The sequence below is a fragment of the Ovis canadensis genome, chromosome 4 (assembly GCF_042477335.2).
Source record: "Ovis canadensis isolate MfBH-ARS-UI-01 breed Bighorn chromosome 4, ARS-UI_OviCan_v2, whole genome shotgun sequence".
NCBI lineage: Eukaryota > Metazoa > Chordata > Mammalia > Artiodactyla > Bovidae > Ovis > Ovis canadensis.
In genome coordinates, this window is record NC_091248.1 from 118,654,096 (window position 1) to 118,775,991 (window position 121,896).

General features: G+C 47.1%; 1 protein-coding gene and 1 long non-coding RNA gene across 10 annotated transcripts; one reads left to right on the plus strand and one right to left on the minus strand.

Annotated features, from left to right (window-relative positions):
- Positions 1-22,421: 22,421 nt before the first annotated feature.
- DENND2A (DENN domain containing 2A) lies at positions 22,422-121,108 on the minus strand. Of its 9 annotated transcripts, none has more exons than XM_069588560.1 (20): positions 120,731-121,107; positions 90,934-91,033; positions 86,348-87,499; positions 70,782-70,909; positions 69,111-69,232; positions 62,342-62,539; positions 57,403-57,496; positions 56,968-57,018; positions 55,675-55,862; positions 50,611-50,720; positions 49,324-49,393; positions 48,101-48,178; positions 44,595-44,735; positions 43,129-43,277; positions 30,369-30,546; positions 28,603-28,644; positions 25,740-25,857; positions 25,109-25,360; positions 23,652-23,738; positions 22,422-22,764 (listed from the first exon to the last, which is right to left on the minus strand). In XM_069588560.1, the coding sequence occupies exons 3-20, from the start codon at positions 87,373-87,375 to the stop codon at positions 22,733-22,735; spliced, it is 3,066 nt and encodes a 1,021-aa protein (XP_069444661.1). In that variant the 5' UTR covers positions 87,376-87,499; positions 90,934-91,033; positions 120,731-121,107; the 3' UTR covers positions 22,422-22,732. The 9 variants fall into 9 exon arrangements, with proteins under 9 accessions (XP_069444661.1, XP_069444662.1, XP_069444660.1 ...); XM_069588561.1 differs by having other exon boundaries at positions 62,342-62,542; positions 120,731-121,105; XM_069588559.1 differs by lacking the exon at positions 120,731-121,107 and adding an exon at positions 120,233-120,321 and having other exon boundaries at positions 62,342-62,542.
- On the plus strand, positions 110,443-114,769 carry LOC138439567 (uncharacterized). The gene is made up of 3 exons (XR_011256772.1): positions 110,443-110,694; positions 111,939-112,110; positions 113,453-114,769. It is a non-coding gene; the product is annotated as an uncharacterized lncRNA (long non-coding RNA).
- Positions 121,109-121,896: the final 788 nt, after the last annotated feature.

Here is a 121,896-nt window from a genome sequence, read left to right on the forward strand (position 1 = left end):
CTGTCTAGGTTGGTCATAGCTTTTCTTCCAAGAAGTAAGCATCTTTTCATTTCATGGCTGCAGTCACCATCTGCAGTGATTTTGGAGCCCCCACAAAATAAAGTCTGACACTGTTTCCACTGTTTCCCCATCTATTTCCCATGAAATGATGGGACCAGAGGCCATGATCTTTGTTTTCTGAATGTTGAGCTTTAAGCCAGCTTTTTCACTCCCCTCTTTCACTTTCATCAAGAGGCTTTTTAGTTCCTCTTCACTTTCTGTCATAAGGGTGGTGTCATCTGCATATCTGTGGTTATTGATATTTCTCCCGGCAATCTTGATTCCAGCTTGTGCTTCTTCCAGTCCAGCATTTCTCATGAGGTACTCTGCATATAAGTTAAATAAGCAGAGTGACAATATACAGCTTTCACGCACTCTTTTTCCTATTTGGAACCAGTCTGTTGTTCCATGTCCAGTTCTAACTGTTGCTTCCTGACCTGCATATAGGTTTCTCAAGAGATATTCCCATCTCTTTCAGAATTTTCCACAGTTTATTGTGATCCACACAGTCAAAGGCTTTGGCATAATCAATAAAGCAGAAATAGATGTTTTTCTGGAACTCTCTTGCTTTTTCGATGATCCAGTGGATGTTGGCAATTTGATCTCTGCTTCCTCTGCCTTTTCTAAAACCAGCTTGAACATCTGGAAGTTCACGGTTCATGTATCACTGAAGCCTGGCTTGGAGAATTTTGAGCATTACTTTACTAGCGTGTGAGATGAGTGCAATTGTGCAGTAGTTTGAGCATTCTTTGGCATTGCCTTTCTTTGAGATTGGCAGAGTACATCATGTGAAATGCTGGGCATTTAAAAAGCAGAGACATTACTTTGCCAACAAAGGTCCATCTAGTCAAAGCTACGGTTTTTCCAGTAGTCATGTATGGATGTGAGAGTTGGACTATAAAGAAAGCTGAGTGCCAAAGAATTGATACCTTTGAACTATGGTGTTGGAGAAGACTCTTGAGAGTCCCTTGGACTGCAAGGAGATCCAACCAGTCCATCCTAAAGGAGACCAGTCCTGAATATTCATTGAAAGGACTGATACTGAAACTGAAGCTCCGATACTTTGGGCACCTGATGCGAAGAACTGACTCATTGGGAAAGACCCTGATGCTGGGAAAGTTTGAAGGCTGGAGGAAAAGGGGATGACAGAGGATGAGATGGTTGGATGGCATCACCGCCTTCGTGTACATGAGTTAGAGTAAGCTCCAGGAGTTGGTGATGAACAGGGAAGCCAAGCCTGGTGTGCTGCAGTCCATTTGGTAGTAAAGAGTCAGACCCGACTGAGTGACTGAATTGACTGACTGACTGATCTTTTTGAGAAAAAGGCTTTTCCAGGTACAGCCTAAATGGGCATTGGTGAATGTATTCACTTATTCATTCATTTAGATGAGTTTATCAGGGAAGTCTTTTCTAAGACTGATATTTGAACAGAGACCTAGTGAATTCAAAAGAACAAGCCAATTTAAAATCTAAAGGAAGAGGGTCTAAGACGGAAAGGGTGAGTGTAGAAGCCCCCAGATGGTAGCATGCATGCTATAGTCTAGGAACGCCTGATCCCAGTATGGCTGGAGCCCACTGAGTCAGGCTCAATGTGGCAAAGACAGGGTAGCTGGGTAGGGAGCAATGGGGACAGAGGGGCAGAGTCCCCAGGAGCAGATTCCTCCTGACATCCTTTCATCCTCCTCTCATCCTTTGCGTGAGAATCTACCAGCCAGGCGGAAGTTATCAAGGCCAGTGAAACTGAGCTGAAGCAGGGGTCACCCTGGGGTGGCTACTTGAAGAGGGAAGAGACAGAGGGATGTTGTGAGTAGGGGGTAGGGACAACACAGACCCCTTAATCACAGGTACAGAGCATCTGTCTAGCTTTCTGTTTATACTTTTGGCTCCACACTTATCAGGGAGCTTTTATCTGAAGGATTAGACCAATGCATTCTGAATTTGGTGGTTATTCCAGCGGGGGAAAAAAACTTTCTCCACTCTCTTAACTAGGGCATGTTAATTAAATTGATAAAAGGAAAAAAGAGTTTGTTTCATATGCATAAGAGTAGTTGGTGCCTTCAATGGTTAAAAGTTTATATACATAACTTAGTAGGGAGGGTGAGAGAAGGCTTTTATGGGAAAAGCCCAATAGATTTCTTGAGGGAAGCCCAGTGGGTTTTTAGGAGAACAGGTGAGAGATGAGAAGGTTTGTGGTAATGCTTGTCTACATGGACATGCACAGTATTTCTGTCTTCTCAAGGGTCATTAAGTGGATTTATGGTATCCTCATTGCCTAGAAATTGCTGCTTTTAGTCAGATAAGGAAAGCTGGGGAAAGGTTTCTTTCTGCATCTGCTGAGTTTCAGATGTCTTCTGCTTAAAGTCACCTTTATATCCAGAGAGGATCCCTACGTTTTCTAATGTATATCTCGTGGCATCTTGCATCTGTTGTTCAAAAGAGAAAAGTGCACATATGATTGGCAGGTAAAACCAGTGCTCTTTGATTAGAGAGCTGAGCAGAGAATACTTGCATTTCTATGTCCTCCCAGGACTGCTGGAGAAGGAAATAGCAACCCACTCCAGTATTCTGGCCTGGAGAATTCCAAAGACAGAGGAGCCTGGTGGGCAGCAGTCCATGGGATCACATAGAGTCGGACACGACTGAGTGACTAACATTTCCCAGGACTGGAATCTGAGCTCCCAGGACTCACCCTTGACGCGGAGAAGCAAATAGCCTGCCCCTTAGCCTGCAGGGGAGCCTTTAGCTCATAGACCCCAGGTCAGCTTGGTGTCTACAGCCCCTCCCACAGCACCAGGCAGCCTCCTGGGCACTGGTTCCCCCACAGGACCACCAGCAAGGCCCAGGGCTACAGATGACTTCCTCTTTCTCTCTTCCCACCCCCAGCCCCCATCACCCCACCCCCTACTACCCGCCCCCACGCCTAAATCCTGGCCTTTTTGTTTTCATTTTTTTCTGGCTGCTCTAGGTCTTTGTTGCTGCTCTTGAGGTGGGGGTGCGGGGCTGCTCTCCAGGTACAGCACGCAGGCTTCTCACTGTGGTGGCCTCTTTTGTTGTGGAGCAGCGGCTCATCTAACATGACTGGTGTCCTTTGAAGAAGAGGCACTTAGGACCCAGACACAAAAAGGAAAGACGAGGAAAAGACAGGGTCCATCTTCAAGTCAGGAAGAGAGGCTTCAGAAGAAAGCAACCCTGGGACTGGCAGCCTCCCAAACTGTGAGGCTGGACAGCAAGGAGATCCAATCAGTCCATCCTAAAGGAGATCAGTCCTGAGTGTTCATTGGAAGGACTGATGCTGAAGCTCCAATACTTTGGCCACCTGATGCGAAGAGCTGACTCATTGGAAAAGACCCTGATGCTGGTATTGCAAGAAAGGGAACCCCTTCCAGGGCCTGAAATTGGGCTTTTGTCTAACACTCAGAAATGGATTATCCGAAGAGACTCATGTGCTGCCAAAGCAAGAGGTTTTATTAGTAAAGGTTCCTGGGCAGAGCACATTAGGGTAAGGGGACCCAGGAGAACTGGCCCGCCACGTGGCTGACTCTTGGATTTTCTGGTGATGGGATTAGTTTCTGGTTGTCTTTAGCCAGTCATTCTGACTCAGAGTCCTTCCGGGTGGTGCACATCTTGTTCAGCCAGGATGGATGCTAGCAAGGATTCTGGGAGGTGGTTGGATGCGTGGTGTCTCCTTTTGATCTTTCCTGAACTCTTCCTGTTGGTGGTGGCTTCATTAGTTCAGAGTTCCTTACTAGGACCTCCCGTCATAAAACAACTTATGCGAATGGTTACTGTGGTGTCTGGCCAGGGTGGGCAGTTTCTGTCAGTGTGCTTTCCCTAATACTGGGAAAGATAGAAGGCAGGTGAAAGGGACGACAGAGGATGAGATGGATGGATGTCATCACTGACTCAATGGACATGAGTTTGAGCAAGTTCCAGGAGACAGTGAAGGACAGGGAAGCCTGGCATGCTGCAGTCCATGGGGTTGCAGAGTTGGACATGACTTAGCAACTGAATAACAACAACAGTGAGATGATAAATTTACATTGTTTAAGTTGCCTAGTCTGTGGTACTTTGTTATGGCAGCCCTAGCAAACTAATGCAGGCCCCTACCCACCCCTCCAGCTCCACCATCTCAACAAAAGTCCCTTTCGTCAGTTTCTAGAACTTACCTTGCTCCCTCCCACCCTGTACCATGTGCAAAAGCTGTACCAAGCCATTCCCACCCTTCTCTCTCCTGCTCATGCCCACCACTGAAGTGCAATACTAACTTTCCCAGCATCCCTTGCAGTAACTGATGGCCATATGATTGCTCATGCAAGCTTAGTTGCTCAGTCATGTCTGACTCTGTGACTCCATGGGCTGTAGCCCGCCAGTTCCTCTGTCCATGGGATTTCACAGGTAAGAACACTGGAGTGGGTTATCATTTCCTCCTCTAGGGCGGATTTTCCTGACCCAGGGATCAAACCCACATCTCCTGCGTTTCCTGCATTGGCAGGCAGATTCTTTACCACTGAGCCACCTGGGAAGCCTAGTCATATGACCAGCTCTGGCCAATGAGCTGTGAGGGGAAGGATGTGAGCAGGCCTGTTGCAAAGATGTCCTGGGTTTTCTGGAGAAGTGACAGCCTTTTGTTTGGTCTTCTCTGCCTCCTGACTTTGAAAACCATCCTGATGTTTAGAGCTAGACCGACAAGAGACCCAGCTGGAGCACAAGAAGTAACATACAGAAGATGGTGGAACAGAGAGCAGAAAGGCCTAAAACACAGACTGCAGCAGCTGGCCCAGTGCCAGCAGACACCAGCTCCATATTTCCTGTTGTGGGAAAAAATAAAATGGTTTGAGCCACTGGCAGGCAGATATTCCATTTCTAACCAATGTATGACATGAGGCTTTGCACATGCTGTTCCCTGTTTCTGGAATGTTAGTCCCTCCTCTCCCCAACCTCAGCTCAAGTATCACTTTCTTGGGGAAATGTTCTGTAAACTCCCGACCAAGTCCAACCCCTCTGATCCACTCTCACCCTCCAATTCCCTGTCCTTCATAACACCCATTATGATGGCAACAGTACGTGTGTTTGTATGCAATTATTTGAACATCGATGTTACCCCCAAAATCTCTTGAGAGCATGACTGTATTTATATTTGTTTACTGTTGTACCTCCAGTATCTATCACTCAGTGTGTGTAGAATGAATGAATGAATGAGAGTTAACAAGGCACAAACCCAGGGCATGCATTCATTCAAACTAGAGCCGTGTGAGGCACATTTTTGCCATTCATGAATACGTGTCTAATGAGTGAATGAATGGGAGAAACAAAGGCCAAAAGAAACAGCACCTGTTTTCAAGGAGTTTAGAACAGACCCCAAAGCAGGATGTTTTACTGGAAACGTGCAGCCCTAGAGGCATCTGCAAGGTGCTTCAGGAGTCGGAGGGGCAGCCCTGATGCCACACTGCTGAGAGCAGGGTAGGCAGTGGTGGGTGCTGCCTGGGCTGAGTTTTGAGTGAGCTGAGTCAGATGGCAAACACACAGGCGCAGAGCTCAGGGATGAGCTAGTGGAGGAGGAAGCTGCGGGGAGCTCTGCATTCACTTTTGGAGGCTGCAGCCAGCTTGTGGGGAGGTGGGGAGGACACAGAGGCGTTGGACATGGTCCTGCAGGTAGTGGAGAGCCCCCCATCCTGGAGCCTGGCGCTGCTGGACAGATCACAGTCTAGCAGTGGGAGAAACGGGCCTTTGAGTCCTGCAGCTGTTAACATTCACAGTGGGTACCTACCCTGTTAATTGAATGGTTCCGAGTCCAAGGCAAGTTTTCTCCATACAAGCTGTCCCGGAAAACAGATTAACCCTGTTACTGAAGGAAACAGGGCTTGACCATTCCTCAGGGACTCTGGACTAGCCCTGCAGTTTCTCTTCCCCAGGCCAGGCCAGAAGGCTGGGTCTCTTTAAAATCCTCAGGGACCATGCTGACTCCAGTTTTCCATGCATTCACCCTCAGGGGTTATCTCCTACCTTAAAAAAAAAAAAATCCCTACTATATATAAAGTAGATAACTGACAAAGATCTTCTATATAACACAGGGGACTATACTGAATATTTTGTAATAACCTATAAGGGAAAAGAGTCTGAAAAAAAAATAGATACATGTATGTATAACTGAGTCACTTTGCTGTATATCTGAAACTAACATAATACTGTGAATCAACTATTCTTCAATAATATTAATATCTATCTCTCCTACTAGAAAAAAATCCCAGATATCTTTTGTATGTTTGTTTGTTTTAATATTTATTTATTCTATTTGGCTACGTGGGATCTTATTTGTGGCATGTGGGGTCTTTAGCTGTGGCATGTGAACTCTTAGTTGTGGCATTAGGGATTTAGTTCTCCGACCAGGGATGGAACTCAGGACCTTGCACTGGGAGCTTGGAGTCTTAGCCAATGGACCACTTTTTCTACTGTTTATACCCAGGCCTTTTCAGCCCCCATAATTGCTGTGCCTTCAGCCACTGCTCTTAGAGCCCATTCTCTGACCACAGCCTGTATCTCCCCTTCAGAATTCTCAATCCTGGGGTTTCAGGGACAATAATCCTGTGAGCCTGAGACCCCCTTGCCCCCGCCCCGCTCCCCGCAAAAATGCTATTTATCATAAAATCTTCTTGCTGGGTGATCAGTTACTGCGGTCTAGTTGTGTCTGACTCTTTTGCAACCCCATGGTCTGAAGCCCACCAGGCTTTTCTGGCCATGGGATTTTCCAGGCAGGAATACTGAAGTGGGTTGCCATTTTCTTCTCTACTGCTCCTCAGTGAAGTGAAGTTGCTCAGTCGTGTCCGACACTTTGCAACCCCATGGACTGTAGCTTACCATACTCCTCCTTCCATGGGATTCTCCAGGCAAGAATACTGGAGTGGGTTACCATTTTCTTCTCTACTGCTTTTCAGATCCTCTCCTAAATCAATGAAAGGCTGAAGTCTTTAACTAGAAAGCTGTCTGATTCCTTTTGATTATACTCTGGTAGAGGGGATTCTGGTTCCAACACTGCATTTGAATTGCAAAAATGTGGTGTGACCCTAGTGTCAGTTGACAGATGGATAAAACAGAACGTGGTTTATATTTCCTGGCAGTCCAGTGGTTAGGTCTCTGCACTTCAGCTGCTGGGGGCACCAGTTCCATTCCTGGTCCGGGAACTAATACAATGGAGCGAATATGATTCAGCTTTATTTTTTAATTTAAAAAAAATATTTATTTACTTATTTGATGACATTGGGTCTTAGCTGCAGCACTTGGCCTCTCTAGTTGTGGCTTTCAGGTTCAGTAGCTTCTCGGCATGTGGGATCTTAGTTTCCCAACCAGGGATTGAACCCGCATCCCCTGCATTGCAAGGCAGACTCTTAACCACTGGACCGCAGGAAGTCCCTGATTCAGCTTTAAAACAGGATGAAATTCTGACAAATCTCCAACATGAGTGTACATTGACATTATGCTAAGTGAAATGAACCAGTCACTTAGGACAAATACCGCATGATTCCGTGTATATGAGCTACCTAGACTACTCAGATTCATACAGACAGAGTGGAGAATAGAGGCTGTAGGGCCGCGGGAAGGGAGGAGAGGGGAACTGGGAGAATGGGTACCAGTTTTCAGTTGAGGATGGTGAGCAGGTTCAGGGGATGAAGGATGGTCATGGCTCCACAGCAGTGTGAATATGTCCACCACTGGGAGCTCTCTGCTCAGAAATGGCTAAGATGCTGGTTTTATATTCTGTGCAATTTTAAGTATTTTTAAAGTGTTATTTTTGTTTATTACTTTTGAGTGTGCTGAGTCTTCGTTGTTCTGCTGGCTTTTCTCTAGTTGAAGAAAGCAGAGGCTTCTCATCGCCGTGGCTTGTTGCAGAGCCAGGGCCCTAGGGCACTCGGGCTTCAGTAGTTGCGGCAGGTGGGCTCAGTACTTGCGACTCCTGGGCTCTAGAGCCAAGGCTCAGTAGTTGTGGCGCATGGGCTTAGCTACTCTGTGGCATGTGTGATCTTTCCGGCCCAGGGATCGAACCCACGTCTCCTGCATTGGCAGGAGGATTCTTTACCACTGAGTCACCAGGAAAGGCCCTGTTTTGTGTAATTTAATACATTTAGAAATTAAAAACTATGAATGGGTTTAGGCGTATTTGGAACAGACAGCACACACAGTTGCACGCCTGTTCTATGCAAAGCCCTGTGTAAGTCAGACCTGCACAGGAGCCCGGTGTGCTCACCCGGAAGACAGACTTCACTGCAGAGAGGATGCAGCCAGTACATCTCAGGCAGCTATGAAACACGGAGGTGCAGGAGCTATAAATAGCTGCTAAGAATGGCTGAGGCATGCCCTGACTTCTAGATCAGCTCAGCTGTTCACGGCCTGGGAGATGCCAGCACTCACTGCCTGTTCACTGCCTGGGAGACACTCGTGTTTCCTCCTCCTCATGCCCCCTCTTGTCCTGCCATGGTCCACAGGTCGCCCTCCCTCTTGCATCTTCTCAATGGCCCCATTAGCTGAAAACCCTGGGGTCCTGCCTTGACCAGGCTTCCAGGCCACTTTTCTGGGTTGCGGCTGCAGGCGTTGCAGCAGACAGTCAAGTCTGGAGTCAGAAGGGACCTCTTCACCTACTTTACAGGTGGTGAGACGGAGGGGCAGGAGGTGAGGAGCTGTCCCCGCCGTTCCACAGTCACCTGGAGGCAGAAATGGGGGAAGATGGTCTCTGCCTCCCTCCTTCCAAACCTCACTGTCCCTTGGGTGCCAGGGCCTCCCCAGGGGACAGGCCAGGATCTGGAACGGCGGCTGAAAGTAATCTCTTTCCTTCCCCAGGTGAGGCTAGGACACTCAGTCTGCCAGTGAGAATTCCATCTATTCCCCCGACCCCTGCCCCAAACTAGCGCACAAATGTCTATGCCTGCTGTGTGCTCCGTCATGTCCGACTCTTTGCGGCCCCACGGACTATAGCCCGCCAGGCTCCTCTGCGCATGGGATTTTCCAGGCAAGAATACTGGAGGGGGTTGCCATTTCCTCCTCCAGGGGGCCTTCCTGACTCCTGGGTAGAATCTGCGTCTGACTCTCCTGCATTGGCAGGTGGATTCTTTACTGCTAGCGCCACCTGTCCATTTTGAATTTAAGGCAGTTGAGAATGAATAGATGAGGGCTGGGTTCTCTGCCCTTCTGCCCCTTCTCCTCCTAAAAGCAGGTCATACATTTCCTTTGTGAACTTTCTAGGAAGAGGGTGCAACTCTCATTCCGGAGATGGAAGGTCAGCGTGGACATGAGTGTGCACAACCGGATCTTATAACAGAACCCCATCTGTCATCAGTTTCCCGCATGCATTTCCTAGTCATTTCTCTACAGTTTATCGTCCCTTGAAGCCCAAGCCTTGTTTCCTTTGTTACAATGGCATATGAACCCCTGAGTCTCACCATTTCTCTGATTTTCACTTACTTTTTGTGAACTTCCATGCACATAAATATCAACAAAACTTGAGTGCCTTTTATCCTGTCAATCTTCCTTTTGCAAGTTTAATTCACAGGCCGTAAGAGTGTAGAGAAAGTTTTTCCTCCAACAGAACATACACCCAGACACCCATATCAAGAAGTAGAAATATTATCAGGTTTGAAAAGTCCAGTCCTGTGTGCCGCGGGTTTTCCCTTTTCTTTCAGGTGCACTGGCTTAGCTCCTCTGAGGCATGCAGGATCTTCCCGGGCCAGGGATCAAACCCATGTCTCCTGCATTGGCAGGCGGATTCTTTACCACTGAACCACCAGGGAAGCCTGTTATTTTTTAAATTAATTTATATTGGAGTGTATTAATAGTTAGTTTACAATGTTGTGTTAAATTCAGATCTACAGCCAAGTGAATCAGTTATAGATAGACGTCTATTCCTTCTTTTAAACATTCTTTTCCCGTATAGGCAATTACAGAGTATTGAGGAGACTTCCTATATTTTTGAAGCTATCTTAAAAAAAATATTTATTTAGTGCTGGATCTCTCTCTCTTTTTAAAAATAGCATTTATTTATTTGGCTGCGCTGGGTGTTAGCTGCTCTGTGGACTTTTCTCTAGTTGCAGAAAGTAGGGCTGATCTCTAATTGCAGCTCATGAACTTCTCATTGCCATGGCGCCTCTTGTTTTGGAGTGCAGGCTCTACAGCGTTTGGGCATCAGCAGTTGTGGTGCACAGGCCTAGTTGCCACATGGATGTGGGATCTTCCTGGACTGGGGATCGAACCCACGTCTCCTGCACTGGCAAGTGGATTCTCTACCACTGAGCCCCCAAGGAAGCCCGGCTGTGCTGGATCTTAGCCATGGCATACAGGATCTAGTTCTCTTACCAGGGATTGAACTGGACGTCCCCTACATTGGGAGCATTGAATCGTAGCCACTGGACCTCTAGGGAAGCTCCTAGCTACCTATTTTACATTTAGTACCATGTATGTGTCAATTCCAAGCTCCAGTTTATCCCCTCTCCATCCTGCGTGCCTCTTCTGTAACACATCCTGATCCTAAGCAGCTCATTCTCCTGAATCTTGTATTAATCTTTCCTTTGGTTTTCTTAACATTTGTTTTTACCTACACATGGATTCCTAAATAGCACATTACTAGGTTTGCCTGTTTTAAAATTCTATTTAAGTGGAATCTAACTCATATCCTCTGCTTCTTGCTGCTTTATCTTGTACTTGTGAGATTACTCTATATTGATGCACATGGCATAGTTTATGGGTTTTTCACTGTTGCATTTGAGGGCTTCCCTGGTAGCTCAGACGATAAAGTGTCTGCCTGCAATGTGGGAGACCTGGGTTCGATCCCTGGATTGGGAAGATCTTCTGGAGAAGAGAAAGGCTGCCTGCTCCTGTCTTCCAGCCTGGAGAATCCCATGGACCGTATAGTCCATGGGGTTGCAAAGAGCTGGACATGGCTGGGTGACTTTCACTTTCTCTGTAGCATAGTGTCCCATTGCAGGGCCAGCCCATTTTACAGCTGGTGAACATTTCATTGCCTCCAGTTTTTGTCTATTACAAATGCTGCTGCTCTGAATATTCCCGTGCGTGTCTTTTGATGCACACGTGCCTGTGTTTTGTTGGGTGTATGCTTAGGGGTGGGCTTCCCGGCTGGCTCAGTGGTGAAGAATCTGCCTGCCAATGCAGGAGTCGCGGGTTCAGTCCTGGGTCTGCAAGATCCCCTGGAGAAGGAAATGGCAACCCATTCCAGTATTCTTGTCTGGAAATCCCATGGACAAGGGGAGCCTGGTGGGCTACTGTCCTTGCAGTCGCAAAGAGTCAGACACGACTTAGTGACTAAACAACAATAGTGCTCGGGAGTGGAATTACTGGGTCATTGGTAATCCATTACTTGGTAATGTCAGTTTTTCAGGGTCGATACTATTTAGTCCTGTCATATCCTGCTGCTCCACATTCTTACATTTTAAACCGTATATCCCAGAGAAACTGAGTGCTCCCAAGTCCCTGTTCTTACTCCAGGCTATGGCCCAAGCTGCTGCCCTCAGCAGTTTAAAAAAGATGTAATCTTTCTCCAGTGATCAAAGTGTTCTAGAGTTAAACAGTGCTGATAGTTGTACAACTTTGTGCTAAAAACCACCAAAGTCTGTACTCGAAAAGGGCAAACGGTACAGTATGTGAAGTGAGTTACGTTTCAATTAAAAAAATTGTCTGACTTGAACTTTTGATCATCTGTGAGGTTGGCAATGGTAACATGTAGTGGTTTGAATGTGTATTTTTCTGATTAATATTGTATTTGAAAACACTTTCATCTGTTTATAGAACATTTGCGTTTCCGCTTCTTTTGCCTATTTATGCTTTTCTTTTGCCTGTTTTTCTGCTAGATTGTTTGCCTTTTCTTATTGATTCCTAGGGGCTATTTATATATTTTAGGTCCTAGAAGAATTGATGCTTTTGAACTGTGATTTTGGAGAAGACTCTTGAGAGTCCCTTGGACTGCAAGGAGATCCAACCAGTCCATTCTGAAGGAGATCAGCCCTGGGATTTCCTTTGAGGGAATGATGCTGAAGCTGAAGCTCCAGTACTTTGGCCACCTCATGCGAAGAGTTGACTCATTGGAAAAGACTCTTATGCTGGGAGGGATTGGGGGCAGGAGGAGAAGGGGACGACAGAGGATGAGATGGCTGGATGGCATCACTGACTCGATGGACCTGAGTCTGAGTGAACTCTGGGAGTTGGTGATGGACAGGGAGGCCTGGCGTGCTGTGATTCATGGGGTCGCCAAGAGTCGGACATGACTGAGCGACTGAACTGAATTGAACTGAATCCTTTACTGATTATGTGGACATGCACTCAGTTGCTCACTTGTGTCTGACCCTTTGCGACCCCATGGTTTGTGGCCTGCCAGGCTCCTCTGTCCATAGGATTTCCCAGACAAGAATACTGAAGTGGGTTGTCATGCGCTCCTTCAGGGGATCTTCCCAACCCAGGGATCAAACTATTACAAAGTCTCTTACATCTCTTTCTTTGGCAGGCAGGTTCTTTACCACTAGCACCACCTGGGAAGTCCCCTCAGCCACAAACGAATGTAATCTTTGGGGAAGTAGAGGCAGCCAAACGGCCTGTGTTTAGAAGCCTGTGTTTGGAGGGAATGGGTTAGCTTCTTCAACAGGAGACCTCCAGATCTGCTCAGAGGACCGAAGTTCCATACATGGAATTCTAACATACATAGATTTAAAGATGATCATAAATGAAGTAAGTCAGACAGAGAAAGACAGATGCCATATCATATGTTAGTGCATATATGTGGCATCTAGGAAAATGGTACGGATGAACATATTTGCAGGGCAGGAATAGAGACAGACGCAGAGGACGGGGCTGTGGACACAGGTGGGGAAGGGGAGGATGGGACGAACTGGGAGATGAGGATCGACATGTATACACTGTGTTTTTCCTGTGCTTAGCAGATTCTTTGCAACCCCGTGGACTGTAGACCACCAGACACCTCTGTCCATGGGGATTCTCCAGGCAAGAATACTGGAGTGGGTTCATGTATACATTATCATGTGTAAAATAGGTAGCTAGTGGGAAGCCGCTGTGTAGCCCGGAGCCCACTCTAGTGTTCTGTGACAACCTGAAGGGGTGGGATAGGGGTGTGGGAGGGAGGCGATACAGATACACTTATGGCTGATTTCCACTGTGCAGCAGAATCTAACACAGTGCTGTAAAGCAATTATGCTCCAATAAAAAATATAAAACAGTGAGGGCCTGTGGAAGTGTGGGGTGTGGTCCAGGACAGAATGTTCGAGCTGTTTCAGGTTTTATTTCAGGGCCAAGATTCAGTGAACTGTTTGAAGTCTGGATCCAGCCAGTTGATGAGTCTCTGGGAGGAGGATCCCTCTGGGAGATACTGCTGGGAGTTTGGTGTGCAGAACATGAAGTAAAGCAGGGAGCGAAGGGTCAGAGGAGATGATGCTATTAGCTGCTGTAGTGAAAATACGCTTCTCTCTCTCTTTGTAAATATTTTTTTGGCTGCTCTGCCCAGCTTGTGGCTTGTGTGTTCTTAGTTCTGCTACCAGGGATTGAACCTAGGTCCTCTGCAGTGGAAGTGCCGAGTCCTAGCCATTGGCCAGCCAGGGAATCCTGAAAACAAGCCTAATGAGCAGCGTATGGGGGAATTGTTAGTAAGACTCTGCGGTAATTATGTTACTTGTCACAGGAGTTGCTGTGACAGAAGTCACCCACTACCAGAGCCGAACACTAAGACGGTGGAGGAGGGGTTCTCTCTCCTGATGGTGGGGTGTGAGCGGCGCTGTTCCTAACTTCTGCAGCCCCTTGGCTCCTGTAACCTGGGGTGGCTGCAGGCTCAGCTTACCCATACACCAAGCTTACTCTCCTCTGTCCCCCAGTGGCTGGTGTCGTCTTTTACTTTAATTGAAGTATAGTTCACATACTACAAAGTTCCCTTTTTTTTTGGTCTTATTTATTTTAAATGAAACAAAAATGCATCTTTTTAATGATTAAAGTGTACCCTCCGGGGACTTCCCTGGCGGTCCAGTGGTTAAGACTTTGCACTTTGAATGCAGGGGACACATGTTCCATCCTTGCTCAGGAAACTAAGACCCTTCAAGCTGGAAGCTGCAACCTAACAATAAATAAATAATAAAAGTAAGGGTACAATCCGGTGGTTTGTAATATAGTCGCAAAGTTGCTGTGACTCTATTAGTTGCGCAACCATCACCACTGTCTAATTCCAGAACATTCTCTCATCACTTCAAGAGCTTGCCCCTCTCTTCACCTGCTGTGGGCAGCAGCTTGGGTGATGCTGCAAAGGAGGAGCAGGGCTTCGGGAGGGCTCAGACCCTCTCCCACACTCGACTTCAAGTGAGGAGGTTTCAGGGCTGCCCTGAAGGTCATCGGCGTCTGTACGGGGCACCCAGGCAAACTGTGTGGCCTCAGACTTTGGCAGGTGTGGGTGCTGGGAAGCTGCTTGGCGAGGCAGGCATGATGGAGACCACGGTGGGATGGCAATGTCCCCGGGGGTGGTGGTGGTGGTGGTGACATTCAGGACAGACCCCTCCCCCCCGCACCAATGACATCTTCCCTCTTCCCCCAGCACTGGTCTCAGCTCTGGAATCCACACCTGTGGGGTTATAGCTTAAGAGTCAGCGGTTGAACATGCCTTGTGGGGATGTTATCACCACAGCCTGATTCTCTGAGAGAGCTTATCTCTGGGCTGAGGGAAGGTGGAGCTCTAAGGCTGAGAAAGGAAGGAGGAGGGACTGCCTTCTAGAAAGCAGAGGAAGGAGGGAAGATCAGGGTTAGCAAAATTCTGCTGGGCCATGCAGACGGCACGCACTTGGCTTTGTCCTCAGCCTCCATTTGTCGTCCCCACACTTCTGAGGAAGGCATTAAAGGGCTCCTTCACCATCTCCTGGATCAGTCCTGTGATGGTAAGAACTCAAAGTTTTAAGAAGAACATATATTACTGTCCTGGGCTTCCCAGGTAGCTCAGTGGTAAAGAATCTATCTGCCTGCCAGGCAGGAGACACAGGTTCCATCCCTGGGTCAGGAAGATCCCCTGGAGAAGGAAATGGCAACCCAGTCCAGTATTCTTGCCTGGAGAATCCCACGGACAGAGAAGCCCGGTGAGCTACAGTTCATGGGGTCGCAAAACAGTCAGACACAGCTTAGCGACTAAACATTAACAACAACAGTATTTCTTTCCCACGTAGACTTAGAAAGTGTTCCCAGGATCAGTCTCTGGAGGGTGAAAGGAAACAACTGCATAGAGGAAGAAGTCAATGCTTATCCTGTGGAAATACTGTGTGGATGATACATGTGTGTGCTCGGTCATGTCTGACTCTTTGCAGTTCTATGGACTGTAGCTGGCCAGGCTCTTTTGTCCATGGAATTTCCCAGGCAAGAATACTGGAGTGGGTTGCTATTTCCTTCTCCAGGGGATCTTCCCGACCCAGGAATCAAACCTGCGTCTCTTGCATCTCCTGCATTGCAGGCGGATTCTTTATCACGGCAACGCCTGGGAAGCCCTTGGATAACATATTTGTTGTTGTTTAGCGGCTCAGTCATGTTTGACTGTTTGCGACCCCATGGACTGTAGCCCACCAGGCTCCTCTGTCCATGGGATTTCCCAAGCAAGAATACTGGAGTGGGTTGCCGTGTCCTTTTCCAGGAGACCTTCCCAACTCAGGGACTGACTGAACCCAGGTCTTCTGCATTAGCAGGTGGATTCTTTACCATTGAGGTTAATTTAATTGCACTGAATATAAATGCATTGCAAAGTTATTGCTATGGGCTTTTTTTTATTGTTTTTCTAAGACAGCAGGCACGTGACATAAAATCTGATAGTTTTTAATCATTTTTAAGTTTACAGTTCAGCAGCGTTAAGTACATTCACATCGTTGTGCAATCACCTGCTTTCTGTTTTTAAAGAGCAACATTTTGACGTGCATGGCAGAGTCGGTCCCCCTCAGTATGGCAGGGCCTGTACCCTCCCCATACCCCCAGAAGGCAAATGTCCCCGTCTCGAGAGAGGGGGCTTTCGACAGCCCTCTGCTTCCACAGCTCCACCTCCACACAAAGTGAGGCTTGACCAGCCTTGCGGGGCCATTTGGTGGACAGAACCAAGGATGCGGAGCCCACAGACCCCACGCTGCTGGGAAGGCACCGACCCCGACCCTGTGAGTCACCCTAGCTTGGCTGACCCTGGCTTGGCCTTGGCAGGGCTGTGTGCCACCTCAGCTCCCGCCCAGAGCTTTCCCAGGCTGGATAAACCAGGGCAGAGAGGGGAGAAAAGCGTCCTTAGCCTGGGAACCACTGGGGCTCCGGTCGCCCAGGGCAGCTGTCAGCTGGCCAGGCCCTGCCCTTCTCAGGACCCATGTCAGCTGCCCCCTGGCTTGTCAGGTCTGCTGCCACCCAGAGCCCCTTCGGATAAGAAGCCCTTTCACACCTGTCCAGGGGCCACGAGAGCAAAGGGTGGGTCCGCCTGAATCTGCCAGAAAAACAACTCGGCCCACATTCCGCCCGTGCAGGTCAGGGAATTAGCTCCGTGGTGGGAAGGACAACCTGTGGTGAGGTTTGGTGGTAGGATTACTGAACTGTGGGCTCCAGAATTATGGTCAGGAGAGGAGGGGTGAAGGCTGAGGGCAAGGAGAGTCAGAGGGGCAGGTAGGGAGCCCAGCGTTGATCAAAGGTGAGACGGCTCCCTGGCCCCGTGTCAGGGAGGTTGGCAGCAGGCCTCTGCTCACTGTAGCCTGGAAGAAGTTACAGGCTGGCAGCACAACCCAGTGCAACAGCTGGGTGGGGGTGAGGCGTGGCTGCTGGACAAGCCAGGGAGGGAAGTTAATTGGCCTTGACAGGCGCCAGCAGTTAAGCGGCCCTTCTCACCTGCCTATTGCTCTCCTTAGTAACCTTTGCTCAGCCAGGAATCTCCCCTTCCTCCTCTGCCTGTTCCAGCCCGTCCCAAGCAGCCAAGTCTGAACTCTCAGTTCACATCAACCCCGCTGAACTCTGAGCTGAGGCTCCAGCTTCCGCCTGCCTTGCCCTCCTCTGAGTTCACTCCCGCAGCCATCTCGCCTCAGGAGTTTTTCGGGGGTCTAATCTGTACCGCAGTGGGTTTGCTTTTAAGCCTAGGCAAGGTGATTAATGTGCACGCTGTCGTGTCCAACTCTTTGCGGCCCCGTGGACTGTAGCCCATCAGACTCCTCTGTCCTTGGGGATCTCCAGGCAAGAATACTGGAGTGGGTTGCCATTTCCTTCTCCAGGGGATCTTCATGACCCAGAGATTGAACCTGGGTCTCCTGCATTGACAAGTGGATTCTTTACCACTGCACCGCCCCCCACCAAAAAAACCCCACAACCTGAATTTACCAGGTTTGTGGACTGTTGTAAGCTTTCATCAATATTTTTGTTCTTTAAAGCATATCAGCTCTTATGTAATACTGAACTTGGGCCATGCGTGCAAAAGTCTTAATTTCAAAACTTGGCCCTAAGATTACTCTCTGTCAGTGAAACTTACAGGATAATTTACATATAAGGGAGGAGATGGGTCACCTAAAGAAGTGAATCATCTAAGACAGAGACCTGGAAGTACTTGAAGATATTTGGGAAACTTGCAGCCAATCAAGGGCTCTAGGGCTTCAGTCCCAGATAAGTCAAGGTGGATTCCAGGAATCTGTACTTAATATCCCAAGTGGATCTGATGCAGGTGATGCCAATCACCCCTGAGAAACATGGGGTCCCCTCTGAGAGGTATGGCTGGAAGGTGATGGACAGAGTTAAGAAAGCTGGAATCTGTCTGAAGAAAGGGAGGGAACATAGGAAAAGCGGGCACCCCTCATACCTTGTGGGCAGGAGTATAAAATCCTGTAACCTCTGTGGAAAACACTTTGATGGTGCTTCAAAAATTTAAATGTAGATATTAACCTATGACTTGGCGGTTCCATTCGTAGGTATATACTTAAAGAAATTGAAAACAGGTACTCAAACCAATGGGTTTCCCAGGTGGCTCCGTGGTAAAGAATCTGCCTGCCAGGATAGAAGACACAGTTGATGTGAATTCCATCCTGGGTCAGGAAGATCCCCTGGAAGAGGAAATGACAATCCACTCCAGTGTTCTTGCCTGAAGAATCCCATGGACAGGGCAGCCTGGAGGGCTGCAGCCCATGGGGTTACACAGTCAGACACAATTGAGCACGAACAACTCAGTCCACTATTCACACAAATACACGTGTGCGTGTGCAGTAAGTTGTTTCAGTTGTGTCCGACTCTGCGACCCTATGGACTGTAGCCTGCCAGGCTCCTCGGTGGAATTCTCCAGGCCCAAATACTGGAGTGGGTTGCCAAGCCCTCCTCCAGGGGGTTTCCTGACCCGGGGATTAAAACTGTGTCTCTTACATCTCCTGCATTGGCAGGCAGCTTCTTTACCACTAGCACCACCTGGGAAGCCCAAACAAATCCATGAACACATGTTTGTTGCAGAACTATTCACAATAGCCAAAAGGTGGAAAAAACCCAAGTATCCATCGAGTGATGAATGGACTTCTGTGTTACGTGAATTTCCCCCCAGTAAAATAAAACAAAGAAAAAAATTGGAGGGCAGGGGTGGGGGCAGGGGAAATGTCCAGGGGAACAGACCCTCTGTGAGACAGGGAAGTCTGTTGGGCTCTCCTCCCCTCCACGGGAGATATCCCTGAAGACTTTCCAACACCTTTGCTCTGCTTTCCTACTCACCAAGCAACCTTCTGATTATTAATGTGGTCTCCTAGGAGCTTGGTGCTTGTGCTGAAAACAAGATATCTGAGCTACCGGAAGTGGCTGTTACAGTCAGGAGCTGGCTGATGTCTCCTGATGAAGTACTCCTTTGACTTGGAGGGGTACCCATGCATCTCTGCTGAGCTTGCTGCCTGCGACAGAGTCAGTACAGTCCCACCTTAGCACTACTGTGCGAATTGTTGCTTTGGTGAGCAAACATTTACTGAGAGATGACTCTGTGCCAGGCACTGATTTTAGGCTCTGGGAATTTAGCATTGAACGTGATGGACACAGTCCCTTCCCTCATGATGCTTACATTCAAGTGATCAAATAACACACATGACGAACTGAACATGTGTGCATGCATGCAAAGTCGCTTCAGTCGTGTCCAACTCTGTGTGACCCCAGGGACTGTAGCCCATCAGGCTCCTCTGTCCATGGGATTCTCCAGACAAGAACACTGGAGTGGGTTACCATGCCCTCCTCTGGGGGATCTTTCCAACCTTGGGATGGACCTGTGTCTCCTGCACTGGCAGGTGGGTTCTTTACCACTAGTGGTACCTGGGAAGCCTGAACTGAACGTAGTAATGGGCAAAAAGAAATAACAAATAACAGATCTTCTCATTGTTCTTGGTCTGCGTGAGAAAAGGTTTGTGTGAAAATTTCTAAGAACTCACTCTCCCTTGTCTCAGCAGTGGTGACAGCTGCCTTCTCTTTCAGATTCCCTATCTCCGGCCAGTTACCAAGACATGCCACCACACCTGCTCCCACGCATCCCTTCCCTTGCCCACTAGTATCCTGGATAGTCTACAGCAATGGAACCCACCCAGAAGTCCTGCTCCAGCTGGTTTTCATGACCATGTGATTGACCCGGAATTGAAACACGATAATGGAATGCTTCTAAATACGCATTCTTCTTGGAAAATGTCTGAGGCTTTTTTCTTAATTTTTTAAAATGGAATCAGAGGACTTGGTTCTTGGACAGACTGTTGGTGTGCGGTAAGACGAAAAGGTGGAGTGGCCATGTTCTAACACACCCATGTTTCTTGGTCACACTTGGTTTCTAAACCCAAATAGCATTTTCCATCCAAGGTCTGCCCTAGACTGTGAGCAGGGAATCACAATCCTATTTTTCTCTCTGGTTTCTGATGCTCCCCATCCTCAATTGCCACTTTGCAAAATGAAGGCACTTCCTTAGCTGATTTAGTTTGAACTTATGCTGAGTAGGGTGGGAGGGATGTTGGTAAGGTGAGCTGCATCCGGTCATGTTCTGCTCCTGGACTCGGTCCTTTGTGAAAGTTTGCCAGGCTGTGTATTCATGATCTGAGCCCTTTTCTGTAGATATATTTACTTTAAGCAAAAATGACAATTGGGGCTTCCCTGGTGGCTCAGTGGTAAAGAATCCACCTACCAATGCAGGAGGCACAGACAGGGTTTGATCCCTGGTCCGGAAGATCCCACAGGCCACGGAGCAACTCAACCTGTGTACCACAGCTACTGAGCCTGTGCTCCAGAGTCCATGCTCTGCGACAAGAGAAACCGTCGCAACAAGAAGCCCGCGCACCACAGCTAGAGAGCAGTCCTTGCTCGCCGCAACTAGAGAAAAGTCCGCGCAGCAACAAAGACCCAGTACAGCCCAAAATAAGTAAAGAAATAATCTTTAAAATTGAAAGCAAGGCATATGTACTAAGAAACTTTTACAAAGGTGCTCTTCTCAATGCTCTTTATGATATTAAAAATTGGAAATATCTTGCATGCATGAGAGGGTTGGTAACATAACATTTATCATATCTGCAAAACAGAATATTACATAGCCATTGGAAATGTTGACAAAAGTGTACATTTATTCACTGAGAGGTGTTGAGTAAACAATATAATATGAAATAAGTTAGAAAAGAAAGTATATTCCAAAATATTAAGGAAGTGATCATCTTTGGGCAGAATATTGGTGTTAATAAACTAATCTGAGGTGCTTGTTACAAATTCCTGAGTCCCCACATCCAGAGATTCTCTTTCAGTCTTCCCCAACCGCCAACCATACATATCTATACACCTAGGTAATTGTTATGTTCCTATCCTTTTGGGGGGCCTTGGACCCTTTCAGATCTGATGTAAACTATGGATTCTTGCCCCCAAAATGAATGGACACACCAAATCTTGGATACAATTTGGTGGACCATGACTTTAGTTAAGAACCCCTAGTACGGGGTGAAAGGTTGACCTCTCCTCATTTTCCTCTCGTCCTTTTCTCGGAAGACTCTTTGCTCCCATCTCCTTAAAGGTCAAGAACCTCTGCCGGGCAGCCCAGGCCCCAGGGTCATTGCCAGGGTCAGAGCACATTCCTTTTGTGTGTTTTTGTAGGGTTCCTGGTGCCACCCAGAGGGAACCCACCTGGTGGGTCACTAGGCAGTGGGTTGCCCGCGGGGGGGCCCTGAGGCCTGCTTTGAGAGCATGCCTGTGTCGCCCAAGGCTTTCTTCCCACTGGGGCAGGATGGCGCCCCCCGGAGTGCAGCCTTCTCCCACGCCTCCTGCTTCCTCCCCTCGCTGTAAAAAGTTTTGATGCTCCTTTTTTCTCACTTTTTATTTTGTGTTGGGGTATAGCCGATTAACAAAGACGTGATAGCTTCAGGTGAACAGTGAAAGGACCCAGCCATGCATAAACACACAGCCATTCTCCCCCAAACTCCCCTCCCATCCAGGCTGCCACATAACACTGAGCAACGTTCTCTGTGCCGTACAGTAGGCACTTTAAATATAGCAGTGTGTACATGTCTGTCTCCAGCTCCCTAACTGTCCCTTCCCCCCAGTCTCTCCCCCACCTCTCCCAGCAACCATAGGTTCGGTCTCTAAGTCTGTGAGTCTCTTTCCCTTTTGTAAGTTCATTCGAATCATGTATGTACCCAACGTTGATGCTGCTTCTTGATGACAACAGAAGCCCCTCCATTCATCCTACATGTGTGGCGTGTACGACTACACGTGCTGTTCTGGGCCCTACACGAGATGAGAAAATCTCTTGCAGTAAAATAGGAATGGCTGTGGGTTGCGGACTTTAAGGTGAGCAGCATCATAAACTTTAGGGCCCTAAGAATATTTTATTAACATCTTACGAAGAGATAGCCTCTTTTTGTGTATACCTGTAAAAGTGGTGGAATCCCGGGCAGGGGCGCGCTCTGCGGCCTCTGAGGGAAAAGAGGCCGTCCAGGAGAATCAGGACCTTTTGGGACCAGAGGCGTTGGCGACGTGACGACAAGTGGGCTCGGCCAGCAGGTGGCGTCACCGGCCGGGCTGAAAGAGCTGTTCATCCCAGGAAACCAGATCCTGCTGCTGTCCCGTCCTCCTTTCCAGCACAGACCGCACTCCACTCCCTGCGATCCTTTCCCAGAGAGGACTCCCGCCCTGACACCCGCGGCATGGGGTCTGCAGTGCCCGCGGGTGTTGCCACGGTGTCTCTCCCTTGACCCCCCAATCTGTCCCCAGTTCTGCCACGGGGAGCATCTCGGTTCCAAGTCCCTGGGGGCAGCTCCTTGCCAGTCTCCTCCCCTTGGCTCCAGCATGAGCTGCCAGGCAGGATGAACCCGGGAAAGGTTCATGACACAGGACACGACAGCTGTCTTAGCCTTGGCGTAATAAAAAGAAAACCCAAACACTTTTCTTCTTCTTTTTTAATATCTAAGATTAAAAAAAAAATAAACAAACGCCCCGAATCCAACAAACCAAAACAATCCCTTTGAACGTGCCTGGTCCCAGGTCCCATGTCCAATGCTGTTCTGAAGAAGCTGCCTGCCTGCAGCTCTGGGGTCCTGTCCCTGAGGACACCCCAGGGGTGGGCGGAAACCATCCAGGCCTTCATCCCAGCACCTGGGACAACCAAGGACTGGCTTCTCAGGAAGGCCGCCAGGACTGTTTTTAAGATGTGGTTGCCCTGGGAGGAAGTTTTCCCTGGATTCTGGGTTGAGGGCTATTTCTTGTGGAGAAACTTCATTTTATTGCCTAAAAAAAGAAAACGAGAACATTGCACCAGGCAGACAGAGGAGCCGAGTTAAAATCCTGCCCTTTTCACACCAGCTGTGGTGTGGACAGCTGGGGCTCCCACACGGCCCCCCGAGCTTCACCCCAGGGCCCAGGAGAAGTTGGGGGGGGATTCCCCTGCCTGCGTGCCCCCTGCACTCCTCATGCGCCTCCCCTGTGAACAGGGATCTTTTGAAGGGAAGACTGTCAGAGCTGCAGACTATCAGTTGCTTCTGAAATGATGACACAGGAAGCACGGACTGTCACGCCTCCCTGGGAGCCGAGGGGGGACAAACGCAGGCCCAGCCTTGCAGGAGGTCGGTGGTCCCTTCCCAGGCACCAGCCCCCGGGTGAGGCTCTAAGCAGGACCCCTGCAGGCCCTGCGGGGGCTGGCCTTACCGCAGCTCTTCCTCACTGGGGCCTGCTCCCTCCCTCTCTCATGCTTTTTGCTTTCTTCTCCTCCTCCATTTCCTAGCAAGGGCCTTTTTTGGCTGGTTAAACTGAAATTTTTACATTTCCACTATTCAGGGTCATCTGGAGACTGGCCCAGGTCTCTACCTCCAGGCCCCCTTCTCTGGTTCCATTCATCATATTTCTAAGCCCCACTCCCCAAAAGACTGAAGCTGTGGGAGGTAAGACTGAAAGAAGAGCAACACAGTCAGGGCCCAGGAGGGCAGGGAGGGGGCCGTGTGTCCTTAGCTTCCGCTCCGGGGACAGGGCAGGACAGGAGGGTGGTAAGATGCCAACTGGGCCCAGTGGGCGCAGGCCTCAGAGGTCAGCGTCATGAGCCCCGGCCCCAGTGGCAGGAACTGGCCAAGACCCCGTGGCCCCGGGGGCTGCTGCCGGGAACCCAGACCCCTGGGCCTCACCTAGTCCCTTCAGGAACTTGTTGACACCACTGTGTTCTCCGCTGGGGAGTGTTTCCAGGTACTCCTGGGCTCGGACCTCAAATAGACCTGTTGACAAGAGAAATCCTAACTAGTTTAGCTCCTTCTCTCGTTGCTTCTACATGTGTTCGTTTCCTTACTGCTGCAGACAAGAGAAGCTGAGACAGAGCTGCTCTATAAACATGCTCTGAATTGTAAGATTTAAAAGGGTTTTTTTTCCTGACCTTATAATTGCCCAGCCTTGTGCAGTAACTGTCTTTGGAAAGCTGTAAAGCTAGCTCGTACGTGAAGTCCTGTTTTCCCTCGACGAACACCTTCCAAGCACCTGCACTGTGTCAGGCCTGTGGTTTCAGAGAAGAACCAGACAGTCCTGGCCCTTCCCGTCTCCTTGAGATCTCCCGTAAGAGGGCCCCTGACCAAGTGGCCTGCCTCCTGGGAGTCTGGCTCCTGTCTAGGGACTCAGGAGGGCGGGGCGGGCGGGTCACCTCATCGGGCAGGGACCTTCGGTTCTCACCCAGGGCTGGAGCCTCAGGCTACTGTCTTCATCTCCCCCTGATCTTCTATCAAACAGTGATCCATGGGTGTACTCGGGAGGCCTTCTAGTGAATTCTTTCATCAGGAGTCGTGTGCCTCCTCCTAGGCTCTAACCCACCTTCTCTTGTCTCTCCAGATACCCTCATCAGAATCATCTGAAGTACGACAGCCCCCCTTTCTGCATTGCACAGAGCTCTGGGGATGTGGAGCTTTGCTGCCTTAGCTCAGGGTCTGCGATCATGGCACCAGAGGACACCCAGGCCTGGGCCAGCTGCTCCCGCACCCCCGACCCTTGTCACTGGGTGGCCTCTCCTCAGGGTTAATCATCTATCTGTCTCTCCGGTCCTCTGGCGTAGGTCCCACCTGGGGCAGCCTTTCCTGATATTTCTAGCTTTCAGATTCCTCAAAGGACTTAAAGAGCATGGAAGAAAGAGATAGGAACGGTTTCATACTCTTCCGCACACTTCCCGATCCTGATCTCTAGAGGCGTGATGGAACCCAGGGACAGGGACACTGAGGGAGACAAGGAGAACCTGAGGAGCAGAGGACGGGGGTGTTGGGGGGTGTGTGGACAGAGGGCCCTTGGGCTCCCCAGGCCGGGGAGGGGGGTCTCTGCTGTCCTCCTTTCCTGCAGCCAGCTCGCTGGGCGTCAGTGGCGGCACATGGAGAGGAGGGTGCGGGCCAGCTTCTCCTCCTCTGTCCAGCCCCAGGGCCGAGGGGAGAGGGTGAGAAAGGAGGGCAGAAGGGACAAGAGGAGATGGAGGAGAAACGCCACCGAGAGAGGAGGGTAAGGGTGTCCGTGAGAGTCTGGTCAAGCTGGGGAGACGAGGACAGAGGAGAACTCGCTCGGGAACCAGGAGTGGGGTTCTGGGCGTGGGGAGCAGAGGGAAAGCGACACCCCCGACCTTTGGCATCCTGCCGGCGCAGCTCCCGCTCCTGGATGAAGCCCCGGAACGTCTGGGTCTCCATGAAGACTTCCAGGAACCGGCGGAGGCTCTTGGAGGAGACGGCTTTGCGGAAGGCCTCTCGCTGCAGCTGCAGGGTCCTCTCCTCGCGCTCGCCCGCCGTCAGGAACAGCGAGTAGTGGCCCACGATCTCCACGAAGAAGCGGACAAAGGCTTCAGACACCACCTCGTTCAAGGGGCTGGACTCAGGGCCTGAGCAGAGCAGGGGAGGACCAGGACCGCTGAGGGCGGAGGCAGAGCCTCTGGGACGAACCAGTCAGAAAAGACAAGGATGCTATTCCAGGTCCCTGGAAGGCCGACTGAGATGATCCATGAAAGACGTTCCCCACAGTGAGCCTGTCATTTCTTCCCTACCTTTAAACAGATTTTTTAGAGCTAAACTGGGGATGGGGTGGGAAAGGTTTTTCCTATAACTCGCTGCTGAAGGGGATGAGTGCCAGCCTCTCTCCTTGCACACCTCGCTGCCCATTTTCCGACTTAACCCCATGTCAGGTGGACATGCCCATAGTTCATTGCTCCCCGACTCCAAGGATGGAGGCGGGGGGAGTCTGGGAGGTGCCTGAGCATTTACCTCGCTTGCCGTCTGGGGGCCCATCATCCTGCTCACTAGCCAGGTCATTCCTCTGCTCCAGAATGTGTTCCAGGGCTACCTGAAGCTTCCGGGGCAGAATGGAGTCCTCATCATCCATCTGTAAAGCAGAAAAAATGGGAGTCATTGTCTCAGCTTTTCCCAGGACAGTGGCTGCACCCCGGCCAGAAGGACAGCAGATTCTGCAGGGCAGGCCCAGCACGGTTCCTGGTTTAGTGGAAAGAACACAACTGCAAACCAGAGGCTTGAGTCTTGATTCCACTCTTAACAAGCTACAGGAGCCTCAGCTTCCCTGCTTGGTAAAACGGGTTACCTCACTGTGAAAATTAAATGCAACAAATAAGATGGCGATGAATGACACTGAAGAAGATATAAAATAAATGGAAAGATATTCCATGTTCATGGATTGAAAGAATAAATAGTTAAAATGTCTATGCTACTCAAAGCCATCTATAGATTGCATGCAAATTCCTATGAACATTCTAATGATGTTTTTCACAGAAATAGAAAAAAAAAATCCTAAAATGTGTATGGAACCATAAAAGACTGACTAGCCAAAACAATCTTAGGAAAGCTGGAGGCATCCTAATTCCTGATTTCAAACTTCATCATGGAGCTACAGTAATGAAGACAGTATGGGTGTTATTGCTGTTCAGTTGCTCAGTCCTGTCCAACTCTTTGCAACGCCATGAACTGCATTACGCCAGGCTTTCCTGTCCTCCCCTGCCCTCTCCTGGAGCTTGCTCAAACTCACGTCCGTTGAATTGGTAATGCTGTCTAACCATCTTATCCTCTGTTGTCCTTTCCTCCTTCTGCCTTCAATCTTTCCCAGCATCAACTGGCATAAAAACAGAAACACAGACAAACAGGGGAGGCTAGGGAAGCCTGGCGTGCTATAGGCCATGGGGGGTTGCAAAGAGCTGGACACGATTGAGCGGCTGAACAACAAGATAAACAGAACAGAATCGAGAGGCCAGAAATAAACCCATTCATATATGCTCAACTAATATCTGACAAGGGAGCTGAATATGCAGTGGGAAAAGGGTGGTTGCTTACCTAAATGGTACTGGAAAAACTAGACATACATATACGAAGGAATGAAATTGAACCCCTATCCTGTACCTCTCCCCCAGATTATGTGGATTAAAAAAAAATGGATTACAGACTTAAATGTAAGACCAGAAATTGTAAAACTGCTGGAAGAAAATACAGGTGAAAAGCTATTTGACACTGATCTTGGCAACGATTTTGGGGGATATGACACCAAAAGCACAAGCCACAGAGGCAAGAATTAACAAGTCAGAGTCCACACTGAAAAGCTTCTGCACAGTAAAACGATCAATCACCGAAACAAACAGGCAGCCTCCTAAATGGGAGAATGCGTGTATACATACACATACATATACACGCACAATGGAATATTACTCAGCCATAAAAAAGACACACTGCTTTTGTGACTACTCTGGTAGACCTTGAAGACATAATGCTAAGTGAGGTAGACCAGACAGCGAAAGATAAATACTGTATGTTCTCACTTTTATGTGGAATCTAAAATACTGAACTCAAAAAATTAATTAAAAAACTGAACTCATAAAAAGAGAGTAGAGAGGTGGTTACCAGGGGCGAGGCGTGAGGAAAAGGGCAAATGTTGCTCAAAGGGCACAAATTTCCAGCTATAAAATGAGTAAATTCTGAGGAATCTAATGTCTAGTTTGGTGACTATAGGTAAAGTATACTTAAAAGTTGTTAAGAGAGTAAATCTTAAGTGTTATCCCCCCATACACAGGTAATTATGTGAGGGGATGAAGGGGTTAACTAATTGTCTTGTGGTTCTAATTTCTCATTGTATACCTATGTCAAATCATCATGTTGTATGTCTTAAATTTAAATATGTTCTATGTCAATAAAAGCTCAGGAAGGCTGGAGGAATTAAATGCAACACAATTAACTTGTGAAAGTTCCCTGCACCTAAGTGGCTACTCAATAGATATTTCCCAGTGCTCCACCCCACAAGGTGGCTAATTCTTATCAGGGGGCTCTGGTCAGGGCAGATGACCAGTATGACTGAAATCTGGCTTTCTGATCTGGGTCTCAGAGCAGGAGGGCCGAGGGCCTACCCAGAGGGCCCTTGGAAAGTGAAAGCAGATGGAACCAATGATAAAGAACAGTATTATCATGCATATCTTTTCAGTGGCCACTCCAAGTTTATTTATTTGGCCGTGCCTCGGAGCATGTGGGTTCCCCCACCAGGGACTGAACTGCACCCAACCCTCATTCTCTGATAATGAAAGTAGTTTATGACCATTATAGAAAATGTATGAAAATATTAAAACAATCTAAAATTGCTCATGATCTGTCTCCTTTTCAGTCTCCCACTCTAAGACAACCAGAATTGATGTTTTGGTGAGTTTTCCTTTCTCTCTTTCTGTATATACGTATTTTTTCCCCTCATTTCTATCCTTAAAAAAAAATGATCAGCAAAGTAATGTACATGATTTTTATCCTCATTTTTCCACTTCATATTATATCATGAAGTTTGTTGTCAAATATTTAAAGGCATGTTGAAAAAGGTTAAGTGTCTACAGTTATAACCTATACAAAGATTCTGTCAGCAAACCATTTTGTGACAAAGCCCATGGGAATCAATCCTTTGTAAACCAAACCCCTCTTCTTTGGCCCCTGCCTTCTGTCCTGTCCTCAGTCAAGCCCTAGCCGGGGACTGCCCAGCCTGCTGGCCTGCTTTGCGATTCCAGGCCCACCACAGAGCTGGAAAGGTGAGCTCTAAACATCAAAGAGGTGCAAACAGAGCAAGCAGTGCGTGGAAGCTGGGTTGCTTCTTACTCACCTGTCTGAGGAACCGATTGTTGACGAGGTCGACCACTAGGACCTATGAGGTAAGGAAAAGGGACTGTTACTGTTAGCAGGGAGGGCCTCCAGAATTTAGAGATGGACTGTTAGCCTTCTTCCTTCTTGGCACCCAGAGAGGCAGCTGGGTGGGGGTGGAGTGGGCCAATTGTGGTTTCCTGACATTGCCACTGAAGCCACAGATGATGAAGGGGGAGGCGGGGAAAAAGCTTTCCAGACATGCATGCTTTCAACACTGTAACCGCAGGCTAGGATACGTGTTGGCCAAAGGCTGGACTTCCTGCCCTGTTTCTGGACTGGCTAAGGCAGAGCCGCTCCGACTGTTTTTTAGCGTGTGAGTCACTGAGACAGAGAGCGGCTAGAGCCCCAGCTTGTTCCCATTCCACTGGATTGTGCCACCTCTGCCAGGCCTCCCCCTACCTCCCAGTTACGCACTTAGTCTTATCGTTTCTCTTAATGGGATAAACGGGGAGAGACCCAGAGGATGACCCAACGGGACAGTAAGCCAAGCTGTAGGTGCTGGGCTTCCATGAGTCAAGGCTTTCAGGTAAAGCACTTTCGTCCTCCTTCCTCAGAGTGAGGCTGAGACCCGGGGCCACAACTAGGGAGGGGTACGTGAAGGGCCTAGGGCACAAAACTTAGGGAGGCGGCCACTCACGGGATCACACAGTGTGCACCGCTGGCTATGATGGAGGACGAGCAGGGGGCCTGCGTGCCCGCCGTGTTTCCACAACAGCAGGAACACAGGGGCCGGGAGCTGAGAGGGGCTGTCCTTCTCACACCCTCTCCTGGGGGGTGGAACTGAGCCATCTGCAGGCTCACAGAGCACCCAGGAAAACCCTCTGCAGTTCACAGACACACACTCAAAGACCTGAGTCTGCTGGTTAATCTTTAACAGGAATGCAGGACCACCTGGGCAATTAGAGGAGCTGCATTTCGGGCCGCCGGGAGGGTTCAGGCCTGGCTGTTCTGTGCAGCATCACTTAGTCCCCACGGTTCTGCTCTGACTGCTGGAAGCTCTCAGTGCTGGAGACAGAAACCATTTAGAGGAAGGGGCTGGGACTCAGTAATCACAGAGATGCTAAGCAGGGCTTTTCTCATTTGGATCCAGAACTCAATCACTGAACACATTTAGCTTATTGCCTTTTTAACTGATACGAAAAACGACCTACTTATAGGAACACAGTCCTTCTCAAGACTTTGTTATTGGCCTAAAGATGATTTCCAGTTACCATGAGCTCTTCGTGTGCTTTCTTCCCATGACAGAGGGGTGGACGGGGGAAGGATAGGGCAGATGGCTCTTTACCGACTAGGTGTATTAAAATCGAGTAAATGGTTGGTTGGGCTTCCCTGGTGGCTCAGAGGTAAAGAATCCACCTGCCCATGCAGGAGACACAGCTTTCCATCCATGGATCGGGAAGATCCCCTGGAGAAGGAAATGGCAGCCCACTCCAGTATTCTTGCCTGGGAAATCCCAAGGACAGTGGTCCATGGGGTCGCAAAGAGTGGGACACGACTCAACGACAGCAACAAATAGTTGACTGCAGCCCTTCTCAATGGGTGTCCACGGCTGTAGGTTCATTTAGAGGGGAAACTGAGTCTGCAGTCAAGAGGTTCTGCTGAAGGTGACTTGGCAAGAGGGTGCTGACTCATAAAGCCGTGGGGTCCCGCTGCTCCCCTGACCCTGCCTGCTGGCAGAGCCGCACGCAGCCCCTTCCCCCTACCCTTGCCCGACAGGGAGCTTACCTCCTCCAGCGGCAGCTCCCTGAGCAGCGGCAGCGAGCTGGTGAGCAGCCCGATGAGGAAGGGCGTTGGCGAGCACACGATGTCGATCATGGCGGGCGGCAGCACAGGGATGTAGGTGTGCTGCCAGGCGAAGGGGTAGATGGCCGCCACCATCGCGTGGCAGCACGTGGACAGGGTGCTGCGGCGGGAGAGAGAGGGCGAAGGGCCGCTTCAGGAGGGTGGGCCGCCTCCACGAAGACGCCAGAGACAAGGGTTCACAAACCAGCCCTCTCCCCTCCCCCAGCCGCAGAAAACCCCCGACAGCGAAAGCCTCCTTGCCAGTGGGTGCTCCTTAGTGAAGAGGCTTTGGATTGGAACCCACGTTCTCTCCGCCAAGTGTGAACACCTAGGTGTGGTTGGGGGGAGACAGGGTGGTCCTTCAGTGTTCAGGTGCAGCCGTCCGCTCCAAATGGCTCGGTTGTGTAAAAGCGAAATTCATATGCTGCTTGCCCACAATTCAAAACACAGAAAAATAACGACGTTGAGAGACAGACTCGGTCCCTCTTTAAGCAGGATGATCACAGTGTAGCCTTGTACTGGCGAAGGCTGGGCCTGACAATTGTGTGGGATCCACAAGGCTTTGGTCCGTGCTTGCGTTTGTGCTCGGTTTGTGGAATGAACGGGTGGATTACCCGGGAGCATCGCTTTTACACCGTTTCTGCGGAGCTGCAGCTTCCGAGATGCTGAGAGCAGACTTTCTCTTCTTCGAAATCGCTCCTTATCACTAAGTGAGCCTGCTCCCAGCGGTCCCCCTCTCCTCTCATCCTGATATGCTGTTTCTAAAGTGCTATGGGGTTGGACACTCTAGAAGCTTGTTAGAAGTGTCTAATGCAAGAGTAAACCAAAGTGAGGGCCCAGTGGATTCGCCCAAGAGTATACCAGGTCATCTTCAGTTCCTGGTAACCAGCACCGCATCTGTCAGGACACCTTCTGAATGTTCGCCCTGTTTCTCAGCTGTGCTCTCTTCACGTCAAGCTGCAAGGAAGCTGAGTTCTGAATGGATGAATGCGCCTTTACTGCGTTCCCGTGATGCTGCACACCCATAATCTCGTTGCCATAAAACTTTCTTGAGCCCATCAAAAAGAAAGTCACTTAGCTCTGGTTTACTTAAGAAGAAAAGAAGTGGACTAAAAGATACTAGCTAGCAAGTGAACTCAGCCAGGCAGAACGAGACACGTACTGTATGATTCCAGTTACACGAGGGAGTTAGAATCAGGAAATGCGTCGAGACAGAGTAGAAGGGAAGTTAGCAGGGGCTAGAGGAAGGGAAAGGGCACGTTGTTGCTTAAATAGGACAGAATTACAGTTGAGATGATGAAAAAGCTCTGGAAATGGAGAGTAGTGATGGCTGCAAGCACCGTGAATGTGCTAAATATCCCTGAATTAAACACTTAAAGATGATTAAAATGGTAACATTTATGGTTATGTATATTTTACTGCAATAAAAAAGCAACCCTCCCCAAATCATGTAGATTCCTCTGAATCTAGTAAGTTCCTCTGAATCTAGCTCCTCCTGAGACATCTTTACCATACACACTAGCCCTCCTTTTGATCCTGCTTTCATTTGGGGCCTCCTAACCTAATAAGTGAAAGTGAAAGCCGTTCAGTCGCCTCTGACTCTTGGCGAACCCATGGTCTATACAGTTCGTGGAATTCTCCAGGCCAGAATACTGGAGCTGGTAGCCGTTCCCTTCTCCAGGGGATCTACCCAACCCAGGGATCGAACCCAGGTCTCCTGCATCACAGGCGGATTCTTTACCAGTTGGGCCACTAAGGAAGCCCAACCTAATAAGAGCCATGCTGAACCCTGTCTATTTACCAGTATGTCTCCTGATCATCCTGTTCTCTCTCTTAGCAAATAATCAATCTCCTGATACTCACTGGAGTCATGAGATACCTCTCAGCAGTGGAGCAGCCACATATTTCACCGATACTTGGACTTACGTTTTCTTTCAAATGATCACCCTCAAAATGAGAAAGATGCTACCCCAACATTTTGTTTGTTATCACTATAATGCCTTCTTTCTTAGCTGAGTAAGAGTGAGACAGACTAAAGTTCAGACTTATACCAAGAGAGCAACATTAATAATTCAGCCAGCAGTGTGCAGTGAAGTGACTTCTGCCTTTTAAAAGATCTTCTTGAATGCCATTTAGCAACTGAACAACAACAGACACCTCTCAATAGCACTCTGAGGCTGTAACTATTATTGTCACCATTTACTCTTTAATAACTATTAACAGCCTCTTTCCACAACTGAAATATTAGGTTATACTATAAAAATATTAGCAAATGTAGGTTTTAAACCTGTAGGTAAACCCTATCCATTATGCTAAATTAAATCCTAAGGCATTCAGACATGACACACACTTTTTTTTTTCCCCATTCTGTAAATCATTTTCTCTCTGGATTCAATAAACGTAAAGAGTTTTAAAAAATTGTCTTGAAAAGCATAGGAGCTTTATTTCTTAAGGCATCACTTTCTACCAGATAAGTCAACAATGTTGATACTTTTATCGAATTGCTGATCATTTACGTTTAACTTCCTTGATTTACAGATCACTGAATGTGCTGAATTTACTTTGTTCTAAAACTTTGAGTTTTTAGGACTAAGCTGTATTTGTGTGTGGCCAGTCTACAAAGCTGATCTGCTCAAGTACTATGGGTCATGACTTAGAAAACTAGAAGGACATCATAATATAAACAAGAATAGTCGTGTGTAGAGAAAGGTTTTGCAGACTATAATTTGCACTCTATTGGGGGTCCTGAAATAATTTCAGTGGGTTGTGATCAGCATCAAAAACAACTACAACAAAAAGAATGTAATAGAAAATAAGAGTATGATGCATTTTTTCCCAACTGTAAATAACTATATGTATGTCTTATGTGGGGTGTATATTAGGTCTGAATATAAAATGTATTTCTAATTGTGGACTGTAGTAAAAAGGCTTGGAAGCCAATGATTTTGACTAGAGAGCTGGGGGTGAGGTGCAGTGGGGAGCGGGTAGAAAGTGATGGTTGAGCTGGAATTTTGATATGTTACACCTTTTACTGGGATGTTGGCTTTCACTTCCAAGTGGCTAGTGGGAGTTCTTTAAAAGAGACCCTAAGAAGGAATTTCCTGAAGGAAGCCTTGAGTATGAAATCCACCTCTTTTTATAGCACATTTGTTATTAAGCTCCCAAATATCACTTGGAGAAAGAACGGATCACGCAATGCTGTACGTCGTGGACTCTGTCATCCACGGTCCCTTCAGCAAGTTTCTGAAATTCTCACTTTTTTAGTCATGGGCTCCCCAAGTGGCACTAGTGGTGAAGAACCTGCCTACCAATGCAAGAGACGTAAGAAACTTGGGTTCATTCCCTGAGGCGGGAAGATCCCCTGGAGGAGAGACTGGCAACCCATTCCATTATTCTTGCCGGTACAATCTCATGGACAGAGGAGCCCGACCGGCCACAGCCCACAGGATCACAAAGAATAGGACAGGACTGAAGCAAGTTAGCACGTTAGTCAAGTCACTGAAGGAGAATAAAAATGCAGCACTCCTGTTTAAGAGTGCATTTACATTTCAGAGGTGTGGTTTAAGCATTTCTGACGCTGGGGAAGTTACAGAAGCACAGAATTTTAGACCTGGAAGCGATTTTAGAACTCCGGGAGATGGTGATGGACAGGGAAGCCTGGCGTGCTGCAGTCCACAGGGTCACAAAGAGGCAGGTGCTCCTGAGCAACTGAACAACAATGAACCCCAGGCTAAAAGAGGGTAGCTTCCGCATTCAGGGTGAGGGCAGGGTGGGGAGGGAGGAGTCCTGCAGATGGGAGAAGGTAGAGAGAAACAGACTGATGAATGGAGGCACGAAAAGGCATAGCCAGGAGCCTTTGGGTTTTTCTTGATTACTGCAATAGAAAAACAAGTCTGGAGACTTCCCCAAAGGTCCAGTGGTTAAGGCTTTGAGTTTCCAATGCAGGGGGTATGGGTTCGATCCCTGGTTGGGGAACTAACATTCCGCATGCCATGTGGCAAGACCAAAAAACCCCAAATAAAAAGTTTTTTTAAAAGTCCAATTAAAAATTTTTAAAAAAGAAAAAGAAATCTGTGTAACTTTCTTTTTTTACCAAGTCAGAGAAATGGCCTCCTGCCCTTTTGCCTTCTTTTGGTCTCAGCCCTGGAGGGAGCAGGTCTGCAGGGAGTCTCTCCTTCTCTCCACTGCTGCTATACTTTGTGTCTCTGGCTGAAGCCCAGGGGGGTCTCAGCGCAGCGGAGGTGGCGGGTGGAGGGGGGGGCGGGGCGGGGGGTAGGGTGTGTGGCTCAGCTGCAGTGAGTGTGAACCAGCTGGGTGGGGAAGGTAGTTGGAACAAGTAGAGAACACAATGATAAGCAATGCCAGCACTAGATACACAGGGCAGGTAAAGAGATGTCATGGAAAGGAGAAATGCACTTATTTAACTGGAATGCAGGGAGCTGAGGGACACTGGTACTCAGTCCGCTGCTGTTGTTTAGTCGCGTACTCAGTCTCAATGGGGACAAATGACAACTCAACTGTGTCAACTGTTGGCCATGTAGGTTGGTACTACCATTGTTGATTCTGCTAACAAGTGTTTTTTGTTTGCTTGCTTTTTAAACAGTCTGATCGCTGTTGCAGCTGGGTCCCAATGTTTCCCACCTGGTTTCCACTGCCACCTTGCTAGCTGGCACCTGTGGAGCACAGGGGGTCAGGAGCCACCCGAGAGGCGGGCGGTGCTGGCAGTGTTGCCTCCCTCTTGTTCTCCAGCTCCCTCCAATATTCTAAAACAAAATTCTGCCTCTTGAAACACTAGAAGGAAAGGTCAGATTCTGCAAATAATACATCAAGTGGCAGCTGTTCTTTCCAAATAAATGGTAGAAGAGGGGCCTCCCTGGTGGTCCAGTGGTTAAGAATCTGCCTTGCAATGCAAAGGACACCAGTTTGATCCCCGGTCTGGGAAGATCCTTCATGCTGCAGACCAACTAAGCCTGTGCGCTACCCACAACTACCGAGCCTGTGCTCTGGAGCTGAGAGCCGCAACTACTGAAGCCCGTGTGGCTTGGAGCCAGCGCTCCGCAGCAAGAGAAGCCACTGCAACGAGAGGCCAGCACACCACAGTGAGAGAGCAGCCTCCGCTTGCCGCAACTGGAGAAAACCTCCGTATAACCACGAAGACCCACCACACCCCAAAAATAACTGAATCTTAAAAAAAAAAAAAAAATGGTAGAAGAGAGAAGAAGGGTAAACTACACTTATTCTGAGTGTAGTTTGTTGAGATTTTATTCCCCGACCCATAAAGGCTAGAGGAGCTTCCATGGGGGTGGGCACTGCTGGGACTGGTGGTTTCCTAGGAACATGCAGAGTACAGTCTACAGTTCTAGGGATGCTAAGGATGACTGTTCAGGCTTGCTTGCCACTTAATGTGGAGGCTTACTGAGCATCTGCTGGTTGGAGGAGAGGCAGTGTTTTTGAAGGAAGTTCTAGGAGGGAGCCCTGGCAGCTGGCTCGCATTACAGTGGGGGTGGAGGAAAGGAATGCTGGCCCCCCACAGCTGTGATCAATTTGCACAAAAGCGAGGGAGGGAGGAGATGCCCCAGTGGGAGGTTGGCTGGGCCACAGGGTTAAAAGATGGGCACAGGGGAGAAGGGTCAGGTCCCAGAATGCTTTGCTACTTGGTGGTGGTTCCTGAGGGTTGAAGCATTAGTCCAGAGATACCAGGATACACTTGTCAGCACTCAGATTCTCCTGGATAAGACGCTTCAGTTCTGGCTGCTACAAAGCCTGTGTGCCCTATGTGTTGTTGTTTAATCGCTCAGTAGTGTCTGACTCTTTCTGATTCCATGGACTGCAGCAGGCGAGGGTTTCCTGTCCTTCACCATCTCCGGAGTTTGCTCAAGCTCACATCCATTGAGTCAGTGATGCCATCCAACCATCTCATCCTCTGTTGTCCCCTTCTCCTCATGCCCTCAATCTTTCCCAGCACCAGGGTCCTAGCCCAATTTGCGGTTAGTTATTACTATGCTCAGCAGCCTCCCAATTCACCTAGCAACCAGAAAGAGTCAAGCACAGAGCTTTCTCTAAGATGCTACCAGAAAAGTGAAGGATGAGTTTCCAGAGTTGGAGAGACCCCAGGAGTTTGCAGGATGAGTCCATCAGCATCCTTTAGGATTCCAGGCAAAATGTCTCTCCCTTTGTGTGTGATTCCCAGGAACCAGAGCCAGCGGTGACTCTGATGTGGTCTGGTGCCTGCTGAAACCTAGTGGGAGGTGCCTGCCATGCTTCCATTACTGTACTTTCAGACCCTGTAGAAATGTGTCACTGAGTTAAAAAAGAACCCAGGCTGGACCTCAACAAAACTGGGTATGCTATGCTCTGCGTGATCTCAGGTAAAGCTCTTCTCCAGGCCTCAGCTTCCTCATCTGTAACATAAGGAAAGTGGGCGTTCCAGCTTTAAAGTCTGCCAACTACAAACTATGAGAGAGAGAGAGAAAGCCAGAACTGGACGTAGGAGCCAGGAGCTGAAAATAACTGACAGTGAAAAAAAAACCCAGGCCTGGAGGGTAATTCTAGAGCTCACTGATGGAGACAGGACAGAAAAGCAATGGTGACATCTCATTCCAAGGAATTAGGGGATACAATGTTGGAGAGTTTTTAAGTTGCCACAGTAAGCCCCCGAAAGGACTACACTTGGAGCCAGCACAGCCTGGAGGGACTTGACTCCAGAAGAGAGCTGGAGTACGCTATATCCGAGATTCTGTTGGTGATGGGTTTGGAGTCAAAGACAATTTGTGGCTATGCTATTGTCTAAACCTCACTTCAAAGTTATCTTGGTGTTCACGGCAAAAAGAGAAAAAAAGCAGTTAATACTTAATGTGTAATCAGTCTGATGGCATTTTCATAGCACTCTGCTGAACTAAACACAGGTATCTCCCTGTTAGCTTCTTGAGGACCTCTGAAGTAGTCCTCTAGATGTCGGACCACCAAGATGGCAGCTACACACCCTCTCGAGTAGCCCTTGGCAAGCTCACTTGCCTGGAGAGGGTGTGCCACAAACCCAACCTTTTTCTGAAACACTATGGTGCAACTGATTGAGACAGGATACGGGGCCCCATGTAAACCTACAGAAACGGAGTAAAAATGAATTAAAGGAACACACAGCAAGATGAAGGTGCACAGCTACACGTGGACTTCTTTGTGTAGTCACCCCATGTCAAGGCCAAGATTCAAGCTCCTATTTGTCCAGATTTGACCACCGAATCCCACTTTTCATCAGCTAGAAGTTTGTCGTTTAGCTTCTAGTGTGAATGCACCTCGGAAAGATAAGTAAGTTTCTCGAGTATTAAAAAACCGTCATTCTGCCTAAAACTTTTACACAAATTGTTTATGTGCAGTTCTGACTCTCTTATTCAGCCTAGTGTGTAGATTGGGCCAAAACCTTGGGAACTGAAATTAATAAACGAAAAAACAAAATGTTTATCATCAGGGAAATGAAGAAAGGGGTATAGGGAAATATTTATTTAGGTTGTTATGACAACAGAACAAGCGATCACAACAACATTCTTTCTTTCCCATCTGCTAAACTTTGGCTTGACAGAGCCTTAAGAAACACTCAACGTCCACCGTAAAGATGAAACGGAGCAAGAATGTTGTTCTAAATTTGATAGATTTTTGGCTCCACTTAAAACCCGTTTATAACTCATACAATATTTGCCCCAACTCCCAGCTATTTCCTCTTGCAGTGGGCAGACGCACTTGCAACGATGGGGAAGTGAACTGTGTGGTGGGGGAGGGTGCTGGTGGCAGTGGTCACAGGCCTCCGGCAGGCTAATGTTCACCCCGGGAAGTCAGGGGGCCACTCACTGGGCCTGCGGCGTGCCCTGTTCTCATGCCCTGCTCTGTGCCCTTGAGGAGATGGGGGGCTACAGATGGGAACCTGGGGCAGCCTACTTCTACTTCCAGCTGAGCAGGGCTAGAAAGCAGGGCATGCACAGCCCATAGAGAGCGAGTGGTGCCCGCTGATGAGGATGAAAGCACGGGCTGAACTTAGGCTGAAGGCTTTCTTCAGAGGCTTTTCCAGGTCAGACGACTTGCAGCCAGCCACTGGTTTGTCATGGCCTAGCTGGAGAGTCAGACACAACTGAGCGACTTCACTTTCACTTTTCACTTTCATGCCTTGGAGAAGGAAACGGCAACCCACTCCAGCTTTCTTGCCTGGAGAATCCCAGGGATGGTGGAGCCTGGTGGGCTGCTGTCTATGGGGTCACACAGTCGGACATGACTGAAAGCGGCTTAGCAGCAGCAGCAGCAGCTGAAGAATGCTTCAGTTCCCTAGAGCTATTTTCCCATAAATCAGAAGTAGGTGGTGGCTGATTCCTCCCAGAGGAACCCCTTAGGTGGAGCAGGCTGGAGAGGAGATGAGTTCTGGCTTTCTCCCTCAGTAACTTCACGCGCACCATGTTCTCCGGAGGCGTTTCTGTGCTCTGATCATTAGCTAGGTCCCTATTTCACAGGTGAGCCAGACTTCCTGTGTGGGCTCTCTGTTAGGGGAGGGGGCAAGTCTGAGGGTCAGAGAGACCCCCAAAGAGGGGGCTGTGCTGAGTCACCCTCAGAAGAAAGCACTTAAAGCTGCAAGAGGAGGTACAGATGGTGCCCTGACTTCTGGGCACAGGCTAGATCAGAGGCCTGGGAGTCCTGGAAGAGTGGATCCGTAACACGGGATATATTTATTTATCTTCAACCCAGTAAGGTTAAGAGGGGTGTTAGAAGGGCACTCACAGTTAGTTACCTCAGCACCTCACCATCCTGAAGCGCCTACATTTAGTATCAGTCTCAGGAAAATGCTATCCAGATGGTTTCTACTGAACCAGACCCCCTGGGAGAGGAGTGGGCCATGTGAGGGTGGGATCCCAGAGCATCTGAGCTGGAAGGGGTCCCATGGGAATCATACAGCTGGGCAGAGGAGGTGGCTGTCCCCTGGGACACTGGAAAACACAGGATGCCTGAGATGGATGACTCCTGGGTCAGGAATGGGGGAAGGGTACTTTAGCAGGTCCGGGACCAAGATTGCTGGGTGAGCAGACACCAAGGGGTGTGGCAGACACCTGGGGCACCCCAGCCCATGGACTCAGAGAAGGTCAGAGCTGGGAGAGACTCTGGAGGTTTGCTCAGCCACCTGCCTCACGGGGGTCCTAGCTGGAAGGGTGGGTAGGGTGCATGGGCCCAGGAGAGGAAAGCACAGATGTCTGAGCTTCCTCCAGAGACAGTTCTGGCTGGACTGCCAAGCACGTTGTGATGGCACGTTTTTAAAGACTGTCCCTATGTATCTGTGTAGACAGACAGCCTCACAGATACTCCTCTATTCCACCCAGACCATGGCGGCCCGCTTGCCTTCTCATCTTCTCTGGAGCCAGCTAGCCCTGTCTGATCCCAGCTCTCCCACTGACCCCTTCCTTGAGCAAAGTGACTTCACTTCCATGTGCTTCTTCAGTCCAGTTCAGTTCAGTTCAGTCACTCAGTCGTGTCCGACTCTTTGCGACCCCATGAATCACAGCACACCAGGCCTCCCTGTCCATCACCAACTCCCGGAGTTCACTCAGACTCACGTCCATCGAGTCGGTGATGCCATCCAGCCATCTCATCCTCGGTCATCCCCTTCTCCTCCTGCCCCCAATCCCTCCCAGCATCAGGGTCTTTTCCAATGAGTCAACTCTTTGTGTGAGGTGTCCAAAGTACTGGAGCTTCAGCTTCAGCATCATTCCTTCCAAAGAACACCAGTGTGCTTCTTAGTCTCCCGCTAACAGGACTGAACTGATGGCGTTCTCGAGAGGCTGAGAGAATGGAGGAGCCAGCCCAGGGCAGCCCACCGGTTCCCCACCTTGGGACTCAGCTGTTGCTGTTCTCATCAGGCTTACGCACACTGTGCTTTCTGCCTCAGGACTCTCAGGGCCTTTCTTTCTCTCTTTTCCCACTTCCTTAGATCTGCACTTAACTAGTGTTAGCTGAAAAGCAAATTTATTGAGCAAGAGAGAGAACACTTGAAGCCATTTGTAACGAGACAATCACAGGCTACTTCTGGGGACAATGAGACACCGGAGCCCTAGCAATTCAGAGCTCTGAGTGGCTGGGCACCGAGGAGCCCTTGTTTCCTAAATGAGGAGACCCAGGGCCAACAGCTGAGTTCGTTCAGGCCTCCCCGCTGTCTGGGAAGGCCCCTCCCGTGGGATGAGAGCTGGACGTGCCAGCCGGAATATCTGTCTGCGGTGTAATTTCAGTGTTTCATACACACATGCGAGCACCCGTACCCACTGGCTCTGGACCCAAAGAGGGCACCCAAGTTACCCACGTCCCTGTCCCCCTACCTGGCAAAAATCCTACCTCCTCAGTGCCCCATGGCTGGCAGCTGCTGCAAAAGAAAACAGCCAGTGGGCAGTAAGAGCCTTATGGCAAGAACAGCGTCCTGCAGCCACGGCTGGCATTTTACCCTCTTGCGGGTGTTTGCTGCTCCAAGAGACCACATCTCTCAGGGCAGAGTGCCAGGCACCCTGGGAGGCAGGGTGATGACAGAAACCCCAAAGTCCCTCCAATCAGACCACCGCAGTGACTTGCCTCCTGCCAGGGCAGGAGGGGCGGGGGCTGGGAGGATTGAGCAGTACTGGCAGTGGGCAGGCCCCATGCTCAGGGAGGGGCTCCTTTCATTGTCTCTCATGACAACAGCTCTGTGTGAGTCCCACCTATCAACCCAGAAGTCTCTCCAGGGACAAGGTGGAGTAGTCAAGTCCTTCCCCAGAGGTCTCTGTCCTAAGCCCTTCTGGGAGTCTCGGCGTCCAAAGCCTCTGACATATGCCCGCTGCTGCCCTGCAGGGATGCCTCTGTCTCTGATGTGGCTCCCTCCCTTTCTGTTCCCACCTTCTCCTTTCATTGTCCCTTTGTGAGAAAAATAGATGATATTATCCCTTCTCCTTCCCTGCTGAAGAAAGCCTGGGTTAGAGCCAGGGGCCACGGGCCCTGGTCCCCTGCTCCTCTTGAGTCGCGTCCATCTTCTCAGATATTTGGGCAGGCTGGACCCTTCCTGAGCCTGACATCTTTAAACCAGAAGCAAGCGCCCCTCAGGACTATTTGCCCCATCTCCACTCCCTGGAGGGCCTTCCACTCCTGATGTGGGTCTTTCGGAGATCCATCACTTTCCCCTCCTCCCAAGGAAAGCCTGAGAATCCGACAAATAAAGAAAACGGTGGAGAGTGGGGGATGGTGGGGCTTCCAGAGATTACAGTCACTACAGCACTGGTGAAATCTGATCCTGGTCATGGAAGGGTTATTTCTCATCCTCAGCTTGCAGGCCCCCACCTTGAGAACTCTGTGGTCCGAATCCCCCAGTGCCCAGGGATCTTGGAGAGCTGCCCACAGCACCAGCTGCAGGCTAGAGGCAGGGCGTGCTGACAAGAGTGCACAGAGAGTACAATAACTGTGACATTAAATGTGAATAGCTAACTCTCAGGCAGGCCGGGAGCAGCCTGGGAGGAGCCCGGGGGCTGCGGTCCAATGCCCGAGCGTGAGCAAGGTGACCAGATGGGCTGCGGTGGAGGCAGGGCTGGATTCCATCTCCCGCCACGCCTCTGGACGGACCCCATGTTCACACGCTTTGTCCTTTGCACTCTTCCTTCCCTTTTCTTCTTCTTCCCTTTTGTTTTCTAGAGTCGAGAGTCATTATTTCCTCTCCAAACCGACTTTTACATGTTTTTGGCACGGCTTCTCTCCAGATGGACTCTCAGCTGGCCTCTCCCGCTTGGCCGGCTCATCTCGAGCCAGGACCCACGTCTCAGCCCTCCCTGGAGCAGCAGCCACCACTTGCTCCTCTGCGTCCTCAGTTCCAAAGTGAGGACGGCTCTGATTAAGTATTTTGAAATGATGAAAATGCCAAGAATTCTTTTTTTTTTCTTTTTTAAAGTTCAGAATTAACCCCAAGCTCTATCTGCATCTTCTTCAGGATCTTCTTTGATCTGTGACCTGGGCTTTGCCAATCACCCTAGGATGTAGGTGCACCCTGCTGGGCAGCGGGTCTATGTATGTGGATTCTGTTAGCCCTAGACAAGGTACGCCTCTGGCTCTGTACCTCCCACCTGGTCCTGCAGCCCTCTGCTGGTTCCTGGCTTAACTCTCTGTTCCACTACACTGAGCTACCCTGCAGTTCCTGAAGGAACTCTTGGCCTCCCCTCTCCTTGCTGTTGTACCAACAGATCCTTTTGCCTGGAACATGCTTTCTACTTGCTCTTGGCCTTAAGATGCAGGGAACTCGTCTTGTCTACGAATGAGAACGCTCTGCCTCTAGTCAGCCTTTACAGCACTGTGGTCTCTTTACTTCTCCATCCCCACCCTGGACCGAGGCCTCTTGAAGCACAGGTCTGTCTTTTCCCTGTTCCCCCAGCACATGGTAGGGTGCCCAGCGCCTAGCAGAATGAGAGAACAGCAGGCCAAGTACCAGCTGAGCAGAGTGCAGAAGTGCAGGCTCAGCTCACTTTACACAACTCGGGGGCCTCACAAGCCTCCAGCCTCAGCTGCCCACGGATTCTCACACCTTCTGCGGAGGAGCTGCCTCTGAACTCCAGGCGATGCCCCGCTACAGGTTCCACCCCGTGCGAGACTGACCGTCACGCAAACACTTTAGAGACGGTGCGAGACTGACCGTTGTGTAAACACTTCAGTGGAAGTTGCCAAGGTCTGATACCTGAGCTTGTCTGCGATGAAGATGACCCTCCTTTCCAAGAGCAGGGAGGCAAAAACGCAGAGCAGGTGTCGGACGCTGAGAGAGGAAAAGAGAGACTCAAAGTCCACGTGTTCGAGCCGGGAGTCCAGCGGACGGCACAGTTCAATCACCTGCCGGGAACAGGAACAGCATGAGGGGGCCGCCTGGTCAGCTAGGCCTCTCATGCACCGGGCAGGCCTGGGGCCCTGTGGTCCTCAGCAGGGAGGCCCACTGCCAGGGGAGGAGGGAGAGAAAAACAGGAAAACCAAAGGGACTGGGGAAAGAAAGACGGCAGGAGACTGGGAAAGGAGGTGCGTTTGGTAGGGACTCGGTCTCACCGGTACGTGTGAGGGTAGTTTGCGTGGAGGTGGGGAGACAAGACACGGAACCAGAACCCCTCGGGCCATGATGGCTGGAGCCCGCCCCCTCCCACCCCATCGATGACATGTGTGAGCCCCCACAGGGAGTTTTGAGGGCCAGTCCCTTGGAGTCCCACAGCAGAATGTCTGATCTCACAAGGGACTCCCAGGCTCACAAAGAAGGACCAGCAGTTCCAAGCACTTCTTTCAAGGCTCCTCTCCTCTACAAGGCGATTCTTAATGAACTCAACCCCATTCCAACCCCTGCGCAGGGATGGCTCTTTCAGCTTGTGTGCATAGTGTGCACATATCTCCTCACTCTGCACTTGTTGACATGTTCCTGAGTTCACCTCAAGTCACTACTCGTGTGCATGCTCTTCATGGTGAGCAGAACCTGGCTTCTGCTCTCAGCATGGCACTGGCCTGGTGCTGCGCGGACGGTGGGGCTCGCTAAGGTTAACATCCCCATGAAGTTACCTGCATCCGTATGGGGTGGTTTAGGATTCTCCAGCAGCAGGGAGGCCACTGCTCTCTGTGCTGGGAAGTTGAGCGGTTCCAGAATATCACAGACATCCTCATCCTGCCCCTGTCCCCAGAGGTGACCTGCTTTTCCAAGGGCCTTTAGAACTGGAGACTCAAGGCTGAACAGGTCACATACAAGGAAGGGAAGATGAAAACAAGCTCTGGTATCAGATCTCACCCAGCCAAGGGAAGGGACACGTTTCAAAGTCTGGGATGCATAAAAAGTAGCACCTGAGCTTGTCTTCCCCCGAAAAGAATCTGCTTTGCATATTAAGTGGTAGCGGTGATATAGATCAAAACCCTAAAAAGGTTCAAATACGATCTATGAAGAGAAGCTGAAGATGTTCACTGCCCTGGCACAGTTTTCTCATCCAGCAACCAACGGATGGATTGGACTTAGGCTGGAATTTATGACTCTCTCACAGACGGATGATCTGGGCCAGCTTGCGGAGCAAGAGGCCACCACTGAATGTGACAGCCCCCTGAAAGCCAGCCAGTGGGATCACCAGGACCTGATCACTGTCAGGGCTATGCCCCCTGGGACAGGAGAGGACTCTGACGGCATACCTCAGTTCCTGATCCGGGCAAGAAGTTCTTGACCACAATGGTTTTGCCCAGGGCTGGAAAGGGGGCTTCCATAACGCTCCTCATGAGAGGCTGGACCAGGGCAGGAGAGATGCCTCGTCGTTTTTCCACCTCATCCAAGATCTGCAAGGGACAGAAAATTCAGGCTGCGAGGTGGCGCTCTCTTCCAGATGAAGGGGGCCTGCCACCGAGGCTAAGGAACCGTGGGGAAGCCAAGGTGTCCTCATCAGGTCAAACCTACAGTCTCTTTCACCTTGTGCGTTAAGACCCGGATTCACCCTCTCTGCAGCCACTCTTTTTCCATGTGGCTCTACCCCACTTAAAGGGTGAAGTATAGCTCCTGGCCCCCTTGACTTTGAAAACTGTCCTGTTTGTCAGTTTGCATTCCCCTGTGACATTGATTATGATATATGTTCTAAATGGGAAGAATAGCGCCCCTCAAGGGCATAAAAATTGGTTGGGGGTTGGTGAAAAAACTCTGGTATTGTGAGGATTTGTGCCCTTCTAAGGGCCCAAAGTACATAAACAGATATGTAACATATCTGTAGAACCGAATTTTCTCTGGGGGGAAGCCATCAGGACAACACAGACCAAAACCAATGAGATGCCACTTGACAGCCATTAGGACAACTGTAATAAAAAAATAGATAACAGGTGTTGGTGAGGAAGTGGAAAAATCGGAACCCTCATACACTGCAGGTGGAAATGTACACTAGTGAAGTTTTTCTTTTGAAAATAGTCTGGCGGCTTCTCAAGAAATTAAACATATATGACCCAGCAAATCCACTCCTAGGTATTTAACCAACGGAAATGAAAACATGTTCACACGAAAACGTGAATGTTCAAAGCAGCATTATTCATAGTAGCCAAAAAAGGAAACAATCTAAACATCCAATAACTTATGAATAATAAGCAAAATGTGTTACCTATATAATGGAATATTATTCGACATGATGGAATAAAATACTGATACATGCTACAACATGGATGAATTTTGAAAACGCTGCTAAGTGAAATAAGCCAGACACAAAAGGGACACAGATTATATGATTCCACTAACATGAGATCCTCGAGTCAAACTCATAAAAGAGGAAGAAAGTAGAGTAGACTGGTGGTTGCCAGGGGCTTGGGGAGGAGAGGATAGAGGGTTAGTGTTTAACAGGCACTGAATTTTAGTCTGGGGAGATGAAAGAGTTCTGGAGATGGATGGTGGAGATGGTGGCACAACAAAGTGAATAAACATAATGCCAATCCACTGTACACTTAAAAATGACTAGATGGTAAGTTTAATGTTATGTATGTTTCAGCACAGTAAAAAGAAAACAATATGACAAAGAGTCAAAAATTTCATGGGGAGGAGGGGCAATTGAGGAAAAACCATATCTAAAAAGGCTGCTCACTAGAACAATAACGAAAAGAAGTTGAGGACCACTGGGCAGGCAGGATGAGGCGGAAGTGACCATGTGCCAGTGCTAAGCCCAGGGCTTGGGAAGCAAGCAGAAACTTGCCTTACGTGTTTCTGCTTGCCTCCCTGTGCATGCATGGGACAGCTTCCTGTCTCAGGGGGGTGACAGACCCGCATCCAGACTTGCAACCTGAAGCACAGCCCAGCCAGCCTGGATCAGCCAACCCCTAGCCTACTGGAAGCACAAGAGTGAGTGAGCCACGGAGTCCAGCAGAGCAGAACCCCAGAGCCCTGTCCCTCTGTGGGAGTCAATGGTAGCTGCTTTAAGCCACTGTGGTTTGTTAACACAGCGTCATTGCAACGATACTTATGCTTTCTTCAGAGATTCTGAAAGCTGTGCTTATCTATCATCCTTCTGTCTGTACTGAAGGACAATTTGCCATAATGGTCCTTGCCACTCACCTAGAAATAGCCTGAGGTCTTGGAATTAGTTAGCCAACGCTCTGTCTATGGTTCTATGCTGAATATTTGCTGTGTGGTCTTCGGCAAGTCTTCATACTATATTCTTAAAAAATTCACAGTCACAAAACTGACATGAAAATGCAGGACTGTGCATCACACAAGTATGTTAGGATGTTCGCTTGCTCTGCATCTCCTGCCCACGACGTAGCAATGCAGCTTATGTGAACGTCAGAGCTGCTGCTGGAGGTTGGCCTACCTCGCAGGAGCCGTTTACCCCTAGATTCATAAGCGTTCTCACAATGGGGTCTCTGACCTACAGCCTCCTCTCCGTGTTGAAACAAACCCATGATGAAGACTGGCAAGAACAGCAATGCAAATCTGAGCCAGAGCTTGTGAGTGCCTGACTGTAATGTTCAATGACTACCTTCTCACGTGGAGCAAAGGCCATGACTAAGGTGACGCTGGTACCGTTAATTACTTCAGACTTGTGTACAAGTACAAGCTCTACCACAGCCAGAGCTCACACTGCATCCTTCTAATTCAGGCTTCCTCTGAGCTCAGGATGGGGTGGGCAGGAGCGGGAATTTTGTTTCAGAATGCCGAGGGAGTGGGGCTTTCATCCACAGACAGCAGATGCAGGACTTCAATTCTCCAAAAGAAAACCTGGACTGAAATACACGCTTAAGGACTCAAAATACATGTATAGATTAAATATTTATGTCTCGTTAACAGAAGAAACAAATGTTGAGTTATACCTAATTTTTGAGATTGGCATCAGACAGCATAGTAGTTATGCCAATCCAGAATACTGGGGTGGCTGAGCCAATTCATCATGGCAATTCCTACGTCCTGATATATTGCTTCATTTTCCAAAACGAAGGACCAAGTTATACTAAGATTTTGATAGAGGGCTTCCCTGATAGCTCAGTTGGTAAAGAATCCGCCTGCAATGCAGGAGACCCCAGTTCGATTCCTGGGTCCACTGGAGAAGTGGATAGGCTACCCACTCTAGTATTCCTGGGCTTTCCTTATGGCTCAGCTGGTAAAGAATCTGCCTGCAATGTGGGAGACCTGGGTTTGATCCCTGGATTGGGAAGATACCCTGGAGAAGGGAAAGGCTGCCCACTCCAGTATTCTGGCCTGGAGAATTTCATGGACTGTATAGTCCATGGAGTCGCAAAGAGTCGGACACGACTGAGAGACTTTCACTTTCACTTTGACAGACTTAGAGTCGTCTTACAATAACAAATCTCACACACACACAACAGATACACATAACACACACACACACAACACACAATGTGGCAAAAGATAATGCTTCTGAGAGGGAATGTAAAACACTTGGAACATTCTGGGGAGAGCCTTTGCCCTCCATCCTCAACTGCAATTAATTTGTCCTTTTCCCCTCCCTCACTTTCTGGGCCACAACCTTCATCCATTCATTTCCTGTCCCAGTGATTATCTCAGTGAGGCTCAGGGAAGGGAGGAGGAAGAAGTGGCAAGGAAAACAGGTTGGGGAGTAAGAAGATAAAAAGTCCTGGGAGGTGGGGCGTCTCCTGAATCCTCCTGGGCCCTGCAACTCCCACATGCTCCCTCCCTTCTCTGGGGCCCAAGTCCTCACCTTTGAAAAGAGGCTGAAGCATCCCAGACGGCTCACGATGCAGTAAACTTCAGGGAGACGCTTTCCTTTGCCGCCAGGCTTTTGGGAGTGAAACACAAGGAGATTATGAGCGTGAGCAGTCTCAGGGGAGGAAAGACCCCAGATGTTTTTAACATGGTGCTGACTGTTTCCACACACCAGGGTTTTTGAAAATCAGTAAGGTAAGCAGTTACCAATACCCCGTCTTACAGGTGGAACCACTTCTGGCTGCATAGACATGTGTTAAAATTCTCCCAAAGGGACCAAATCAAGAGTTTTGTGCACACGGTAGGAGCTCAATGTGGCCCACGGAACCATAAAATGAGGAATCTTAACTTGTTTACTCATATCACTTAACTTGTTTACTCACATTACTCATATCACTGTGGTTTTTCTCAAATAACTTATTTATTCCTTATAATGATTATAACTCCAAATGAGAAATCTTTTCTACAAATCCTTTTTGGAAACTATTAATTTTCAAAACAAAAAAGGAAAGCAATCTCAATACTTACACTCCAAAGTAATTATAGCAACAGACTTGATTATCCCACTTAACTTTTTCGATTATCATCCATACTTTTTTTATTCACTAATTCAACAAATATTTACTGAGCAGCCGCTATGTGCCACACATTATTCTTGGCTATACTAGCCTATGCATAATAGCACTAAAATATGCTCTCAGTGGAAAATGATTTGCCGCTACTGAAGGTACTCCCAAACACGGGCCTCAAAAAGACAAGTTCTAAAATGTTTTGGCATACTCATCTCACTGAAGTAAGTTTCTGACTTTTAAAGGTTAATGTTCTGAAGGAGACACTTAAAGTATTTGTGTCATGAACCAAAAAGCCATCCTTCTTGGGCCCTTACCACTATTATGAAAGCTCTCTTTAAGCTCTCAGAGTCTGTTGAGCACACTTTATTAGAAAGGACACCTGCCTTAAGGGGGGATGGTCATTTATTTGGCAGGGAAAACAGTGGAGAAAGTATTTCCTTTCCAAGGGAGGTAGACAGTGTTTCCATCCACAGTGAGGCTCATGTGGACCCCCGAACACTCCTCCCCGTGTTTAACGGCCCTGATAAACTCGCTACACCTCTTGTCTGTGGCCTGTGGCGAATGAGGCTTGTGGCGAATGAGGTCCTAGGAAGCCAGTGGGGGCTCCACACAGAGCTCTCGCTGCCGGAGAGCAGGGGATACTGACCAGCAGTCTTCGGCAGTAACCAAACCTTCTGCTCCCATCTTCTCCAGTTAAGACAAACGAGAACGTTTCACTATGGTTGGGAAAATGAAAGGAGGTGCGTTACTCTCCGACCACTATGAGACTAGGTATCAATTACAAGAAAAAAACTGTAGGAAACACAAACACATGGAGATAACACGACATGTTTCTAAATAACCAACAGGTGACTGAAGAAATCAAAAGGGAAGTCAAAAAATTTCCAGAAACAAATGACAATGAAAACACTACAACTCAACACCTATGGGACGCAGCAAAAGCAGTTCTAACAGGGACGTTTATAGCAATACAATCCTCCCCCAAGAAACAAGAAAAACATGGAATAGACAACCTAACCTCACATCTAAAGCAACTGGAAAAAGAAGAGGAAGTGTGTTACAAAACAGAACAAAAGCACTGTGCTGAGCCACCAGGGGACATTCGGGAGGAGGCTGTCGGAAAGCACGGCTCCCTGTCCCGCCCGTCCATCTCTGGGCTGTGGCTCCAGTCTCTGTCAGGGACACGGGGATCTCAAGTGTCACTGTGTCCTGAGAGGAAGTGAGGACTTTTCTTTCCACACTCAGCCCTCATATAATCCTATCACCTGGGCCATCCCATTGAACAGACACAGTAGCCACTGGTCCTCTCCTGGGGTGAGCCTGGGAGTGACTCAAGACTGGGGGGTGTTGGGGGGGAGCTGGGTAGCAGCAGGCAATGGTGGTGCCCTTCTTGGAGCTGCCCATGGGGCAGCTCTCCTGGGCACTGAGGCTGTGACTGTCCTTAAAGACTGCTGGGCCAACTTCGAGGTACTCAGTGTCCCTCGAACACTTAGGATTTGTAGCCTCCTGAGTTTGGTCAGTTGTTGAGACCTCTGATAAAAAAATACTTCCACCCAACAATATGGGTTAAAGCAGAAATGTAAACTTGATCACAATCTGAGTAACGGCTGGATGTGTTGCTGAAGAAGTATTTTCACAGCACTGGACAAGGTTTTCTTAGACTACGAATTACCTTATTGCCCATCACGTCAGCTTATGAAACACATTCCAAGATGGAGTGGGAGGTCTGGGAACCTGCACATTTGGCAAAATAAGTCTTGTCTTCAGTCATGCTTTACAAACACCCGTGGGGGAAATTTATACACTCGAATCTGTCAGGCTCACTTAACAGTAGGACTGACTTACGTACGGGGTCTGCCATGGACGACCTCTCTCTAGCTCTCACTTCAGTCTTGGCGGGGCCGGGGGAGGGCGGGGAGACGCCAGCACATACCTGGTAAACTGCTGGACCGGAGTCCAGTCCTTGGCGTCGGGGAAACAGAACTGGGGGATGGCCTTCAGCTGGTCCTCAGCTTCTCTCATGAACTTGAACGACCTTTCCAACTGCAGGGAGGAGGGCGAGAGGATGTTGAAGAATAAGCCCCGGTGTAAGCAAGACAGACGCTCGACAGGCGCACAGCCCCCACGGCCCTGAAATCATAACTGTCGCCTTAACTTCCACGCTGAGGAGGGCTTGCAGCTCAGGCTTAGGTTATTTTTTCCCTCAGGGCAGTTTCAACTATAGTCTTATGTGGGGAGCAGGGAGAAAAAAATAGTGTGCTTTAGAGAAATGTTCTCTATGCCTAACATTCTGGAATATAAGCATTTTAATCAATAAGGAAGAGCTGTCATAGCAACGGCTTCCGAATCCGAGACTCACAAATCTGCAAGGCAGAGCCGCAAATCTAGTCATCTGATGTCTGGACCTAGGCAAAGCTGGCCCTCTTTAATTTCAGCAGAGATGTTTTACAGCCCTTCTTAGTGAATCCATCCAGGTAAATTACGTTATACGGTGAAATTTAATTCATTTCAGGAAGTCTTTGAATATCAGAATTAAAGGAAAACTAGACACAAGTCTGACATTCTTAGAAGAAAATAAGCCCGGAGAAGTTAAGTGATTTGTCCATGATCACACAGCTAGAATGGAATCCAGGAAAGAATAAAAATGATCTTAATTTCTGTCTTCTTGCGCTCTGATTTAACTGACACATCACAGACTGGAAGAATACCATCTCACTTCAAAATGGAGCGAATGGATGAAGTCTGACTTTAGAGATCATATTTAAACCGTGACTCTGCTTGTTCTGTGTCTGAATGGGTATCTGCTTCAAAAAGCACTCCATTCTGGGGAGTCTGCTGGGCAGCAATGCACCTGTAGTTAACCACACTGTACGGTACACCTGGAGATGCTGGGATGCTGAGTTTTATGCCACGTGTTTTCTTTTTGCCTCAACTGAAAAAAGGCACTCTAGGTATAAAGTTTGGGATACACACAAAAAAAGTTTATAATTAGCATAGTTTGCTTATAAATTGGTACTTCTAAAGTGCTGGGAGGAATTATTGGCTTTTTGTTGTGTTGTTATTGATAGGTTTACACTTGTTACATTTTCCTTATAAACAGTTAAAGAAAAAATAAACCATGATAAAATTGCCTTCAGTCATCTAAAATATCAGCTAATTGAACTGAGTGGAGTGTGAATTTCTAAAATTAGGAAACTGTAGCATCTAACTTAAAGTCTTAAGCATACAACAGTATATTATACTGTTGTCCGCAATTTCTTATTTTGTTTCTCATACCTTTCCATTAGCCTTCACCTTAAACCAGGGCTTCCCAGGTGGCCCTAGTGGTAAAGAACCCGCTTGCTAATGCAGGAGACTTTTTAAGAGACTCAGGTAAGACAACTGGGTAAGGAAGATCCCCTGGAGAAGGAAATGGCAACCCAATCCAGTATTCTTGCCTAGAGAATCCCATGGACAGAGGAGCTTGACATGCTACAGTCCATAGGGTTGCAAAGAATCGGACACGAATGAAGTGACTTAGCACAGCACCACCTTAAACCAGTCTTGCAGTTTCTGAGGTCTGTTGGCGAATGGTACTCCTTCACAGAGGATCTGCAAGCCTTCCCAAGGCCATGAAACATCAGAGAGAAGAGGTCTCTGAAGACAGCATCCAAAGGAATAGGACATTGGGCTGATGGCTTTCAACTTGAAAACCCACTTCTAGTATGATCCTTATTCGGCCAGATCAAATTTAACTAAAGCTGCTACTAATATAATATTAATACTTGAGACAACTATCGATGAATGAAGCACAGTCACCACAGGTAGACTTGGAGCCAGTCATTAATTGTTCTTCAGTCTTTCTTCTTCAGAATAAACTCTTTCTTTACTGTACAATGGTTCTCTCTTTCATCCATGACTCAGAAGATTCCAACTGGTACTGGAACAGTCTTTGAGTTGACAATTTACTAGCTCAGACTGTTGCCAAAGCAATAGGTTTTGATTACCCTTGGACAGTCTTGCAAAGAATACCAGCTGGGTGTAGTTGTTGGGGGGATCATTAATCACCACAGAGTGATGGACCCCAAACAACAAATAACACCAAAGGAAGGAACAATGACATTTTTCCATAGTGGAAACAGCATTAATTAGAGAACTGAAGAGCAAGCCTTGTAGGAGAGTGAGTTCCAGTGCTTTCAATACGGCCCAGTCACCACGTGAACACACCCGCCCTCAGACCACATGCACGACACCCACAAATATATATATACACATGTATGCATATACACACTGTCATCAACATACAAGTTATCAACTCATGTGCACATACGTGCTCGGACACACACAGGAGCACAGTTACAGGAAGAGACACACAGAGAGCTCTCTCACAAATATGATCAATCGCAGATGGCTGGGAAACAGCCTGATCTCTGTGAGGCGTCATGAAAGAGAACTGTGAGGTGTCAAGCATTTTAATGGAATATGGCAGGCAGGATTGCTAGTGCACAAATATGGATTTGAAACCTTGATCAATGTGTCTATAGGAGTGGGGGATGAAACTCAAGAAAAAAAGTTAAAAATGAGGAGAAAGAAGAAGAAAAAGGGGCTTCTGACAGAGCGAGCAGGTGAAGGCAAGGAGATAATATATAGTAGCCTGGCATGCAAAAATGTCTACAAAGAATGATCACCAGAACATTAAAGATAAACACCTAAAGAAAAGCTGGCAGCAAGATGCATTTCCAACAGAAAGAGAGCTGCTAAATAGATCAGGGTATACCCACATAATGTGGTATTATGGAATTTCAAAAATGATGTTTTAGAATTTGTATGAAATATGTTTGTAAATAATGATAGGTTTACAAAACATGATACGGAAATTACCCAATGTCCGACCTCAGTTTTGTAAGAAAATTCTACTCTGAGAAAAGACTGGAGAAAGACAATGAAATGCCAACAACAAGGACCTCTGCGGGACTGGAGATGACTTTTTCTCTAAACATTTCTGTATTAGTCTCCCTTTCCACAGTGACTTAGACAACTTTCCACTCAAAAGTTTTAATGTGATGCCTAGGAGGCCGGAAAATCCCACGGACGGAGGAGCCTGGTGGGCTGCAGTCCATGGGGTCGCTAAGAGTTGGATACGACTGAGCAACTTCACTTTCACTTTTCACTTTCATGCATTGGAGAAGGAAATGGCAGCCCACTCCAGTGTTCTTGCCTGGAGAATCCCAGGGATGGGGGAGTCTATGGGGTCACACAGAGTTGGACATGACTGAGGTGACTTAGCAGCAGCAGCAGCAGCAGCAGCAGCAGGAGGCTGGAGAGTCCATGTTGGAAACTCAGGCATTTGATAGTTAGGGTGGTTCATTAATTCATTCATGGGACACTGACTTTACTCCTGGAACACTAAGCATCACCGTATGTATAACACTGTGCTAGGCCCTGAGGGAAGTAAATAAAATAACAGGCCCGTCCCTCGTGCCTTGGTGCTTGCTCTGTGAGGTCCCCAACTAAATGTGGGCATACATAGCACTGAGGTTTTCAGGGATCACCCCTGGAGGAGATGGAGGAAGTGAGTCAGTGCCCGTGTGGAAGGCTGGTGCCTATGGCTTATCTCCCTTACACACATTTCCGTCCTAAACTCCAAGCCGAGGACGCGACTGCTCTGCTGGTCTCCAGTGGGCAGAACGGAAGGAAGGGTGGCTCAGGAGGAGGAGAGGGACAGCCGAGCCCCAGGTCTTGGCAGATGCCGGGGTTCTGCTTGGGTGGTGGCAGCGAAGGGAGGCTCCGAGGGGACCAGGACATGAGCGCCCTCCCCTCTTTCCGTCTCTGAGCACCACTGTGTGCACTGGACAGAGACTGGCACACTTTACCTCCTGAGTCTCTGGAGTCTCTCATGCCCTCCTGTCAGAGGGTAAGCTCCCCGAGGACAGGAAACACTTCTGCTCATCTTGGTAATCCCCTGGGGCCCCAGCTGCAATGTAATAGGGTCTCAGTAAATCCTCGCTGAGCTGCATTAGAAAGTGATGAAAGCTCTCTATCACTGATGCCAAAGCCTGTGGGTCATTTATCTATGATAGGCCATGCCACTTTAGGCTTTATTGAGCGCCGTTTCATTTTAGGAGCCATGATTAATAATATAGGATGGCTTCCCTGCTGGCTCAGACAGTAAAGAATCTGCCTGCAATGCAAGAGACCCAGGTTCAATCCCTGGGTTGGGAAGGTCCCTCAGAAAAGAGAGTGGCTATCCACTCCAGTATTCTTGCCTGGAGAATCCCATGGACAGAGGAGCCTGGCGGGCTACAGTTCATGGGGTCGCAAAGAGTTGGACACAACTGAGCGACTTTCACGTTAATATATGGTAAAGCCAAATCCACACAGGACTGACCCATGTGAGAACAGAACAGGATTCTTGCATGTGCACACAAAAACAGAGGCACACAGGGCACACGGGCATGTGCAGCAGGGACACAAACGTGACACTCCTTGTGCAGTTGATGGGGAAGAAGCTTCTAGGGTGGGCTGGGGAGAGATGTGGCCGGATAAGGAGATGGGGAGAGTGGATAGAATGGTACCGTCAGCATAGTGACCACAGGAAGCAAGTCTGTCCCTGCTTGAGTCATGCATTGAAGGCAGGAAGAGCAGGGGACGACAGAGGATGAGATGGTTGGATGGCATCACGGACTCAATGGACATGAGTTTGAGTGAACTCTGGGAGCTGGCGATGGACAGGGAGGCCTGGTGTGCTGCAGTCCAAGGGCTCGAAAAGAGTTGGACACAACTGAGCAACTGAACTGAACTGAACTTAGTCATGCATCTCACACCCCTCGAATCTCCCAAATTCTCCAGCAGCATTTTTTTTTTTTAATCAATATACTTTAATTAGGACCCATTTTTGAAATTCTGGACACTGAATGTTCCCTGGGCTCCTACACCTCCCTGAACCATGAGTCCCAGTAAGATCTTCCCAGGGATGCTGCAGTCCACGGCAGGCCGCAGAGCCTGGCCCATCCTGTACCTTCAGTGGGAACTGCTGGGTGAGTTCGGGCACGTACGCAGCCCCAGCTTGCTTCTTGTGCAGGGACACGACCACAAAGTACTCAAAAAGTTGCCTCTCCTGGTACTCGACCAGCTCCCGGTCCAGGGACGTGTATCTCGGAGCCTGCTTCAGCCGTGACTTCACGTTGACCAGACGCTGGCTGTGGGCTGGAGAGGGAGCAGAGAGAGACAGCGGAGGACCGCCTGAAAATGACTCACTCCCAATGTTGAACTGCACAGAGCTGTGACACATTATGGAATTCCCAGCTCAAAGTACTTTTTCTAATCCTACAAAAGCGTCTCCACATTTAACAAATTAGTACAAAGCTCTTTACTGGGGATTCTTGCCAAAGTTCTAGGAGTAGCAACCCGCCGCCAGACTAATTGGGTGCAGAGGCCTGGAATGTGGGGCCTCCATTCCACCATGGATTTGCTGCCTGGACTTGGGGCAGCGGCTTGAGTGACCCTTGGGTTCCTGTGTCAGATGGGGTGGGGACTCCTCCCTTCAGTCACTTCCTTTACCTTTCCTCTTGAGGGCTGTGACAAAATCCAGACCCCAGAGCTTTTGGAGCTGGGAGCTTTGTAAACATCCCGTGTGGCTCAAGCGGCAGAGACCTGCCTGGTCTAGAACTCCCATCTGCCTTCTCTCCTGCGACCGTTCTGTGCGCTGCAGATGGTCGGCCTCACTCCCGAGATGGGTCAGGGAGCCAGATGGGTGTCAGAGGCTGAAGAGGCAGGGCCACTGAGCCGATGGGTGGGTTGCCATCACCTCGCTCCTGGACTACAGCGTTCGCTGGCTTGCCCCTGGGGTTCTGAAAAGTTGTACAAACCTCACTGAGACCTAGACTAAGATCACCAGGTTTAGGTCCACAGGGACCAGTAATTTCAGCGACTTCATCTAACAGATGAGGAAGTACAGGCCCTGGATCTCGATCATTTCCTCCAGATCACAGAGCCCTTTTACAGGAGTAGGGCAAGGGCCCCAGGTCTCTGGAGTCGCAGGCCAGCACGCTGTACCTTTCACAGGTGTGAAGAACACCCATAATGCCTGGGTGCGGGGACAGGGAGTCACCGCTGCGGTAGCTACCCTGAGTCTCTAGAGTGTAGCCAGAGGCTCAGGGGCCAGACAGGCCCACCCGGGCTGAGTTCAGATATCCACGCCTTGCCCAGCAAGCTCCTGCAAGGACGCTGTGTGCCCTCACACTCAGCAGGAAGCGCCACCTTCGCACCTTCCCCGTCACCAACACACACCCTGCACAACGGCTCTTCTCACCTTTCAGCTTCTCCTCGCTGTCACTGTCAGACTCGCTGTTCTCATCTGTCACTAGACCAAAAAAAAAAAAAAAAATTGCAAACATGGGTCTTTCTAATGCAGGAAACTTTTTCATGTGGTAGCACAAATCCGAGAGTTCCAGTTCAGAGGGGCTGTTTTCATTTTTTTTTTTTCTGTTTAAAGGTCATGAACAAACTATGTCTTTGTCCAACTGCATGTGTTTCCAGATTAACTTGGCTGTACTTCAGATAGTACCTCTAGCAAATCCAGTCAAAGATATTGGTCCCTTCCGTGCAAATTAAACAAAGAAGGTGGCTCCCCTGCTGAGGTCAGAGCATGCAGCCCTGGGCTGACATGATGGATGGACAAGGAGAGGGGAAGGGAGATTCTGTTTTCAGATTCTTGGGGGAGGAGGAACAGTGACGGGGCCCCTACCTTTTCCTGAGTTGCTCTCTGTGGACTGGGACAGCCTCTTCACGCGTTTCTTTCCTCTCCGGGCTTCATAGATGGCATTGATTCGCAATACCAGCTGCCACACATGGGGAGAAGGGAAGCCTGTGTGAGCAGTCTCCTCCCTGAGAGGGGCTGGGATGCCCTCGCTGCCCATTCTCTTTGAGGACCCTGGCGGGCCAGGGCTGGGGGCAGGAGGTGGGGGAGACACGTCCTACTGGCCCGCTGGCGTCTTTTAGTCATTCTTCTCAGCCAGATAGAAGCCTGACCCGTCAGGAGCACAGCCAGCCTCTCTGGTGGGGGTGGGGTGGGGTGGTGTTGTCTGAATCTAATGCATCCCGCAGAGACACAGAGGGAGCCATTTCACTCGTGTGTGCCCCTTCTGACAGTGCCATCTCAGTGTGGTTTGGGAAGGAGCCTCTGCCCCCAAAACAAAGCAAGAAAAGAAAGAGACAGGAGAAAAAGCTGTTCCCAGGCAGGCCCCCTTTCATGGGAACCATGCCAAAGTGCGTCTGAGCAGCAAGCAGGAAGGGAGCAGGGTTGTCGTGGCTCCTGAGTCCAAGCTCGGGTCAGCAGGGAGCCAGGCTGGCCCCCAGCACACTGTCCTTCTTGCAGACTGGCGGAGGCCTCTCAGGACCACCCTGGTGCTCAGGAGCTGAGCTGCTCAGCAGATGCCTTCCTAAGCGGCACAACCTCCAGGCTGACTACAGCAGAGCTGGGTGATGGAGGCCCCCGCGTCACTTCCTGTCCGGCTTTACAGCATCACCTGTAACTTCCAAGAGCAGAAGCTTTCTGGGTTTTACCTGGTTGGGAAAAAGGGAGGTCTACCCATGCATAATCGAGGCGAGCCAACTACTGATGTTAAAGGCGAGCTGGCTGTAAGCTACCTTGCAAAGCTTGAAATTCTTTTGTACGTTGGGAAGAACAGGAGGGATGTGCTATGGTAAACTGGGTGATGGGACCAGGTGGGCACAGTTGCCAATGCCCATCTCTAGCCTCCGCTCTTCTGATCTATTCCCTAAAGGAGCTCGCTGGCTCCTCTACAAGCATGGGCCTGGCAGGACGTGGGGGGCTTATCCTCAAGGTCTCCTTGTGGTGGGTCTGGGGTCCATGCCCCCAGCTCTGCAGAGCGCTCCTGACACGGCCCTGCTGCATCTCCGGACACCTGTGCCCCCTGGCTCCCACCTGAACGAGGCCTCTGCCTTCACCCCCAAACCCCTGCCATGTGGTGGCTCTTTCTGTTTGCTCTCACTAGCCCGCCATCTCCTTGAGAGCACACCCCCCTGAAGTGGCCGTATCTTCTTTTCTAGCATGATCTGACTGGTAGGATACAACACTAACCCCATTTCTCTGGCTGTCACATAACTGAACTTTAACAGGAGATGATTTTTTTTTGAGTGTTCTGAAAAAAAATAAAGTGTTTTGTACTAGAAGTACTGGCCTCTTTAGAAGCCATTTTTAAGTTGGAAAATATATTTTTAACTATAACCTCATTTGGAAGATGGTGTGTTTCAGAGAGTCATGTGGTACTTAATTCTGCTCTGGTGGCTGCCAAAGAAACAGGGCTCCACACAAACCTGCCATGTGCGCTGAGCGGGGAGCTCAGCTTTTCATTAGAAAGGACAGCATTGTGATTCATGAATCCTGAGGACATCACACTGCCGAGTAAACAGCTGCTCGGTTTCAGCTGCTGCGTTAATGAAGGTACAGGGTTGCTAGGAGAATACAGGGAAGGAGTGTCTCTTTCTCTCCCCTCCTCCACCGGGACCTTCATTCCTCTTACGGCCGAGGTGGGAGAAACCAAGGGGAGCATCCACGCTTCCAGAAGGGACTCTGTGTTACACGGTTCAGCAGAGGCAGCTGAAGGAGTGCCAACCAACCCACTGTCTCATCAGTTGTGAGTAGACCGTGAAGTCCTTCTTGCTAGATCAAAACACAACAGCCAGGGTTTTGGACAGCAAATGCTTTAAGGGTCAAAATCTGGAAGTCATGAATGTGCCTGAAAAAGAAACCTGGACTTCAAGAAAAGGATTCATAGCATCTAGAAAGAAGCTTCATACTCAAGAGTGACGGTAAGTCTAGGTTAAGATTAAGTAGCAAGTGACAGAACTGAGGATTCATGAAACTTAGAATAAACTATAATTAGTCACTTGTTTTCTTTTTAGCCATTCCTTGGGACTTCCCTGGCGGTCCAGTGGTTAAGATTCTATGCTTCCAATGCAAAGGGTATGGGTTCGATCCCTTGTTGGGGAACAAAGATCCCACGTGCCTTGTGGTGCAGCCAAAAAATTAAAAAAAAAAAAGCATTCCTTTGAAGAACTGTGTACTTCACCTTTATGATTAAAGTTTTAATAGGATTTTGCTGTTGTTGTGAAAGTGACAGCTAAAACACGGTGATTTTTCTCTGGATTTGATTGTATCTGTCAAAGTTGATTTTTTTTCAGATTTGATTATATCTGTCAAAGCCTATCGGAATAAGTGCCTGGGCACTATTTAAGTGGGTGGCAACTCACTTTAATTTCAGGCAATATACTAATAGGTATATTATATACCTAATATACTAATATACCTAATATACTAACTGCTGCTTGTAAATTAAACACATAGAAAGTGACAGAAATAATTCTACTTTTCTTTCTACCTCTCTACTTTCATATAATATATGCACACATATTTTCCTCTCCTTAATCAAAAAATCTTTTCTAAATAATAAAATAATATGAAGGTGGTAGAAGACACAGTTTAAGTACTTATTAAGAGATCCCACAGTCAAACTTAAGAGTTGTATCAAAGCTCTTTTAACCTAAAGCTGATTCATTTGATTGTTCCTGTTTAATTTGCTAAAATAATGGTGAGGTTGTATAGATGTTACTGGCCATTTGTGCAATTATTCCACAATAGCAGGGTTTTGACATTACAGAGATGTGTGAGCCTTGCTAGAACGAGAAGAGGCGCAGTAAGGGTGATTCAAGACCCTACACTTCGGGGTCCCCACGAGCAGCCACAATGACAGCACAGGGCAGGGACTCGGAGACAGTCGAAAGGAGACAGAAAGCGACTCTGCCAGGGGTGAAGGAGACTGGGACCCACATGCTAGTGGGAACCCATCCAGCAGACACTGATGATCAGCGTGCAATGTGCGCTGCGCCCTGGGTGGGGCAAGGCAGAGCCAGGAGACAGGAGGGGAGAGAGCCCTGAGTCCTGCCCCAGGCCCTCTCTGCCCTCTCCCAACCGCTAGGCTGCAGGTGTTAGGTCACCTGACTCTGACTGCCCTTAGCCTTCAGGATGCACTCTTGATTATCAAGGTGACTTAATTTCACTTGAAAAAGAATGAAAGCGATGGAGGTGGTATTATAGCTCAAAATACTGATGAACCAAACTGAGTCAGGAGGGACCAGCTGGTGAAAAGGTCCTTTGACTTTTAGGTCAATGGGTCACTTTGAAAAATCGGATGAAACCTATAGACAACCCACCTCCCTTCCTTGTATCCCCTCAAACTCATCCATGTAGCTTCACACGATTTAATGCATTTCATGATCCTCTGAAGTCCATCTGCAGACTCTGAAATGAAGAATTCCTTCTCTAAAAGTTCCTGTAGTGGGGGCTTCACTAGTGGTCCAGCGGTTGGGACTCTGCCTTGCAATGCAGGGGACACTGGTTCGATCCCCCTGGTCTGGGAAGATCCCGCAGGCTTTGGAGCAACTAAGCCCATGCACCATAACTACTGAGCACAAGAGCTGCAACCACTGCAGCCCGTGTGCCTGGAATCCATGCTCCGCAATGGGGGAGGTCACTGCAATGAGAAGCCAGCATACCGCAGTGAAGAGTGGCCCCCATTCACCACTAGAGAAAGCCCATGTGCAGCAACAAAGACCCACCACAGCCAAAAAACAAACATTTTTAAAATATATTTTAAAAAAGCTCCTGTAGGAAGTTGGTACCGAAGTGTCCAGCATAGAATGACAGGCACTGCAGGGGCTGCACTGAGCAAAAGGAAATATAACACCAATGTAAGAAAGAGCAGCCACAGTTCATGCACACCCAAGCCACTGGGCCTGTTTTGCCTTCAGAGCTGAAAAGAGCCAGAAAAGATATATATATATTTTAATATATGTATGTTTTAGAGAGGAGAACCTTGTTCACATAAGCCCTCCATTGTTTAATTTTTTTTTTGGCCACGCCACAGGGCACGTGGGATCTTAGTTCTCCAACCAGGGATTGAACCTGCGCCCCGTGCAGGGGGAGCAGAGAGCCTTAACCACTGGACCATCAGGGAAGTCCCAGTAAAGATGCATTTCTGACAAGAGCTCCCTCAGAGCACAGGCTCCATGTGGTGCCCCTCTGCAGTGGGAGGTGATGGAGTTTGAGTCAGAGTACCACGGATGGGGCTCTGCTTTTTCAGGCCATGAAGGAGGGAGATGTGGCCTTTTTGAGGCTGGGCAATGGAAACACACTTTGGGATCATGAGAGTCGTTAAGCAGGGAAAGACATGGCTAAGAGGAAGGCTGTGTGTGTGCACGCTCAGTCATGTCCGCCTCTTCGAGATTCCCATGGATTGTAGCCTGACGGGCTCCTCTGTCCATGGAATTTTCCAGGCAAGAATACTAGAGTGGGTAGCCATTTCCTTCTCCAGGGGATCTTCCTCACCCAGGGATTGAACCGTGTGTGTCCTTCTGTGTCTCCTGCATTGCAGGCAGGCTCTTTACCATTAGCGCCACCTGGTAAGCCCTACAGGACCCCAATTACTGTGACCAAGGCCCAGCTAGCTCAGCTGCTGGCTTCCCCAAGTCTACCTGGCCTGTGGTGAAGCAGGTGGGAGGGCCCAGTGATTTGATCTCTGCCCAGACTCCTCTGCGGCCTTCCTTTGCAAGGAAGTGTGGATGTGGGGTGCACTCCTGAACACGAAGCTTGTTGCAAGCCTTACCTTGGGTATCTTTCTCTTCTTCCTGCCGTTCTGCAGGTCCCCGAGGTTAAAGAAAGTGTCATCAGGGCTGCTGGGGGTGGAGGGAGGGCTGATTTTGGAAGGGGACCCAGTTCCATCCCGACTCAACTTCCTTGTGTCCAGCAGTTTGAAGTTCCTCCTTTCTGAATTTTGCCGAAAAAAGGCAGGTTTGGACAAGGACTGCTGTGAGGGGAGAGGAAGAAAGAAGAGCAAATAAATACAAAGAGACCCCTGAGAGATAAGCGGTGCTGCCAGTGACGGAGACCAAGAAGGTCCAGAGGAGAAGCTCGTCTAAGTCCCCAAGGGTACACTGAGGTCGTCTATGCTGTTAAGGGCCTAAACACTTATCATCCAATTATGGAAAATGAGGATGATAAAGGATGCAAGTCTAATCCACTCTCTTTTTAGACAAGTGGAAACTCACCTGGCTCTATGCCATACCTTTACAAATGAGGCTTTCTGACACCATGTACTAGAAGTTACAAGACTTATGTTTAGCTTTATCCCTGTCACTGGCAAGGGAAATTCCTTCTAATACAAGGAATTTCACTTCTTTGAGCCTCAATATCTGATTTTTAAAAATGAGCTGTTCTAAGGTCAAAAGGCCAACAAAAAAACAATTAAAAAATCTGCGATTTATAGAACTCATTTTTTCCTAATACATGCTACAAGTTAATGAGAAGACTAACAATTCAAAAGAAGAACAGGCAAAAGATAAGGACTGGAGGTTTACAGAAAAGGAAATATAATAATTTTCAGATACATATAAAAGATTCTTAGCTTCACTCATCAGGAAAAAAAAAATGAAAACGCCATTGAAGAAATATTTTTTTTTCTTGAAATCTTTATTGGAGTACACTTGATTTATACCATTGTGTTAAGTTTCTGCTGTACAGCAAAGTGAATCCTTATTAATTAGTTATCTATTTTACATATAGTAATGTGTATGTATCAATTTCAGTCTCCTAATTTTATCCCTTCCCCCCTGATCCCCCTTAGGGAAGAGGGGGTGGCGAGGAAGCTACGTGCCTTGAGCCTCGAAGACGGAGCTGACCTGGACTCAGCCAGGGTTCATTCACCCTTCCTGTCTGAATGTGGCTGGTGGCTTAACCCCTTCCAGTCCTAGCATGTCCCTGTCTTACTGCCCCAGGAGGCCAACAGCAGGGAACTCAGAGGGTCCTTGATATAAAATATCCCACCTCATCTTTACCTATCTCAACCTCACTCCTCCGCTCACTTACAGAAGACTCCCCCAGGGAGCACTGGGATGCCATTCACACACACATACAGTTGTTATCCTGTGTCCACAGGTACACACATTCACATAACACTCAGACTATACACCCATAGGAATACAGAGGCAGGCACGTGTGTTCTGACCACTGGGGACATTACACTAACGTACCACCGTGGCATTATATTAAAACCATGGCATACCTTGCAGGCAATACAAATCAGTTTTAAAAGAAATAAATGGCATGGGGAAGTATTCATGATAAATGTAACAGAGCAGCAAAAAAGTATATACGAAAGAACTGTATATATGATATCATCCCAAATCTTTTTTTATGTACACACACACGCACACACACACACACACAGTGTGACACGGTCTGGAAAGAAGTAAACCAAAGTGTCAACAGTGGTCTTCTCTGGGTGTTGGGATTACATGCAATGGTTAAAAGGCTTTTAAAACACACACACATACACACACATATATACATAATAACCATCTGTTTTAGAAAAAAAAATACGGGTGAGAATAAAGAAAAAATACAAATTCCCAATTACAGATGATTTTTTAATTTACACTTCTTGGTATTTAAAACGAATTTTACAATGAGAATGTTCTGCTTTTAGAAAACGAGGTAATTTTTTAAAAGGACATATATTGAAAGCCTAATTCTATAGTTTAAGCAAACATACATAAATAATAGTTATGCTCCAGGCACTAGTCTAAGTGGTATACAAGAATTAATTTGATTAACCTTCACAAGACCCCTCAGTTGTTCAGTCGCTCAGTCATGTCTGACTCTTTGTGACCCCATGGAGTGCAGCACGCCAGGCTTCCCTGTCCTTCACCATCTCAGAGGAGTGTATTATCATTCCCGACTTTTACCAGTGACATACGGATATACAGCGATAAGATCATTTGCCCACAGTCACACAACTAGCAAGCGGTCTACGTGAGTTTGAACAGAGGCAGTCAAGCTCTAAGACCTGCACATTTGACCAGACACTGCCCCTACATAGCCACACGAGGTGACAGATGGTTTGTTGGTGGAAGATGATGTGGGTGAGCTACCCAGGTCAACCAGTGATTTTTTTCCCCCTTAAGTGTCAATACACAAGAAAGAACATTAGGTTTCCTTTATTACAAAAAATAGTTTCTATCATATTCGCTGTGCTGTTCTACGTGTGGGAATAACAAGAACAGAAAACAGCCCCTTCTCAGGAGCTTGCCTCGCGTGTTTGTAAGCATCAGCATCGGCCCCCAGCTGCATGTCTCTAGTGTCTGAAGAAAACCTGTCCAGTCACTCCTCACCTTTCTACTAGAAAGAGGCACAATCTAGTTAAATAACCAACCCCTCCAAGATGTCTTAGGACCCTTCTGTGGCTGGCAGAGGAGGCTGTCATGGAAAGATTGCTTCAGTAAGTTCTAAGTCCCAGATGCAGCCCAGATGTGGCAGACACTCCATGAATACTGGAGCGCTAATGGAGGTGGTGGAGAGGTCTGCGGCTGTGCCCGAGGACGGGGACACAAACCAGACACCCAGATGTGGGAAAGCAGAGGACTGCGCATGACGCACGGTCTTCCTGATGACTCACAAAGGCCGCAACGGCCTGCAAATATGAGTGGCGATCAGATGTGCATTGGACAACTGGGTTATCTTTCTGCAGGATAGCGCCTCTGGACTTCAAGTTCTCATTGACAGGGTTACCTACTGTGTTTCACTGCTTTAAAAAAATTAATTATTAAAAATTATTAAAATTTAATTATTTTATTTTTGGTTGCACTGGGTCTGGGTTGCTGCATGCAGGCTTTCTCTAGTTGTGGCTCAGTAGTTGCAACTCTCTGGGTCTAGAGTGCAGGCTCAGTAGCTGTGGTGCACAGGCTTAGTTTATCCCTGGTACGTAGATTCTTTCCAGAGCAGGGATTGAATTTGTGTCCCCTGCACTGTCAGGCAGATTCCAATCTATTGTACCACCAGGGAAGTCCTCTGTTGCACTACTTTAGGGACAGAGGACCAAGGTTTTCTCTAGCTTGGCAGGAAGGGGAAGAAAAGAGCTGCTAAGGGACTTCCCTGGTGGTCCAGTGGATAAGACTTCACCCTCCTAGTGCAGGGGGCCTGAGTTCGATCCCTGATTGGGGAATTCAATCCTGCATGCATACTGCAACAAGCCCGCATTGCTGCAACAAACATCCTGAGAGCTGCAACTAAGATGCGGCACAGCCAAAATAAATAAACATTTGGGGAAAAAAAAGAGAAAAGGGCTACTAAGACTTTATTTTCTGATCCTAGGGAGGATCACCCAGTTTTGCAGGCAGATTTGCTTTGGGTAGATGTTTTCCATTGTTCTGAAGTAGAACTGAGTAAGATACGAACAGGTCAGACTGGGTGTGACAGCCTTCTTTTTCCTTTTTAAAAGATTTTTATTGGAGTATAGTGGATTTACACTGTTGTATTAGTTTCTGCTGTGCAGCAAGATGATTCAGTTATACATATCCACATATCTACTCTTTTTTAGACTCTTTCCCCATCTAGGTCATTGCAGACTATTAAGCAGAGTTCCCTGCGCTATATGTAGGTCCTTATTAGTTAACCATTTTATAGTCAGTAGTGTGTATATGTCAAACTCAACCTCCCAATCTATCCCCCACCTTTCCCCACTGGTAACCATAGGTTCATTTTTTACATCTATGACTCTATCTCTGTTTTATAAATAAGTTCATTTGTACCTTTTTTTTTGGATTTCAGTTATAAGCAATATTATATGACATTTGTCTTTGTCTGATTCACTTCACTCAGCACTACCATCTCTAGGTCCATCTATGTTTACTGCAAACAGTATCATTTTGTCCTTTTTATGACTGAGAAACATTCCACTGTATACATGTACCACACCTTCCTTTCCTATTCCTCTGTTGATGGACTTCATGACCTAGCTATTGTGAAAAGTGCTACAGTGACCACTGGGGCATGCATCTTTTCAAATTACGGTTTTCTCTGGATGTATTCCCAGGAGTGGGATTGCTGAATCATATGGCAGCTCTATTTTTAGCTTTCTACAGAAACTTCATACTGTTTTCCATACTGGTTGTATCAATCTACATTCCTATCAACAGTGTAAGAGGGTTCACTTTTCTCCACACCCTCTCTAGTACTTATTGTTTATAAGTGCTTTCTTTCTCCAAAGAAGAAAGACAGATAGCCAAGAGGCACGTGAAAAGATGTTCAACATCCCTAATCATTAGGGAAACGGAAACCAAAACCACAATGAGGCCTCACACCGGTCTGACCTCACACCGGTCAGAATGGCCATCATCAAAAAGTGTACAGACAGCCTTCTTCTAAGCCAGACTCATTCACTGAGGGAAATGAAGGATTCCCTAAATGCTGAGCACATCCAAATTCCAGCGAAAACACAAACAACACATTTCAAAGGCAAGTAGAAACTATTGGTCAGTTATTGGCTGTCACGGATTATTCATGATCACGCTCTTTTCCATAGGAGGAGAAGACAGCAGTTAATCGGTTTTGTCAAGTACTGTAGCAATTGATTTGGGCCAGTAAGATCCAGCCTTCGTGAAAGGTTCGACCTTCCACTCTCTTGAGGAAGATTCCCTTTGTGACTATCAGGCCTTATATGTATACCCCCCGCCCGCCAGCCAATGCTGACCTCAAGCAGAGCCTAGAGAGGAAGTTGGCTTCTTTTCTTAGGCTGGAAACAGATCCTTTTGATGGGATTTAAACTGATACTTGTAGCCTGGATTTGGTCTCCATTTAATTTCTTCAACAACTAAACCACTGTATAACAACTACTTACGGGAAACACAAAGAAACCAAATACATACTTTCTGACCTCGAGGAGCCTATAGTCTAGCTGAGGAGATATTTTTAAGACATATTACATGACTCAATAGATGGTTAGATAGCATCACTGACTCAATGGACATGAATTTGAGCAAACCCCAGGAGATAGTGAAGGACAGGGAAGCCTGGCGCGCTGTCGTCTATGGGGTGGCAAAGAGCTCGACACGACTTAGTGACTAAATAGCAACATGACTTAAGTCAGACTTCAAACCATCAAAATAAGAGATGTCATAAGACGGAATATGCAAATTAGTGTAAAATGAATGCTTAGCCCATTGAGTGTTACAGGAGAGCAGAGGGGAGCAAGTCCCAGGGACTAAGATGGCCTGGAGGTTTTCTGAAGGAGGCATGATTGAGCTGGGCCTTACTGGACTGGGAGAGGTCCAGGCAAGAGCCAAGGGCAGAGGCAGAAATGACCTAGTGCAGGGCTGGGCAGAGCACAGCATGTGGACCGCATCTGGGCCACCACCTGTTTCTGTACAGGCCACGAGCCAAGAACAGTTTCACTTTTAAATGACTAAATATATATATATATATATATATTTATCTGACATGTGAAAATTATATAAAATCAAATTTCAGTGTCTGTAAATAAAGTTTTATTGAAACACAGCCTCACTGACTGTTTACATATAGTCTGTGGCTGCTCCACACCACAATGGCAGCGCTGAGCAGTCAAAACAGAGACCATATATTCATTCCCTGGCTCTTCAGAGAAAACATCTGCTGCTCCTGGGGCTATGACATCAGAGGCAGTTAGCAGGCTTCAGCCGGAGAGAAGATTTTATATGTAGGAACTGTGGGAAATGGGTGCCCAGGGATCCATTATAAAGAATGTGTAATGTTATGTTAAAGAATATGAATTCATACTAACGTGTTCTCTGTTTCTTTGTCATTTCAAAAGTATATAAATGAAATCATGTAGTATGTAAACCTATGAGAGTGGCTTTGTTCATTTGCCATAATTCTCTGGAGATTTATCCAGGTTGGTATACATCAATAGCATATTCCTTTTTAATGCTGAATAATATTCTATCATATAAATGTGCTGTACTATATATAACCATTCACCCACTGAAGGACATTGGAGTTGTTTCCAGTTTGGATCATTACGAATAAAACTACATGTGTTAAAAAAGAAGACTATGAATTCAGTTCCTAGGCAATGTGTTGAAATTATCACGTATGAGAATACAGTAATATTATCTGTATGTACAAAACTGCAAAAGGTTCAAAAAGATATCCTGAGAAAATGTCGGTGTTCCTTCCTGACCTCTAGATACCCAGACAACTCTGCAGAGGTGCCTGCTAACTCATTCTTAGCGACCGTTACAGAGATATTCTTGCGCATTCACACACATATATGAGTTTGCGTCAGGACATTCTTCTTCGCAGCTGTGTAGCGTGGATGTACTATCTCATTTACAGCTGGGGAGAATTCTGAGCCGGACGCTACAACGCTACCTTAGGAAGCCTTGCTGAGCAGAGGGCTCCAGGAGAACCAGACGCAGGAAGCAGAGGCAGGCCGCTGACGAGCAAATCCAGGAGCCTGCAGGGAGGATGCCTGGCATTCCCGTGTAACCCAGAACCCCAGCCGGCTCAAGGCCACGGTGCTGGGGACCCCCTCCCTGCACCGTTTCTCTGGGGGCTCATACCTTGGCAGGTGTGTCAGGGATGGAAGAGGTGGGAGAACCTGGAAAGTTCAAGACACACTTCTTCCCGAGGCAGCGACCATGTAACTCAACGTCCTCATAAGGGTTTTCCTTCATGGGCGGATCTGCAGTCAAAGGCAATGAACAGATCAGAAACTGGGAACACCAAGGAAGCTCTCCTTATCAGATCTCTAGCCAACACCTTGGTCTCTCCTTGTGGGGATGTGTGTTGTCTTGTTATGCATTCAGCCTTCCTCTTGGTAACGGATCTCGGTTTTCACTGGGGTAAGTCTCTGTCTCCCCATTCTCAGATGTGTGAGCTTCACTCCCGGTCTCAGAGCTTAAGCCAATCTGGCCTCAGGGACCGCTCCTGGAAGGGCTCATATTCCAGGCCTAAGCCCACTGTTGCATGGCATTCCTGGACTCTGAAGGTGAACAGGGACCTAACCCAGTCTAGTGAGAGTGAACCTCGGGGTGTTTGCTGGGACTTGCAGGAGACAGGCTTTCCTTTTTTGCTGCAGGCAGGGACCCTGGGGAACTGATGGCAGCCATCATGGAGATCGTGGGGCACCTGCTGAGAAGGGAGCTAACCTGAAAGATAAGAAGGAAGAGAAGCCAGTTCTGGTCTCGTGATACAACCAACTCCCTTTGTTGTTTCAGCTGGGTTTTCTGCTCCTTGTAACTGAAAGCTACCCTGCCAGGTACACACTAAGAGGAGTCTAGATCTCGTATCCATTTTGGACCTGGCACATCTACTGCATTGGCAGGAACCTGTCTCTGGCTGCTTGGACGCAGTAATTCAAATAGCTCGGCTTAGTATCCCGCTTCTTCAAGTCTCACGTTTCTTCCCACCTAGGAGTTTATTCCAGTGCTGACGACTGTGTGCATGCAGGAACGCGTGTGTCTGCCCGATCTGCCCCTTGCATAGGCACACAGATGGGTTTTTCCCTCTCACCAGCTCGTTTCTTCCCCGCCACCCGCCACCCCAACATATGCAGACATAGTCTGAGTGTACATCTCACTGAAACTGTGATCCTCCCTGAAGATTTTAACTCACCAAATCTAAATGCACACAAGCCCTGTGAATCTGAGTCCTGTTTTTGAATCAGAGAATTCTTGGGAGCAAGGCCAAAGTTACTTTTCAAATACATTTCAGTCTGAAGTTTGATGGCGTTACTGCCACATTCCTACAGTTTTGGAAAGAGTACGGTAGTCTTCAGTTTTCCTTTATTCAGTAATCACTACAATTCACCAAGAGTCTGTCACAAGCCAGATATTTTACCTACCATCTTCTCCAGTCCTCTAACACTGTTAAGTATCTATCATCCTCCTTAGCACAGAGATGAGAGAAACGAAGTTCAGAGATGATAAGTGGCCGGCCTAATGTCACACAGCTAACAAGTAGCAGAGTCAAGATTCAGGCATAGATATTGAGGCTCCAGGTCCTGTGTGTTTTCCACGGTCGCCACGCTGCCTCCCTGGCCATTCATCGCCAGCGCTTCCTCTCATTTTCTCTCACGTATTTCATCCTGGGTCACTCGTCCACCCGCCTACCTGGCTTTCTCATTTGAGTACTTGTTTGTCCTCCAGCGTGTGTGTGTTTCAAGCAGCCAGCCCCACCTCCCTCCCCCTCCTTCTCACAGGCAGACTGATGCAGACATTTCAGCCTCTTACCTAGAATGTCTTCATAGACGTTCTCCTCCGATAAAGTGCGTGTGAGCCCCAGCTTAGTCTGTGCGTACCAGTCTACCCTGCTGTTCTCAGAGGAAGACTGCAGTAAGTCTTCAAACTCATAGGACTTCCTGGGTTGTACAAGGTGGGAAGAAAAAAAATCCAAGAACTTAAATCAGATTAGGCTGGTTCAGAGAATATATGCCATAAAAATTTTTTTTTCCTTGTAAAAATTTCGAATGCCAAAATCAACTCTGTTTCTTGTAAGACAGTGTGAAAATCTTCAAATGTGAGATGTGGCTTTTACTTGTGAGAATGTTTACGCTATTATGCCAACTAAAGATTGTAGAGTATACATTTAAGTACAAACCCCACTTTGTAAGTAAACATATGTAAGGAGGAGATAAAAAAGAAAGGAAGTGAAACATAGAGCTGCTATCTCAGGACTGAGGGATGGCCTCTCTTCATTTTGCTTTTCTGGATTTTCAAATGTTCTACAGAACACACATTAATAACCAGAAAGGAGCAGTGAGGGCCAGTTCAGAGCAGAGGAGAAGCCTGGGTCCCACCTCCTCTTTCTTTCACCTAAGTGGTTATAATCAGACACCCAAAGGTCAGCTGAGACACCCCACCAAACTCTGAGATCTGTATAAACATGGCTGGCTCTCTGTCTGGGGCCTGGCTTATTACCACCCTTCCCTCATCCTACATCCACTAGAACTGAATAAATCTAGACACAGATCCTGAATCCTTCATTCACAAGTTTTTCCTTCTTGGATAAACTACCTGAGCTGAAACTTAGTGTCCTGATTTGTAGATAGTAATTAGGACAGTAGATAGGACTATCCAAAAAATAGAAAAGAGAATGTTTATAAAATCCTTGGCACCTAATAAGCATGCAACAAATGTTAGTTATCATGGGAGGGGGGATAAATTGGGAGATTGGGATTGACATATCCACACTACTATCTACAAACAAGGTAACTAATTAAGAACATACTGTTCAGGAAACTCTACTCAGTGCTGTGTAATGATCCATATGGGAGTGGAGTCTAGAAGAAAGTGGATATATTCATATGCATGGCTGATTCACTTTGCTATACAGCAGAAACTAATACAACATTGTAAATCAACTATAGTCCAACAAAAAAATTAAGACCTAAAATGTTACGTATTATTATACCTGCAGTAGGAATTAGCAACCCACTCCAGTATTCTTGCCTGGAAAGTTCCAGTGTCAGAAGAGCCTGGTGGGCTGCAGTCCTTGGGGTTGCAAAGAGTTGAACCCAACTGAGTGACTGAGCATACCAGCTATTTTTATTATTGTTGTGGTGCTACTAATTATTTATGTAGCCAGTGCTGTATTTACTGAGGGAGGCACTGCGCTCAGGGTTTGATAATGAAGGACTAAAACAGTCAGAGTCCTTGCCTCAAAGAGCTTACATTCTAAGGAGGAACACAGATGTTCAACCAGCTCACACACAAGTTCAATAAGAGAAAAGTACAGGTTGGGAGGATATGGAGGAAGGTGCAGCTCAGGTTGGGGGATGCATTAGGGGAGGTCTCAATGAGAAAGTCACTCACTGAGGCTGAGATTTGAAGAATAAAAAGAACTTAGTCGGGGAAAGAGTGCCCCCAAAAGAGGGATGGGCGTGTGAGAAAGTCCTGAGGTTACAGAGACCTCGGTGCATTTCAGGGAATGGCAGACAGACAGACAGTCAGCTCGCTGGACTGCAGGAACAGGGTGGAGAGTGCCGTGCAACAGAAGGGCAGAAGCAGGCAGAGGCTATCTGCCTGCTTGCCAAGCTTTGGGGATCTCTTGCATTTAAAATGTTTCCTTTTCCACTAGCTTCTTTCTCTTTCTTTAAACACCCATGTGACGCTCAGTCGCTCTGTTGTGTCTGACTCTTTGCAATCCCGTGGCCTGCAGCCTGCCAGGCTCTTCTGTCGTTGGAACTTTCCAGGCACGAATACTGGAGTGGGTTGCCATTTCCTTTTCCAGGGGATCTTCCCGACCCAGGGATTGAACCCGAGTCTGTGGATTCTTTACCACTGTGCCACCTGGGAAGCACAAACATGCATGGGCTTCCTCTATCTTAAAAAGCCTTCCTTTGAAGCAATGGCCCTTGCAGTTCTGCTATTTCTCACCTTCCTTCCTTGCCAATACTTTTAACTGGGGGGAGAGGAGAAGCAGGGGTTATTCTCTTAGTTTACCATGGTTCACTGGTTTTTCTTTCCTTTACTCTCTCAACCTGTCCGTATGCATCCTTTTTCTGAAATCCCTCCTAAAGGTCACGAGTGAGTTTCTGGTAAAACCTAACCACTCTGCTCCTTTCATTGCATGATACCACTTGGTCTCTACAGTGAAAGGCAGCAGCGCTCAAAGTGCGACCCATGGGGCAGGGCTGGGGTGCCAGCTCTTACCAGTCCTTGCTAAGCTAAGTACAGAGATTGACAGTAAGTGTTTATAAACTTTTCAAGCAATCTGAAGAATGGACTTACAAAACAAACAAACAAACAAACTGAGGTTTGTATACTGATGAGATTTTTTTCTTTTCATACCTCTTATAATCCTTTCTTACTATATTTTACAAAAGTGTTGTTCACATTGTTCAGCAAAGGATGGGGCACACCTCTGGAGGACCTGAGGAGGCGGATGCAAGGCGGCCCTAACTCCACACGCCCTGTCAGACCACTCTTCCTGGCCTGCACTGGCAGCTCTCTGCCTCTTCCTCTTTCTGGGTGTAAGAGTTTCCCAAGGCTTCTCCTCTTTAGGATCTATACTATTGATTGATTGGTTGGCTGTGCGGCTTGTAGGATCTGAGCTCCCCGACCAGGGACTGAACTCAGGCCCCAGCAGTGAAAGTGCACTCCTAACCACTGGAAATCTGCACATCTGAATTCATCGCCCCTTATCTCCACCCCACCCTCATTCCTTAATACTTGAACTCGGCACTTAGGAACACAAAGACGGGCTTCTAGGCTGGATTTCTATGGCCTTAAGTCAGGCCGGGAGGCTCAAACTGTCATCTGGGGTTCTGGGGCTTAGGAACAGAAGGTCATGCCCCAAAGGAGGGGATACCAACCCACGAGCCCCTTCTTTTTCCCCTTGAGGTGTCCAACGAGGAGAGGAAGGACTGAGTTTCAGAGCTCTGCTAGAAGGGGCTGGGGGAGGGGAGGCAGGTCTGAGCTGTTTCTCTAAGATAGGAATAGGCTGTGCTGTGAACCCACCCTGAACACTTCCTAGTCCGGGTGCTGTTAGCCCAGGGTGGCAATAGCCAGCAGGTGGACTGGGGCTGGAGGTGTGGCCCAGAGCATGGTCAAGTAACTGGCTAAGAGGGGCCAGAACTCCTGGATTTCCCCTGCTGGGCCAACCAAATTTTACCAAATCTAGGTCTCAGCTAGAGTCCTCAGCACGTACACTACGTGGTAGGGAAAAGGCACGCTGTTCAGAATCATTCATTCAATACTTACTGAGAGCTGACCGAGTGTCTATCTTGGATCAGCACATTCAAACTTTACCACGACCCTGTGACGGATTACTGTTATTACACACATGTTATGCACGAAAAACAGGTCCAGAGACCTAAGGTAAACTGTTCCCAGTTACAGCAGGAGAACCCGGGAAATCTGGTTGGAGTAAGGCAAGGCAGGAGGAGAGCTGCAGTCACAGGCCCCAAATTAAAACAGGTGGAGTTTCCAAAGGTTTTTGTGTGGAATCTGAACTAATTTTAAAAATGTATTTGTTTATTTATTGGCCTCACGACTTGTGGGATCACAGTTCCCCAATCAGGGACTAAACCTGGGCCCTAGGCAGGGAGAGCTCAGAGTCCTAACCATTAATTTCCAAATTAATTCCTATATAAAATGATATTATGCATTACTGAGCCCTGCCCAGGTAAGCCCTCTATCTCCCTCTATTTTCCATAATGCAACTGAACTATATGATGAAGAGATGCTATGAACCCTCACAGGGCACACAGGTGGGAGGCACTTCCCTGGGAGCTGAGCGTTTCTGCCACAGCGGCAGGAAGCTCTACTCCCAGCAGCAGAGGGACAGGGTGGTGGTCACTGCCACAGGTAAAGCCTTGACTGCCTGGGATTCCAGCATGACCCTGCCTAAGCTAGGTCTTTTCTTTGATTGCAGAAAGGGGCTGCAGCTGGGCCTTGCTTTGCCCTGTAGAGAGCTCTATCATTGTCTGCTGTTAAACACCTTGCATCTCATTTGAGGTATCGATGAAGCAATATTTGTATAGGTCAAATCTTAAAATAATAAAATTATTATAAAATATTTGTGAAATAGGGGGCTTCGCAGGTGACATAGTGGTCAAGAATCCGCCTGCCAATGCAGGAGACACAAGAGATGCTGGTTTGATTCCTGGGTTGGGAAGATTCCCTGGAGGCGGCCATGGCAACCCACTTCAGTATTCTTGCCTGGAGAACCCCATGGACAGAAGAGCCTGGCGGGCTACAGTCCATGGAGCTGCAAAGAATTGGACATGAACGAGTGACTGAGCATGTACGCATATATGAAATAATATCTGAGTAGTTTAAATGTTTTAATAATAAATGCCCTAACAATAAAGATGTCTGTATGCTAAAGGCTCTCCGAGTCCCAGTGGACGGCTCCCTTACTTCAAGCATATGGGACGAGAATCTGGATCATCTGTTGGGGTTTGTTAGGATGGGATTAGCCTGTAATCCAAGTAGCTGCTGTCAGACACTCTGGGATTTCAAGCTATAATTTGAATGTTATTTATGATCTTTCCATATTTTCAAGAATAAGATGATAATACAAGGTATTAGCTGTATTTTGCATTTGGTTACCAACACATGAAAGGTAACACCAGTCTAAATAGTACTGAAAAGCCCACTTTGAAAATGTTACAAACTTCCCATTAAAAAAAAAAAAGCTGACTAGAGGACGATTAATCACAGCACAAAACTCTACTATGCAAAAGAATTCATCACAGGATTTCTTAAAAAGAAGTTCCATTTCTGTATTAAAATGTTGCTTTTCAGGTGGCTAATTCTTATACAGGAAGCCTGAAAGACAAACTTCAAAGCAACATGAAACTACTGTCCATACATGATCAAGAAGAAACCAGAAATCTTTACATGTCCAGCTTCCAGAGGCAGTGGGAAAAGAAAATTCCAATCTCATTGTCCTGTGTTGGTGACATATTTTCACCAACATCATAGCTTTATTAGGTGGCTGGTTCCTCCTCAGCACTATTTCTATCATCTGTGGAAATGCCCCTTGGGACTGCAGCCCTGTTGTTCTGAGGCTCACTGATTAAACTAATCATCCTATCACTTAGCTGAGTCTTTTCTATGAAAATATTTTTTAACTCAGCAAAAGGTTTTAATACCTTGATTTACGTATTAGCTTTAAAAGGAGATTTTGAAAGGCTAATGGTGACCACACCTCGATTGGCTTCTTTCTCATTTACACACTTCCATGTTTGTTCCACATCCAGCTGCACGTTTCATAAGAAAGAAAAGAAAGAAAGTGAAGTCGCTCAGTCGTGTCTGACTCTTTGTGATGCCCACCGGGTTCCTCCATCCATGGAATTTTCCAGGCAAGAGTACTGGAGTGGGTTGCCATTTCCTTCCCCAGGGGATCTTCCCGACCCAGGGATCAAACTCAGGTCTCCCGCATTTCTGGCAGATGCTTTACCCGTCTGAGCCAGCAGGGAATGTTTCACAAGCACCTCCCTAAAGAGTGGAATTGAACTCACAGCTGGTGACGCAAAGGTAAGAAGTCCCTGGGACTTCCCTGGTGGCCCAATGGTTAGGACTCCACACTTCCACTGTGGGGGACACGGGTCCGATACCTGGTTGGGCAACTAAGATCCTACGTGAAATGTCGTGTGGCCAAAACCAAACTAACAAACCCCAAACCCCTGCAATTTCAAGTAGCATTTTGGACGTCATTTGTGATTTTTTTCATATTTTTGTAAATGAAATACTAACGTGAGAGCTCATCCCATGTCTCCATTTATATGATGAGTGGGTACTTCCCTGACAGTTCAGTGGTTAAGAATCTGCCTGCCAAGGCAGGGAACATGCTCCCTGGTTCAGCAAGATTCCGCCTGCCTCAGGGCAGCTAAGCCCATGCTCTAGGACCCAGGAGCCACAGCTACTGAGCCTGTGCTCCGGGGCCAGTGCTCTGCCACAGAAGAAACCACTGCAGTGGGGAGCCCACGTACCGCAACCAGCAGAAAGCCCACACAGCAGTGAGAACCCAGGGCAGCCAAAGTAAAACAAACAGGCAGATGGCGCAGGGGAAGCTCAACATGGACTGCAAAGGTGGTCACCATCCATCCAAGCGCTATGCCTTAGGCCTGGACGTCCTGCGCAGGTTCTCCTCCACTACTGCCCACGTGGAGCCAGCTAACCAGAGTTCTACCTACACAGTGTCCCTGGGATCCACCGGCTTCTTTCAGTCCCCTGTGCAGTTACACGGCAGGGTGACCCAGGTGTGTGATCTTCCTCCCACCCCCAACAACTACCCACCCTGTCCCCTGGTGCCCCTGCCAGTCTCCACACTGCTGTGGAGTGGAGGGGCAAGCTCTTAAAAAACACAAATCGGACTGTGTCTCCCCCCTTCTTAAAAACCTTCAAATGCTTCCCGTTCCTCTTCAGTAACAGGCCCAACCGTCGCCTGGGCTACAGTGCTTTTTCAGAGCTGACTCTAGAGGCTCCAGGGTCTCAGCTCACACCCTTCCTATCCCTCTGGCCCAACCCTTGCCTTTCACGTCCTCCAGTGGGCTCAAGCCCTTCTTGCCCCAGGGTCTTTGCTTGTTTGTTCACTCAAAATGCATCCCTAATCCCGCAGTCCACCCCTGTGCCTGGGGACCTGAGGCCCTTGTACCCAAGCCGGCCCTGTTTCCACGATAGGCTAGTTGCCCCTGCTGAACATTCCCACAGCATCATCGGCTTCCTCACAGCTAGTGTGTAGCTCCATCACTAGCTTGGAAGTTTCATGAGGGTGGGGTCTCAGCCTACCGTGTTCCTTGCTGTAACCTAACACTGCACAGAAAGAAGAAAGAAAGAAAGTGAAGTCGCTCAGTCGTATCTGACTCTTTGCGACCCCATGGACTGGGGCCTGCCAGGCTCCTCCGTCCATGGAATTTTCCAGGCAAGAGTACTGCAGTGGATTGCCATTTCCTTCTCCAAGGGATCTTCCCGACTCAGGGATCAAAGCTGGGTCTCCTGCATTGCAAGCAGATGCTTTACCATCTGAACCACCAGGGAAGCCCCAGTGCTACATAGGTATATAGCAAATATTTGTTGGCTCAATAAGTGAGTGAATATTTTAAAAGTTGGTTTTAATGGCTACCTTTACTGCTTACAATTCATCCCTATTTGAGGGTAAAAAAATTTTTATCTGTATTCTGAGAGCTGATTTTTTGAACACATTTTGCCCCCAGAATTATTTTTGGTTGTATTTAAATCTGCTTGGATGGCCTGAGACGCAGCACCTACCTAAAACATGAGCTTGAAACCAGGAATGCCGTGCTCTGAACCTCTCACCCCCCGCCCCCAGCTGCCACAGACCCTGCTTCCCTCCATGCCAGTGGGCATCCCCGGTGGCTCAGATGGTAAAGCGTCTGCCTGCAATGTGGGAGACCTGGGTTCAATACTTGGGTCTGGAAGATCCCCTGGAGAAGGAAATGGCAACCCACTGCAGTACTCTAGCCTGGAAAATTCCATGGATGGAGGAGCCTGGCAGGCCCCAGTCCATGGGGTCGCAAAGAGTCGGACACGACTGAGCGACTTCACTTTTCCTCCATGCCCGGTGACCAGGTACAGCTCTTTTTCTTGGGGAGGGCATTCATACCACTGCTACTGACCAGGGTTCCTGGCCTGCTTCACCAACAGAAATTGATCAGGGACCAGACAAGCAATTCGGGCAACACTTTGTTCAGGCAACTCTGCAGCAGCCGGAGCGAGAACAAACAGCAGGTCCCCTTGCTTGCTCACTGGGGGAGGTGAGCCGGTTCCTTATACGATGTGAGGGGAGGGCTGTGTCTAGGGGTTGGGCCAGAGGGGTGACTTGGGTGTTTTGCCCATCCCTTAGGTGATATTGTGTGCCGAAGACATGCACAGTCCCCTGCTTTTGCTCCCCGTTCTTCAGAAGTGGTAGTTGCATTTTTTGGTCTCTTTGGACCTTTTGTTTAGAATTTGCCCCAACAGTACAGTATTTTGTTGTTGAGGAGCAAGCACTGCAGCTCTGGGTTGAGCTGTGCAAGCGCTGCAGCAAGCATTGTAGCAAAGGGTCCCAGGTGCCAGCCTGTCACCCGGTGATCTGAGTAGGGGGCTAATCAAGAGTACCTGATTTCAGCTCTAAGCTCTCACTCTGTTACTGGGTAGCTCCTCTGTCCCGTGCTATGACTACATATGTTGGGTTTCCGCTTATCTCTGTCCTGGATCCAAAATAGAAATGTAAGAAGAAAAACTATCCATGGAGAAGGAAATGGCAACCCACTCTAGTATTCTTGCCTGGGATATACCATGGGCGGAGGAGCCTCACGGGCTGCAGTTCGTGGAGTCACAAAGGGTCAGGCACAACTAAGCACACACACACACACGCAACCCTACTGTGGCTATAGGAGAAACAATCTGCCTTTGATACGCAACCAGTAAAACTGTTCACCTAAAAAAAAATTGGAAGCAATCATTGGTGTCACAAACAGCTAAAGTCTGGAGAAGATTTTAATAGCGTTGTAAGAACAAGACTTGGATATTTATTGGTAGTTGATCTAAAATGAATAAGCTGAATGACACTGTCAAAGTTAGTCTGGGCACCACTCCTCTGTCTCCTTATTACCTCTTCAAAGGATTTTCAAACCAATAAATAAAATATTAAGCTAATTTTACTCCTCTTTGGAGTTAAAAAGAAAGTCATCTTTTACTCCACCAGGCCCTTATTATGTATTGAATTGTTCAGTACAAATTCATATTGCTTTAAGGATATTGACCAAAAAAAAATGATATTCAGATACAGACATCCTCGATGAGTACACCATATTAGAAGATTTTCCTAATACTTTTAGGATGGAGAGGATTTTGGAAAATAAAAAGTTTATGAACAAAGATGATCTATTTTGACCTTCTTTATCAAATTCAAAGCTAATATATGACCTACTAAGGATAATGAAGCCTAGAAGGAAGCACTGTAAAAGAGAGTACGAACTGAATTACCCTGCACATTTTGATGCACATTCAGTACATCCCCCTAAAAAAGGAAGGGGGACAATACAGCTAGCTCAGTTTATGATGGTCCTCAAAATTACCTAGAAAAGCTCTTCAGAGATCCTTTCTCTGAAAGAGGTGGTTATTCATTTCAAAGTAACATTGAAGCTGGGTCAAACAGAAAAATGTAACTATTTCATAGGAGAATGTTTTCCTAGAATGTTTCAGTCATCATGGAATGCCTAAACTCTTCACAAAGAAGCAAAAACTGTCTTGCGGACTGTGGAGCATGCAGGACTGTAGCTTTCTTCCTGAAGTGAAAAGGTTGATTCATTGCCCTCACTTTGATACTTAACAAATGCTGGAGTTTCAAAGAGAACTACTTTTCATTTTAGCTTTGTTATCAATTTTATATATAACTTTGCTCAAATTACAGACCTTCTATGTCTCTTGCTTTTTATATAAATGCAAAAGTCTACCTTTGAAAGATTAACACAAATTGTATGCTATTTTCTGCAAAAATATGCTAAAAGTATTATAAGCTTACAGAATAAAAAATATGACACCTTTAAAAAGATATAGCTAAAGAGATGGGACTAGTCAGATGAGAAACACTAAATGATATATTTTCAATATTTGCTTGATTGGAAATCTGTAGCTTGATGTAATAAAACTATCTTGAATCATAAAAAAAAAAAGAAAAACTATCCTTAGCCACTATTGTGTCTAACATCCACCATTCCCACCTTCTCATGAGAAATAAAACATGACAATTACTGTTCTAATGAAGAATAATGACCACTCTCTCTACTCTCATCTTTTTGTCTTCCAATGCAACTGCTATTGAAATTTTTAAATGAATTTGCAAAGTCAAGCTTCTCAGATGCTTTCAGAGTAACTTTTGCTCTAGATCTCAAATGAATCAAACAATTTGCCCCTTTGAAGATTTTTAAATATTGTTTTTAGGCATGGGAGGTTGCCTCATGACAGACTCATAATGACAGGGAAAAACCACAGTGTGGCTGGTACGTGAGAGACTAAACCCGTGATAGCTGAGGGTGGCTGCCCAGCTGGACTGCCGAGGGGTCCCCATCAGTCCGAGAGAAGATGGAAATTATAGAATCAATAACAGTACCACATGATTTGGCAGCCATTTAATGACCGAGGTTTCATGTCCTCAAAAAGTTCTCAAAGTCTTACACTAAAGCCCCAAGGAAAGGCTGAATCTATGTGATGCCAAGATAATTGGTTGAAAAGTTGAAATTTTGGTCATCATGGCTATTCGGTTTCAAAAAGATCCAAAAACTCTGCCATGTGATCAAATTAAACTAAAATAAAAAAATCTGAATTCAGAATAAAACATTTTGGGGATACAGACACATGTGAATTCAGGACGCTGCTTACACTTAAAAAATAATAACTTTTCTTGTTAAACGTCAGCCTCAAGGCATTCCTGCCAAAGTTATTAAACGTATGCCATAAAACATACATAACCAAGTTAATGCTGCTGTAGGAACCTTATCTTTGGAATTTCCTGACATGTGAGGGTTTCTCGTGTTCCATTTTAGGATTGAAGGCGTAAGTCCTTGCATTTAATTTCCTGGGGCTTTGGAGAAATGAAGAAAGAAGAGAGAAGAAGGGGAAGGAGGGAAAGGAGAGAAAAGAGGGGAAAAAAAGAGAAGGAAAAATAGGAAGAGAGAAAGAGAAGAAAAAGAAAAAGACATTTTCTCAAACCCAGAATCGGAATCCATTGGTTTGGCTCTTGCTGAGGTAGACTAATCGGCATATGAAAATAAGCTGGATACATTCTCGGCAGTGCACAGCCTGGCCGTGTAATTCTAAACCCTCATAACCTCAAAATCCTTAATCATTTCTTTCTTCAACTTGGCTTGGCTTTCCTGCCTCAGAGAGGACAGTAAGTCTGCCAAATTCAGAGTTAAGCCTTTTCTTTCTTTTTTTAAGCGACAGGACCACAATAAAGAGCATATTTTGTTTTTTAAGAGTAGAAAGCGAACATCTTGCCCTCATCACCTCCATTGTACAATTTCAAACAAAACGAGAACTCCAAAGCCAAAAGTTCTTTAAACACAGCTGATGCAACCATATCCAAATTGGCCAAAAAAAATTTCATCTTTGGACTGAAACAAAGTAACTTTAGCTGGTTTTAGAGAAAATGCTAGAGGACTGAAAAGAGCAGATGGTAGCTAAGAGAGAAAAGATAATGGGAATAACTGTTCACCAGGTTGATCTGTCTACCCACAGATGACACAGTTCAAAGACTCCAATTTCCCAGAACGAACCTGCCCCTGGGAAAGAGGCCCTCTTTGGAGGAATAGCCCAGAAAGGGCACAGAAGGGCTTCTCTGGAGAAGCATGGGGGACAGAGGCGGAAAAGTCACGAGAGCACCCAGGGCTCTCAGGTTGGCGCTGGTTTGGGAAAGAATTTAGAATTAGAGATGGAGTCAGACTTTCTCAGCACATAACGAAGGAAGCCTATGAATTCTTTTATCCTTCTCCTCCTGGATGCTCAGTCATGTCCGACTTTTTGTGACCCTATGGACTGTAGTCTACCAGGCTCCCCTGTCCATGGGATTCTCCAGGCGAGAATACTGGAGTGGGCTGCCGTGCCCTCCTCCAGGGGGTCTTCCTGACCCAGGCATCAAGTCCAGGTCTCTTATGTCTCCTGCACTGGCAGGCGGATTCCTTACCACTGAGCCACCTGGGAAGCCCTCAAATTCTTTTATAGACATCACAAGACACTAATACCAAAGCTGGTAAAGTTAGTACAATAAAATCCAAGTATAGACTAGTCCCGTTTACAGAATACTTATACAAAAATCTTAAATAGGATATTAGCATTAATAGGTCAAAGAAGAAGAACCATATGATCATATAAAGTTTCTGAAAAGTAATTTGACAAAACCCAATCCTAATTTTTAAAACTCTTAGTTAAAAAAAAAAAAAAAAGGATTACCAGTGGACACTACCTTGATAGAATGAAAACGTAAATCCAGCAGGAGTGCTTGAAGGCAGAACACCAGAAGAATTACCCTTAAAGCCAGGGCGCGGCAAGGCCGCCCAGTGCTATCAGCACCGTTATTTCACACTGTTAGGAAAGTACTAGTGCAATTGAGTATGAGAGAGAATTTGGAGATACGAATCAAAAAGAAGAAAACTTAAAATGATAATTCTTTGCAAACAATATTATTATATACATGGAAAGTCCACGAGAAACAACTGATAATTAGAAACAGTAAGAAATTTCTTTACAGGCTCTTTTAAATGAAAGTGAAGTCGCTCAGTCGTGTCCAACTCTTTGTGATCCCACGGACTGTAGCCTACCAGGCTCCTCTGTCCTTGGGATTTTCCAAGCAATAGTACTGGAGTGGATTGCCATTTCCTTCTCCAGGGGATCTTCCTGACTCAGGGATCGAACCCGGGTCTCCTGCATTGTAGACAGACGCTTTACCGTCTGAGCCACCAGGGAAGTCCTGAGTAATATATACAAATAGTTTTCTTAAATACAAAGATCATATAATGAGAAAAAAAAAAGATTCCATTAACAATGGCAACAAAAAGATAAAATACCATATACTTAGCAAATGGATGGAATCCCAATTAAAAGCTGACATATTACTATGTGTGAAATTTCACAGTGATATATAGAATACTTAGAAAAATACACCTAAGAATATTCAAGACATTTTTGAATAAGGAGAATAATCAGGATATAAGAGCTTTAAAATTATTAAAAAGGAGACCAAATGATCACTTGTGTGTATATTACATGATAGAATATGTAGAATGTCCAAAAGAATCCACTGATTATTAGCAACAATAAGAAATTTTTGTTAAGCTCCACTAGGTAGTAAAACAGATTATGAGGTTAAAATATTTACAACTGTTTGGTCCTAGAAAAGAAATACATACCCTGATTAATTAAACAGAATACAGCCAGAAAAAAATAACAGCTAATATTTATTAATCATTCACTATATGCCAGACTTGGTTTTAACTTATGTTTACAAATATCTACTCGTCCAATCTTCACAACAAAGCTATGAAGTAGTTACTATAATTATCTCCATTTTACAGATAAGTAAAATGAGGCTCAGACAAATTCAGTAGCTTGTCCAAAGTCATACAGCTAGGATGTAGCGGAGTTAGTAAGTTCTCCGGCTCTAGAGTCTTCTCTAATGCTATATTCTGCTCATCACAGCATTATTTGTAAACTGGAGACAACCAAAGTGTAAATCAGCAGGGAAATGGTTAACTAAAATACGGTTTAGCCACATGATGTAAATAAAGATGGCAGTTAAAAAAGGAAGGTGAAAAGAAAAAAGTGGCAACATGGAAATATCTCAATGATATCTTCAGTAGAACATGGCTGGTATACAGCATGATTTCATTTTTGAAAGGATATAATACATATGTGTGTATTTCTAGAAATTCTAGAATAGCCAACCTTTTCTCCCCCTAGAAGAGAACATAAGAAATTACACTTTCAGCACCCGAAGAATCCTTCCTGAAAGACCATGTTGAGTAGGAAACTGATCGAATCTGTGTTTCTAAAAGCCTCCTCTGGCTGCTGGGAAGGAAAATACTGGGGTGAGGGGCAGGCAGATACAACGTGACTAGGGTGGCAGCAGTGGAGGAGGTGCGGTCAGGCTGAAGAAAATGCTTTACCACTAGAACCAAAGCACTTGCTGATGAACCTGATTGGCGCTGTGCGGAAAGAGGAGAAATCATAAATGACTCCTCGGGTTTGGGGCAGAAGCAAAATGAAGGGTGATACCATTCAATCAGAGAGCATCTGTCTGGGGAGAAGATCATTTTAGTAGTGGCCCGGATTGAGAATTTAGGTTTAGACATAGTAAGTCCAAGCTATTAGATAACCAAATGGGGACCCAAGTAGGAGATGACTGTACAAACCAAAAGCTAGCAGAGGGTCAGGGCCGGAGACATACGTTTGGGAATCATAAGCATGTAACTGACATTTAAAGCCATGAGAGTGGGGGAGACCAGTTTAAGCGACTGCATGTAGATGGAGGAGGGGAGACCCGATCCTAGGATGGGGTGCAGATGGGTTGGGGGGATGTTACTCAACAGGCAGAAGGAGAGGAGGAGCAGCCAGTGAAGTGTGACTATCAGGAAAGCAGATGGTCTAGAAGCCTACAGTGAACATAGGATTTCAAGGGGGTGTGAGTCAAGCTGGTCCACAAAGGCTGCTGCTAAGTTGCTTCAGTCGTGTCCGACTCTGTGCGACCCCACAGACGGCAGCCCACCAGGCTCCACCGTCCTTGGGATTCTCCAGGCAAGACCACTGGAGTGGGCTGCCATTTCCTTCTCCAATGCATGAAAGTGAAAAGTGAAAGGGAAGTCTCTCAGTTGTGTCCAACTCTTGGTGACCCCGTGAACTGCAGCCTACCAGGCTCCTCTGTCCATGGGATTTTCCAGGCAAGAGTATTGAAGTGGGCTGCCATTGCCTTCTCTATCTGCAGAGGCTAAGTGACGTCAATCAAGAAAAGCACAGAGAACTGACAAATTGGATTTAGCAAAGACGGAGGTTGTAGGTGGACTTGGCCAACAGAAGTTCTAGGATTAGTAGCAAAAGCCCTACTGCAGGGAGTCAGGCTAAACCCAGGTGGGAAGCAGTGGTAACAGCAGGGACAGACAGCTATCTGGAGGAGTTTTTCCTCAGTTTTTTCCTCAGGGTTTCCAGATTAGAAGGTATCAAACCAATTAGCACATTACAGAAACAGACTAGAGATCAGGTTTCAGAACGGAAAAAAATTGTCTCCAAAGCACAGATTTTACCTTTAAGCATTCACAGGTTTTATTATCTAAAGGTATTTTAATATTACCAAATATTTACCATGTGAGCATCTACACATATAAATGAGAAAATTGAGGCCTCGAGATGTTAAGTAACTTGTTCCAAGTTAGACAGACCGTGAGAGGGCCAGGATAGGCCAGGCAGTGTGTTTCTAGAGTCCAAACCAAGAAAAACCACGAAAGCAAGAGGGAGGAGAGACTTGGAGCTCCACGTGCAAGGTGGGGGTGGTAGAGACAGAATAAGCATCAGTTAGTAGACTGCCAGTGTTAACACTCGTTTGCATTTAACCCCTGGTTACTGTCTGAATTACAAGCACTCAGGCACATCTACGGGGTGATCTTTCGAAGCGAATACTCTCTTTTTCAGGACGAGGAACAAGCACAAGACACTTCTACATCAGTTACCACGTCTTCAGGTTTAATCAGTGAACCATGTTGCTACAGATGGTCTTGACTAACTACGAGATCCGACGATTTAGTAAACAGGCTGAGAACAGACAGTTGCCGTGGGGCATAAAGTCATGGGTCACCTACCTGTGGTCAGCACTGGCTTTCGGTCTCCCGCTCCACAGCCTTCTGTTCACCGAGGGGGGTGGGGGAGAGGAGGGCAGGGGCGGGGGAGGTAGAGAGGGCAGAGGAGGCAGGTTCCTTCTGTCTTTCCGGAAGCTCGTGCCTGGGTTCCCATCCTTGTCCCCTTCTCCATCGTGTTTGAAAGTTCTCCGGGGTTTGGGCAAGGGGTTGATAAAGGGTTTTGTTGGGGGGTCCTCCAAGCCTCTGTACACACTCTCCAGGCTCTGGTCACAGGGCCTCCTGCACAAGCCTTTCCTTTCCTCGGCAGCCTCAAGGGCAGGCTCCCTGGTTTCCAGGTCCAAGCGGTGGGCTCTGAACTCTGAGCCACCCCCACCCCCGCGGTGCTCAGGAAGGGTGGGCGCCTCCTCGGCCTTGTCCGGCGGGCAGTGTGGGGAATAACACGTGCCTGGTAACTGGGGATCCAACCCGGCAGACCCATCCTTCAGAGCCTGCTCGAGTTTCTTGACCTGCTTCAGCACAGACAGGCTATCGTTCTGAAAGTGCTGTTTGCCAAGCCTGGGCTCCCGGCCTCTGCCCAAGCTGGGAGCCGACTCCCGGGCTGACTGGCTCAGGTCCGGCCTCTGCTCGGCATCCTGTGCTCTGACCTTCACTTTATTCCGCTCATCCTCTCTACTTTCCATGTCCAGCCTCGTTCCATTCTGAGCCTCGGTGACCCGAGCCCTCGAACCATCACTGCTTCTCCTCTCCGTCACACAGGACATCAGGTAACCCTCCTGGCCATCTGCCTTCCTGCCAGGGGCAGGCGTGGGCAATTCCCTTTTCCCTTCCCATTCTGATATCTTGTCCTTTATGCTGAGGGACGTGTGCCGGGCCCTGCCTTGGGCGGGAGGGCACGGGTCCTGAACACTGACCAGCTGCCTCTTGCCGGCCCTGCTGGTTCCTTTAGCACTGAGATCCGAAGCTGAGTCACTGATGATCATATCTGAGCTGAACATGTTCTGTTGAGAACAGTCCACTCTTGGCTCCAGCATCAGGTTATGGAGGCTCTCTAGGGGGCTTCTTCGGAAGGCTGGATCCTGATCTAGGAAAGGGATGGAGGAACTAAATGGCTGCCTTTGAGGGTCTTCGCCAGTCTTTGGACCGTCCACTTTGACCCTAAATAAGAAAAACACAGAGTGAGGCATTCTTGGTTATTGTTCTTGACACATCACAGCAATTTGCTAAAACTTAGATATAAATTGTTGGGCTTCCCTTGTGGCTCAGCTGGTAAAGAATCCACCTGCAGGGCGGGAGACCTGGGTTCGATCCCTGGGTTGGGAAGATCCCCTAGAGAAGGGAAAGGCTACCCACTCCAGTATTCTGGCTTCAAGGATTCCATGGTCTGTATAGTCAGTCCATGGGGTCAAAGAGAGTCAGATATGACTGAGTGACTTTCACTTTCACTTTCAGATATAAATGTTAGATACTAGTTGCAAGCCACAAACATTGAAACCACCATTGAAAAAATCACTTTATGCTTTTCTCCTGGGGGGACAGCAAAACGGAATGAAAGGAGCTATTGGACTGTGGCATTCAATAGATGTGGGTGTAAATCCTAATTCAACCACTGACCAGTTGTGTGACCTTGGCTGAACTGTTTAACTTCTCTAAACCTCAGTTTCCTCACCTGTGAAATGGGAATAACAATAAACATACCTACCAAGTGGCTATAAACACTTAGTAAGCTAGCTCATATTAAGCATCTAGAATGGTGTGAGTGTACAACGGCAGTTATCATTATTATTAGCTTTTTCCCAATGAAAATAGAGGTTTCATGAGATAGAAGATTATACCAACAGACAATCCTTTGGAATGATTATTTAAAAATTAAAACAAATGTCATAAGTCATGAAGTTTTCCCTAATTCTGGGCTTGATAAACTGTCCTGATTTGAGTCGGTAAAGCCACAATGACTGGCTGCATTTGACTGGAACCTCCTCTAGAATGTGAACCCCACTAGACTGATTTCTCTGGGAGGACAGGGATCATTTTGTCTATCGCTTCAACCCTAGCACCCCTAACAACACCCGGCAGAGTAGGTGGTCAATAATACTTGTTGCATGAATAAGCGAGTAAATGAACAGATTCAGATTTCCTGCATGGCCTAGAACTGCATTGTCCGGTATGGCAGTCACTAGCCACATGTGGCTATTTAAACTAAAATCAAGTTAAATCAAAGCTTTGGTTCCTCAGTTGCAGCAGCCACATGTCAAGAACTCAGTAGCCACGTGTGTTTAACAGTTACTATACTGGATGGAATAGAAAACAATTTCCATCACTGCAAAAAGGTCTCACTCAACACAAATGTATGGGGATATAGGCCTCCAAATGTGATTTTAGAAGATCAGTTAGTGCCGTGAAGATGTTAAAAATTATTTAGAAAGAAAAACAGAAGCTCCAATACTTTGGCCATCTGATGTGAAGAGCCAACTCATTGGAAAAGACCCTGATGCTAGGAACGATTGAAGGCAGGAGGAGAAGCGGGCGACAGAGGATGAGATGGCTGGATGGCATCACCGACTCAATGAGCATGAGTTTGAGCAAGCTCTGGGAGACAGTGAAGGACAGAGAAACCTGGTGTGTTGCAGTCTACGGCACTGCAAAAAGTCAGACATGATTTAGTGACTGAACAACAACAATGAGCGTGAGAGTATCGGTGTTTTGAAATGTAAAGCATTTCTTCCACCAGCAAAGGTCATGACTGAGCACAGTGACCTTAAATGTGCCAAGAAGAGCAAGCGTGCACGGACCGGCTTCATGGCGCATGTTTTCAAAATACACAGGCTCTTGGAAACTCCAGCTAAGGTTCACATGAGGGATGAGTAACTAGCAATTTCATGCATCCTGTTACTATCTAGCTTTCTAGTCCAGAGACTAATGGTTGTTTATATAAAGACTTCTTCCTGGCTTGAGATATTAACATGTAAATTATGTTGTTGTTCTTGGTTGCTTAGCATAAATCAGAAACTTGTGAAATTGGAAACAAATTTTCATATGTTAAATATGGCTATCAAAGCAGATTTCCTTATTTCAATAATCAATTACCATTCATAACAGAGTGCTTACAAAAAAGAAACACTTTTTTTAACAGCTCTGTCACCACTGAGGACATTAGCATGAATTCAAATTTTAGTCAGAATCAGAGTTAGAATCAGTTAGTTATTCTACTGAGAATTCCAAAGCCAGAAATTTAACTTCTTGCTCTTACTGTCTAGAGGCAAGATGAAGAGATAGGACACATAAAAACACAATTCAAGTTAGTTCACGCTTGGTGAGAACTGATGATATAATATATAATCATTAACATCATATGTACTATTAAATAATATTGACAGTAGATGAATATAGGACTTTGGAGTTAAAGGGACCTGGGTTTGGACCTTGGTTTCATTTTTTTCACCCTACAATGAGAATACTGAAATTTTATTGGTGCAGAGGCCAAATTTATTTTGTTCGCTATGCTCAATACATAGCAGGTAGTCAATGAGTTAAATGAGTGAAAGGATGCATTAATATATGTAAAGTACCCACAGTACAGCATACATTGTAAGTCTTGATAGCAATAAATGGTAACTAGTGTTATTGTAATAGTTATAGTTATTGTCTAAGATCCCAAACATCTGGAGTGACTTTACAATCACTGAGGGTCCATCTAAAAACTGAAGATGAGAAAAGGCTAGTCTGTTAGAAAACTACCCTGGAATTATAAAGCTCAAGCAGCAACGGGAAGGATGATGAAACCAGGGCAGAGTGCCTTCTGCACATGTTTGCTGGACCCAAGAACTTCTCTGGTTCATGTTTCCAGGATTCTGTGACCCTTAAAGGGGCTCTGGACTGGGGTGCACAGTTGTGAACAGCTCAGTGATCTGTGAACAGCTCAGTGACTGCCAAGTCCCCTGCAGAATGTGAGACACGGTACCGGAGGAAAGGGCTCCATCTGGGGAGAAAACAACCCTGCTAATATAAGATGGGTAAAAAGGCTATGTGGACAGGTGCAGCTGCAAAGCTTTAGGGCTCAACAATAATTAAAACACCTGAACAAAACAGATAACCAACAAAGACCTACTGTGCAAGCACAGGGAACTCTGCTCAGTGTTATGTGGCAGCCTGGATGGGTGGGGGGAGTTTGGAGGAGAATGGATACATGTATATGTATGGCTGAGTCCCTTTGCTGTTCACCTGAAATTATCACAACATTATTCACTGGTTATACCCCAATACAAAATAAAAAGCTAAAAATAAATAAAGAAAATGAAGTTTTTAAAAAAGAAAAATAAACCCTGGACTGGAAGGCATACATGGGGATAAGGCCCAAAGTGGACCCTAGGCATCAGCCAGACCTTCCTCGACCACTGTGGTCCTATGCTGTTGCCTGAGCACAGGGCATGGAGATGGTTTACAGGGGAGGGGGCTCATCACAATGACTTAGATCAGAAAGCTTCCTTAGTTCAGGGAGGTGGGGTTCGTGAGGAGGGAAAGGCAGTGGAAAAAAGGAAGGAGACTGAGAATCTGGGCCAACTTCTGCAGTCATGGGGGAGAAAAGTTCTTACTTGTCAGCCAATTCGTAGCCCAGGTTTTCAGTCCAGCTGTGGCTGCCCTTGGCTGGCCTGCATAGTCATCATGTCAACACCAAGAGGAGCTTCGAGTTGCCTGGGGGAACAGGGGGGCACACTCAGTGAGCATGGCAGCCAATCCAGGGCCCACACCCCAAACTATCCCTGGCGGCTTCCACCCTGGAGTAGGGGGTGACAGGGTTGCACCGTATAGAATTCCCGATGCAGAGAGGGGTGGGGTCAGAGGCACAGAATCTGAGGTCCACCCAGATTCAGCCCCCATGCCAATGCTTCTCATATGTGCAAGCATGTGTGTGTGTCTTTTAGATAAAAGAAACCAAAAATTTTTAGAAAACGTGTAACCTAAGAAAGTAAAACAAATACCAGCACAACTTGCCACTCTTTCAAGGCTCTGTAAGAACCAGTGATGTGCTGCTGCTGCTGCTGCTAAGTCGCTTCAGTCAGACCCCAAAGAAGAGAAGAGTTGTTACTTAATTTGAAACAAGAAATAAACCACCTGCTCAAGTGGCAATGCCTACACAGAGCTATTCTATTCTTCCGCTGCCCTGACGCTGGGTATAAACCTATACTGTCTTTGGCTTTAGAGCCCTGCGTGGAGACACTCTTTCAGAGGCTCAGAATACAGGAGCGGGAAATGCTCAGCCACTAGGTCATCTGTCTGGTCTATGAAAACCAGGAGATGGTCCTAGCAGAGCCAGGCTTCCCACGGAACATCTTGAACCTGCAACATGCTAAGGACCACATGGGTACCAAAGGAGCCGTCTCTGTGGAGAAGCAGCAGGGTTTTTTTGAGAAGCAGCAGTTTTATAAAACTTCAGGGTCTGACATCCAAATGAACTGAAGTAATTGATTAAATGTACTACTTCAATAGCAAGTCCCTACAGAACTCTGGACAAATGAGCATGGCTTGGGTGGACGTGGCTAGGAAGATGAGACCCGTCGGCAAATGCCAACAGGATCTGCCCTGTAATTCTGTAGAGCATGACCACGAGGGACTGGGGCCCCACTTGATGGAGAGAGGGTGACTCCTTGACTAGAGGTTTGGAGAATACTCAGACTCTGGAGATTTCACTCCACTGAAAGTGAAAGTTGCTCAGTTGTGTCCAACTCTTTGCAACCTCATGGACTATACAGTCCATGGTATTCTCCAGAATACTGGAGTGGGTAGGCTTTCTCTCCTCCAGGGGATCTTCCCAACCCAGGGATCGGACCCAGGTCTCCTGCAGTATGGCGCATTGTTTACCAGCTGAGCCACAAGGGAAGCCCAAGAATACTGGAGTGGGTAGCCTAGCCCTTCTCCAGGGGATCTTCCCGACCCAGGGTCTCCTGCATTGTAGGAGGATTCTTTACCAACTGAGCTATCAGGGAAGCCCTAACTCAACCTCCCAGGAATCCTGATCCCAGCTCCTTCTCACATTTCCAAGACTCCTATCCCCTCTCCCAGGATGGTTTACCTGCCAGGTGACAGCATGGCTCCCCAAGGCCCAGACTAGGCATCCCCTTCCCCCAAGAAACCAAAGGGGCAGGCTTTAAGACATGCATATAACTCTTAGGAATGAGGAGAGGAAGTCTAGAGGGAGAAAGAGAAAAAGAAGAATGCACATGGGCAACAAATTAAAAAGAGGGAGGTTAGGAAATGGTGAGCCGAGAAAACAGCAAGAGAAACCACGTATTTGGGGAGGAGGACGGAGCTGGGGCCTGGATCCGCAGGGAACCCAGCTGCCCCCTTTCCCAGAGAGTGGCACTGTGCATTTTTGGGATCCCTCAGTGCTGAAAGCAAGCTCGGTTCTTGAAAGAAGCCGGGCCCCAGGGCTCCCCTCCTGTTGTAAAGGAGAGTCCTGAGAGGCCTTTGGGGGACAGAAAGGAACTCATTGCCCCCTCATGACACTCTGTGAAGCTTCTGGAGCCTCTCCACTCTGCTGGGCAGACAGACACTGCTCTTCTGTCCTGATCCTGGCAGAGGCCACATTGGACTCAGGGTAACAGCCACTCCCGACCGCCCTCTGCGTGTCGGCACTCCGCCTCCACACAGACCAAGCCCCCAGCGACAGAGCCTTCTTCCCGTGAGCTAACAACTCTTGCCGCCCACCCTCTTCTTTCAGGCTGGCACCCTCTCAGTGGCACTAGAAATAGGTGCCAGGCCCTGTGTCGGAAGCCGTGGGGATTCACAGATGAGTAAGGCGTGGCATCTGCCCGCAGGGAGAGAGCACCAGGACTGTGCCAGGTCACCATCAGCCCTACAATTCCCCTTCTCCCCAAAGGGAACAGTTTTTCTGAAGTTCCCAGGAAGCCACAGCTTGTTCAAAAAGCACAAAGCCCTCTGTGTCTAATGCACAGAGAACCATGGGTGAACTTTGAGGTTAAAGATCCAGAGACACACTTAAAAAACACGGGACTTAAGTGAACTTGATTCCCATCAGGCAATAATAACTTCCAGTCTGAAAACCACAGTCTCTAGAGGCACAGCTGATACCCTCGTCTGAGAAGCAAGTTCAAGTGGGCTTAAGGGGCTGGAACTGAGCGGGGCATGGACCCCGGAGCACAGTCAGCAATCAGCTCACCAACATTTCTGAATTCACAGGAGAATGGAAAACACTGCTTGAGTAAAACTTTGACACGTGCCTTTTGTTTCTGATGTTTCAAGGTCATTAATTAGGTGACAAGCCTAGCCTAATTTGCTAGATGGGAGTACTCTGCAACTTACATTACCAAGACAAACTTCTCTATCACTTTATAGGTCTGGGATTGCAAGATGGTACTGTTTTCCAAAGTGTGGTCCACTGAGGATCTGATCTAGTCAAACTGGGAAACTTGTCAGACATGTAGATTCCTGGGCACCAATCCAATGTACCAAAACCAAGTGTCTGGGGCCGGCCTGGAACCTGTATTTAAATATGGTAAATCAAGGAATTCCCTGGTGGTCCAGTGGTTAGGACTTGGAGCTTTCAGTGCTGAGGCCCGAGTTTGATCCCCGGTTGGAGGAACTATTAGTAAGATCCCATAAGCCTCCCAGCACAGCCAAAACAAACAAACAACAAACCCATAAATATGGCAAATCAAAGGCCTCGGGTGATTTTTACACAATCCAAAGTTTCTTTTATTTCTTGCTAGGTAATTTGGCCTTGTGATCTAAACAGGCTGGTTTGCAGGAGCTATTATGAATGCATGACTAGTAATACATTTTCTCATTCAACTGCCACAAAAATATAGAACTTCCCATTCACTAGATGAGCTTAATTAGTACCAATAAACTTAATTAGAATAAAATGTCACACAAAATTTTAAAGCTAGGTGATGGGCACATGAAGGTTCATGTGTTTTGTACATACGAACATTTCCAGAAGTTTTTAAATTGTTTTACAAATTGAAGATATTTTTTAAAATGCCAACATCTACAGCTAATTATATTTATCAATCTAGTCCATAACTGAATCCTGTTTCTCTCCTTGTTAAAGGGAATACTGTTAAATCTGTTCTTGACTCCTGTTTCTCTTTGGGCTCAATGTCAAGTTGATTGGCAGGCTCAGGTGAAGTTAAAAGGTGGTGGGAGAGTCTTCTAAGCTTTTAATCTGTCAGGGACTCCCTTCAAATGTCTCAGCCTGTTACTCCTAATTACTTCTCTGAATTACCTTTACTTTTTCAAGAGAAAAAGAGAGATTATAGTGAGATGTTTCTGTGACGTGAAGTCGCTCAGTCATGTCTGACTCTGCGACTCTATGGACTGTAGCCTACCAGGCTCCTCCGTCCATGGGATTTTCCAGGCAAGAGTACTGGAGTGGGTTGCCATTTCTCAAAAGACCACAGAAAATTTTAACTGCTCCAGACTGACGTTAGTAGATCAAAAAGTAGATATTATTTTGTAACCCCTTTAAGTTTACCCACTAAGGCTTAAAATTTCAGCCTGATCTCTGAAAACACTTTTTTGAAGGGGGTTTGGAGTACTAACTGTGAGATAGTTAATTTAAAAACAAGTATTTCCCCCCAAAAGGATCAAGATTTTCAAAGAGATATAAAGTGTTTTCCACAAACAGGAAGGAGGCAGTTGACTTATCACATCTTTCCCTGAGAGCAGTTCTTACAGGAGAACCCGAGGGTGCCTGAGTAAGGAGAGGAGCAGCCCTGTGTGAAAAGAAGCGAGGAGTCCCCAGCTGGCAGATGGTAACTCCTTTAGAGCCCGGCCTGCACCTGCCGCTCTCCCTGGTTCACTGCCACTGAAGGAGCAGCAAAGGCAGGTGGGAAATCCACCTGCTGGAGCCAGCACCGTCTTCAGTACCAGGAGCCCAGGAAGACCGCTGCTCGTGGTCCGAGGCCTGGCCTCTTCCAACGAAGCACTGCTCGTATTTTGTTCTGGGCATTAATTAATTATCCATTTGTGATATTTTAAAATTAAATAGGTTGCTACTGATTGTTGATATCACCCAACAGTAATAACCTTCTTCCTTTTAGCTCTGGTGGGGTTTTGATGTTGGGAACAGGGAGATGATAGTAATATATGGCCAACAGAAATTTTGCTATCAAAGTCACTTAAGAAAAGAAGTTTGGATAGTACTGGTTCAGTGACTGCTATAAAAAAAAAAATCTGGACATGTTTAAGTCACAGGGAGATGGGGTGGGGGCGAAGGGAGGAAAGATTTAATTTCTTTGGCTGCACCGGGTCTTAGTTGTGCAGGATCGTTGGTCTTTAGTCGTGGCATGAGAGATCTAGTTCCCTGACCAGGGATCAAATCCAGACCCCTTGAAGTGGGAGCTCAGACTCTTAGCCCCTGGACCACCAGGGAAGTCCCCTCCCCAAATCTTATAAAAACAGTGATTTAAACAAAAATTGAAATCTGGAAATGTCAATTAACCGATGAATGGATCAACAAACAGAATGTGGTCTAGCCACACAGTACGTTATTCAGTTCAGTGTTAAAAGGAATAAAGGGTCATTACATGCTACATGCTACAGCATGGCTGAATCCTGAAAACACACTAAGTGAAAAAAGCCAGATAAAAAAGGAATATTGCATGACTTCATTTATATGAAAAGACCAGAATAGGTAAATCCATGCAGGGAAGGGGGAATTGGGATGATTGCTAACAGGCAAAGGTTTCTTCGGGGGCTGATGGAAGTGATCTGCAAAGAGACAGTAATGATAGCTGCAGAACACTATGAATACATCACAAATCACTAAACTGTGCACTTTTACCTTCTAAATTTTTTGGCTACGCCAGGCAGCATGTAAGACCTTAGTTCCCTAATCAGGGATCAAACCTTCCCCCACACTAGTGGAAGTGCGGAGTCCTAATCACTGCACCGCCAGAGAAGTCCCTAAATTGTGTACTTTTAAATGGTGAACTTTATGTGAATTATATCTCAACTGAAAATTCAGTATAGGGATATTCAAAGGAAAAAAATAAATGTGGGCAGCGGAGGAGGTGAAGTGAGGAATAAAATACATATAACTGCAATGTTCCCAGGCCTTCAGTGTTGTAAGGCTAGCATGTCGGTTCCAAAGTATAGGTAAACATATATATATATAACTTGATTCATAAAATGGACTTGAGATACTGAGTGAAAAATACAGTTTATATCATAAATGCTATCATGCTAATAAAACTAAATTTTCAGTGGTTTTTATTTCTGTTGCAAATAAAACAAGCTCTTCAGCTTTAATGATCCTAATAACTTAGTTTTATCAGCTTATAAAGAGCAGGCAAGAGAACTGAGAAGAAACTATAACAATTATAGCAGAACAAAAATAGTTATTTTCTCAACTGAGTTTTTTTTTTTTTTTTTTTAACCAAGCAGTTTGTGGGATCTCAATTCCCTGACCAGAGATTGATCCCAGGCCACAGCAGAAAGCCCAGAATCCTAACCACTGGGCCACCAGGGAACTCCCTGAGCATTTTTCTTATTAGCCAACATACCCAGAAGGTGTCTGCTTTCAGAAAATATGTTGAGAAGGGAAAACACACACACACAATCACATAATACAACTCTTGCTGCATCTAACTGCTTAGTGAAGCTCATTCCTGAGCCTCTTGATGCTGCATTTTCATTATCTTCAAACAAACAAAAATAATTTTAAAAATTAAAACAGGCTGCTCTGGTTCTTTACATGACAGCTTTTGGGGGGAGTATTTTCACACAAAAAAAAGCAAATTTTTTTTTTCACATTTGGAAGAAGATGGGGGATTCTGAAATAGATGAGGAATAACCGAAACCAAAGCCTACATGCTGCCTCAAAACCACACCCAGGGACCTTTATTTGGGAAAATCACAGTCTGCATTCTTGGACCAAATGCTTAAACCGTGCCTCACACCACGACCAGACACCAGGTCCTCAGCACACACACCAGGTAAAGCCAAGTAATGGCTTTCCTATGAACCAAAGGCTTCCTGTTTCTAGGAGTTCTGCTTTGAGCCCCAAAGATTCCCCCAAATCAAGTAAGGGTATTCAAGGAATGTTTGTTGAATGAGCGAACACATATACCATAACTTCTTATACTTAACAGATGACTGGATAAACAAAATGTGGTTGAGCCATACAATGGAGTATTGCTCAGTTGCTTCAGTGCTGTCTGACTCTTTGTGACCCTATGGACCATAGCCCACTAGGCTCCATGGGACTTTCCAGGCAAAAATACTGAAGTGGGTTGCCATTTCCTCCTCCAATGGAGTATTACTCAGCCATTAAAAAAAGAAGGACTATTACATGCTACAACATGGATGAACCTTAAAAGCATACTAAGTGGGAAAAAGCCAGCCACAAAAGAAACGTTGTATGACTGCATCTACGTGAAGTGTGCAGAACAGACAAATCCATCGAGATGGAAAGTAGATTAGTGTTGCCGGGGGCTGTATGGGGGGGAGTGGGTAACGACTGCTAATAGGTATGGATTTTCAGGGGGAGGAGAGTGATGAAAATGTTCTAAAATTAGATAGTGATGCTTGCAATAGTTAACATGCTAAAAACACAACTGTGTATTTTAAAGGGGTGAATTTTATGGTATGTGAATTACATCTCCATGAGGCTATTATTTTCTTAATCAGCAGAGACAGCTGCTAAAAGTGAGGAGTCCTGGCCCCACCCAGACTGAGTGAATCAGACTGCTAGAACAGGGCCTAGGAATCTGCATCTGTGAGTTTCCCGGGGATTTCACAGGCTCAGAGTTGAACCTTGGAGTTTATTTTCCAGTCGCTGGCACTGTCAGTCAGCAACAGATCTACTCTCCTTTGCCCTCTCCTTTGTAAGGCAGCCTTTTACTCCACTGTGTCTGTTTGCCCTTGTTTTTCAGAGCATCTCTGAAATCTGATGGAGGCATTACCAGCATACAGCAAGTTGCTCCTGTCCCTCGAGCCCAGGTGTAAATGCTCCAAGATGCTCTTTCATAGATCCTCCCTATATAGGCAGGCGTCAACAACAAAGCTTGTTTTCACTCTAAGGGGTGGCCTCAAGACCAAGAGCAAGATCTGAGTAATTTAAGACTTTCTATGGGTATGAATACCCAGTTACTGACAATAATGTTTATTTCGAACAACTCGATCAGTATTTTCTTGACCCACACCTGTCCGTTTTGCGACAAATGAAACCAATGGGAATTTATGGGCTTGAGCCTGTAGACTAGACCACACTTTGTGATGCTCTTGAGACCAGAGATAGCAAAAGATGTTTACTGTTCTCATTTTTAGTAAACCCGGGAAAGGAGTTTTTCACATCTGCAGAACATTCTTACATAGGGAGATGTATTTGGCCACCTTAGTAGGATGGAAACACATTTTTCACTTGACAATATTTGCAAATCATGCATTTCCCCTCACTCACTCACAATGTGGAAATACTTCCATATGTTGTCTTTGGCTTCACCATTTTGTGGGGGATAAAAAGCAAAAAAGTACAATTATGTGGCCATTTTGCCTATGAACACTAAACTACTGTGCGTATAAGATTTTAGTAGCGTCAGCCCTCCCGAATCAAGGCTTCATTACTACTCATGTCACCTGTCTAGAAAAAGTTAGTGTGAGTTTGCCATAAACCATAACAGTAGGAATTATGAGGGTTATAAAATATGTTAATACTGCCAAAATATGGTTTAAAATATGGATTCAGGTATGTAGTTTTTTTTTTGAAAACTATTTCAATAATGTTTATTATTTTTTTAATTTAATTTTTTTTAGTTTTTTATTTTTTTAATTTTAAAATCTTTAATTCTTACATGCGTTCCCAAACAAAAAAGTACACTTCTTTTTGCTTTTAGGTATTACAGGTCACCAAACTGGGAATAGTCAGGTTCTAACTTCTTTCAGCTCCCAAACAATTAAACTTGTTTTTCCTTCTGTGTTTGGCTAGGTCAGAAGCCACCTCTTATTTCTAACCTCTACAGAAATCAAGGTCAATGCTCCTACCATTTTTCTGAGGAGGAAATCAAGCTGAGGGAAGCTGTCATTTGTTTAAGTTCATACAACAGCTCTTAAGCGACAGAACCAGGAATGAGTCTATGTTTTGAGCCCAAGTCTGGTGCTCCTTAGACAGTATCTCCATGGCCTCATATTACATTATCTAAACCAGATGCGAGTTAGACTCTAGCTCATTATTCTGGGTGCTGTTAAGCTCTCTGAGATCAGCAATTGCTTTATCGTTTTACACCATGCTGAATTTAGTAAATACTTTCTGAGTGAGCTGGGAGGGAGACTGAAGGGTTTTTTGAGGGCTTCTCTTTTCATGGTTCTGTGATTCTACATTTCTGTACTTTGGGAGTCTACCTAAAGAATAATCCTGTATATGGAAAAATGTACACAGAAATGTTCATGACTGTCTTATTTAAAATACTGAAAACTACAAATAACTCAAGTGTCAAGCAACGTAATGATGAACTATAATATATGCAATGAAAAATATTATGAAGCAAATCAAATTGTGCTTAAGACTACAATAATTCTACACAAAGTAGATTAGTGGTTGCCTAGGCCCAAAGTGGGTGGGTGAGAAAAAAGGGGAGTGACTGCTAACGACTTTGGAGTTTCTTTCTGGACTGATGAAAATATTCTAAAATTGATTGTGATAATGGTTGCATAACTCTATGAACATACTAAAAACCATTAAAGTGTACACTTTAAATGGGTAAATTGAACTATATGTGAATTATATCTCAATAAAGCTGTTATTTTTAAAAAGAAAATTAAGAAGCTAAAGAAAAAAAAGACTATTACTAAATGGAAAAAATGTTCATGTTGTGATGTTAGCCAAAAGGAACAAGATCCAAAAGTTTGCATACAATATGAATAAAACATGTTTTTAAAGGGGGTGGTGGGGGGAAAAGAAATCAATTCTTATTTAAAATCTCACATGTAAGAATATGACTGGAAGGAAATATAACAAAGGATTAACAGTAGCTGTCATCAGTGAAGAAACTTTAAATAATTTTTTTTTCTGTTCACTTTTCTATATTTTCAAAAAATATATACATTTCCAATGTTTTGGTAATAAACATACATTATCATGGGGGTTCCCAGATGGCTCAAGAAGTAATGAATCCACCTGCAATGCAGGAATCTCAGGAGCTGCAGGTTTGATCCCTGGGTCAGGAAGATCCCCTGGAGGAAGAAATGGCAACCCACTCCAGCATTCTTGCCTGGAAAATTCCACGGATAGAGGAGCCTGGCAGACTACAGTCCATGGGGTCGCAAAGAGCTAGACAAGACAGAGTAACTGAGCTCACACACGCATTATTGTCACTATTGGCTTTCCTGGTAGCTCAGTGGTAAAGAAACTGCCTGCCAATGCAGGAGATATGGGTTCAATCCCTGGGTTAGGAAGATGCCCTGGAGAAGTCAATGGCAACCCACGCCAATATTCTTGCCTGGGAAATCCCATGGACAGAGGAGCCTGGTGGGCTACAGTCAATGGGGTCGCAAAAATCAGACTCGAATTAGTGACTAAACATTATCACTACTGTAAATAACAGGGGGAAAATGTAAACTTTGCTGTTATCTGCGGGTGTCTGGTCTGCCCTGGTGCTCCCAACAGGCCACACAGTTGCTTTTCAGCCACAACCACAACTGCAGGGCATGGGTCTCAGCTGAGCCCATCACTTCATTACTTGTTTGGCTTTGCCACAGTATCTCCTGAACAGAAGGATAAGTGGTACTTTATTCTCATTACCTCCTTTCCCTTAGTGACCACCAAGACTTGGATCCTGGTCTCCAATAACCACTTCCTAGTTATTCCTAGTTATTCCCATTCTTTCAGTGGGTTCAAAGAGATTATATGGGAACCTATGGCTACTAGGGAAATTACTCATGTAATTCATTCTTCCAATTATTAGTGTTTACTTCCCACAGGGAACTAAGTGAAACTAGGGGAAATGTGAAATAAATCATTTTTCTTGCCCTCTGAGAGCTTTCATCCTCATCCTGTGAATGTCATATCATTCACATGACAATACTGTTTTACATACTTGGAAGATACTAAGGGAGGAGTAGATCTTCAATGTTTTCACAACACAAACAAAAAAAGTTACCCGTGTGAGGTCATGGATGTGTTAACTAATCGAATATGGCAATCATTCACAACATACACATATATCGAATCATCGAGTATATACTTTAAACAATGTGTGTGTTAGTTGCTCAGTTGTGTCCAACTCTTTGCAACCTCATGGACTGCAGCCCACCAGTCTCTTCTATCCATGGAATTCTCCAGGCAAGCATACTGGAGAGGGTTGTCATTTCCTTTTCCAGGGGATTTTCCTGACCCAGGGATCGAACCCAGGTCTCCTGCACTGAAGGCGGATACTTTACCATCTGAGCTACTAGGGAAGCCCCTAGTACACAATGTTAAATGTCAATTAAATCTCAAAAAAAGCTGATAGAAAAAAGATGAAAACAAATGTCTCTAATACAAAACATGATATGATAAACAAAACAGGTGACAGCAGGTTCCTTTGCGTATCTGGGCTTAGAGGGTGGGCTGAATTTCCTTTGGGGTGTATGGATGAAAAGCACAGATGTTTGCATAATCTTCAAATGGCTAAATGTTTAACGAAGGACAAGCCACTAAATGAAAAGCAGCACTGATTCTTTAAGGAATGACACCTAACTCATTTGCTAGATTTCCTCGCAGGAGTCAATCGAGATAGGAACTAAGGCAGAATCTGAACACAACTTGTACAGGTTTCTGAAAATGCTTACCAAATGTTACCAGAAGAAGGACGACATTAATTTTTTTTTTCAAAAGCATTTCAAGTTTACAGAACAGCTGCAAGAACAGTACAGAAAACTCACATACTCTTTTATCTAAATTCACCAAGTTTTAATATTCTCCTTCAATTGAAGTGTTCTGAATTGCTCTTTTGGAGCTTCAGGGAATATGAGTGCTATTCAGCCACTGGAAGCCTTCAATACTATGAATCTAAAAGAAAACAGAATCTTACAAAACCAGTTTACTGGTTTTACACACCCAGGTCCAAAAGACAGCTCAACCACAACTCACTCCTGACCCTCCAACAGGACCTTTCAGGAGGACACTGAACTCTTTAAAACCAGATTACCAAATATGCAAGAAGAGCTAAGAAGACATAGGAAAATAAAAAAACTGAGGAGCAGAGGTGACTGGCCCTATCAGATATTCACATATACTATAAAGCCTCTACAATTAAAACAGGATGGTACTGCCAGAAGAATAGATAATCAGACAGAACAGACAGCCTAGACATAGACCTAAGTACTCGTGTGTGTGTTAGTCACTCAGTCGTGTCCGACTCTTTGCGAACCCATGAACCATAGCCCGCCAGGCTTCTCTGTCCATGGAATTCTCCAGGCAAGAATACTGGAGTGGATTGCTATTCTCTCCTCCAGAGGATCTTCCCAACCCAGGGATAGTACCCTGGTCTCCTGCAACGCAAGCAGATTCTTTCCCGTTTGAGCTACAGGGAAGTCCTCCAAGTACTCATAGTACTTAATATATGATCAAGGGGGTATCTTAAATCACTAGAGCAAAGATGGACTTTCTCATAAATGAGGGAATAACTGACCAACCCAAAGTGTTCAAGGAAGATCACAATGCAGATCTGATGTGCCTGCGGTCCTGGTAAACTGAGGATGACCCGGGTCTCTCTCAGAGCCAGAAATCCAGCTGCAGGCAAGAGCTAGTTCCACAGAGGGGCTGCAGCCCTGAGGGGTTGACAGCAGCCCCCGAAGGATCTGACCACTGCCTGCCTTAACCCCTCAAAATCTCCAAATGCCCTCTGAACCTGCTATGATTTGAATGCAGTTTCAAAATTCTGACTTTCCCCCCCCTAGAGTTTATCATACATTCATACAGCACCTGATTTTCACATCATATGCACATTATAACATATATAAGCCCCTGCCCTCCTCCCAATTTTCAGGTGTAATTCTTGTTAGGCTTATTTTGAAGAGAAGATTAAGCTTCAGTGACTGGCCTAGGATCACATTGTTTAAGTAGCAGAACAGAGAATCTTATGATTTGTATCTTTCTACTCCAAATTTTATTTTTCTCCTGCAAACCTTGTTATCTGCTCTCTTAGTACCTTCAACCGGAACCACCCATCAACATCTCTCACAAGTCTGATCCAAGGATCTGCTACTCAGTGGTGCCAGTACCCTTGGGGACAGTAACCTGAAGGCCTGACCCCTCTTCTTTCAAGGGCGGCAAGCAGGAAATAGCTTTCATTCATAACCTTTGGGAAGGTCAGGGTCAGGAAATGAATGCTGTTTCATCCTGTGATCTGTCAGGCACTGCATTAAGTACTTAACCAACATAATCACAGAAATAACACATCTCCCAAGAGAAATGAGGGCTTCCCAGGTGGCACTCAGTTCAGTCGCTCAGTCGTGTCCGACTCTTTGCGACCCCATGAATTGCAGCACGCCATGCCTCCAAGTTGTTCATCACCAACTCCCGGGGTTCACTCAGACTCATGTCCATTGAGTCCGTGATGCCATCCAGCCATCTCATCCTCTGTCATCCCCTTCTCCTCCTGCCCCCAATCCCTCCCAGCATCAGAGTCTTTTCCAGTGAGTCAACTCTTCCCATGAGGTGGCCAAAGTACTGGAGTTTCAGCTTTAGCATCATTCCTTCCAAAGAAATCCCAGGGTTGATCTCCTTCAGAACGGACTGGTTGGATCTCCTTGCAGTCCAAGGGACTCTCAAGAGTCTTCTCCAACACCACAGTTCAAAAGCATCAATTCTTTGGCACTCAGGTTTCTTCACAGTCCAACTCTCACAACCATACATGACTACTGGAAAAACCATAGCCTTGACTAGATGGACCTTAGTCAGCAAAGTAATATCTCTGCTTTCGAATATGCTGTCTAGGTTGGTCATAACTTTTCTTCCAGAGTAAGCGTCTTTTAATTTCATGGCTGCAATCACCATCTGCAGTGATTTTGGAGCCCCCAAAAATAAAGTCTGACACTGTTTCCACTGTTTCCCCATCTATTTCCCATGAAGTGAGGTGGCACTAGTGGTAAAGAATTATCTTGCCAATGCTGGAGACACAGGTTTGATCCCCTGGATTGGGAAGATCCCCTGGAAAAGGAAATAGCAACTCATTCCAGTATTCCTGCCTGGAGAATTCCATGGACGGAGGAGCACAGCGGGCTACAGCCAGTGGGGTCGCAAAAAGTTGGACTTTGTCTGAGTGCGTGCATGCGCACATACACAAACACACACACAAATAAATGAAAAAACACATCCACATATGTCCTTGTATAGTAATATTCGGAGCACATTATTTTTGATAGCCATAAAGTCTATGCACTTGGATACAGTCCAAGTGCCACCAACTGATGAATAAACAAAATGTGGTACACCCATACAATGAAATAATATCCATCCATCAAAGGAATGAAGTACTGACATATGCAACAACATGGATAAGGAGACACTAAGCTAAAGGAATACAAGCCAATCACAAAAGGCCACATATTGTATAAGTCCATCAGAGGTCAGAGAAGGCAATGGCAACCCACTCCAGTGTTCCTGCCTGGAGAATTCCAGGGATGGGGGAGCCTGATGGGCTGCCGTCTGTGGGGTCGCACAGAGACGCACACGACTGAAGTGACTTAGCAGCAGCAGAACAGAGGTATCTACAGAAACAGAAAGCAAATTAGTGGTTGCTTAGGGCTGAGGCAGATGGAGCTAGGGTGGGGAGTGGTGGCTAAGGGGTATTGGGTTTCTTTGTCCAAGTGACAAAAATGTTCTAAGACTGATTGGTGATGGTTGCACAACCTGTGAATATACTAAAAATCATTAAATTATACACTATAAATGGATTAATTTTATGGTATGTGAATTATTCTTCGATAAGACTTATTTTAAAAAGAGAGACAGGAGGAAGGAAGGGAGGGAGGGAGGGAAGAGGAGTGGGGAAGGGAAGAAGAGTGGGTAGGGGGTGGAGAGAGACACTAAGCATCAGGCAAGCAGGCACCAGGTACATATCAGGAAGCTGCAATAGTATCCCCGGGATTTTAAGAGAGGTGTGTAGCCCCCAAGCCCTCACTCTAGTACACCATTACCTCCTTCACAAGCCCTAGCTCCAGCAAAGTAGCATGTGAATCTGAGGAACCAGGATTCTTATGAGTACAATAGTTAAGACAAATGAACACATTAGGGTTACAGAAATATAACTGGGTAGTAGATCTCACAAGCACTCATTGGTGCTTGCCTACCTCACAAAGCTGCCCCTTTCCTGCAAACCGCCCCTTCCCTCCTCCACGGAGGCCACAGGGACCCGGGAAGCCATGTTTGAATGATGATCCCACCCCCAGCCACAGCTGATTGGCTCTAGAGGAGGCCTAACTGAAAGTCGGGCCAATCAGATTCCGCTGCCAAGGAGTTACGTCAATATGTGTGGCCAGAAGACGGAAACATGGCGCTGTGAGGCAGCCATTTTCACCCTGCAGACCAAGGAGCAGAGGGAGCTGGGCTGTTGAGGAGAAGCATGATACCCGCAGAGAGAGGGCTCTGCGCTCCCTCAGTCCAATCCGCTCTTGGGGCCAAGCTGCATTCCTGCCCACAGGTTCCACAAGATATCTTTATACCCTTGTTTGCTCAAGAAACCAAAACAATCCCCCCTAACACAGTGTCATGTTCAAACTATGTTCAAGTACTTTCCCAAAACGAAAAAAGCAAGCTAGTGTGCATGTGAGTTTTCAACATGAATCTGCACCCATATGGCTGAAGCTGAGCCAACTGCAGCTACCAAGGAAACCAAACCCCCATTAGGTTTGTCTCCAGCCTGGCACAGAAGTTGCCTGTGATCTTATCATTCCTGTTACACTATGGAGAGTCAAGAAGTTCCTTCCTCTTCCTGGAGGCATGCATCACTGAAGGTATTGGGAACATCTGAAGCCTTAGTTCATCTTTTTAAAATCAGATGGGTAAAAGAACTTTTAAACAAAAACAATAACAATATAATTAATATAATGGAATCAAAGCCTTACTAAGGCCATGTCATGAGAACTAATCTTTCTAAGGACCTGAACAACATATTATAAGCATTGATACAAGAGGATCTGCTGGACTCTAGGATGAAGTTTTAAATAGGACATGGTATCAGAAGGCCTACAGTTTCCTTCTTCCTAATAAAACCTCACTGAAAAAACTCTGGCCTTACATTGGAGTGGACCAATGAGAGGTCACTGTGGGTAAATGAACAAATAAAGGAATGCGTGCTTTCTTCAGTTCTTATTTTGGATCTACAGTATACAAGAAAGCAGAGCTCACATCGCTCCCACACACTGGCAGGGACACATCTGAATGAAAAACATTTAGAGAGGTTGCATTGTCTGCACACCAGAAGAAGAGCTGAGTTGACAGTAGGAAAGGGACGGACGAGTCCTTTTCCCATCCCTCTGTCTATTTATGGGAGTCATTTCCCTTCAGGAAGTGCTGAGCCCCTCTCCCAGGACCCTGTTGGGAATGACGCCTGCACTGGTTGACCCAGCCTTCCACATCCTCCTCCTGGCCTCAGCAGCTCTCCCCTGGTGACCCCCATCAGTCATTGGGAACCCAGCCTGCAAATGACAGTGCTTCTTACAGTCCTCAGTCTAGTGTGGAAATTCAAAGAGGAAAGGGGGGATAAAGATACATAATGCAGCTAGAAAAGCCCCTGGATGCAGAAGCTCCTTAATGTGAACAGAGGATGGTAGCAGGTAAGAAGGGCTGGAAATGACCACAATGTGGGCCAGGATTTTGTGGCTCATCTAGCCTAAGTCTCCTGTCTGGGGGATGGCAGAGGCAAGAACAGGACTCAAGGCTCCTATCTTCCCATGTGGGACTCATTCACCTCCTCCATGCTCCTTTCTCTTCCCCAGAAAAATGTATAGACTCATGTTTCTATAAGGGGGCTTCCCAGGTGGTGGTTTAGTCGCTAAGTTGTATCTGACTCTTGTGACTCCATGGGCTGTAGCCTGCCAGGCTCCTATCCATGGGACTCTCCAGGCAAATATACTACAGTGGGTTCCTTCTCTAGGGGATCTTCCCAACCCAGGAATCGAACCTGGAGTGGGGTGCCATTTCCTTCTCCAGGGGATATTCCTAACCCAGGAACCGAATCCTGCACTGCAGGCAGATTCTTTACCGACTGAGCTATAAGGGAAACCCCAAATCCCAGGTGGTGCTACTGGTAAAGAACCAGCCTGCCAATGCAGGAGACTTAAGAGACATGGGTTCAGTCCCTGGGTCAGGAAGATCCCCTGGAGGAGGGCATGGCAACCCATTCTAGTATTCTTGCCTGGAGAATCCCATGGTTGAAGAGCCTGGTGGACTAGTCTATGGGGGTCACAAAGAGTCGGACATGACTAAGCGATTTTAGCTCACACACATTTCTATAGAGAAGTTATTCCAGGGGAATCAGGGTCTACTAATTACATACCGTTCTTTTCTTCTTTCTGGGGTTAGCCCTGGCCAAACCCCAAACTGAAGTTCTTCCCCCTGTTCTCTGAATTTCTCTGGATTTTTTTTAACTTATCTACACTTGGTAACTCTAATAAATGTGCATAACCATGTGGTATCTCTTTCATGGTTGGCTTCAATTGTTATTTATATGTTTGATTTAGGATTTCAGGTAGTTATGTTTGACCTCAGATTAAACTGCAACAATGAGTGAACTACAACACTTATTGAACACTGACTATTTTCTAGGCAAGATTCCACACAGATTGTTTCACCCACTACTCACACCTACCCTACAGTTGCCTCGCCTTCACAGATGCGGTAAGCAAGGCCTGGAGAGATGAACTTTCCCCAAGGCCACATGGATGCCAAATGAATCCAGGTTGTCAGACTCAAGTCTGGGTGCCTAATACCAAGTCAAGAGCTTTGGGGGCAGGTTACAGGCCTTCCCTTCCTGGATACAGACTAGCTACTCAGGGAATTGTTTTGATTGGGTTTTATTCAACCCCTCCTCCTCTCCCAGCACAACCTGGCCCCAGGGCACTGCCTGGCCATCCTGTCCATTTCCAGAGGGAGCCCTTGGGCTGCCATTTTGGGATTTATTTTTCCCTCTGAAGGGTTTCTTCATGTTCATTTTAATCTGGCCTCACTGATACTGGGGCTTCCCTGGTGGCTCAGACAGTACAGAAATCACCTGCAATGTGGGAGACCTGGGTTTGATCCCTGGGTGGGGAAGATCTCCTGGAGGGCGTGGCAACCCACTCCAGTATTCTTGCCTGGAGAATTCCATGGACAGAGGAGGCTGGCAGGATGCAGTCCATGGGGTCGCAAAGAGTTGGACATGACTGAGTGACTATCACTCATGCATTGATCAATAGTGGTACTGAGGTGGGGAGGAGGGCCCTTGGTGGGATCTGCCCTGCGTCGTGGCCCCTGGGTACCTGGCCGCTCACACCCCACCAGAAGTAGCCACTTGGAGGGGATGCACAGAAGGCCATGCTCTATCTCCTTCCGGCAGCCCTCCCTGGCTGCAGCTGTGCTGCCCCAAACGCCTCACTCCCCACCTCCTCTCCCTCGCGCCTTCCGGCCCTCCTCTTCCCTTCCTCCCCCCTCAGACCCTTTCCCACCCTCTTTTTGCTGGCTTCTGTTCTCTTTCTTTCCATGAGCAGAGAGTTTCCAGCCTGGCTCCTGGCCAGCACATTTGGACAAAAGGCAGCAATCTTGGAGGGAGACGTCATCTCCCATCCCCTTTGCTGGGGCCGGCACCATGGCTCCTCGAGCCCAGGGAGCCGGGGGCTGGGACCGCTCCCATCCCACTCCCAGTTCTGGGAAGGAGCTTGAAAGATGGTGTATTGTGGGGGTTAAAAGCAAAGGGTTTGGAAGCACGCAGCCCCAGATTCAAACTCCAGCTCTGCTGCTTGAGAGTCATGGGATTCGGGCCAGTTATTTTGCTCAGCCTCGGTTCTCTCTGCTATAAAGTGACAGGAACAGCTCCTGCTTTGAAAGGCTTACCCGAGATGGCACCTGGAAAACAGTGGGCACAGTGCGTGTCCTGTGAGAAGCTCAACACAGCTTCTGTTGTTATGAATGGAACTTAATCCTGCCAAATAATACAAGTAAAAATATAGGACTTTGTTATGATATTAATAATGACAATACTAATACAACCTCCTCAACTTATCTGCAGGGCTGCAGAAAGTGTTAGTCACTCAGTTGTGTCTGACTGTCCGAGACCCCATGGACTGTAGTTCACCAGGCTCCTCTGTCCATGGAATTCTCCAGGCAAGAATACTGGAGTGGGGAGCCATTCCCTTCTCCAGGGGATCTTCCACAACCTAGGAATCGAACCCGGGTCTCCTGCATTGCAGGCAGTTTCTGTACCATCTGAGTTGCCTGCAGACCAGCCTCAATTGTTTGCAAATGTGGTAAAGCTGTAAAACCTCTCAAACATACCTTTACTGTCACAGTGTAATCTGCAAAAACTGGTTTTGAAATTGGAAAAGGAGCTGACCCCCTTCCCTATTCATTAAAGCCAGGGCTCAGCCTTGAAGCCAGAAGTGAAAGTTAGGAGGAACCCACCCCATCAGCATGGCCTGCTCGCCTGGACTCCGCTCCGGTCCCTCGTTTTCTGGCTCCCTGTAACCTGAGGCTCCAGTTTTGTTTGTTTACTATCTATGTGTGGTGTTTTGTACTCAGAAGTTGTGTAATGCCGGGGAATGTGCTCTGTTTTATTTAGCTAAGTTTTGAGATATGGGCAATTTTTATTTAACTAATCTGAGCCAGCATGGATGGGTTTGAAATTAATCCACAAGATCAATCAAGGAGCTGAGCACATGAGGTGCTGCTGGGAAATACACACCTGTAGGAATGGTCCCTGCCCTAGAGCTAGGGATAGAAGATGCAAACCCAATCAACCAATGGCAATGAAAGATTACAACCTTTCAACACCAAAAGATTAGTTTAAATGTCTAGGGGATGCCTGACAACATGTTTAACAAAAGCCACAATGTGAGAGGGGTTTAGGGACTAAATTCAAACCACCGTGGTAAGTGTTATGAAAGAAATATAACTGGAGGAATTTAGAAGTGGGCAGGCAATGAGAGTCAGAGGAGTCACGGACTGCTTCAGAGAAGACGTAGAATCTGGTGGCCCTTTGGCCTAGTTGGGAGAGTCTTTCAGGTGAGGCAAGAGCATGAAGAAAGGGGACAGTACGTCCCACCCTGGACATGAGACTGATGGTGGGACAGCTGCTCTGGGACATGTGGAAACACGGAGAGGAGGATGGAAGGACTGGCAGATAGACTTGGAGACGTTCTGGAATCAGAAAGCAGAGGTACGGTTTGCTTTCCACAGAATATAAACAGGATACATGATAGAAGGGGCTTCCCAGGTGGCTCAGTGGTCAAGAATCTGCCTGCCAATGAAGGAGATGTGGGTTCAATCCCTGGGTGGGGAAGATCCCCTGGAGTAGGAAATGGCAACCTACTCCAGTATTCTTGCCTGGAGAATCCCATGGACAGGGCAGCCTAGAAGACCGCAGTCCACAGGGTCACACCGAGTCAGACACAACTGAGTAAGCAAGCATGCACATGATGGGAGATATGAACGGATATACTCAAGAGGAACATACAGATCAAGCAGCCAGAGGTAGCGATCTAAGAGTCTGGTTAGAGAACAACCCTGGGGGGCGGGGGGTGGAGAAGATCTGGGGATGCAGCCGAAGAACCCGTGAGCGTGGACAAGCTCTCCCCGGGGGATGTGAGGCCAAAGAAGAGAGTGAGGAACGGAGGTGTGGGGGGGACTCTCTCTTGACTGAGCTCTTTACCATGTTTCTTCATCTGGGTTTTCCAACTGGACAGAGAGGTCTGATGGCGCAACACCTGCCTTGGGCTTCTTTTTATTCCTCCACAATGTCTATTTGGACCAGATCTTGGTGTTCTGTGGGTGTGGCGTGAATGCTTGTTGAATGAGAAGAAAAGGAATCAGCGAAGGAGATCGGATCATCTCCAGAGACAATTAGCATAACCCAGATGGTGTGGTGTCTCAGGGGAGGAGGCATTATTCAAAATGCTTCACAAAAGGGGCTTGGGCCCCAGCCAATCACCAGGGCTTTATGTTGACCCTTTCATGGCTGGATCTGGTCGTGGGGGTCCCAAAATGGTGGGACACCAGGAGTGACTATTCAGAGAAGCATCTCAGCCTTTTGACAAGTGGTGCAGACATGTCACCAGAGCAATGTTATATCGACCGTGACCTGGGTCAGGAAAGTCACGTTAGGAAGTCATGTTAGGAAGCTCAGAAACTAAGAACAGTGAACTAGCTAGCTGTACAGTGGCCTCACAATCAGTAACGGGATGAAGTCTCTGCAGACAGTCGGGGATGGAGGCCAGATCTCAGGGACGTGAGGAGGAGCTTGCGATCCTGCCCTGGGGGCTCAGGCAGGTGCTGTGTCTCCTCATCCTGAAAGCAGCCCTCTTCCTCTCTTGTTCTCTAGTCAGCAGGCAGCCTGAATCCAGGCTGTGTCTGTGTCTAGAAGCACTCTGACTCTTTTCCCTGTAACTCTTCCCTCTGTCCCAGGTCAAGGATCTTGGATTCCCTGAGTGCAGGTGAAAGGAGAGCCTGGAACAGGAACCTCTCTTGACTCTGTCTCTGCAGTGCCGGAATCGCCAAGTCTCATCACTTGGGGAAGCATCAAGGAGCCCCTCCTCTCTGATGTTTTTCTATCCTGTTAGATGCATCAGTTCAGCTGGTGGGTAAACAGAGCACTGGTCCCTGTTTGATGTCCTGGGAGCTGTGTGTGTTTATTGATTGTCACAGACACAGACGATGAAACGGACCAGATGGAAAGGGATGTCAGGCGGCCAGGGATTTGTATGTGGGGCTGGCTGACCACACACTTCATTTCACATCTGAATGACTCCCACCTCCAGCTCAGAGCAGCGAGTGGAGAAATCCCTCTGGACCTGCAGTGAGCTAGAGACACTGCGCTGGGAGAAGCCCAGCGCCCCGGGCAGGCTGCTTTGGCGGTCCGTGTCTTCCCAGCTGCCGCCCTGACCAAGTCTGTGCCTGAGAGATGGTCCCACTCCATCTGCAGGGAAGCAGGTTCTACGTCTCAGGCTGCCCCAGAGCTCCTGCCCAGTGACCAAATCAGTGCTCTGTGGTTTCTCCCCCAGAACTTCTCTCCTGACCATGCAAGGCCAGTTTTAATCCTGATTTGTGGCACAATTTCCCACAAATACCTCTGCGCGGTCATCTGGGAGGTTGAGTCTGTATTTCCCAGGGACGTGAGAAGCGCACATAAAATTATAGAATGTTTTGCTTTAATGGTTCCAATCTGCTGGGAAAAGGCAGCTGTATTTTCTTCCACAGTGAGCTGTGGGAAGTAGGGACAGTGGTACCCATCCTCTCTGACTCGGTTAGTGGGAAGGAGTTGACACGCAGCACTGGGTGAGCCACTGGGCCCGTCCTCCTTCCCTGCACTCAGGTATCTACTCTAGGGGGGAGTTAAGAAAAGCTGGGGGGCAGAGGGATGACACAAAATCATGTCCCTGGGTCGGTACACTTAGGCCTGCAGGAAGAATGGATTGGCATGTCCAGCCCTTTGCCAGCTGGCAGTTGGCAGGGATGCTCCCAGGACAGACTGGCTGGCTGTATAGCAATTAACAATTTATTTTTTTGTTTGTTAATGGCAAAATAGCAAGAAACAAGTAGAAAACAATATATACCAATCCAGCCAACGTGGTAGATCATATCCTTAGATATTACCAATTCTACTATAAGAATTATTTTTATATTTAAAATTTGATACTGTCCTTTTCCCTTTCAAGTAAATACTTTCACAAGTACTTTAAGGAAAAATGAAGTGTGTTTAAATAAAACAAACAAACAATTTATCTTTAGTGCTCCTTTTTTACTTTCCAAGTGTCCCACTTTGTATATATAGTTATCCTATCTGTTGTACAAAGTGGATTTGCAAAGAACTTAGGGCTAAATCAAGTCCAACCCTTATGACATAGACAAACAGGATTAAAAAGCAGAGACATCACTTTGCCAACAAAGGTCCATATAGTCAAAACTATGTTTTTTTCCAGTAGTCATGTGTGGATGTGAAAGTTGGGCCATAAAGAAGGCTGAGCACCAAAGAACTGATGCTTTCAAACTGTGGTACTGGAGAAGACTCTTGAGAGTCCCCTGGACTACAGGAGATCAAACCAGTCAATCCTAAAGGAAACTAACCCTGAATATTCATTGGAAGGACTGATCCTGAAGCTCTAATACTTTGGCCACCTGATGTGAAGAGCCAACCCACTGGTAAAGACCCTGATGCTGGGAAACACTGAGGACAGGAGGAGAAGGAGGTGGCAGAGGATGAGGTGGTTGGATGGCATCACTGACTCAGTGGACATGAATTTGAGCAAATTCCAGGAGACAGTGAAGGACAAGGGAGCCTGGTGTGCTGCAGTCCATGGGATCACAAAGAATCAGATATGACTTAGTGACTGAACAACGACAACATGATAGAGAATTATTTCCCTGGGCTGGCTCTTATGTGTAACCCACTCTGCCCATTCTAGGTTTCAGCCTACACAATTATGTGAACTCGTGGTTATATGAGATCAAGATTTTCGGAACACAAACCAACAGCAAGAGACAATATTGGACAATTTGTTGGATGACGAGCTAGAAGCCATGGAAAAACTCTTAGAAACTCTAGTTTCAATATGTTGCCTTGAAAATTTTAACAAAACTCAAAATAATGGATTGCCTCTATGAATGTACCACACAATATCTAACTTAAATAGAAATTCATAGTAAATTCAGTGAGGAGTAAGGGTGAGAGGGGTAATACTATTTTACAATTTTTTCAAAAACTGAGTATCAAAATCTCATTTTATACATATACACAATGGAATATTACTCAGCCATAAAAAGGAATGCATTTGAGACATTTCTAATGAGGCAGATGAACCTACAGCCTATTATACAGAGTGAAGTAAGTCATAAAGAGAAAAATAAATATCATATACTAACATATATATATGGACTCTAGAAAGATGGTACCAAAGAATTTATCTGCAGGGCAGCAATGGAGAAACGGACATAGAGAACAGACCTATGGACATAGGGAGAGGGGAGGAGAGGGTGAGATGTATGGAGAGAGTAACATGGAAACTTACATTATCATACGTAAAATAGCCAACGGGAATTTGCTGTATGTCTCAGGAAACTCAAACAGGGGCTCTGTATCAACCTAGAGGGGTGAGATGGGAGGGAGGTTCAAGAGGGAGGGGATACATGTATACCTATGGCTGATTCATGTGGATGTTTGATAGAAAACAAAATTCTGTAAAGCAATTATCCTTCAATTAAAAAATAAATTGGGCTTCCCTGGTGGCTCAGCTGGTAAAGAATCCGCCTGCAATGCAGGAGACCTGGGTTCGATCCCTGGGTTGGGAAGATCCTCTGGAGAAAGGAAAGGCTATCCACTCCTGTATTCTGGCCTGGAGAATTCAGTCCATGGGGTTGCAAAGAGTCAGACACGACTGAACAACTTTCACTTAAAAAATAAATAAATTAAAAAAAAAAGAATCTCATTTCATTAAAATATCCATCATTGGGCATGGATATATTCAATATACGTTTGGCTTTGAAATCTTTTAATTTAGCAATTCCACCTCTGGGAATTTATATACAGAAATGTTGGAACAAGTGCTGGAGAGTATTTACAGCAGCTAAAATCAGAAGCAACTAATTACTCATCAATAGACAATGTGTTAAAGAAATAAAGTCAATTCATACACAAGAAAACTAGGTAGCTGTTAGAAAGGAAAGGACTATGTTATGTCCCACATGGAACTGTTCTCACATAATACTGTTTAGTTATTCCGCTTTTCTAACAAACAAACATAATACATTACATGTAAAGAAAAGAAGTCTAGGGGGATTTAATATACATACCAAATAGTGATCACCTCTGAGAAGGGAGTAAGGATGGGGAAAATTTTCACTGTGTTCTTTTTGTTGTTGTTCAGTTGCTAAGTCATGTCCAGCTCTTTGCAACCCCATGGACAGCAGCTGTCCTTTTTATGTATTGCTTGGGGGCTTCCCTGATGGCTCAGCTGGTAAACAATCCACCTGCAATGCAGGAGACCTGCGTTCAATCCCTGGGTGGGGAAGATCCCCTGGAGAAGGAAATGGCAACCCACTTCAATATTCTTGCCTGGGAAATCCCACGGACAGAAGACCCTTGCAGGCTTTAGTCCATGGTGTCCCAAAGAGTCAGACACGACTGAGAGACCAGCACTTAAATATTTTATAATAAGGATAGTTTTTATAGTTTACATATAAATACATACATGTGTATATAAAAGTAATCTTAAAGTTTTACTTCTGAAAAAAAAAAATTTTTGGCCACACCATGCGGCAGGTGGGATCTCAGTTCCCTGACCAGGGATCCAACCCGTGTCCCTGCATTAGAAGCACAGAGTCCCAACCACTGGACCCCCAGGGAAATCCTCAATCTGAAAGTTTTAAAGTACACTTTTAAAGAAAATAAAAAAGGAAATGTGTTTGCTACTCTGCTTGAACTGGTCTGACAGCCCTCCTGATAAGGTATGCAAGCTCTTACCGTAGTCCTGCCCTCCTCTCCTGCTGAAGCAAAGCTTGGATCCTCAGGTTCCCCAAGACAATGCAGGTCCTCTTCCCTAAGCTTGCTGCAAGGGTGACTCACCCCTTCCTTCTCTAAGGCTCGGGGAGGGGGAAGCGTTGGGAAGGAACCATAACTTGACTGTTAGTAGTACAGCCAGTTGGAAAATGGGGTCTCAGACTCATCCCTCTTTCAGCTGACCACAGGCCAAGGATGAATGTGTCAAAGGGAAGCCAATTCTGGGCTCCCATTGGCAAAGGGCTTAACTTCTAGGCAAACTGAGCTGGGATTAATTTTTGCCCAAATCAGACAATGATTTTAACACAAGGGTCAAGGATGCACTGACTCTGGCTTCCCTGCTTTTGGGGCCAAATGTAGAGAACTGAGTCAAAGAACGGAGTCACTCACTCACTCCAGTTCCGGCACTGACTCGCCTCCCATCACTAAAGGGGCAGCTGTGTCTGAGTCCCTCAGCTGGGAGGCCAGTGCAGGGGTTTCAGAGAGCCCAGGTGCCTGTGGCAGCTGTCTGGTTCCGGTGGAGGAAGAAGGGACCATGCCTAGGACCAGGATACTAGGCATGACACAGGCCCAAGCAGGGGTCTCTGTCACTCTTGAGTAACTGTCAGACCGTCCATGGACCTCCAGGAAGCAAAATAAAGGGGGCAGGTTCCAGAGAGTGTGGGGGAGGCTGAGTCAACTTTGCCCGCAGCCAAGGAAGCAACTGCTTGCAAGCTATACTTGAGGGTTTTGGGGAAAGCCATTGAGCCTCAATTTACTACTCCTATTATCCTATGATAGTTACTGAAATTCAGCTCTTAAGAGATTCTTTCCTTTTGACTGAGACTTTATGCATGTTAAATGGCAAGCTACTTCTCCCAGCTTCTCTCCAATCTAGAAGACAGAGGTCGGAGAACACATATACTTGAATATCAGGAGGGAAGTATAAAGAATCCACAGCTTAGAGGCTCAGAAATCAAGACAGACAGACCTATATGGGTCCCAGGCAGAGAGAGAAAGTTACCAAGGTTCTTCAGTTTTGGCTAAGGTGAGGCACTGCATCCAATAGTATTAGACCAAGCAGACCTAACTGTAGAAGGCCTGTGATTATGCTTTTAGACTTTTTGTTAAAAAGTACTTTATACACATATACATACTAGCCTTCTTACCTGTATCTGTTCAAGGCGGCTTTAGATCTTGATGGTGAAGGCTGACTAGCCAGCTGATTTCAGGCTTCCAAATTTTAAATTCTACAAGGTTTTTGCTTTTGGAATCTGTGATTTCAGTCCCCTCTGGTGATGAGCCCTCTTAGGTGATGGCTAAAAGCAACCTCACTCAACCACAGAAGTACCTTAAAATCACCTGGGACCTTTTAAAAACACTGATACCCAGGGCTTGTTCTTAGAAATTTTTATTGACTTGGTCTGGAGAGGGGCCTGGGCATCAGTTGTTTAAAAAACTTCTCCCCTCAGCATTTAAACGTGTATTCTAATGTGTACCCTGAGTTTAAAATGCTAAGAATTGTGATGGGAGGGCAGATGGGGTAGATTATCATTACCCTGTCGTTAAATTACCTACTCAAGACTTCTACAGTGGGCAAGCAGTGCTTTAAACTTTTGCGGGCATGTTACGAATGCATTGACATAGATTCTGCAGATTCACCCTTCTGCAGAAACCAATAGGAAGGGCCTGGCCAGATGAGCGGCTGAGTGCAGAACTACCCAGCTCACACCCCCGTTCCTCTGCAACATTCCTTACGTTGCAGTGAACAGTTTTCCTGCCCTCCCTGACCTCAGCAGAGTGGATCTCTGGTGTCTTGAGCCCCACCCTTTCCCCAACCCCTAGGAGCAGCCTTAACATTAGGTCGGAGGGCACAAAGGCCTGGACAACTAGGGGAACTGGACTTACCCAGCTGAACGGGATCCTCAAATGCTCCTTTCACTGCTTCTCTTTGGTCAGGATTTCCGATGCCAATCTTCCCAACACTCTGCCTTACCAGGTTCCTTCTCCAGACCAGTCTTAGCCCACCTGCCTATGGGCTATACCGGGATTTTCCTGCTTCCCCCTTCATAGCTGGGCACTGGGATGCTGTACTCGCTACATTCATCAGAGTAAGTATCATCTCTTCCTCCATTGGAGAGCCCACGGCTCCTCCATAGGATTCCCTGGGCCCGCACTGCCCTACGTCGCCACTGCCCACAATGCAGTATGTCCTCAAGTCATAACAGGAAGATGGTATAGGAAAATGGTTATGCGGAGATTTATCTTCCCATCTTTTGTAACACTGACAGTGAAGGTTGTTTTTTTTTTTTTTCCTCTGTTACTCTTTAGTCTTTACACAAACTTCCACATGACAAATTCCCAGTTGAGTTCAATTCCAGGAAAAAATTTGTCCTGAAAATGAATTTGTATGCTTTCTCTTGTCCAAAATCCCAAACTGTGCAATCCAGAGTATTTTTGTTTGTCTCTAAGCTGCCAGAGAATTCCGAGCCAAATTCATTGTCCAAGTGTTGTAATCTGCTAAATACAGGCCATTCAAAATCTCCATTCCTTTTGCTTTGCTCTGTTTTCTCCTGAGCGTCTCTGCATTTAGTTCTCGTCTAAGTCATCTGACCGTGTCCCCACGTCTGCCACCAGGTCCCATCTCTTTATCTCTTGGCTCTTTCCATCCACGTCACCACTGCCGTCACCCTGCGGGTCAGTAACTGCAGCCTGGGTGCTGCAAGGCCTCCGTCTCCTCCTCTCTGAGCCTCCACCCAGTAAGCAGAGTGAACTTTCTAGAATACAGAGTGATCTGGCTCCTGCTTCAGGGAGATCCTTCTTCCCTCTGGGAATTACAACCATGAATTCTCCCCACATTTGCCTCTTCCTCGCCCTCCCCCTTGGTGACACTGCACAGGATGTTCCCTCAGCCTGAAACAACCCTCTCTGCTTTTGCTTTGTTGGTGAAGAGGTTTTCAGGGCTCAGCCTGGCCTTACCTACTCTGTGGGTGTCCCTGCTCTGGGTTCCCCCAGGACACAGCACTCAGGGCGAGGCCAGATGCCAACTGGATTTAGTTTTTTGTCTGACTACCCAGCTAGGATGGTAAGCGCCTGGAAGGAAGGCAGATACCTTACGCCCTTAGCCGAGCGCTTAGAGTGGCTAAGTGAATGAATACACAACACAGGGAAAGGGAAAAGAAGGGCAAGTGTTAGTTGCTCAGTCGTGTCCGACTCTTTGTGACCCCATGGACTGTAGCCCACCAGGCTTCTCTGTCCATGGGATTCCCCAGGCAAGAATACTGGAATGGGTAGCCATTCCCTTTTCTCGGGGATCTTCCTGACCCAGGGAATAAATCTGGGTCACCCATATTGCAGGTAGATTCTTTACCATCTGAGCCACCAGGGAAGCAGAGTTCAAATCTTCCAGAATGAAAGGACTGAAAGAAAGCCAGCCTTTTCACTGCCTTTCCTAAGAAAAGTTACTCTCTGCCCTTGACTTCTTGTAGAATTCTGCTCATTGTAGGCAGCCCACCCCAAAGACACTTCTGCTTCACTCCTCTGGTGTGTTTGATACTTGATGACTGGCAAGCAGAAAGGATATTGTTCTTTTCTCTTAGGTAGTAACCACCGCAGGTGTAAGTTTAATAACAGAATTACTGTAATGCCTATTACAACTCTGGGGCCATTATTGCACTGGGACATCTAGAACCTTAGAGAAGTCATAGTGCTAAAGTGTATCTCAGCACCAGCTAAAAGTCCCCTGGCTCCTTCCCCAACTTGCTGTTTTAGCTGCTGGGGCCTGTCTGACTCTGTGACCGCATGGACCGTGGCCCGCCAGGCTCCTCTGTCCATGAGATGCCCCCGGCGAGAATACTGCAATAGTTTGCCATTTCCTTCTCCAGGGGATCTTCCCCACCAGGGATCGAACCCGAGTCTCCTGAATTGGCAGGCGGATTCCTTACCACTGAGCCATTGGGAAGCAGCTGGTTAAAAACAAAGACAGTGCCCTACCCCTGCCCCAATCTCTGCCCCTGGAGGGCAACGTCCAGTTTCCCCACCCAATGCCCTCCAGGACAGGATTCCTCCGCGGAGGTCTGGCTCTCTGCTATGGTTTGAATCCAGTTCCCTATGATCCTTCTCAATATCCTTCTATCCTGTGTTAAGAGACTCCCCCTGGATTCCATCTGCTGCCAACCCCATCCTGAGGGGGAAAGCGGGAGAAATAAGATCATGCAATCATCTTCACCTTTCTGCTTTCTCAACACTGCAAAAAGTCTGACCACAGTGGGGAGCGGCGAGAGGTCTGGCTGCTCAGCTTTTCCCGGTTCTTGCTAAACACACACACACACACACACACACACACACACACACACACGCGCGCGCGCGCGCCCCTGGGATTCAGCTCGGCGGAGGGCGGGGGCTCTGCCCGGTTTCGGCTGGTTCCCCGGGCGCGGGACCACGGCCTCGGGAACTCCCGGAAGGACGTCCGGACAACACTTTGCTCTAGTCCCGCAGATCCGGCTGCAGCGCCTCTGTCCCCACGTCCGCACGCGGGAAACCCCGTCTTTGGTCTGCAGAGAGCCACTTCACGGCTCCAGGTCGAGGCAGCTCCGGCCGTAGTCTTTCTCCACCGCCCCCGCCAAAACCCCTTGCACCGCGCGTCCGCTCCTCGATCGCCCCTTCCCCGCGCGTCCCCTCCTCGGTCCCCCCGCGTCCCCTCCAGCGTCCCCCGGCCCGGCCCTACCTCCTGGCTGGCCGCGGCTCCGCGGGCTCCGAGGCGCAGCTCGGGGGCGCTCGGGCGGGCGGGGGCGGCGCGCGGCGGGGGCCCGGGGCGCCATGGCCCGCAGTCCCCCGCGCTCTTGTCGGCCGGGCCTCTCCCCGCGCCTCGCGCTCGCGTGCCCGCCGCCTGGCCGCCGTGGGCGAGTGGAGGGCGGCCCCTTCCTCTGGCGGCGGCGGCTCTGAGCCGGGCCGCCCCCCGCCCGCCGGCGCTCGGTGAGCTCACCCGCAGCTGGCGGGCGCCCGGCCCGTTGCCACGGCAACGCCTCTCCCAGGGCAGCGCGGACCCTAGAGCGGCTCCCGTAAACAGGACCTTCTGCTGGACTCTTCCCCTCGCCCTTTTTTTGGGGGGTGGGGAGGTGGGGGGAGGAGATGGCGGCTTAACCCTTTCTTTGCTGGAGACCAGCGAGTGGCCGGCTGCGTCTCCACCCGGCCGGGGGGTTTATTCGCGCTCAGCGCTCAGCCGGGCCCTGAGCCCTTGAGACAGATGCTGCGGAGTGGCCGCGACACTCCCTGCCCTCAGTTCACTCCAGTCGTTGTAACGCGTTGGTGGGAGCGCCGACTGGGGTTCGGGCGCAGGACTCGGGGTGGGACGTCCGAGGCAGAGTCAGCCGCCACCCTTGGCTCTGCAGCTCCAAGTCCGTCTGCACCGAGACGCTGACCGAGAAAGCCCAGGGCCCCTGAGCGCGGGGCACGAGACTCCGAACCCGGCGCGCGTAGCGGGTGGGGGTGGGGTGGGGGTCAGGAAAAGCTTCCTAGAGGAAAAGCGACTTTATGGCGCCTGCTGCCACCGCTCGCAGAGGACAAAAGACCAGGGGACAAAGCTTGATCTTTTAATTTTGATTTAGAACTGCCAAAGAAGAAGTCCACGTGAAAATGCTGTGGGCAGTTGATGCTGCGGGCCGTGCCAGGACCGCGGAAAGTTGATGAGCCTGAGTTCCCTGCTGAAAGGGAGATGGAGCTGGCACTGTGACTTGTGAGTGTGGGGGAAGGCTCCACGCCCATCTCTATCTCCCAGGAAAGTCATGCTTGTCTTCAGTCCACGGGTTCCTAAAAGGCGGGACTAAAGCTTAAGCAAGGCAAGAGAAGGGAAAGAGAGGCTTAGCCTATGAATTCAGAAAAGAGGTGTGCAAG

Coding starts and splice junctions, on each gene's coding strand:
- DENND2A (XM_069588557.1), bottom strand. Junction 69,233..70,781: donor CGTCTATGAAGACATTCTAG/GTAAGAGGCTGA, acceptor CTTTGACTGCAG/ATCCGCCCATGAAGGAAAAC. Junction 48,179..49,323: donor GTTACTGCCGAAGACTGCTG/GTCAGTATCCCC, acceptor CACTCCCAAAAG/CCTGGCGGCAAAGGAAAGCG.